This window comes from Choloepus didactylus, chromosome 5 (assembly GCF_015220235.1).
Source record: "Choloepus didactylus isolate mChoDid1 chromosome 5, mChoDid1.pri, whole genome shotgun sequence".
Lineage (NCBI taxonomy): Eukaryota > Metazoa > Chordata > Mammalia > Pilosa > Megalonychidae > Choloepus > Choloepus didactylus.
In genome coordinates this window covers 76,985,722-77,129,900 of record NC_051311.1, presented here as the reverse complement: position 1 = coordinate 77,129,900, position 144,179 = coordinate 76,985,722, and the positions used below count along the sequence as shown (strand labels likewise).

Sequence of the window (144,179 nt, the reverse complement as noted above, 5' to 3'; positions counted from 1 at the left end):
CCTTTTATTGGAGGAACATCCATAGACAATGCAAAGTTTCAAAATAGCGTGACACAAAATGTGTTTATAAATTAATAGGGATATTTGCATATTGTACATAGAAAACATTAAGAATGCTTTCATAAAATAGCATAGTCATGATGAAATATTTCGTTGCCATTTAAAAATCAACTGTTAAGAAATAATACTGTTCTGATCTGAGGAATATGGACATTTAGATGTTTCATCTGTATTTTTTTTCCTCTAAATGACAATTCTGAAAGTAAAACAAGTAATTTGTGATAATAAATATTTTTTAAGGTAACTCAGCATGTTTTTACAGCAGAATACATCCGACTGAGAGGTTTACTCATTCCAGTTACTGCCCCGTATGTAAAGCAAAGGAAGGATGGATGTACTGGAAATATTAGCTTCTCTTTCAGGTGGCAGCTTCCCACCCCACAAATTATTGGAGACAATAGAACTTTTGATGGGTCCACTTTTGCATTAGGACATTGAGAAATGAACAAAATTAAAAAGGCAATTGAAAGCTCTAACCATTTCACTTGGATACACAGTATTTCTGGGCAGGACTTTTGTGGTGTTTTCTTCTGTGGAATTTTGTGCTTACTACTGTAGAGTGCATGTGGCATAGAATACTCTGGTTTTGTCCATGTAAACATTTAAAGTATTATATTTTTATAAAAAATGTTTATTTTTAATGATACAAGCAAAGTTTTGTTAGGCCACAAAAATACTGCACTGTGAACATTTCAAAAAAGGTATTCAGATTTGGATTAACAACTGTATGATTTTAAATGGCTGTAAATAGTGATAAGGAAACATACTGATTGCCAGTACACCCCACCCTCATTACATCACCGTGACTTGAAGCCAGGGGTTAATGCAGCAAGCTAGAAAAAGGGTGTGTTACCTCTGAAACCGAAGAGTGGAGCATAACTGTTGTCCGAAGAGAATGCTTACGACTAAAAGCTCTTTGGTAATGGTGGGACCTACCAGAAGACACAAGGAATTGTGCTGCAGAGACATTTCATTTCAAATATTACCATTTCTAAGTGTAAAGAGTAATACTGATTCAGGGCATATTGTAAATTGTGAATGACCAAAAAAAAAAAAAAAATCTGCTCTGCAGAAGTAACTACCCCTACCCATGTCAAGAGAATGTATGCATCAAGGACAGCAAGGACAGAAAGAGCTTGTGGAAAGCCATCAGCAGGACTACACACCTGTATATACATGCTTGAGAAAGTTGTAATGTGAAAAACCGTGTTTGCTATTTATAAACTTGTCCTTAGGTTAATGTGTCTGGACAGATGGTGGGAATAAGTGATTCTTCTAAGAATTAAAAACTTGTCACTGCCTATACCTGCAGTTGAGCTGAATGGTACTTTGTATGTTAATAGTTGTTGTTCTGATAAATCATACAATTAAAACAAAGTGATATAACACCTTGTAAACTGAGAGTTGGTTATTGCTTGTTATGCCTGATTACCTACTCCATTTACATAATGACAGAGGAAGTCTAAAATTGATTGCAGATTGTATCGAGATAATCCATGTTTGAAAGGCTTAGTCAAGTTGATGCATGGGCAGCAATTAGAAGGACTTGGAGCCCTGACTGTCTGGAAGGCTCCTTTTCTAAGGTTGGTTTGTTCTCAGTGGCTGAATTACCTGCATTTCTCTGGCAGTTTTTCAATTGCTAGAACACCTGGCCTCTACTTGAGCATGGGGCTCTCTTCCAGCAAGGTGTGTCCTGCAAACAAAAGATATGACAATGGAGCTGCAGGCCCACAGTTGGCACAGAGATACCTAGATGGGGGTTGGAGGAAAGAGGCCTTCCATTCACACAGGATCCCACCCTTCACTCTCAGTTACCAGAAAAACTACCCTCGGGTTATCTGCAGTATATTCGTGTAATGGTTAAGAGAATTCAACGGTGTTATTTCAGCCATCTACGTATTGCGTGTCACTTTGAAGAAGTTGGAAAAGAAGGCCCAAGTTTAAACCTGTGTCTCCATAATACAGTAGGGGCTGATTATTTACAGGCAAGAGAATTCAATCCCTATACACAACAAAACTACCCTCAGCCAAGAGATGCATTTTCAAAGGAAATTCATTCAGACTCTACGCCCCTCAAAGGCAAGAGCCTGTCATCTTTAGATCCATAGTATATGGCACTTAGTAGACTCTGACGTAATTGCTAAACTGAAACAGCGTTTTCTTATCCTCAATCACTTTAAAGAACCAGGAACAGTTATTGCCTATGTGCTTCCCATAATATTTGGTGAACACTGATACGGAGAGAAGAGACCTTCCAGGGGAAAGACAGATAAAGAGATATCCCTTTGCAAAGTTTGGGTGATAGAGATTTTTCATTACTCCAGAATTTTTCATTTCACTACATGGCATTGATTATATTTTTGGTTTGCTGAGCCACACAGAAGATTCCATTCTTAAGAAAATAAAAACCTGTAAAAGTATATCAAACGTTTGAATGCTGACATCTCCCTCTAGTTAATCCACCCAATTTAATTCAGGAAACCAAATTAGTATTTTATTTAATTCAACAAATATTTATTGGGCACCTACATATGGCAGGCTCATATAAAAATGAACATTCGCTCACCCTCAAAGCAATTTAATGGAAGAGACAAAATTACACGACCTAGGAATATTAGAACTATGCATTTCTTAGATCTATAAACTGTTGAAGTTTCACAGTTTAATTTTAAAAATGCAGACTCTTTGGCAAAAAAGACCAAATCTTGATTCACCTTGGGCAAAACATTGTAACTCTTTAAACCTCAATTTTCTCATCTGCAAAATAGGTTAATCCTAATTATCTCACAAAGATGTTTGAAGTTAAAAAAAGTAGTTTGTAATGGCACCTGGCAAACCATGGTTGCTCAATAGCAATATTATTATTATCTTTAGTTTTGCACAATAAAAGCCCATATAAAGGTAGCCATGTGGTTGGCTAATAGGAAAATTAAGCCTGAAAGGGACATGATGGATTTAAATACACCACCTCATCGCCCACCTCACCCTTCCTTTATACAGTGGAAACAGAGCTGTGATGCTGCCTCATCTGGTGCACTGATAAGGCAGCCAGGGTGGGGGGTGAACGGGGGGATGAAAGAGGCTGAGTGCAGGACACCTTGGTGCTTTTTTCTTTCTCTAAACCCCCTACTATTACTCTGAATCCCTTTCCAATGACCAGTTCCCTTTCTTTTTTCAGCCTTCAGACTTAGAAGACACAACAGTGTGGACAAAAAAAATAATCCATCTAAAGTTACATGAAGGAGCAATGATTGGAGCCACAATCCTCAGTATTCATGTCTATAGATTATTACTGCACCTTTTTTGCTCAAATAAATGGAAATTATTACCCAGATTCAGCAAATCCAGACGAAATACAGTTTTACTTTAGTTATTTAGTTATTACGTGGGTGCTTGGAAGGTAAAGCTCTCACTAACATTCTAGTCCATCTGGATGACTAGACACAGTAGTAACTACACACACACACAATTCACTCTTGTGGCCTCGTAGACAATTTCAGGGGCTAGGTATGCAGACATTATGCCCAAAAGAAAGGAATACTTTTAACTTCGTAAAACGTTTTTCCGTTTCATACTTAATGTTTTTCTTCAGAACTATCTCAATTTCCTATCTATCAAAAAATTCAAAATAACTTCAGTCATAAACCAATGAAATATTTCAGTTGGTGAATTGATGGTAATAAAACAGAGACTTGCCTAAACTGTCCTTTGTTGTAAATTATACCAGAGGTCTAGATTACGTCAGCCAAAGGTATTGATCACAACCCTGAGAGGTTTATAACTACTATTGACTTACCATGTGACCCTGGTGCAGAAATCTAGGAAAATTGCAAAAGCATATCTATGGTAATGAAAAGCCCATCATTAATAGGTCTTACTATCCTGTCATCCAACCAGTGCTGTGTTGGACTCAAGGAAAATACTAAACAAATACTGGAAACAGAAGGAACTTCTGTCTTCTCCCTTTTCTTCATTGAATCCTCTTTCTGAGTTATTCTGATGAATATGTTTTCCTTTCACCAGTAAAAAGGACATTACAAAAGAAACTGATATGAGTTAATTAGCTATTAGTCCCATGTAAAATTAGCTTCCAAACTTCCCAATGGCTTCTAATCCTTTATTATATGATTTTAAAATATAAAGCTAGATCCCCATATAGACCAATTTAGAATAAGGATCAGGTGCTTTTCCTCTGGACAGATTAAACCCTACCTAGTTAAGCATTCTGAAAACCAGGGAGCATTCAAAGAGCAACTCTGAGGTGAAAATGGCAATATTTAGGTTGCATAAACAGAAATTTCCAATGTAAGCAAATGAAATTTAACATCATTTTGAAGCACTGGACCCAGATTACAATGGTAATTAATTTTGATCCTTTTCTTGGAGAAAAAAAAAAAGCCCTTTGTCTTTATGCATTCACTTTTTCACTGTCAAATGAGTACATTCTTTGTACCACATGAGTTCCAGGCTGGCAGAAACATCCACTAATCTCCAGACCTCTCAGCTGGAACGACAAAAATGCACAAAATCTAACCAGGCCAGAAGAGATCAACTTTAAAAATCTTTGGCATTCAAACATGTCATAACTGTTTTTCACTGTCTTCCTGAAACATTTGTGTTCCTCATTATGGTCTAAGGGATCTGTAATATCAGTGCTTATTTTTATTGGGCAGCCTAGAAGTTTTAAGCACCATATTTCATTTGCCTTTCATGGGTCTTCATAATTTCCTCAGTTGTTTTATGAGTTGTCTTTCTGTCTCTAATTCTGACAGTGTTGGAACATGGTGATGTACAGACTGTTCTTGGCCAGCCAAATCCCTCACCCTGCGTTTGCTACTATTGCCCGGTGACATCTGTCCTTTCCATTATAGTCAAGCTGGGGCTTTCCTTCTGCAAACTGACTGAACAACCACCATATTCATCAGTGGCAATAGTCCTTGGAAACAAGAAATGCCAAATTCAGAGCCTTTGTGAAATCGTACTTCTGAAGCAACCATGTGATCCTCAGAGAATTCAGAAGTCCCAATAAAGAAAAATTACAGAGAAACCAAAATTTCCTATTGCAATACTGTTGCAAAGTCATTTCTAATTTCTTGTTTATCTCTGATAATTAAACACAGAGATTTTAATTAGTTTTTGGTGGTGGGCAAAGGGTCTATGGAAACAGTTGGGTGAAGAAGCAGCAAATCATTATCACAGAGATAACTAAAATACACATTTCAGAAAGAAAATACCCGGCATTAAAACTACATAGCTGTTATTTTTTTCTGAAAATTAACCTGACAATGATGGTAATAATAATAATAATAATAATAATAATATAATGACCTCATCCCAGGACATGTCACGGGGAAATAATGACTGTCTGGAAGCTAAAGGGCTAAAGTAATGTTCTCAGGAATTAGTCTTGCTTAAGGAAATACTGTTAGTTTAGTAAATGAATGTTGAAAATGCCAGAAAGTAAAAAATCTGGCTGACACCATCAAACCTGGTGGATTCATAGGAATAAAAGGCTTATGTGAAAATATATCATGTGCTGCTCTTACACTTTTTTTTAATTCATTTTTGATTCAGAAAATTTATTTCCATTATAATTTTTTTTCTTTTGTGTATTTATCTACTATTTTGACTCTGAGGACATGTGTGCCAGTTTGAATGTATTATGCCCCCCCAAACGCTGTTATCTTTGATGTAATCTTGTGTGGGCAGACCTATCAGTGTTAATTAGATTGTAACTCTTTGAGTGTTTCCATGGAGATGTGCCCCACCCAACTGTGGGTGATGACTCTGATTGGATAATTCCCATGGAGGTGTTGGCCTGCCCATTCAGGGTGGGTCTGAATTAAATTACTGGGGCACTATATAAGATCAGACAGAAGGAGCAAGCTTGCAACAGCCAAGAGAGACACTTTGAAGAAAGCACAGAGCTGCAGATGAGAGACATTTTGAAGATGGCCGTTGAAAGCAGACTCCTGCTCCGGAGAAGCTAAGAGAGGACAAATACCCCATGTGCAACTAAGAGTGACATTTTTTGAGGAGCTGCAGCCTAGAGAGGAATGTCCTGGGAGAAAGCCATTTTGAAACCAGAACCCTGGAGCAGACACCAGCCACGTGCCTTCCCAGCTAACAGAGGTTTTCCGGACACCATTGGCCATCCTCCAGTGAAGGTACCCGATTGCTGATGTGTTACCTTGGACACTTTATGGCCTTAAGACTGTAACTGTGTAACCAAATAAACTCCCTTTTATAAAAGCCAATCCATCTCTGGTGTTTTGCATTCTGGCAACATCAGCAAACTAGAACAATACGTTTACTTACAGCTCATTTTATTGACAGAGAATTAACCTGTTAATAAAAATGCAACTCCCTCTAGTGCAGGCGTATTGAATTTCCTTACATTATGGCTGCCTTGAATTATTTTAAGTGCTCAGATCTGAAATAAATGTGGATCCTCCATGTGGGCTTTAGAGTATTGTCTCCAAATTCTACTTGACTTAGAAGTCATTACTCGACATCTTACTTCAGGATTATTCTAACAGCTGATTCTGCCCTCTTCATATTGCCTCTTCCTTGTAAGCTAGGAACAGCTGCCAAAATTATATATCTTATTATGTCACTTCCCTGTTCAAAAACCTATGCCCATGTCTAGATGCCCCCCTGCATCAGTTCTTTATGTTTGTTATGCTTTGTTTTGTTTTGTTTATTTTTATTATAATACATATACTTGTGGGAAATTTTTTTAAACTGGAGAGAAACTATAAAGTAGTCAGTTAATATCCTCTTACCAGCCTCCCTATCCTCCATCCTTACTCCCCAGGAGTAACCAGTGTTAACACTTTCTTATATATTCTTCCAGAAATATTCCAACCTGCAGCAGATCTAAGTAAACCAGACTCTTCAGTACATTTTTCAAAAGCCTCCATCTTATTGACCAGACTGTTACTCGGCATGACCTATGCAGTCAAGGAGATTGTATCTTTCCCTCTGTGACTTTGAACTCCCACCAAAAATATCCTCTTTGAGGAGAAGCTAAGCCTACTTACAGTTATGCCTAAGAGTCACTCCCAGCAAACCTCTTTTGTTGCTCAGATGTGGCCTCTCTCTAAGCCAACTCTGCAAATAAACATACTACCCTCCCCCTCTATGTGGGACATGACTCCCAGGAATGTAGGTTTCCCTGACAGTGTGGGAGATTACTCCCAGGAATGAGCCTGGCCCTGGCATTGTGGGATTGACAATACCTTCTTGACCAAAAGGGGGAAGAGAAATGAAACAAAGTTTCAGTGGCTAAGAGATTTCAAATAGAGTCGAAAGGTCATTCTGGAAGTTATTGTTATGTATTATATAGATATTCCTTTTTAGTTTCTAGTGTATTAGAATAGCTAGAAGGAAATACCTGAATCTGTTGAACTTAATTTGTGATGATAAGTGTATAACTATATAGCTTTTATCATGTGATTGTGAAAACCTTGTGACTGACACTCCCTTTATCCAGTGTATGGGCAGATGAGTAATAAAATAAAGACAAAAATATATATAAATAAAAGGGGGCATAAGAGGTATGGAACGTTTTGGGTGTTTTTTTTATTTTTATTTTTTTCTTTATTTTGGAGTAATGAAAATGTTCTAAAATTGATTGTGGTAATGAATGCACAACTATATGATGATACTGTGAGCCACTGACTGTATACTTTGGATGTATTAGATGGTGTTTGAATATATCGCAACAAAATTGCATATCTATCTATATATAGAGAGAGATATATGTATGTATATTTATCCCCTTTGGGATATAAACTGCAAAAAACAGGGCTAGGTCAAGCTATGTGAGCCCCCCAGCAGGCTTATAATTTGGTGTCCTTTTAAAGTGATAGTCTTTAAAGAAAGAGATTTTACTTACTTCCATTTGCCAAAGCAGAATCAATGTACTAAAAAAAAATCTATCTGCAAAATATTAGTCACTTTTTAAAATTCTTCTCTTTTGCAATTTTCTAAATTAAACTGTTTATAAGTTAAAAAGGGGTTTTAATGTAGGTAATAAACATAAGTCAACAGATCACCCATTCCTGATAAGCAGAATTCTGTGAGGCTTTATTTCAGAGCTGACTGATGACTTTTAGCTGACTGGAACTATACACATGCTTGGCAAACAAACTCAACAGAAATGGGTTGTTTACTGTAGCAAGTTACTTTACTTCACTCGAACTGTCTATTTGGCAGGAGCACACCCAACCTAATTTTGCCAGTTACATCAGGCACCACATGTGGAAATCTGAGAATTGCCTGACATCATATTACTGACTTAATCCAGTCACAAGTCAGTGCCCAGTAAACTGCCCAACAGGCCCACCCCTCACTCTCATCAGTTGTGATGGTTGATTTCATGTGTTAACTTGACTTGGTTATGGCGTCCAATTGTTTGGTCAAGCAAGCACTGGCCGGATTGTTACTGTGGAGGTATTTTGTGAATTTAAATCATTAGACAGTTGATTGCATTTATGGCTAATCACATCTACAATCAACAAACATTGCCTTCAGCAATGAGAGGAATTTCATCCAATCAATCTTAGACCTTAAAGGACAACTGATGATTTTAACCGTCAGAAAGAAGAATTTCTATCTTTACTTCAACCAACCAGCTTCTCCTGGGGAATTCAACATCACCAGCAAGATCCCAACTTGCGGCTTGCCCTACAGAGTCAGACTTGCCAATCCCCACAGTTATGTGAGCCAAATCCTATAATACAACTCTTAATATGTACATATATTAAGATATGTATATCCTGTTGGCTCTGTTTCTTGGGAGAACCCTGACTAATACAGCAGTACAGCATAGAAGATAGATGGGCATACTTTGGAATGAGACACTCTAAGTTTCGATCATTTCCACCACTTACCAGTAGCGTCATTTTGGACTGGTTGTTTAACCCACCTAAACCTCAGTTTCCGCATCTGTAAAATGGAAATACTAATAGCACCTTCCTCATAGGACTGTGCAAGAATTGGTTGAAATAATGTACACAAAGCTCTCAAAAGTGGCAGTAATTGTTTCTGGTAACCTTGATTTTTACTTTGTTTATTATTTATAACCTGCCTTGCTCAAAAAAAAAAAAAAAAGAAAGAAAGAAAAGAAAAGATTCAATGTGAAAGATTCTAGAATACAGTTACCTTAATCAGGTCCAAACTTTGGCATGGAGAAGTAAAAATCACAAAAAAATGGAGAAGTAAAAATCACAAAAACAGACACTGGTTTTCTTCCACCTTTTTAGTAGAAACAGCTTGATTGAAGGAACAGGGTCCTTGTCCAGTCTAACTTTTCCTACCTGCGTGACCTTCAGTGTCACTTAATCTTTTTCTGCTGAACTTTCCTTGTCTATAAAAAAAAAATGAAGATAATTATACCTCCAAGGGCTGGTTGTAAATATTAAATGGTATGACAAGGTAGTGTTATGATTATTGTCATCAGAATGTACATTTTACTTTAAAAGTCTCCTTAAAACTCACCTCATTCATAAAATTCTCTCTACCCAGCCCCAGCACTTGATTTGCTCCAACATAATTGCTGGAGATGTTTACACAAAACTGTACATGGAATCAAAGAACTCAGGACTGGAGAAGTTCTCGAATCTGGCCCCTGCCTCCATCCACACCAGTTCTGGGCGCACTTTGCTAGCTGACCCTTAAACAATTGCACATCCTCTTTGGAGTTCAAAGTTTGGGGGTGAAACCACTGTCCCTTCTCAAAGGTAAACACAAATGCAGATCCGAGGTGGTGTCCTGTGCTAACATGAGACATGTAGAGTTTGAATTTCATCAAGGCAGTGTTTTTCCAACATAATGAATTGCTCTTTTGTTCAATTCAGAAACTGAATTCACTTTATTTTCCAAATTCAGTGCTGCCAGATTTCCTTGATTTAATTGTATCTTTTTTGTCTGCTGACAATGGAAAGCAGAAGAAAATAGTCTTGCTAAGGAAATGAAATATTACCAAGAAAAACAGGCATTCTCATACTGTATGAGGTAGCTTTTTTTTTTCACATTCAATTTTTTATAAAATAAAAAAATAAAAAAGGTCTCTACCCTTTCAAAAAACAGTATTATTGCAGTTATTATTAGGTCATCTCTACACGGCCCAAAAGATAAGGTTGGAAAGAAATTAACTAGTTCATAAGGGTATGGGCAATGCTATTTTTAAAAGGAAATGGTTCTTCACACATAGAAAGAATAATAAATAAGAGCAAAGAAAAGTGAGATTTGAGGGAATTATTAAAATAATTCAAAGTGTATGGTTAACTAAAGCATCTGTGGAGTTCAGTTAAAAGCATTTAAAGGAAACACAAATTAACCAGATAATGACTTTAATTCTTCACTTTATTTAACTGCAATCGTCCTTGCTTTAATGCCAGAGAAGAACTCTGAGTTCTGGTTGACTGATTCGGAGGACTTGTAATAAAAGAACAAAGATTTGCAGTAAGGTAGGACCAGGTTCTTACCCCAGCTTGGCCACCTACTCACCATTTGCCTGTGAACGAATTTGATTTTTCATTTATTCAATTAAAAAATATTGTTGAGAGTCTTCTACATGACAGGCACAGTTCTAAACAAAGAAGATACAAGAGGGAATATAACAGACAAAACTGCTGCAATCGGGGGCACTTATTCTAGAGTTGGGAAAAAATAGATGAATAGATGCATAGATAAATACATAGATAATTGGATGATGGGTGGGTGGGTGGATGGATACACAAAGTATTTCAGATTATGATTAAGTGCTATGGAAATAATAGGATAATACAAAAAAAAAAGATTAAAAGGGTCATTTGGCATAGGGTGATCAGGGAAGGCCTCTCTAAGAAAGCAAAATGTGAGCTATGACCTGAAGGATGAAAATAAGCCAACAGCATGAAGAGCTGGGGTGTAACGACCCAAGCAGAGAGAACAGCAAGAGCCAAAGCTGCTTCTTGAGGCAGGAAAGGGCTTTGCCTGTTGAAAGCACAAGAAACAGTCCTGTAAGGCTGTAGTATATTCAGCCATGGGGATTTTGGGGTAAGACAAAGTTGGAGAGGTAAGCAAGAACCAGGTAGATTTCTATTCTGAGCGTAGCAGAAATTACTGAAGGGTGTTAAACAAGGGAGGACATGATTTTTTTTGTTTTGTTTTGTTTTTGTTTTTTAAGATCTGTCTGGCTGTTGAGTGCAAATAGATTGTGGCAATCCAAGAGAAGAAGCAAGGCGGCTATTAAATAACTCCTGGCGTGGGATCACAGTGGGCTTGAAATAGGAAGGAAACAGTGAAGACAGAGATAAGTGGACAGATTAAAGATGCATTTTGGAGATAAAATGGATGGTACATGCTGATGAATTAATTGAACATCATTGAGGAGGGAAAAAGATGGATCAAATATGTCTCCTCGAGTTTGGGCTTAAGCAACTGGGTAGATAGTGTTACCACTTATTCAGAGTAAAAGGTGGGAAGTCACAGGCCAAATGAAGAGCTCTACTTTGTACATGTCAAGCTTGAGGTGCTTTTTAGACAAAGAAGTGGAAATGCCAAGTAGGTATTTGAATATATAAATCGGAAGCTTATAGGAGGAGAAGCATCTAGGGATAGAAGTTAGAGACGCCAAGAACTGAACCCAGGGCTACCATGTTTAGAAGTCAGGAGGCGAGACTAAAAGTTACCTTCTCATAAAATGCAAGATTATCATCTGGAAAGATTGAATAAGATTATATGTTTTACTACTAGCCTGTTAAAGCTACTCAATAAATGTTAGTTTTCTTCCATTATTTTTAACCCTCCCCTTCTTTACCCTCTCTCATAACCCAAATATAATTAATTTCTAATAAAAAAAACTGAGTTATTGAACACCCTAAGAAATAAAAAATTAACACTTCTTTTGGGCCCCAACTGAATATAATAGGTAAGCAGAGACCATACACTAAGAAATCTTTATGTATTACAACTAGTAAACCCAGAAGGCAGGTCCTCTCTATCCAGAAGAATTTCAGTTCATTTAAGTTGTTCTAGAATTCATATCACTAAATTAACAGAAATTATATCCAAATTTGTCTTCGTTGATTTTTAAATGAAAATTTTTGCATTCTGCTTTTACCTGTTCACTTAGGACACCCTAACTCCTGCTAACACTTAGCTGACAAGCTGTTATGATTGTTGTCATACTTGCAGAAAGTCCCTGAAAAGAAGAAAGGTAAAAGGCCTGCAATTAATTTAGAGTGTATCAGGATTAAGTTCAGAAAACCGCAAAACAAGTGTGGCTTAAATGAGATAGGATTTTCTTTCTTTTACACAAAAGATGGAAGATGGACAACCCGGGGCTGTTGTGGAGGCTACAGGGAGCCATCCGGGATCCAGATCCCCACCCTTCTGCCCCACCAACCTAGCACAGGGCTTCTGTCCTCAAGGTCACCAGGTGATCCAGAGTGGCTTTCTGAGTTGCAGGAAGAAGGGAGAATGGCTGAGCCTTCCTAAAATACCTGCAAAACTCTCTCACTAATCTCTTTGGTCAGAATGTAGTCTTATAGCAAGATAGAAGAGTGACTGGGAAAAGTAATCCTTTTTCCATGGCCTCAATGTGCTCAGCTAAAACTAAGGATTCTGTTAAGGAAGAAAAGGAAAGTGGATGTTGGGATGGGCAACTGACAGACTCTTTCCCAGTGTGTATGCAAGACCAACACCCAGTGTTTCCTATGGGATAAGCCACTAAAAAAAAAAAAAAGCTCTCCCTGATAGAGGGTACCAGACTTCTTCCTGTCATCCATCCTGATCAAGTCTAATCCTATCTAATTTCAATAAATCCAACAACAGTTACAAGAGGTACTTTGTTAGGCAATGTTGAGAATTCAAAGATTTACAAATCCTCATATCTTTTATACTTTATTAGGAAAAGAAAAACAAGGATAGAAACCCTAACTGTAATGAGTTATTGTATTGGACATATGAAGTAAGAAATCTGGGAATTCAGCAGATAAAGAGATTCATTATAGTGTAAGGGGTTAAATAGGAAAATGCATCTGAGGTGAACCTAGATGAATAGGCAGATAAAGAACATTCCACATGGAGAGAATTAAACATCAGCAAAGAAATCAGGAAAGTGCAAGAAGGATTAAGGAACAAGGGAGATTAGTTTGAATATAATAACATTTGGGAAAGAAACAGTAAAGTGTCTAATGATAATGAGCCTTGGTGTATAATGTACTGTGAGCCTCCCTTGCTTGTAACATAATGATCTTTCTTACTTTCTCATGATCTGGGAAACTGGATTTGGAAATACAAGTATGGGGTGGTTAATGGGAGAATATAGTCAGGATAAAAGCGAGCGAGTCCTTTGTCCTTTTTGGCTTCCATTGGCTCAGTCTGGCCATGCCCTGGGAGCGAGCCCTTCCAGAACCCTCTGTACCCACAGATATGATGAAATACCAAAGGTGCACTGGGATGGTACCTTTCTCAGAAGAACATAGCACACAGCCTGGCACCTAGTTAGCACTGAAAAAACACTCTGGATCTTGGAAGAATCATATGGCAGTGCTGGAGCTACGGTGAATCCAAGACGGTAGAGAGGGCCCAAATCATGAAGGGACTTTAATATCACCCTAGGGTGTTAGGAAATGGGGAATGACTTTCAGAACAGAAGGACAACAAAATCAGAGCCATTATTTGGAATACTAGCTTCAACATCATTGATTGGAAAAGGAAAATGTTTAAAAGATGGATTCACGAAAGCACTTTCCGTTACATGGGGGTTAGTTGCCCAAAACAGAAACTACAGCTGGACTGAGGAGAGTGGCAATACGTCAGCAACCCGTGATCACATTGCACTGTTGCTTTATGATTAACAGCGACGGTGTTTGATGGCACAATTGTTTACAACCCTCTACTTTTCCCCCTGCCTTATCATTAGTGTTACTTTAGAATAATGAAGCCTGTTCCATCCATTAACTCCACTAACATTTGATCTCCCCATGGATCGAGGTTAAAAATTAATTACTCTTCCAACATATTGATTACATGACTATAAATATAAAAGCAGAACTACAGAGCAACTACAGGGACCCTTGGTTTAAATAGCATGTTTGCTCTTTAAAGGAGGTAATTAATGTTGAAGGATCTTGGAACTGGGGGAACGTTTTAGAAAAACAACCACAGAGCGCCATCTAGTGTTAGCAACATATTTAAATGTGACGTATCAAAAAAAGGTCTGGTTTCATACAACGCCGGCAACTTCTTCCTGTTGAAAGTAGGCACTGTCTGAATAGTAAAAAACAAAGTCTTAAACTGCCTTTATTTCTTGCCATCCGGATTCAGATTTGAATCTTAAACAAACAACATTCACTTTTGAAGAGCAGCAGGAGAAAGGCTTCATTCAGTTCAACCACTAGGTAGTGGTGAGATAACAGAATTGGAGGACATTGTTTTCTGCTTTGCATCATCCCTTGTGCAACTCCATCTTTTTAACACACTAGGGAAAGATTGACCCTAAGGTAGAGCTAACTTATAACTCTTTCTTTTTATATCTTTAACCGGGTGGTTTCAGACTATTCCACCTAATTAAAAGTGAACTCATGTATTTCATGAATTAAAGGATGGATAGCATGGAAGAGGTTAGGAACTGGTGTTAAAATCTCCGGCCGTGGAAATTCATTGTTACTGGGGTGGCTCATATATCAGAGCAGTGCCTTCTGCAGACATTAAAATTCACTTTGTTTTGTGTCCCTAATACTGCCCAGCACTTCAGAAGCACGAATCTGACATTATATTAGGCAATTCACGCTGACCTAGTAACTCAAAGCAATCATCACCGGTAACTTAAAGTGACTATACTCCAAAAGAAATAGAGTCTAAGGTCACAGTTGTAAATCTTGCCACAGGAAGGCCAAAGATTATAATCTTTATACCAAGTGCTGCAGATTCCTTTCTGCTGAGGAGAGTCATATTTCAAAGACTTTACTAATCTGAAACCTATAGGCGGTTGTGACAATAGCAGATATGGTTTAAATGGCATCAAACACACATTTTAAAGTATACAGGTACATCAGTGAAAAAAAGGCAATTACATTTATTATCTGAACCTGAGATTTTATATTTTTAGCTGCACATTATACTAAAATTCAAGTATCAATTTTTTATGAATTAAAAGGCTAATATATTTAAATCAAATCATAGCTAATTAAGGAGATGTGTGATCCTGTAATAGTGGTCCAGACAAAGAAATTTGCAAGCAGATTCTATAATAATATATTTAATAATATGTAAACAGTGGGTATAGATTCAGCTGGAGCTCTGCGCTAACGAAACCCAAGTCAGAAGTTTGATTCCTAAATGGGACAGACAGCTTCACTGTTGGGTGCCTCAAACCATCTTATCCATATGCTTCCTCAAATCAAGGAGTTTCAGGAGAGTGAATGTGTAAATTGACTGCTACTAACAGAAAAAAAAATTAATTTCTCTTATTAGATTTTTAATTGTATAAGTAACATATCCTTTCTGCATGTAAAATAATTTCAAGACGTAATTTTTAGAAACCTAGCATTTCTTGCAGAATTCTTACAATCCGTTCCAGCCTCCCCTATTCCAACAGATCTCCCATTTCCATATTTACATGCCTCTTATAATTATAGAAAGATGTACATAAATGTTGCCTTTAGTTGTTTTTTAAATGAAAATGGGATCACATTATAGACATAATCCGCAATGGGATTTTTTCACTTAGCAATATATCACAGGTCTTCCTCCACATTCTCGGTCTTTTTCAACACTACCTAATATTCTGTAGAATGGTTGTTTCAACATTTATTTAATCATTCTCTTATTCTTGAGTATTCAGTTTTTTTCCAGTTTTGTTTGTTTTTGTCTTATTTACCATTGCAAACAATGCTGCAATACATAGTTTTTACATATAATCATACAAACTGGTGTTTTATTCTTTAGGCTAGAGTCCCAAAAGTGGGACTACTAAATCAAACACAGTGTGTATTTTACTAGATATAGGCAAATTATTTTCCCCAAGCAGTGCACCTTTCCATACTCCCAACAATATTTGAGAGGGCCTATTTCTCTATTCCATACATTTTTACCAGCATGGGATACCGTTCTAGTTTGCTAATGCTGCCGGAATGCAAAACACCAGAAATGGATCGGCTTTTATAAATGGGGTTTATTTGGTTACAAAATTACAGTCTTAGGGCCATAAAGTGTCCAAGGCAAGTCATCAACAATCAGGTACCTTCACTGGAGGATGGCCAATGGTGTCCGGAAAACCTGTTAGCTGGAAAGGCACGTGGCTGGCGTCTGCTCCAGAGTTCTGGTTTCACAATGGCTTTCTCCCAGGACATTTCTCTCTAGGCTGCATTTCCTCAAAAATGTCACTCTTAGTTGCTCTTGGGGCGTTTTTCCTCTCTTACTTTCTCCGGAGCAAAAGTCTGCTTTCAACAGCCGTCTTCAAACTGTCTCTCATCCGCAGCTCCTCTTTCAGCAACCATGCGTTCTTCCAAGTGTTCCTCTTGGCTGCAGCAAGCTTGCTCCTTCTGTCTGAGTTCATATAGTGCTCCAGTAAATTAATCAAGGCCATACTGAATGGGCGGGGCCACACTTCCAAGGAAATTATCCAATGAAAGACCTTGCCCACAGTTGAGTGATCACATCTCCACAGAAACATCCAATCAAAAGTCTCCAGCCCAATCAACACCAACAGTTTCCTGCCCACACAAGACTGCACCAAAGATAATGTTGTTTTGAGGGACATAATACATCCAAACCAGCACAGATACTATCAATATTTTCAACTTTTGCCAATTTAATAAGTAGAAACTAGTTCCTCACTGTTGTTTATAATTTGCCCTTCCTTGACTAACAGTGAAGCTGACTATCACTTCACATGTTTATTAGCCATTTTCATTCTTCTTCTTTGAATTGCCTTTTCATAGCCTTTACCTATCACACCGATTCCCCAGGTTTCTCTTGCGTTGTTTTTCTTTTTCTTAGCACTTTGTAAAGCCTTCTTTGTATATTAGGGATATGAACCCTGTATCTGTATTACAAATGATGCTTCCAGTCTATCATTTGTCTTTTGACCTTATGTCTTTTGCCATAATTTTTTTAAAATTGTTATGTAGTCCGATACGTCTGCCTTTTCTGGCTTTATAGTTTTTTGTTTCCCCCATCCTAGAGGACCTTAGTGGGTCACCCTCATTCCAACATTATAAAACAACAATTTCAAATACATATGCTAATGATGGTGGGTCCTTAACTCCAGGGATCTTTAAAGTAGGGATCTCAAATAAATCCCCACAGTAGCCTGGCAGATAATGGAAAGTGAGTAAAACCCAACCATAATAAAAATAGGATATGATGGGGCTGTGATACAATGGAGAGTACATTCCCCATCTAAAGGAGGCAGGCAGTACTAAACTCCAGCCATGGTTTTCTTTTGGTAATGCAAGACCAGAGTTGCCAGATCTTCTTCTTCTTCTTTTATTTTTATTTTTCCAGAAAAAGCCAGACAACCAGACTTTTATACAAAATCTCCCAACTCTATATTTGTTAACCCATTTTGTTTAACAAATTGCTCTGGCCAGACCAGATATATAAAGCTTAGTTCCTTCATAGTACTTTCACTACGAGGGAACAAAAGGCCCCAGGATTTACTGAACACTCATTGTGTTTCAGGCACTAAAATATATATATATCTTTTAATCCTTAAAATATCTTAACAAATAAGTATTGGTATGTTCATTTTACATTTTTCATAAAACTGAAACTAAAATTCACCCGTGTTAATTAGCCAGTAACAGAGTTAAGATTTGAACCTGGTTTTTCTGGTTCCAAAGAGTAGCCCTTTCAACCTCATCATGCCACCAAAATGATCTATGATACAACTCTTATCAAATTCCAAAGTAGAAGACAAGGTTTATTTTCCCATTTTTCAGAGAGTGGAGCATAAAGATCTTAGAGGACATTTCCAGAATTGTTTGAAATATAGAACAGTTGCTGACTAGATCAGATTTACCTACTTGTGGAAGATGAAGACTGCTACTCTACCCAGTACTAACCTCAGGACAAAAATTGCCATGTGACATCTGGAAAGACTTTCCTCATATGCAGGAATACGGCAATAGCATCATTCTCACTAGTTTTGCCCCTCCTCCCTTGATTGTTTGGGCTATCTGGATAAAGTAGTAGCTGTGGCTGAAAACTCAGAACTAACTAGTGCCAAACCTATGACCTGCCCCTGGTACTAAGGCTCTGTCCTTGACTTCATGATCCTCTGGGAGAGCAATAGAAAGAAGGTGTGTGCCCAGATAAGCCCTAAAGATTGCAAACAAACAAATTAGAATGGAGTATTGATCAAAGATGCTCCTTTGAGAAAAGTATCTCAGTTCTGTCCTGAAAAACTGAAAAACCTTGGTAAAGATTAGGGTTTTGGCCAAATACAGGCATTTGAAGAAAGAGATATTTGCTCAATTGGACCTTTTGTTTAAATAAAATAGATATTAATAAGGACTGATAATATTGATCTGTTCTATCTGAGTATAGCTGGGGAAGTAATCAGAGCTATGACATCTAAGTTCCTTGGCTATAAGGACAGTGGCTTCTGTTCTTGGTATTACTCAACCAAGTTTTTATATATATATACTGTTATATATATATCTTAGAATAACACATTCTGCGCATAAATCTAAAGAGACAAGAAAAGTAATAAATAATTGATGCAGCCTCTAGTATGTTAAATATCAGAAGTTGAAAGAAAAGTCTTCTCCTTTGACCCAAAATGAGTCAGGGCATATGTCATTATAACAAAAAAGACTTAGCCACACTTGCTTAAGGTCTAAAATCCTGAAGAAAAAAATAACAATGAAAAAAAAAAAAAAAACTCTTTATGTTGATTTTATGATCTTCAGCATATTCTATGCCAAAATTAAATTCCATGCAGTGCTTACTTAAGATATAGTAACTTTAAATTCCTATCTTTGCTCTGCAATCCAGTTTTGAGTTAAGTAAAAATCTAAACAAGACATCCTTAGCCTCAAATGCTCCTGGAAAGAGGAACATAAAGAAAATTATTTCAAATTGCTCTTCTAAGTATAGAACAAAGTTGAAAGATGCAAAGACCAGTAGAGTTGGAGCCAGAACTAGATCCGAGACCTAACTGGGTCATTTATAAATAGCCAGCATTTACTGAGAACTTACTATATGCCAAACATTATGCCAAGTCTTTATATGGATTAGCAAACATAACACATTATAATAAACCGATAAGGTACATGCTATTATTACCTTATTGTTACCTTATATGTTACAAATGAGAAAACTGAGGTAAAGAGAGCTACGAAACATGCCCAAGATTGCACAGCTAGTAAAAAGTAGAAATGGGGATCAAATACAGGCAATCTTTCTCCAAGAACTAATGCTTTTAATCAATGTTCTATAAGTGGGTAACCTTGAGCCCTTTCTTTCCTACGACTCACATAACTTATCTGGCACATGAGGATAATAAAACATATTCTACCTATTTCCCTGGGTGATTTTGAGGAGTAAGTGGACTTGTTATACGTAATAGTCTCAGTAAGTTATAAATTATTACAGTCTCCAGTTTCTTCCCTTGTTTTCAGAAATGAGCAAGGGAAAATTCTGAAGTAGATGTCCCTTTTCAACAGAAATGTTTGTTCTTAGGCAAATCACCTGACATTGACCTTACAGCATTGTTATACTTTGAAACTGGCTATGATGTCCTTTTTCTTTAATTCAGTTTTATTGAGATATATTCACATACCATACAATGATCCACGGTGTACAATCAATGATTCACAGTACCGTTATATAGTTGTACATTCATCACCCCAATTTTTGAACATTTTCCTATACCAGAGAGAATAAAAATAAGAATAAAAAATAAAAGTAAAAAGAACACCTAAATAATTTCCCCATCCCACCCTATTTTTCATTTTGTTTTTATCCCCATTTTTTTAATTCATATGATGTCCTTTTTATAGAAAATATAAGTGTGCCAGGTAAAAAGCAAAGTAGACGCAAATTTGTTGGGACGTGGGCCCCACACTGGTTTCAGGCCTTACCAACTCTATGACATATTCTCTTCACTTCAGACTTCCCACCTGTAAAACTCAAATCCCCATCTCACAGGTTCCTAAGGAACATATATACATGTACTCTGTCAACAACTGAGGAATAAGCTGTTGTTTACTCACTGGTATGCCATAGAAGAGTAATGTGCAGCTAAACCAGGAAAGAGATGCCATAGGCAGGGAATCAATCCCTCTGGCCTCAAAGACTGTGGAGGGACTGATGTTACTGACCAGGGGTTTTTGTCATTTCAGGTATTTTTTTCTCAGCCACAGTTGGCTGGGGCTATTTCCTTGCCTTGGGACCCTGCCTCCCACAGGAAAATTATGTATTCATAAGTCCCTTCATTCAGATACCAGTATAATTTGTTGAGCATCTCCTGTGTGCTTCACAGTGTGTTACTTGTGTTAAACACAGGGATACATCAGTAATCAAAATAGAGTCCCTGCCCTCATGGCACTTACAGTCTAGAGGCAGAGACATGTAATAAACAAAGAATTAAACCAATGAATAATAGCTTAGGCTAAGAAGGAAATTAACTGTGATAGATGAGATGATGGAGTGGGAGAGACCCACTTTGAACAGTGGAGTTATGATGGGAGTGGTGCTACTGGAGATGGAGAAGGGTGGACAGATTTGGTTTTTATCTTTCTCTTGGGTATTGAGTTTTCAACTAATAATAGAAGTCTGACAAACTTTCAAGAATGGAAGTAAAAATAAACAAACAAAAAAATCCCTATTAGTGAAATTTCAGGAATACTATAAGTTTCAAGAAAAATATTTCTGGCCAGAAATTGAGAGGAAATTCTTAGGCCCCTGTGAATCAGGCCAATAGGGTGATTTGCTATCCGATGGGGATATGGCGTAATGGAATGAGGTAGGACTTGGACCAAGACAGATCTGGGATTGAATTCCAGTTCTGCCATTTGCTAGTTACGAGGACTTGGGAAGGTTTCATATCCTTTTGATCCTCCATTTAATTGACTCTACAATGGGAATAAAAATATCTGCCTTGAGAGTTGTGAGAATTGTAAACAATATATGCAAAAATGCCTAGAACAGGGTAGCTCAGGAAATAGCAGCAAAAACAAATGGAATTCCATCTGATGGATCATTCTCTTCATCAAACAACCATACTCTGCTATCTCCCATCTTAAAGGAAAAAAAAACAGAAATGAAGCAGCAGCTTCTTGATGCCAAACTACAGCTTCATTTCTCTTCTCCATGGCAGAGCAAAATGTCTTAAAAGATACCTCTACCTCCATGCCTTATTGTTTTTTCAATCCACTCCAATCATATTTCTCATCCCTCCATTCCACTGGATCTGCTTTTGTCAAAGTCACCAATGATGTTGAACCTATCCTCGGTTTTGCACAACTGCTCAGCAGCATTTGATTCAGTCTCTTTTTCTCCTAAATTAGCTTCCTTCTCTTGACTTTAATGACACCATAAAGTCCTGATTTTCTGTCTATGTCATAGGAAGCTCCCCTTTCAGTCTCCTTTAATGAATCTTTTTCCCCAGCATGAACTCTACATATCTCAGTACCTCAGGCTGGTCCTGGAGCTCCCACTCTTTTCTATCCTCATTCCCTCCATGGGTAATATTATCCAGTCCTATAGTTTTCAATAACAGCTATTTACTTCCAAATTTACACCTTCCCCTGAATTCCAAATTCATATATTCAACTACCTACTTGACATCTTCATGTAATAAGCAACTCAAATTTAACAGATTAAAAAATGGAACTCTTGACAACCCCATCCCCCACCTCCCCACAACTCAAGTCTTCCCCCATCTTTGTAAATGAACTTACCATCCACCCAGTGGCTCAGGACAAAATCATTGATATCTCTCTTTTTTTCATCCGCATGCATCCTCCCAAAATTCTACCCATCAGCATACACTGTTAATTATTTCTAAAATATATCCACAATTTGTTTCATCTCTGCTGCTGAACCCCAAGACCAGGCCACCATCATGTCTCAACTGGAGGACTGCCCAGCTGGTCTCCAAGCTTCATGTCCAATCCATTCTTCCACAGCAGCCAGAGTAAACTTTGGAAAACATAAATCAGATTGTTCTAGTTTGCTAATGCTGCAGAATGCAAAACACCAGAGACGGACTGGCTTTTATAAAAAGGGGGTTTGTTTGGCTACACAGTTACAGTCTTAAGGCCATAAAGTGTCCAAGGTAACACATCAGTAATCAGGTACCTTCACTGGAGGATGGCCAATGGCATCCGGAAAACCTCTGTTAGCTGGGAAGGCACGTGGCTGGCATCTGCTCCAAAGTCCTGGTTTCAAAATGGCTTTCTCTCAGGACATTCCTCTCTAGCAAGCTTGCTCCTCTTCAAAACGTCACTCACAGCTGCACTGAGTTCCTTCTCTTTGAGTCAGCTCATGTATATGGCTCCACTGATCAAGGCCCACTCTGAATGGGTGGGGCCATGCCTCCATGGGAATATCTCATCAGAGTCATCATCCACAGCTGGGTGGGGCACATTCCAAGCAAATCTAATCAGCCCCAAAACATCTGCCCCACAAGACTACATCAAAGATAATGGTGTTTGGGGGACACAATACATTCAAACTGGCACACAGATCATGTACTTTCATGCCTAAATTCTTTCAGTGGTTTCCCATTGCACTTATAATGAAAACCAAGTTATTTATCAGGGTTCATGAAGGCTTACATGATAAAGCCTCAACTTCCTGTCCAGACCATCTCATCCTCTCCCCTTGCTTGCACACTACCTTCCCACCTCCCCAGGCTCCCTTCTTTCCTCTATGCTTGTTTCCTCTTCAAGATCTTGCCCTAGCTATTCCCTCAGCCTGGAACCCTCTGCTCCAGATCTCCTCATGGCTGTTCGCTTCTCATCATTCTCACAGAAGCTCTCTGACCACCCAGTCTAATATAGCAGCCACACCCTTAGTCATTCTCTATCCCATCGTCCTGCTCTATTTTCTTTGTATCCTTTATAATTATCTGAAATTACCTTGTTTACCTATTTGCTTACTTCTGTATTATCTGTCTCCCTTTCACAAGAATGTAGGTTCCAGGAGAACAAGGACTGAGCTCACTTCTTCATCTCTATCTCCTTAGCACCTAAACCATGCCCTACCTACCATAAACATTCAAAAATATATGCCACAGGAGTGAATGAATGAACAGTAGCTGTTACTGCTTTGCCTATGTACAAAGCTGAGACACAAGGTGCTGAGGAATACCAGCCTCTACTTGGTTCACTTTTTGCTATTTGACCAGTTCCTTCTGCTTTCATAAATGCTTTAAACTCTATTTCTCTGCTCTCCACCCACAATTTAAATGTTTCCCAAGATTCAACCAGTTATTAAATTCTCTCTCTGAAACATTTATTATTTCTATCTCATCCTCTTCTCCGCATTGCTACTGCCATACATCATGCCCTCTCCATCCTTTTTACCTTATCTTCCTAGTCTCCTAATTGGTCTCCCTCCTTCTAGTCTCACCATTCATAAAATCCAATCTCAAACTTTTCTAACACACAAATTTTCAGTTAACAACTGTGCCATCTTGGATGTATTATGTCCCCCAAAACACTATGTTCTTTAATGCAATCTTGTGGGGACCGATATATTAGTGTTGATTAGGTTGGAATCTTTGGATCAGGCTGTTTCCATGGAGATGACCACCCAACTGTAGGTGATAACTCTGATTGGATGATTTCCATGGAGGTGTGGCCCTGCCCATTCAGAGTGGGTCTTGATTAGTTTACCAGAGCCCTATAAAAGCTCAGACAGAAGGAGCTCCTGCTGCAGCCAAGAGGGACATTTTAGAGATGGCCATGGAAAGCTGATGCTGACATTTTGGAGAATGCCATTTTGAAATGCAACCTGGGAACAAGCAGACACCAGCCACGTACCTTCCCAACTAACAGAGGTTTTCTGGGCACCAATGGCCTTGCTCCAGTGAAGGTACCCTATTGTTGATGCCTTACCTTGGACACTTTATGGCCTTAAGACTGTAACTTTGTAACCAAATAAACCCCCTTTATAAAAACCAACCCATTTCTGGTATTTTGCAAGATGGCAGCATTAGCAAACTGGAACAATAACCTTCAAAGTTTTCCCATTTTCTACAGACTCCTAGGCAGGATGGAAACAGTCCTCCATGACTGGGCCCCTGCCTTCTGCTCATCACAGTTCTGAGCCTCCCCTTATCCCTTTTGTATATGCTGTTCCTTCTGCTGGGAAGGCTATTCCATCAGCTGCTCCTCCTGTCTCCATGGTAACCCATTTCCTTTGACACTCAACTCAAGGATCTCCTTTTCTGTAAAATCTTCTCCAATCCACCCAATCTAAGTTGATCCTTTTCTTTTTCGTGCTGTCACTTTAATACATATTTTGTTATTTTACTTTTCAAGCTGAATCACAGTTATTTATTAGCTTGATACAATATTGTGAGTTCCTTGATGGCAGGGACTATGTTTTATCTTCACAATTCCCGCACTCTGCCTGGAATATAATAATATGTCAATTATGAACATTTCTTGATGGAGAAAAATAGAGACACTAAAAGGAAGTACATTTGGCCACTAAATAAGCAATACATTACAAATAATAAGATAAGGTGCTTCAAATCAATGAAAAAGTATCAATGAAAAATCAAAGTCATACACTATTATGCTTTAGCATTCACCAAAAGAAATTGCTGGAAGAACATAAATTATATATTACGTGAGTATATAATTTAAATTAGAGTTTAAAGATTTTGTAAGTACACAATTTTGAGGACCATGGTTACCACCTGCCTCTCCACTCCATTTGCCACTTTTAACATGGCCAGTTAACAGAATCTTTAATTTTGTATGCATCTAATAACTGCCTGGATTTAAAAACAAAGCAAACAAATCAAAAAAGTAACCAGAAGTCTGCTTATTATGAGAGCTCTTGGTTACATTGGCATCACTGAACCAAATGTATAAATTAGTTTTTTTAGTAGTCCTTAGAAATCGAGTAACTGTGCAGATGCCAAAATGAAGAGAGATGCTTGATGTTCTTTTAGTGGGGCCTGAAAATAATGTGAACACTAATAAATGCTGAGAACTGAGAAGTGCACTGTAAATACAGTATCTCTTTTTTTTTTTTAAGTATCTTTTGGCATTTAGTTCCTAAAAATATCTGAAGAACTAAAATAGGATGTACATCTGAACTGATCATAAGGCCTCTCCTGCCAAAAAACAAAAATGAAAACAAAGCTGTTTTCCCCACCTCTTAATGATTTTCCTACCACTAGAGTCAGCATATTATCCTTATAAAATCCCCGTTAAAACGCATCTAGGCAGGTTTCTCCCATTGAAAAACTTAATTCTTATTACTCCTTTGGCAGTGTTAGTTTGTTAGATTAACCCAAATTAAAAATGAGTATTTTTCACTTTAATAAGACGCAATTTTCAAAGAAAGACCAGTATTAAGAGAGAAAGGGAAGAAGAAACAGGAGGTTGGAGATAGAGGGAAGAATAAACACCGGAGGCAAATTTCAGTCTGCTTTTGACTAAGGCAATCCTTGATTTTTACATAAAAATGAGGTGACGAAAAATTGATTATGAAGAAACCAGCGTAATCACTTCTTACAGGAAAAGGAGGATACTCGTTTAGAATTAGGATTCAAACTCAGGGATGTCTAGCACTCAAGATGATTCTCAGACCCCTAAAGAAAAGCAGTCTTTGTGTTATGCTTGCCCTCTAGTGACAGAGCGAAGACTTGTGAGTTAATGACCTGCAAAAGGTTTGAAGATTAAAAGCAATATATGGGGTTCCTACCTTGAGATGGGCTTCATTTCCAGCCGAGGGCCTTGTGTGAGATCTGATTGAACAAGACTATCCTAAATGTGAATTTTTAATGAAAGTGTAAGAAAATCTAAGAACTTCTGGCAAAATGTCAGAATAAGAGGGGAAACCCTGAGATGATGCAACATTTTCCTTGTGAAAAAGCAAGAAACAAAATGAACATAGACCTTCTGCTACTTACTACACCAGAGCAGAACAGACCCCACAGCCAACAGTTTCCTGGTAAGAACAGTATGAAATCAATGGTAAATGCTACAAATTCAAAAGGGTAAATCCATTAGAATGGGTCCCTGAAGACCAATCACACAGAAGGAGAAATAAGTGAGAAGGCAGAAAGCAGGAAATGGAGAAAATAAGGCTGATCAACGAAAAGTTGTTATAGTAAATAAAGTTCTCTTCATGGGATACAAGATAGAGTCTAATATTGCTATCAGGTGCAATCATTTATTGAAACTTTCATATTATGGCACATCAAAGTTTAAAAAGTTATGATTTACTGCCTGAATAAACACACTTTAATAGTGAATTTCTACCATCAAGATATTGCAGGATTTTCCCCTTGATCGAGCTTCCAGTGGTATCCCAAAATACAGCAAGCCCTAAAATAAAATGGGCTCAAGCCCCACCACTTCCAAATGAGACCTGACTTTTGTCTTTCACTATAACCAGTGTCCACATATCTTATGGTATCTATCTAATAGTCTCCCACTTCTAGAGTACCATTTGCCTTTCATTTACACATGATGCAAATGGATAAATACATTTCATATTCTTATATATTCATGTTTCTTTTGTTCTATCTGTCCCTTACTTGTTAGTCTATCTTTAATTGTGAGCTCCCCAAAGGCAGTGACCACTTCTACATAGAATTCATAGAACTGATGAATGCTTCTCAAAGATAATGATGATGACCATCATCACCACTAATACATTTGAATGAAATAGTGATATGGCATTTTCAAGACAGGCCTAAGTAATATTTTCCTTCAGTGAAGATGTAAAAACATATTAAGTTTTTTTCTCCAAAATTTATATTGAGAACCTTGACTATGAAAAACATTAGGGAGGCTAGCAAAGAAATGCAAAGACTGGTCATTGCCCTCTTGAAGCGTGCAATCTTATTGAGGAGATTAGAATAATTCATATGAAACATTAAAAGAAAAAAGACTGTGGGTCCCAAATGTCTGATTCTTACCATCCGGTTCATAGATTTAGTCGCATCAACATTAATACCTAAATCTTGAAGACACAATCCTTTATGTGATAGACGGTAGGTATTCAAAGTGTAGCAGGAACACCAATCCAATGGACATCATGACACTAAAGTGTGAATAAGATAGAATGTCCCTATACTAATGCAGGATTTGCAGCCAAAATTTAGAATGTATTTTATGATCTTTATGTCTCTGGATCTAAAAGTTTGTCATAGAGGAAAAGAAGGGGAGAAAATTGGTAAATAGCTTTATTTGGAAAGAGCTATTGCCTTTTAACCCCAAACCAGTGAGGGGAACTTCAAAGAGACCCCTTGGCAGCTTTAAAATGTATTCCCTGTAGCTGGCAAACCCAGAGGACTGTGACCTGATAGAGGCCTGAGAAAGCTAAAGTGGACTGTGGATTGGAGTCTGACTTGACTTCCTCCAGGGATATCTGGAAGATAACGGAATGACTAAATAGCTTTATTGGAGGCAGAGTCCTGGCTTTTACAAAGTCCTACTGCAAATATTTCCACATAATCCCAAAGTCCACCAAGTATATGTTTAAACATACTTTTCATCATGGTACCCTTATTTCATGAAAAACCTTAAGAAAAAGCCCAATACATAAAGCAGAACTGTTCTGGATGAAAATAGAAGCACAAACTGGGCACTCTGCCTGCTCTGCTCCTCTCTCCCTAACTCACTCACTCCCATCACAGCCAACCCTGCCAAGAGATCCACAAACAGCTAGTGCTCAGTGGAACACAGCTTGACACTCATTGCCCCAACCTCTACCAGTTGGCTGGACCTCAGTAAGGTCCTTCAATGGTTGAGCTTACTTTATTGAACAAATGGCCTCTACCTGCCTAGTAGCAGAACCTCACCTTTTCCTATTTGGGTGTGTGTATCTCCCTGGGAATCCCCAAAGTTGGAGAGGTGGACACTTTCCTGAGACTCCCTAGTGCTTCTGCCCAGGCTTTTTGCTCAGGCTGGTCTTCCCCTCTAGTGTTTGACCCTCTCTCTGCTCCATGTTGATGCCACTCGCATAGCTGCCAGTGCTGCCAGTGCTCTGCTCAGGCCTGTGTCCACACTGCTGAGAGTACATCTAGACCAACCATCCGCCATCTACCTACAGCTTGCTCACCGTACCTCCCTACCACCTTTCCACCAGGTCATTCACGTGGTCACAACGACCTCCTTCCTCTCACCCTCCAGTGCCTCTGAAAGTGTGTGCTTTCTCCTCTGACCTGTCCATGCCTGATTCTGCATCTCTTGCAATTGGCTCTCAAACTGGGAGGAAAAAACCTTCCCTGTTTCCTAGTAAGTTCTTGTAGAGGATTTCCTACAGCAGAGTTTCCTGGACCCCTGAAGATATAATGGCTTCATATATAGCAGGCTGTTGGGATGGATGCTGGATCAGGGTGGGTTCATTGTATTTCTTCCTTCTAACTCAGACTTTGACCTAACTGTAGCCTATCACAGCAGACTTTTTACTTCCTTATAACGATTTTTATTTCAGGGGTTCCATTGTCCTCCCTTTAATCTGGCTTCCCTAAACATACCCTCCCATGAATACAACAAGCATTTCTCTATATGACTGAACTCCAAGTATGGCCAGGGACCGAGTTCTTTGCACTGACCCCCTGGGGCCCATGCAAATTAAGTGAAAGAGTTGAAAATAGGTTTAAGTGTCCCTGAACAAGTCCTTCAACATCATTATCATAATATATTTCATCATTGTTAACACTTTTTGAGGGACTTTTCTGGAACAGGCACTTTTCTATGTGCTCTATAGGTATTTTCTAGTTAATAGCCCTGTAAGATAGGTTCTTTATCATCCTAATTTAATTTGTTGATGAGGAAAACTGGTCATGCAGCTACTAAGTGATGGCACTAGGATTTCATGATGCATCTAAAGAGGCTTTACTTGATTGAGGATGGAGCATTCCAGGTGGCTAGTACCTACCTTTGCCCACGTGCAGTTGATGGTTTGGGCCCAGTTAAGATGCACTGTTACAAAGAAAAGTTATGTGTATGTGAAGGAAGGCTAAGTAGTATGGTACTGGCTATAAGCTATATGAAGTTGACAGGCTCCTGGTTAAGCAGGGAAATTGTGCTTATGCAGAAGTAAGCCGAGAGAGGAATCAAAACAAGTGATCACAAATGGCCCTCTGAAGACATACACTCCCTCCGAATGTCCAACAGACAATTTTCAGAAAATTGGCTGTTAGTGCATTGGCTATTTGGCACAGTGCTTTCTGTGACTTATCTTTCAGAAACTTGATATTTGGCAAATTGGCCAAAGGATGGGCACCTTGGTGAACTAGAACTGGGGCAGTTTGATTAGTTAGGAATTCCTGGTCAACAAAAAGTTATATGGTGAGGGAAATGAATGGAGGCCATTAATCACATGTCTGTCTGATTCAAAATAATGAGAAAAAAAAATACTGGCTTTTCACAGAAGAGAAAGAACAAATATCCCAGAAATTTATGAAAATATGCTCATCTTCCTTAGTAATTAGGGAAATGCAAATTAAAATAATAAGGTACCATTTCACACCCACCACATTGGCAAAAATCAACATTGGATCATACCAAATGTTGACAAGAATATGGAAAGTGGAACAATGGGAATTCCCATACAATCTTGGTGGGAGTGTAAATTTGTACAATCACTGGCACAGTTTGTTGGCATTTTCTAGTGTTTTAGGATGTGCAAACTCTATAACCCAAGAAATCTATTCTCCAGTTCAAGAATATTCATGGCAGTACTGTTCATAACAGCAAACAAATAGAAACAATCTGTGGATGTATTATGTCCCCCAAACTGCCATTATCTTTGATGTAATTTTTGGGGGGCAGATTTATTAGTGTTGGTTAGGTTGGAATCTTTGATTGAGTGTTTCCATGGAGATGTGACTCAATCAACTGGGCAAGACCTTTGATTGGATAATTTCCATGGAGGTGTTACCCCACCCACTCAAGGTGGATCTGAATTAAATCAGTGAAGCCATATAAAGAGTTCACAGACAGAAGGAGCTCAGAGCAGCTGTGAGTGACATTTTGGAGAGCAACTGAGAGTGACATTTTGAAGAGGAGCTGCAGCTAAGAGAGGACAAAATGCCCCAAGAGCAACAGTTTGGAAAACGCCATTTTAAAACACAACCTGGGAGAAAGGGGATGCCAGCCATGTGCCTTCCCAGCTAACAGAGGTTTTCCGATGCCAATGGCCATCCTTCAGGGAAGGTAACCTATTGATGCCTTACCTTGGACACTGTATGGCCTTAAGACTCTAACTGTATAACCAAATAAACCCGCTTTATAAAAGCCAATCCATATCTGTTATTTTGCATAATGGCAACATTAACAAACCAGAACACAATCCAAATATCTATCAACAATAGAATGGATAAATGAATATTGTTCAAAATGGAATGCTATTTCACAAAAGCAAAAAAGAGTGGGGTACTGCTATACCCATTTTAAGTTTTGGATGACTCTCAAAAACATACTGTTGAAGGAAAGGATTATGTACCAGGAGAGTATATGTGGTAAGGGGTTCCACTAATTTAAAATTCAAAAACAGAAAAAATATGTTGTTTAAGAATACATATGTGATAAAAATATAAAGGAAAACAAAACCATGGTTAACACAAAATTCTGGATAGCGTTTACCTGGGGGACGGTATGGACAGGGAAGGGGATACAATGAAGAGAGGCACACAGTTAGCTTCTGAAGTACTTGTAAAATATCCTATTTCTTAGTGACACATCCCAAAGTAATTTGGGCAAAGAATAAAAATGTATTTATAGGCCCCCCCTGAGGAGCTGGGGGAAAGTGCAGAAGTGTTGGACTTCTTTCACCAGGACTGATGCTGATGTTGTCACAAACATTAGGACCGGTGGTTTGATGTGCTGAGCCCTCTATCATGGGACTTTCCCTTATGAATCTCGTTACTGCAAAGGAGAGGCTAAACTTGTATATGATTGTGCTTAAGAGTCTCCCCTTGAGTGCCTCTTTGTTGCTCGTGTGTGGCCCTCTCTCTCTCTCTAACTAAGCCACCTCGGTGGATGAACTCGCTGCCCTCCCCACTACATGGGCCCCGACTCCCAGGGGTTCAAATCTCCCTGGCAACACAGGATACGACTCCCAGGGATGAATCTGGACCCGGCATCATGGGATTGAGAATATCTTCTTGACCAAAGAGGGGGATGGGAGAAGAAGCGAAATAAAGTTTCAGTGGCTGAGAGATTCCAAAAGGAGTCGAGAGGTCACTCTGGTGGACATTCTTATGCACTATATAGATAACACCTCTTAGGTTTTAATGTGTTGCAATGGCTAGGGGTAAATACCTGAAACTGTCAAACTCCAACCCAGTAGTCTGGACTCCTAAAGACAATTGCATAACAATGTAAATTATGGGGGGTGGCAGTGTGATTGTGAAGGCCCTGTGGATCACACTCCCTTTATCTAGTGTATGGATGGATGAGTGGGAAAAACGGGGACAAAAACTAAATGAAAGATGGGGTGGGATGAGGAGGATGATTTGGGTGTTCCTTTTTGCTTTTATTTTTTATTCTTATTCTGATTCTTTCTGATGTAAGGAAAATGTTCAAAGATAGATTGGGGTGATAAATGCATAACTATATGATGGTGCTGCGAGTAGTTGATTGTGCACCATGGATGATTGTATGGTGTGTGAATGTATTTCAATGGGACTGAATTTAATAAAAAAAAAAAAAAGAAAATGACAAAAAGCTGCTAAAAGAAATTGAATAGGTACTACAGAAATGGAAGAACATACTGTGTTCATGGATTGGGACTGAATTTAATTTAAAAAAATTAGCAATGAATATCATGAAAAACATGAGAAAATGTTATATTAAGTAAAACAGAAATATTTTTAAAAGTATATGAATGGGTATGATTATGGCTGAAATAACATATCAAGCATATAATAAAAAAAAGACAAAGTAAAATTGTTAACTGTGGGTACAGTAGACTAGCAGAGAGGTAAATGAATGACTTTGTCTTTTCTCAATATTTCAGTTTTTCTTTAGTCTTTAGTTTTATAATAAAAATGTTATAAAATTTTTAAAAAATCCTATTTCTTTAGTTTGATGAAGGGCACATGAATATTTATTATTCTTTAAAACCCATAAGTGCTTTATACACCTTTCACAAGTTGGGATCCCTGGAAAGCAGCCTCTGAGATGGAGATTATCATGTGAGTGATTTATTAGGGAATGTTCTTAGAATCAACAACTGTGGAAAGGAATTGAAGGAAGCATGTTTGAATAGGAGAAGAGGTTGATCTGTGTTGTAGTCTTGATGGAGTTTTGAAGCTAGGATGGTCCTTCAGAGTTGTTCTGATTTGGTGATGGTGGGGAGAAGGCGGATCTTTATATGCTGTATAGCAAGGAATTAGGCCTACAAAAAGAGGGTTGGCTTTTGTTCCAGCTCTGGTGGGGTAACCCCTACATCCTCGGAATTTCCTGTGATAGAAGTGTTTTTGTAATTCATGCTAAGCCTCCTAACCACATCTAATAGTGTTTGCTAAGGAGATGACTCCCGATGGGGCCAACCACACCAATAGTCTTAGAGTGGGGGGCTAACCATGCTAGAAAGACTAACCATGTGGATTAGCCATACCATACCAAACCTACCCTCAGGCATTGTGGGCATTGATTCAATCAATCATGCCAGTGGAATGAAACCCCAATTAAAAACTGGAAGCCTAAGCACAGGTAAACATCCCTAACTGGCAATATACATCCAAGTGCCAGGAAAATGACACATTCTGACTCCACACAAAGAGGACATGGAAACTTTGAATTTGATACCTTCTCAGACCTCATCTTATGCATCTCTTCTTCTTTACATTCTTTTCATTATAATAAAACTAATTGTAAGTATAGCACTTTACTGAGTTCTGTGAGTCATTCTAGCAAATTATCAAACCCAAGAGGGTGGTGGGGACCCCCAAATTTGTAACCACTTGGTTAGAAGTGCAGGTGGCCCAGGACCCCCCACACTTGTGACACTTTCTGAAGTGAGAGTAGACCTGTGGAAGATTGCTCTTAACCTGTAACTGTGACATAACTCCAGGTAGTTAGAATCAGAATTGTATTTTAGTTCGTGATGGGAATTATTGCAAACCTCCACATAAACTAGCTGTACTGGTTTGGAGCTGTTATGTACCCCCAGAAAAGGTATTCATTCATGGGGGTGCAGACCTATTGTGGGTGGGACCTTCTGATTAGGTTGATTGTATTGAGGTATGACCCAAACCATTCAATGTGGGTCTTAATCCTTTATTGGAGTCCTTCATGGGAGGATAAAAGGCAGAGACATTTGGAGAGAGCTTAGAAAGAGAAACACCCCAGAGATGCTATGAGAGAACACGCAGACACTCGGAGAGAAAGCCTCTGGAATCAGAAGCTGAGAGCAATGAAACCTAGGAGCAAAGGATGAGCAGACGTTGGCCATGTGCCTTGCTATCTGACAGAGGAACCCTGGATTCCAGCAACCTTTTTTCAGAGAAGATATCCTCTTTTTGATGCCTTAATTTGGGTATTTTCATGGCCTTCAAATGATAACTTGTAGCTTATTAAATCCACATTGTTAAAAGCCAATCCATTTCTGGTATGTTGCATTTCAGCAGCTTTAGCAAACCAAAACACCAGTCATTGGATGCAGGCCACCCTGGACAGGGACCTGGCCTTGGGCAAAGCAATTCTCTCCAGCTGAGACAATCCACACAGGAGGCTGACAACTGAGGGCTTTTTGCTGGCTGTGCTACCAGTAGCTGGTCATAAATCCTTCATTCCTGAAGGAGATCCAGGCAGCACATCACAGTGTTTACCACAACTCTGTTTTACATATGGTATTTTTCATACAAAAAAAATTTTAGTATGAAATGATGGGAAGATTAAGCTGTAAAAGGGAATTGTTTAGGAATGCTACAGAATCTCAGACAAGACAGGACAAAGTCAGGAACATGACTTGGTGGAATGTCGATGAGGAAGAAAACTGAAAACGGGTTTCCAGCCAAGGGAGGTGAAACCAGTGAATCAGACCATCATGATTAACAGACATAGTAGAGTCAGTTTCATGGAGTGAGTTAGACAACTGCCATGAAATTAATGTTGCGATATGGGCTTCTGCTTTGTCTTCACCAATTGTAAGGTGTGCATTTGAGTTTGGGGACTTCTGCCCTCAGCCTTGAGAGATTTTTGTTCCTTTGATTATATAATGGAAGGGGGTCTACTTGGTTGCTGGAAGATCCCTTGAGAATTCTAGTCTTGCTATATGCTCAAAATATAGTAGGAGTTCCCTTTGTCTTTTCTCCTGCTGCCAATCATATTATAATATATGCAACTATTTAATTCTTCACTATGGACCAGACACTATTCTAAGTGTTTTACATATATTAGCTCATTCACTCTTCATACAGCTAAATGAGGTAGATAATTTAATTGTTTCCAATTTATGGATTTAAAAAAAACTAAGCAAGATGGCGGACTGGTGAGCTGTATGTTTTAGTTACTCCTCCAGGAAAGTAGGTAGAAAGCCAGGAACTGCATGGACTGGACACCACAGAGCAATCTGACTTTGGGCATACTTCATACAACACTCATGAAAATGTGGAACTGCTGAGATCAGCGAAATCTGTAAGTTTTTGTGGCCAGGGGACCCACGCCCCTCCCTGCCAGGCTCAGTCCCGTGGGAGGATTGGCTGTCAGTTCCGGGAAGGAGAAGGGAGAACTGCAGTGGCAGCCCTTATCGGAAACTCACTCTACTGATCCAAACTCCAACCATAGATAGACTGAGACCAGACACCAGAGAATCTGAGAGCAGCCAGCCCAGCAGAGGGGAGACAGGCATACAAAAAAAACAACACAAAAAACTCCAAAATAAAAGCGGAGGATTTTTGGAGTTCTGGTGAACATAGAAAGGGGAAGGCCCGAGCTCAGGCCCTGAGGCGCATATGCAAATCCCAAAGAAAAGCTGATCTCTCTGCCCTGTGGACCTTTCCTTAATGGCCCTGGTTGCTTTGTCTCTTTGCATTTCAATAACCCATTAGATCTCTGAGGAGGGCCCTTTATTTTCTTTTTTTTAATCCTTTTTTCTTTTTCTAAAACAATTACTCTAAGAAGCCCAATACAGAAAGCTTCAAAGACTTGCAATTTGGGCAGGTCAAGTCAAGAGCAGAACTAAGAGAGCTCTGAGACAAAAGGCAATAATCCAGTGGCTGAGAAAATTCACTAAACACCACAACTTCCCAAGAAAAGGGGGGTGTCTGCTCACAGCCATCATCCTGGTGGACAGGAAACACTCCTGCCCATCACCAGCCCAATAGCCCAGAGCTGCCCCAGACAACCCAGTGTGACAGAAGTGCTTCAAATAACAGGCACACACCACAAAACTGGGCGTGGACATTAGCCTTCCCTGCAACCTCAGCTGATTGTCCCAGAGTTGGGAAGGTGGAGCAGTGTGAATTTACAAAGCCCCATTCAGCCATCATTTCAGCAGACTGGGAGCCTCCATACACAGCCCAGCAGCCCAGAACTGCCCTGGGGGGACGGCACTCACCTGTGACATAGCACAGTCATCCCTCAACAGAGGACCCGGGGTGCACAGCCTGGAAGAGGGGCCCACTTGCAAGTCTCAGGAGCCATACACCAATACCAAGGACTTGTGGGTCAGTGGCAGAGACAAACTGTGGCAGGACTGAACTGAAGGATTAGACTATTGCAGCAGCTTTAAAACTCTAGGATCACGAGGAAGATTTGATTGTTAGGGCCACCCCCCCTCCCTGACTGCCCAGAAACACGCCCCATATACAGGGCAGGCAACACCAACTACACACGCAAGCTTGGTACACCAATTGGACCCCACAAGACTCACTCCCCCCACTCACCAAAAAGGCTAAGCAGGGGAGAACTGGCTTGTGGAGAACAGGTGGCTCGTGGATGCCACCTGCTGGTTAGTTAGAGAAAGTGTACTCCACGAAGCTGTAGATCTGATAAATTACAGATAAGGACTTCAATTGGTCTACAAATCCTAAAAGAACCCTATCAAGTTAAGCAAATGCCACGAGGCCAAAAACAACAGAAAATTATAAAGCATATGAAAAAACCAGACGATATGGATAACCCAAGCCCAAGCACCCAAATCAAAAGATCAGAAGAGACACAGCACCTAGAGCAGCTACTCAAAGAACTAAAGATGAACAATGAGACCATAGTACGGGATACAAAGGAAATCAAGAAGACCCTAGAAGAGCATAAAGAAGACATTGCAAGACTAAATAAAAAAATGGATGATCTTATGGAAATTAAAGAAACTGCTGACCAAATTAAAAAGATTCTGGACACTCATAGTACAAGACTAGAGGAAGTTGAACAATGAATCAGTGACCTGGAAGATGACAGAATGGAAAATGAAAGCATAAAAGAAAGAATGGGGAAAAATATTGAAAAAATCGAAATGGACCTCAGGGATATGATAGATAATATGAAACGTCTGAATATAAGACTCATTGGTGCCCCAGAAGGGGAAGAAAAGGGTAAAGGGCTAGGAAGAGTATTCAAAGAAATTGTTGGGGAAAACTTCCCAAATCTTCTAAACAACATAAATACACAAATCATAAATGCTCAGCGAACTCCAAATAGAATAAATCCAAATAAACCCACTCCGAGACATATACTGATCACACTGTCAAACACAGAAGAGAAGGAGCAAGTTCTGAAAGCAGCAAGAGAAAAGCAATTCACCACATACAAAGGAAACAGCATAAAACTAAGTAGTGACTACTCAGCAGCCACCATGGAGGCGAGAAGGCAGTGGCACGATATATTTAAAATTCTGAGTGAGAAAAATTTCCAACCAAGAATACTTTATCCAGCAAAGCTCTCCTTCAAATTTGAGGGAGAGCTTAAATTTTTCACAGACAAACAAATGCTGAGAGAATTTGCTAACAAGAGACCTGCCCTACTGGAGATACTAAAGGGAGCCCTACAGACAGAGAAACAAAGAAAGGGCAGAGAGACTTGGAGAAAGGTTCAGTACTAAAGAGATTCGGTATGGGTACAATAAAGGATATTAATAGACAGAGGGGGAAAATATGACAAACACAAACCAAAGGATAAGATGGCTGATTCAAGAAATGCCTTCACGGTTATAACGTTGAATGCAAATGGATTAAAATCCCCAATTAAAAGATATAGATTCATAGAATGGATCAAAAAAAGGAACCATCAATATGTTGCATACAAGAGACTCATCTTAGACACAGGGACACAAAGAAACTGAAAGTGAAAGGATGGAAAAAAATATTTCATGCAAGCTACAGCCAAAAGAAAGCAGGTGTAGCAATATTAATCTCAGGTAAAATAGACTTCAAATGCACGGATGTTTTGAGAGACAAAGAAGGCCACTACATACTAATAAAAGGGGCAATTCAACAAGAAGAAATAACAATCGTAAATGTCTATGCACCCAATCAAGGTGCCACAAAATACATGAGAGAAACACTGGCAAAACTAAAGGAAGCAATTGATGTTTCCACAATAATTGTGGGAGACTTCAACACATCACTCTCTCCTATAGATAGATCAACCAGACAGAAGACCAATAAGGAAATTGAAAACCTAAACAATCTGATAAATGAATTAGATTTAACAGACATATACAGGACATTACATCCCAAATCACCAGGATACACATACTTTTCTAGTGCTCATGGAACTTTCTCTAGAATAGATCATATGCTGGGACATAAAACAAGCCTCAATAAATTTAAAAAGATTGAAATTATTCAAAGCACATTCTCTGACCACAATGGAATACAATTAGAAGTCAATAACCATCAGAGACTTAGAAAATTCACAAATACCTGGAGGTTAAACAACACACTCCTAAACAATCAGTGGGTTAACGAAGAAATAGCAAGAGAAATTGCTAAATATATAGACACGAATGAAAATGAGAACACAACATACCAAAACCTATGGGATGCAGCAAAAGCAGTGCTGAGGGGGAAATTTATAGCACTAAACGCATATATTAAAAAGGAAGAAAGAGCCAAAATCAAAGAACTAATGGATCAACTGAAGAAGCTAGAAAATGAACAGCAAACCAATCCTAAACCAAGTAGAAGAAAAGAAATAACAAGGATTAAAGCAGAAATAAATGACATAGAGAACAAAAAAACAATAGAGAGGATAAATATCACCAAAAGTTGGTTCTTTGAGAAGATCAACAAGATTGATAAGCCCCTAGCTAGAATGACAAAATCAAAAAGAGAGAAGACCCATATAAACAAAATAATGAGTGAAAAAGGTGACATAACTGCAGATCCTGAAGAAATTAAAAAAATTATAAGAGGATATTATGAACAACTGTATGGCAACAAACTGGATAATGTAGAAGAAATGGACAATTTCCTGGAAACATATGAACAACCTAGACTGACCAGAGAAGAAATAGAAGACCACAACCAACCCATCACAAGCAAAGAGATCCAATCAGTCATCAAAAATCTTCCCACAAATAAATGCCCAGGGCCAGATGGCTTCACAGGGGAATTCTACCAAACTTTCCAGAAAGAACTGACACCAATCTTACTCAAACTCTTTCAAAACATTGAAGAAAATGGAACACTACCTAACTCATTTTATGAAGCTAACATCAATCTAATACCAAAACCAGGCAAAGATGCTACAAAAAAGGAAAACTACCGGCCAATCTCCCTAATGAATATAGATGCAAAAATCCTCAACAAAATACTTGCAAATCGAATCCAAAGACACATTAAAAAAATCATACACCATGACCAAGTGGGGTTCATTCCAGGCATGCAAGGATGGTTCAACATAAGAAAATCAATCAATGTATTACAACACATTAACAAGTCAAAAGGGAAAAATCAATTGATCATCTCAATAGATGCTGAAAAAGCATTTGACAAAATCCAACATCCCTTTTTGATAAAAACACTTCAAAAGGTAGGAATTGAAGGAAACTTCCTCAATATGATAAAGAGCATATATGAAAAACCCACAGCCAGCATAGTACTCAATGGTGAGAGACTGAAAGCCTTCCCTCTAAGATCAGGAACAAGACAAGGATACCCGCTGTCGCCACTGTTATTCAACATTGTGCTGGAAGTGCTAGCCAGGGCAATCCGGCAAGACAAAGAAATAAAAGGCATCCAAATTGGAAAAGAAGAAGTAAAACTGTCATTGTTTGCAGATGATATGATCTTATATCTAGAAAACCCTGAGAAATCGACGATACAGCTACTAGAGCTAATAAACAAATTTAGCAAAGTAGCGGGATACAAGATTAATGCACATGTCAGTAATGTTTCTATATGCTAGAAATGAACAAACTGAAGAGACACTCAAGAAAAAGATACCATTTTCAATAGCAACTAAAAAAATCAAGTACCTAGGAATAAACTTAACCAAAGATGTAAAAGACCTATACAAAGAAAACTACATAACTCTACTAAAAGAAATAGAAGGGGACCTTAAAAGATGGAAAAATATTCCATGTTCATGGATAGGAAGGCTAAATGTCATTAAGATGTCAATTCTACCCAAACTCATCTACAGATTCAATGCAATCCCAATCAAAATTCCAACAACCTACTTTGCAGACTTGGAAAAGCTAGTTATCAAATTTATTTGGAAAGGGAAGATGCCTCAGATTGCTAAAGACACTCTAAAAAAGAAAAACGAAGTGGGAGGACTTACACTCCCTGACTTTGAAGCTTATTATAAAGCCACAGTTGCCAAAACAGCATGGTACTGGCACAAAGATAGACATATAGATCAATGGAATCGAATTGAGAATTCAGAGATAGACCCTCAGATCTATGGCCAACTGATCTTTGATAAGGCCCCCAAAGTCACTGAACTGAGTCATAACGGTCTTTTCAACAAATGGGGCTGGGAGAGTTGGATATCCATATCCAAAAGAATGAAAGAGGACCCCTACCTCACCCCCTACACAAAAATTAACTCAAAATGGACCAAAGATCTCAATATAAAAGAAAGTACCATAAAACTCCTAGAAGATAATGTAGGAAAACATCTTCAAGACCTTGTATTAGGCGGCCACTTCCTAGACTTTACACCCAAAGCACAAGCAACAAAAGAGAAAATAGATAAATGGGAACTCCTCAAGCTTAGAAGTTTCTGCACCTCAAAGGAATTTCTCAAAAAGGTAAAGAGGCAGCCAACTCAATGGGAAAAATTTTTGGAAACCATGTATCTGACAAAAGACTGATATCTTGCATATATAAAGAAATCCTACAACTCAATGACAATAGTACAGACAGCCCAATTATAAAATGGGCAAAAGATATGAAAAGACAGTTCTCTGAAGAGGAAATACAAATGGCCAAGAAACACATGAAAAAATGTTCAGCTTCACTAGCTATTAGAGAGATGCAAATTAAGACCACAATGAGATACCATCTAACACCGGTTAGAATGGCTGCCATTAAACAAACAGGAAACTACAAATGCTGGAGGGGATGTGGAGAAATTGGAACTCTTATTCATTGTTGGTGGGACTGTATAATGGTTCAGCCACTCTGGAAGTCAGTCTGGCAGTTCCTTAGAAAACTAGATATAGAGTTACCATTCGATCCAGCAATTGCACTTCTCGGTATATACCCGGAAGGTCGGAAAGCAGTGACACGAACAGATATCTGCACGCCAATGTTCATAGCAGCATTATTCACAATTGCCAAGAGATGGAAACAACCCAAATGTCCTTCAACAGATGAGTGGATAAATAAAATGTGGTATATACGCACGATGGAATACTACGCGGCAGTAAGAAGGAACGATCTCGTGAAACATATGACAACATGGATGAACCTTGAAGACATAATGCTGAGCGAAATAAGCCAGGCACAAAAAGAGAAATATTATATGCTACAACTAATGTGAACTTTGAAAAATGTAAAACAAATGGTTTATAATGTAGAATGTAGGGGAACTAGCAGTAGAGAGCAATTAAGGAAGGGGGAACAATAATCCAAGAAGAACAGATAAGCTATTTAACGTTCTGGGGATGCCCAGGAATGACTATGGTCTGTTAATTTCTGATGGATATAGTAGGAACAAGTTCACAGAAATGTTGCTATATTAGGTAACTTTCTTGGGGTAAAGTAGGAACATGTTGGAAGTTAAGCAGTTATCTTAGGTTAGTTGTCTTTTTCTTACTCCCTTGTTATGGTCTCTTTGAAATGTTCTTTTATTGTATGTTTGTTTTCTTTTTAACTTTTTTTTCATACAGTTGATTTAAAAAAGAAGGGAAAGTTAAAAAAAAAAAAAAAGAAAAACAAGGAAAAAAAAAAAAAAGATGTAGTGCCCCCTTGAGGAGCCTGTGGAGAATGCAGGGGTATTCGCCTACCCCACCTCCATGGTTGCTAACATGACCACAGACATAGGGGACTGGTGGTTTGATGGGTTGAGCCCTCTACCATAAGTTTTACCCTTTGGAAGACGGTTGCTGCAAAGGAGAGGCTAGGCCTCCCTACGGTTGTGCCTAAGAGTCTCCTCCCGAATGCCTCTTTGTTGCTCAGATGTGGCCCTCTCTCTCTGGCTAAGCCAACTTGAAAGGTGAAATCACTGCCCTCCCCCCTACTTGGGATCAGACACCCAGGGGAGTGAATCTCCCTGGCAACGTGGAATATGACTCCCGGGGAGGAATGTAGACCTGGCATCGTGGGACGGAGAACATCTTCGTGACCAAAAGGGGGATGTGAAAGGAAATGAAATAAGCTTCAGTGGCAGAGAGATTCCAAAAGGAGCCGAGAGGTCACTCTGGTGGGCACTCTTACGCACACTTTAGACAACCCTTTTTAGGTTCCAAAGAATTGGGGTAGCTGGTGGTGGATACCTGAAACTATCAAACTACAACCCAGAACCCATGAATCTCGAAGACAGTTGTATATAAATGTAGCTTATGAGGGGTGACAATGGGATTGGGAAAGCCATAAGGACCACACTCCACTTTGTCTAGTTTATGGATGGATGAGTAGAAAAATAGGGGAAGGAAACAAACAGACAAAGGTACCCAGTGTTCTTTTTTACTTCAATTGCTCTTTTTCACTCTAATTATTATTCTTGTTATTTTTGTGTGTGTGCTAATGAAGGTGTCAGGGATTGATTTAGGTGATGAATGTACAACTACGTAATGGTACTGTAAACAATCGAAAGTACGATTTGTTTTGTATGACTGCGTGGTATGTGAATATATCTCAATAAAATGAAGATTAAAAAAAAAAAATAATAAGGAAGAAGTGAATTAAAGAGTTTATTCAAAGTCTCCAAGCTAGTAAGTAACAGGGTCAGCACTCTATCTAAGCAGCTTGGCCCCAGAGATATTTTCTGTCCAAACACTCAACTGCCTATCTTAGATGAGGAAGGCATTAACCTTGCAGGTGGCAGGAGCTTTGACTCCACAGCTGCCCCCAGGAGCTCCCCTCTGAGCTCCCTGGACAGTTCAACATCACAGTTCTCTCCCCATGAGCACAAAAATGGAGAGCAATTAGGGCCACAACCTGAGGCTCTTTTCTGAAGATGGATTTTGAGAGAGTAAGATAAATAGGATCATCAGACAAGGGAAGGAAAGATGATGGAAATGTCTCAATTCCTTGCAGAGGCAACAGAAGCTAAGTGAAAGAGCAAGAAAAAAATTTGCTCTCTGAAGGAGAAAATGTCAAAACTGTGACGGAAACTTTTAGGGTTATCCCTATAAAACACACGTAAAGACCTAGGCCCTGGAAACAGACTGCCTGGGTCCATGACCTGGCTCCAAAAGCAGGTAACTGGTGACCCTGGGCAAGTTACTGAAACTCTTTGTGCCTTGAACATGGATAAGACGGCATTCCTCTCGTAGCAGGCTTGAAGCTACAGAGTTAGCACACGTCAAGGTTTTACAACAGGGCCTGACCCATGTTCTAAGTACATGTGTTCTTTTACCTTGACGTTTTTGGCCTTGACAGTTCCATTCCGGCCTTTCTTCTTATACCAGGAAATCAGGGCATGGTTCTGGGGTCAAAAACATTCATAGTAACAAAGTGAGTCACCCTTTTTTCTGGAAAGAAGGCAAGTATCTCAACAAATATACCTGGAAACATCAAACTTTATGATTTATAAAACAGACAACATACGCACACTCTCTGGCCCTCTGATTCCTTATCTGTAAAGTATGGTGGGGGTTGTTGGATTTGATCTGTGGTTTCCAAATTGAGTTCCTCAGGACCCTGGTATTGCTGAGAGGTGTTTTAGGCCTCCCAACAGGTAGTGAGGGCAGAACCCCAGCCCCTACTTGAACCACAGCAGCCCCCCTTGCACCTGTTTTACATATTATTGTAACAGTAAGAATAAAATACCTGTAGATGGAAACTGAGCAGAACTACAGGCCATTGACTAAAAACGTAATCAAGTTCTTCTTGCAGTCCAAGTCTCAAAGCTGCTCTTTTTGTAATTAAGGGCACAGCCATTAAAATACTATACCCTTTTCTTTTATTCATGACAAATCCAAATGAGCACAATTTGGAAAGCAGCAGGGAGGGGATGAACAAATTGAATTAATTCCTTTGCTGAATATTAATGTAGTGGCTCAGAAAGGAATGTGCTTTGCAAATTTAAGGCAGTTAGGAAAATATTTTCATCCTTCTTAGGAATTCAGCACCATTTCTGAGAAGTACTTTTCTCATGGCAGATGTGTGTTTTTGGTCCAGCAGGCAGGCCTCCCAGGGTTAACTTATCCATTAGGCACGGCAGGCACAGTGCCTAGGGCCCGTGATCCTTTTAGGGGCCCACAGAAACATTTTAATTTTAATTTCTTTCAAATCAGAAGAAAAAAATGAATCCAGTCTGGATTGTATTCATCTTTGTGCCAACACAGTCATAAAATGCAATGTTAATAATTTTTATGGATGAAGGAACCCACACAGGCAAATGTGCCCACAGACCCCAGTGTCGTAATGCAGCCGCCAATTCACAGTTGTGAAAGGTCACAAAGCGCGCTTGATATGCAGAGCTCAAGCCCAGCCTAGACCCCACTGGAGTGCCAAATCTCACAAGGGTTGTGGGACTTAATTATGTCAGCAGCCTTCACTGTTTGTCCTGATAAATCCCTTGCCTGGGGTGTTATGAGAACCACTGCTATTCAAACTGTGGTAGCAGATCAAGAAGATGGGTATCACCTGGGAATTTGTTAGAAATGCAAAAAGCAAGTCCACCCAAGGTCTACAGAATCCAAATCTGCATTTTAATGAGAACTCCAAGTGATTTATGAGCACATTAAAATCTGTGAAGCACAGGGCTAGACCAACCAAATGATCATCCCTTACGCAACAGGGGTCTAGGGAGAGAAAGGCTGACCCTGGAGCAAGATCAATGCCTCAGAGTAACTGGGGATTTCCTTCAAAGGCGGGTGAAGGGTTGCGTGGATGGGGGGTGGGGGGTAGAATGCAAGGGAACCTCTCACCTAGGTTTTGCCTTTTATGATGCTTTTCCCACTGGAGTTGAGTAAATGTTCTTTAAGTTTTCCTCCCTGTGTTCTAAATCCAAACACCTGTTCACCTACCATGATGGTGCTCAGGAGGCTGAAGGACAGCAGGGTATAAGCGAGCAGTGACCAACACCATATCCTCCCTGAAACCTGGGCCCTGGGTGGGGAAACCACATGCCCCTAGGGTCTGTGCATAAGGCTTCCCAGAGGTGACCAGCTGTAAAGTGAGCCATGGTACACAGAATCAATGCAGAAGAGCAGCAGATACCAGAGAGCTGCTCCCAAGTAACCTTCTTAGTAGGACGTAAGGCTGAAACATCTGTTTTCTCACTATTGCTAGATAAAGGGAGGTAGACACTAACTGTTACATTATATCAAAGTTTCACCTAAGTTTTCTTCTTGAAGGGGTGGTTGCATTGTTTTAAAGTATTTGAAAAACCACTAAACTAAATGAATTCTCAAGTTCCTTCCTGCTCAAACTCAGCCTGATTCACTCCCTGTCTGAAAAGGTTTGGGGCCACTAATTATAGTCTTCCTCTCACAAGGATCTAACCAGTTGGAGAAATGTACATGAGGAGCTAGAAGATGATGAAAGTATATGTCAGCTTTATTACTGGTGAGGCTAAATGGGAAAACAAAAGCAAATTTCTACACTCCTAGGAAAAGCATGATTGTCCTATAGCCATGGCAATAAGTAACACTTAGAACTGGTTTGAAATCTGCTAAAGAGATCAACAACTCACCTCAGTTAAACATGCTTTTGCAAGTTGTATTAGTCAGGGTTCTCCAAGAAACAGAACAAACAGGAGGTATGTGTGAATATGTGATTTTATAAAAGTGTCTCATGCTACAGTGGGGATATGAGTCCAAATTCTGTAGGGCAGGCTGGAAGCTGGCAACTCCAATGAAGGTTTTCAGTGAACTCCCCAGGAGAGGCTGACTGGCTGAAATAGACAAGGAAATTATCTCCTCTGATTGCTGAATTCATCACCTCTCTCTTTTAAAGACTTAGACTGATTGGGTTAAATGTCTCTTATTATAGAAGTCACTACCCTTAGTTGATTCGACATGTAATTAACCTTAGATGTAATCAACTTATTAATGATTTAAGTCCATGAAACATCCTTACAGTAAGTTAGGCCAGTGCTTGCTTGACCAGACAACTGGACACAATCACCTGACTAAGTTGACACATAAACCCAACCATCACGGTCCACTCCTTGTCAACTTGGCAGCTACACACATCACTTTAAACCACAGTTAATCTCTAAATTAAAAAACAGATATATTTTTTGCCTAACAATACTCAACTCTCCTGCAAACAACCAGAAACGCACCAAATCTCTCCAGAATAGGGTGCAAGTCCTTGGTTAATGTTCAATCTGTATAACTTAAATACTATGACATGAAAAATACATCTTATGTCATATGATAAGGGGTAGGACAGAGAAGAAAACAAAGATATTTGCTTTATGTACAAATATAAACATACTTATAACAAAACAAGGAAGAAGTGTTCATACCATTACAGTCGTTGGTTCTGTAACTGGTCACGTGGCCATAGTTCATATTTATCACTATCCTCTTCCACTACCCAGTCCATGTTCCCTTTACCTTCAGCAAGCTGGCTGTAGTTCTTTGCCTGGTGGGGTGACCCAAACCTTCATTCCTGAAGTTTCTGGGTCATTGGTAGTCCTGCCTAGATTGGGTTGTTGCAGTTTTCCATTGACTTTAATCACAGGGCATGGTAATACTAAGAGATGCCCCAGGGGATCTCCTGTATTCCAGAAAAACTCTTCTTTACCTCCATTGTGTAGCTGCAGTCCTATTTCCCCTTGATAGTCAGGACTAATCGCCCCAGCCAGTCTAGCAATCCCCTTCTTTGCCTGTTGATTCAGAGATATGAGAAGCTCAAAGTAACCAAGTGGCAGTCTTAACTTCCAGTTCAATGGAATTGTTGTGTTTCTTGGTGGAAGCACTCCTCCTTTTGGAGCTAAGACTTGTAGACTAAGGTTGCAGGGACAGAAGGCAAAAAATTTTTTTAGTGGATCACTAGGGATAATAATGAGTGGTGCCCCTCCCATTTCCACATCTTGATTCCTGGACCCATGTACCCTGGCTACTGGAGAAAAAGCACCATAGAGTAGATGCTGATTCAGAGCATACACAGCCTCCTGGAGAACCTTCCAACCCTGAAAGGTATTGCCACCTAGTGGCCCTGTAATTGAATCTTCAAAAGTCCATTCCACAATGTGATTGGGAAAGCCATATGGCCCACACTCCCCTTTGTCCAGTGTATGGATGAATGAGTAGAAAAATGGGGGCCAAAAAAAAAAAAAAAAAAAAAAAAAAAAACACCTAGTGCTCTTTTTTACTTTAATTGTTCTTTTTCACTGTAATTTTTATTCTTATTATTTTTGTGTGTGTGGTAATGAAAACATCTAAAAAAAAAAAAAAAGTCCATTCTACCATTATCCCACAGCCTTAATATCAATTTCCACACATATTCTCCTGATTTATGGCTATATAAATTGGAAAATTCATGTAGTTCTTTTGGAGTATAGCATACCTCCTCAGGTTCACACTTTATACCTCACTTTTGGGGGCTTGTCGTGACCTTAGTCTAGTTATAGCCCTGGAAAAAAAGAGGGGTAATGGAGTTGGTCATGAAAAGTATTAGAAGTGTCTTTCAAGCCAATTACCTCAGGGTATTCCCTTGTAGTTTCATCTGGTTAAACGGGATTAATTTCTCCAGTCAGAGGAGTGAGGGCTATTTCCTCGGGGGAGGTGGTTACAGGTTTAGCAGGTGCTGAAGTGTTGATCTCTTCAGGGCAGACTGGAGGTCTGGAAGCTGTTTCCTCAAGGCAGGCTGGAGGTCAGGTAGCAGTCTCCTTGGGGCAGACCACTACAGGTTTATCTAGTAAAGACTCAGCAGAATCTGGGGTTTCAATACCCCCTCTGCCAACATTATCAACCCATATGTCCCCATCCTACTTTTCAGAATCCCATTCCTTTCCAATCAGTGCCCTCACTTTAACAGCAGACACCCTGCAAGGTTGAGAATTTAGCTTATGTTGTAAATCTGCTACTTGCACAATGAGACTCTGAGTCTGGTTTTCAGAGATCTCAAGTCTGTGGCCACAGGAAATAAGATTTTCTTTCAGGACACACATAGAAACTTTTACATCTTTCATACAGTGATTAAGTTGCAAATTTGAAGCCTTCAGCTCATCCCTTTCCTTTACAATTGTATCCAGCATTTCTAGGAACAACCAGCCAACATCATTATACCTTTTAACTCCACAAAATTCTGTTAACATGTCAAAAACACTGTCACCCAGATTCTCAGAAGTGAGGAGTTGATGCTTATGCATCATATAAGCATATGAGAAGCAGTATCCAATGGTGATATTTTGCATATCTCTATTGCCAACTCATGAAATGGACTCTCAATGCCATCTTGATTATCTGAAATAGAGTCATCAGTGCCTTTGAATCTAATCAGAGTAGAAAACCAATTGCAAAAACCCATTTTTAAGATTCTGTTTCTCAAAAACCACTCAGTATCTATGTGACACCTGAGACTCAGAGCCAGAGTTCAGTCGCTATGAATGTCAGCATTACCCCATACAGCAAATGTTAAAGAAGCTGAAAAACAGTTCAGTCTTCAGTTAGAGATATGAATGAAACAGACTTGATTAGAACTAAGGGCAAGCCAGACTAACGGGGAAAGGATGATACTATGTTTTAAAACCTCAGCTTTTGTGTGAGACCAAAAGAAGAGATGTTTACTTGGTGCAAAATCTATATTTTCTGTAGCACACTATATAAGTTAACTTGAATTGTCAGTTTATTCAAACACCATAATTACATGGAAGCTTGAATAGGGGGTGAGATCTGGTTGGTTTGTATAGGTTAGAATGAAACCCGGAAACATTTCAGAGTAATTTGTGCAGAGAATAAAAAGTATTTGCAAAGCCCCCTTGAGAGCCTGGGGGAAAATGTGGAAACATTAAACTTCCCCACCTGGGGAATTCCTAATATTCTCACAAGCATTGGGGACAACCATTGTAGAGTAGACCAAATCCTCAATCTTGGAGCTTGCCCTTATGAAGCTTGTTACTACAAAGGAGAGGCTAAGCCTACCTATAATTGTGCCTAAGAGTCACCCCCAGAGAACCTCTTTTGTTGCTCAGATGTGGCCTCTCTCTCTCTTTAAGCCCACTCAGCAGGTAAACTCACTGCCCTACCACCTATGTGGGACATGACTCCCAGGGGTATAAATCTCCCTGGCAATGTGGGACATGACTCCTGGGAATGAGCCTGGACCTGGCATCATGAGATTGAGAAAGTTGACCAAAAAGAGGAAGAAGAATGAAATAAAATAAAGTTTCAGTGGCTAAGAGATTTCAAATAGAGTGAAGAGGTTTATGGAGGTTATTCTTATGCATTATATAGCTATCCCATTTTAGTTTTTAGTCTATTAGAATAGTTAGAAGGAAACACCTGAAACAGTTGAATTGCAATCCAGTATCCTGGATTAAATTTTCTTTTCCACTCATTACCACCTGTTCTGGTTTGCTAAGCCTGCTGTTATGCAAAATACCCTTTTATAAAGGGAATTTATTAGGTTATAAATTTACAGTTCTAAGGCAATAAAAGTGTCCAAAATAAAAGCATCAGCAAGAAGATTCCTTCACTGAAGAAAGACCAATGACATTCAGAACACCTCCATGAGCTGCGAAGGCACATGGCCCTTTGCGCTAAGTTCCGGTTTCAAAATGGCTTTCTCCAAAATGTTTCTGGGCTTCTGTCTTAGTTTGTTTCTTTCAGTTCCTATGCATCCTTGCTTGTTCTCCCAGGGCATTTCTCTCTAAGAACCTGAGGGTCCTCTCTTAGCTTCTCTGGAGTAAACTCTGGGCTTCACCTTTTAGCTTAGCATCTCCAAACATCTTTCTGTCTGCATCTCCAAGTATCAGGGTCTGTGTTGGCTCCTGAGCTCTTTAAAGGACTGCAGTAAATTAATTAAGACTCACCTTGAATGGACATGGTCACACCTCCATGGAAATAGTCTAATCAAAAGGTCTCACCCTCAATTGGGTGGGTCACATCTCCATGGAAACAACCTAATCAAAAGATCCCACCCACAATAGATCTGCCCCCTTAAGATTGCATTAAAGAACATAGTCTTTCTTGGGGTACACAACAGTTTCAAAACAGCACACAACCTCTACTAGAGAAGTGAAAGTGAAACTCAAGAGTTGAGTTTAACTCTAGAAAAAGGAATGCCTATTGGAAAGAAAATATTAAACTTGATTAAATGTGCCTTGCAATTTCTTACATTTCTTGGGGCTATTCTTGTCTCTCATGAGTACTGGATTTAATCAAAAGGTTAATCATCCTATGAGTTACTTTAACAGAATTGTACCAGGAAACAAATGAATTAATAGGACTTAAATTCTGAAATGTAGGACTCTTCTATGTTACAAAAAAAAAAAGCATCGCATAAATTGATCATTAGCAAAATGAAAATCATGATTATTTATCAATGAAAGAAAAACATAATATATTATCAATATATTATAGGAACTATAGAAATATATATATATAATTTGATGTAATTTTTATAATGGCATAAAGTGATTCTAATAAGAATAAAGTTTATACAAAGAAACAGAAAAATTCACCTCCATATATGAATTCAGAATCCAAATCATCAAAGATATTTTAAGGATTACCAACAATGACACAATAATCTTCAAAACCTTTTAAAGTATGAAAAGTATGAAGACATTTATGAAGTTTTTATCATTTTATTAAATATGAAGTTATATTGTGTTTCATTTAATCACTTTATCATGAGGAAAGTATTTGTAATATTTTACTTATAATTATTTTGTATTAGAGAATCTCTGGTTTTACAAAACAATCATGCATAAAATAGAGGATTCCCATATATTACCCCACCCCAACATCTCACATTGGTGTGGAACATTTGTTATAATTGATGATAGCATTTGTCTTATAATTGTACTGTTTTTTGACAGTACTAACCTTTGTTACAATTGATGAAATATGATGAAAGATTATTAAAATACTATTATCTACCTTCCATAATTTACATTAGGTATATTTTTTCCATATACTATTATTATATAAATCCCTATTATTAAAACCTTGTATTAGTATCATACATGTGTTATAAATCATGAAAGAACATTCTTATACTTGTACTATACCCTATAGTCCATTGTCACAATAGGGTTTACTGTGTTGTACAGTCCTATGATCTATCTTTTCATTTTTTATTCTAGTAATATGTACATCCTAAAGTTTCCCCTTTTTAACCACATTCACCTCTATAGTTCAGGGATGTTGATTATGCTCACAATACTGTGCGTCCATCACCACCATCCATTTCCACAACCTAAATAGAAATTCAGTTCAGGTTAAGCATCAACTCCCCATTCTCTAACCCCAATCTATCTCCTGGTAACCTATATTCTAGATTCTAACTCTCTGAGTTTTTTTATTATAATTAGTTCATAACAGTGAGATCATACAATATTTGTCCTTTCATGTCTGGCTTATTTCCTGCAACATAACGTCCTCAAGGTTTATTCATGTTGTTGCATGCATCAGGACTTCATTCCTTTTTATGGCTAAATAATATTTCATTGTATGTATATACCACATTCTGTTTATGCATTCATCCATTGATGGACACTTGGATTGCTTCCATCTTTTGAAAATTATGAATAATGCCACTATGAACATCAGAGTGCAAATATCAATTCGAGTCCCTACTTTCAATTCTTCTGGTATACACCTAGTAATGGGATTGCTGGATCATATGGTAATTCTATACTTAGCTTCTTGAGGAATTGCCAAACTGTCTTCCATAGCATCTTTTCATGTGATTTTTAGCCATTTGCATTTCCTCTGTGGAGAAATGTCTATTCAAGTCTTTTGCCGATTTTTTAATTAGTTTGTTTGTCTTTTTATTGTTGAGTTGTAGGATTTCTTTATATATTCTAAATATCAAATCTTTATGGGATATGTGGTTTCCAAATATTTTCTCCCATTGAGTAATTGTCTTTTCACTTTCTTGACAAAATCTTTTGATGTACAAAAGTTTTTAATTTTGATGAGGTCCCATTTACCTATTTTTTCTCTCATTGCTTGTGCTTTGGGTGTAAACTCTAAGAAACCATTACCTACCAGAAGATCTTGAACATGCTTTCCTACATTTTCTTCTAGGTTGATAGTCCTGCTTCTGATATTTAGGTCTTTGATCCACTTTGAGTTAATTTTTGTGTATGGTGTGAGATATGGGTCCTCTTTCATTCCTTTGCGTACGCATATCTAGTTCTTCCAACACTATTTGTTGAAGAGACTATTCTCACCCAGTTGAGTGGATTTGGCAGCTTTGTCAAACATCGATTGGCCATAGATGTGAGGGTATATTTCTGAACTCCCAACTCAATTCCTTTAGTCAATATACCTATCCTTATCCCAGTACCGTGCTGTTTTGACCACTGTAGCTTTATAACATGCTTTCAAGTCAGGAAGTCTGAGTCCTCCAATTTTGTTCTTTTGCAAGATATTTTTGGCTGTCTGGGGTCTCTGACCCTTCCAAATAAATCTGATTATTGGCTTTTCCATTTTGCAAAGTAGGCTGTTGGAATTTTCATTGGGATTGTGTGAATCTGTAAATCAATTTGGGTAGAATTGATATCTTATTGATATCTTTCTTCCTATCTATGAACACTGAGTGTCCTTCCATTTATTTAGGTCATCTTTGATATCCGTTAGCAATTTGTAGTTTTCATTGTGCAAGAACTTTACATCCCTGTTTAAATTTTTTCCTAAGTACTTGATTATTTTAGTTGCCAATGTGAATGGAAGTTTTTTCTTGATTTGCTCCTCAGATTGTTCATTACTAATGTATAGAAACATTACTGATTTTTACATGTTGATCATGTACCCCACTACTTTGTTGAACTCATTTATTAGTTCGGGTAACTTTGTTGTAGTTTTGTTTTTTTTTTTAATTATTTTATGTATATAGGATCATGTCATCTGCAAAAAGTGAAAGTTTTACTTCTTCCTTTCCTATTTGGATGCCTTTTATATCTTTTTCTTGCCTAACTGCTCTGGCCAGAGCTTGCAGTACAATGTTGAAAGACTAGTGGGCATCCTTGTCTTGTTTCAGATCTTAGAGGGAAAGCGTTCAGTCTTTCACCGTTGAGTGAATGTTAGCTATAGGTTTTTCATATATGCCCTTCATCATGTTGAGGAAGTTTCCTTCTATTCCTATTTTTGAAGTGTTTCTGTCAAGAAATTATGCTACATTTTGTGAAATGCCTTCTTTGTGTCAATTGAGATAATTTCCTCCTTCATTTTGTTAATGTGTGTATTACATTAATGGATTTCATATGTTGAACCACCCTTGCACACCTGGGATAAAACCCACTTGATCATGGTGTATAATTCTTTTAATGTGCTATTGGATTCAGTTTGCAAGTGTTTTCTTGAGAATTTTTGCAATTTTAAAATTTTTGCTATTTTGCAAATTTTATAATTTTCTCTTCTTTTGGTATTTTTATCTGGTTCTGGTATTAGGGTGATGTTGGCCTCATGTAATGACTTAGGTAGTGTTCCTTCCTCTTCAACTTTTTTGGAGGAGTTTGAGCAGGACTGATATTAATTCTTGGAATGATTGGTAGAATTCCCCTGTAAGCCATCTGGTCCTGTGCTTTTCTTTCTTAGGAGGTTTTTGATGACTCAGTTAATTTTTTTTTTATTTTGAAATAAATTCAAAGTTATAGGAACAGTTGCAAAAACAATACTAAACCCATACACAGAATTCCATCATACCTTGACCCACCTCCCCCAATAGCCCAATCCACCAACTTTAACATGCTGTCACATCGCCACTTCTTTCCCTCCCTCCCTCCCTATCTATCATCCATCATCTATTGCTCTGTCTTCTGAACATATGAGAGCTAGCTGCACACACCCTTGAACAAACACTATAATTCACATATACACTTCCCATGAATAAGAACATTCTTTTATGCAATCCCATTAAGTGCAGCTAAGAAGTACAAGAGATTCAACAATGATACAAAGCTTACATTCTATATTTCCTTTTCCTTATGTCTCAACTGTGTCCCTTTGAGCCTCCTATCCTCCATCCTCCAATCCCATCCAGGTTCATCCTTGGCATTCAACTGTCATCTATTTAGACTTTCTTTTTTTTTTCAATTGTGGAAACATATATACAGCCTGAATCTTCCCATTCCACCCCCTCCCTAGCCTTCCATTAGTGGGATTAATCACATTTAGAATGTTGCAATACTCTTTCCCACCATCCATTACTAGAAATTTCCCTTCATCTCAAACAGCAACCCTACACTAATTGCTTAACTCCCCATTGCCCCTTCCCCCATTTCTCTTAACCCATACTCTACTTTTCATCTCTATGGTTATATTCTCTGATAATTTCTTTGTGTTTACTGTGGGGCTTAAAATTATCCTCTTAAATCCATAACAATCTTGTTTTTCTTTGATACCACCTTCACTTCAATAGCACACATAAACTATGTTCCTATACTCCTCCATTCCCCCACCTTTATATAGTTGTCTAAAATTACATATTTTACATTGAGTTCAAAACCACTGATTTGTCATTAGAGTTTGTGCATTTTATATCATGTAGGAAGTAAATAGGGGAGTTACAGTTCAAAAATTATTGACTTCTATTTGTATTCCATTGTGGTTGGAGAATGTGCTTTGAGTATATTCAATTTTTTTTTTTATTTTACTGAGGCTTGTTTTATGTCCCAGCTTATGATCCCTTCTGGAGAAAGATCCGTGATCACTAGAGAAAAATGAGTGTCCTGGTGATTTGGGATGTAAGGTACTATATATGTCTGTTAAAATTCTCTGTATCTCTTTCTCCTTTCTTTGTTTCTCTATTGGCGGGGCTCCCTTTAGTATGTGAAGTAAGGCAGGTCTTTTATTGGCAAACTCTCTCAGCATTTGTTTGTCTGTGAAAAATTTAAGCTCTCCCTCAAATTTGAAGGAGAGTTTTGCAGGATAAAGTATTCTTGGTTGGAAATTTTTCTCTCTCAGAATTTTAAATATGTCATGCCACTGCCTTCTTGCCTCCATGGTGGCCACTGAGTAGTCACAACTTAGTCTTATGTTGTTTCCTTTGTATGTGGTGAATTGCTTTTCTCTTGCTGCTTTCAGAATTTGCTCCTTCTCTTCAGTATTTGAGAGTCTGATCAGAATATGCCTCGGAGTGGGTTTATTTGGATTTATTCTATTTGGAGTTTGCTGGGCATTTATGCTTTGTGTGTTTATATTGTGTAGAAGGTTGGGGAACTTTTCCCCAACAATTTCTTTGAATACTCTTTCTAGACCTTTACCCTTCTCTTCCCCTTCTGGGACACCAATGAGTCTTAAGTTTGGACGTTTTATTTTATCCATCGTATCCCTGAGATCCATTTCGATTTTTTCGATTTTTTTCTCCATTCTTTCTTTTGTTCTTTCATTTTCTGCTCTGTGATCCTCTAGGACACTGAGACATTGTTCAACTTCCTCTAATCTTGTATTGTGAATATCCAGAGTCTTTTTAATTTGGCCAACAGTTTCTTTTATTTCCATAAGGTCTTCTATTTTTTTATTTACTCTTGCAATGTCTTTTTTATGCTCTTCTAGGGTCTTATTTATGTCACTTATATCCTGGGCCATGGTCTTCTTGATGTCCTTTAAGTCCTTTGCCATGTTTTCATTCCTCAATTGTAGTTCTTTGATTAATTGTGCCAAGTACTGAGTCTCTTCTGATATCTTGATTTGTGTGTTTGGAGTTGGATTCTCCATATCATCTGGTTTTATCATATGCATTAAGATATTCTGTTGTTTTTGGCCTCTTGGCATTTGCGTTGCTTGATAGGGTTCTTTCAAGTTGTAAAAAAAAGATACCAATCTAATTTTTCAGAAACACAGTTTGGTGGCATACACTTTCTCTAACTAACCAGCAGATGGCATATGTGAGTCACCTATACCCCTCAAGTCAGTTCTCCACCTTGTCTCCATGGTGTGTGGGGAAATGATTCTTGTGGGGTTCATTTGGAGAACTCAGTTTGGGTGTGTTGCTGGAGCAATCTGCCCTGAATGTGGGGCATGTGTACGGGTGGCCAGGGAGGAAAGGCAGCTTTAATATTCAAATCCCCCAGGTTCCCGGAGATTCAAGACTGCTGCAAGGGTCTAAGCCTTCATTTCATTTCAGCCCCAGACCTTCTCTCTTGCTGTTCCACAAACCACTGGACTTGGCGTAGCATCCTGGGGTTCTCCGAGCAGGTCCCTCCACCCAGCCACTATCCTCCAGGAGCTCTGCAGAGGGAATGCTGTGCTACGTCACCAATGTGCGCCATCCCTCAAGGGAAGCCCCATGCCTCCAGGCTGAGCAGCGGCGCTCTCAGCCTGATGCAAAGATGGCTGAATGGGGTTTCTCAACCCCCACCTCCTTGCACGGTTCCTCTTTCCCAGGTCCAGGACAATTGGCGGGGCTCTGGGCTGTGGGCATGGCCCCGGGCAGGAGATTATCCAGCCCTCTGGGGAGCCAGCTGCTAGCCGTGGGGTTTCTTTCTGCTTCCGGCTCTCCCCTCCATTCCGCCGGCCCTGAGGGTATCTGCACCGGGCTATCTTCCAGGCCAGACACCGAGAGTCTGGACCAGCCCCCTTTTGCTGTGTTTTACTGCGTGGTTCCCACTCCCGAAACTGCAGCCGCTCCTGGGTTTTTCCCTTTTTTTTTTTTTAAAAGAACCAGTCGGTCTCCAAATGCCAAGCCCTGGCTTCCCCACAACGCCACATGGCTGTGGGTCTTCCAGCCAGCTTACTCACTCATTTCAGAATGCAGACCCCCGGCTTCACCAAGTATACAGCCCCTGTGACACTAGCATACCTCGTGCAGCTGGTGCATCGCTGTAACCGGTATTCTGGGTCACTTTCTGGTTTTTATCTAGTGTTTTTCACAGAGGTATTTTTTTGCCCTGTCTCACCTAGCCACCATCTTAGTTTCTCTCAGTTAATTTTTATTTACAAAATACTTGTATTTGTTCTGTTGAGGTCTCCATTTCTTCTCAATTCAGTGTGGGTTGTTCATGTGTTGCTAGCAATTTGTCCACTTCAACTAGGTTGTCTAATTTGTTGGCATACATGTATTCATAGTATCCTCTTATGATCCTTTTTAGTTCTGTGCAGTCAGTAGTAATGTCCCCCCTCTCATTTCTGATTTTAAATTTGCATAGTCTCTCTTTTTCTTTGTCAGTCTTGCTAAGGGTTTGCCAATTTTATTGATCTTCTCAGAGAACAAACATTTGATCTTGTAAATTCTCTCAATTGTTTTTTTATTCTCAGTTTCATTTATTTCTGCTCTACTCTTTCTTCTTTCCTTCCTTCTGTTCACTTTGGGTTTAGTTTGCTCTTCTTCTAGCTCTTCCAGTTTTGAGGTTAGACCTCTGATTTGAAATCTTTCTCTTTTTTTAATGGAAGCATTTAGAGCCCTAAAATTCCCTTTCAGCATTGCCTTTGCTGCATCCCATAAGTTTTTGTATGTTTTATTTTCATTTTCTTTAACCTCAAGATGCATCCTAATTTTGCTTCTGATTTCCTCTTTAACCCACTGGTTGTTTCAGAGTATGCTGTTTAATTGCTACATATTTGTTAATTTTCCATCTCTCCCGCTGTTATTGATTTCTAGCTTCATTCTGTGTGGCATTAGACTATACATTACATGATTTCAATATTTTCAAATTTATTAAAACTTGTTTTGTGACCCAACCTATGATCTATCCTAGAAAATGATCCATATGTGCTCAAGAAGAATGTATATCCAGTTTTCATTGGGCTCAGTGCTGTATATATGTTGGTTAGGTCTAGTTGGTTCAGTTTATCATTCAAGTCCTGTACTTCCTTACTGATCTTCTCTGTAGATGTTCTATCCATTATTGGGAGTGGTATATTAAAGTCTCCTACTATTACTGTAGAATTGTCAATTTCTCCCTTCAAATCTGCCAGTATTAGCTTCATATATTTTGGGGCTCTGCTGTTAGGTGGTTATATAATTGTTACACCTTTCTGTTGAGTTGTCCCCTTTATCAGCATGTAATGAGCATCTTTGTCCCTCATACCTGTTTTTTATTTAAAGTCCATTTTATCCAATATTAGTATAGCCACCCCAGCTCTCTTTTGGATACTTGCATGGTATATTCTTTTCATTCCTGTCATCCTCAACCTACTTGTATCTTCAACTTTAAGGTAAGTCTCTTACAGACAGCATGTAGTTGAATAATTCTTTTTTTATCCATTCTATCTCTACCTTTTGACTGGAGAATTTAATTCATTTACATTTAAAGTCACTATTGATAATACAGGGCATTGTTCTGTCGTTTTGCTCTTTAGCCTTTCTAAGCCTTATACCTTTTTGGTCCCTCACTTTCATTAAAGCTACTTTTGTATTTATTTGCTCTTTTGTGTTGTACCATACTGAGTGCCTTCTCATTTCTATCTGGATTCATTTTCCATCTATTTTCCTTGTGTTTACCATGAGGCTAAAATTAAACACCTAAATATATAACGATCATATTTGGTTTGATGCCAACTTAACTTCAAAGCATATACATATTCTTTTCCTATACCCTTCTGTCCCCCCACCATTTGGGGGGGAGTAATTGTTACCACATATCTTTGTACACAGTATGTCCAAAATCCTAGATTTATCATTACTTTTTATGCATTTGCATTTTAGCACCCGTAGGAAATAACAAGTGGAGTTACATACCAAACAATACAATACAATAATACTAGTATCTATGATTACCCAAATGGTTGCCTTTACCACAGTTCTTTATTTCTTTATGCTGCTTTGAACCACTGTCTACTGTATTTTCCTTTTAGTCTGAAGAATTCCCTTTAGCATTGTGCAGGGAGCCGTCTAGTGGTGAAGAACTCTCTCACCTTTAGTTTTTCTGAGAATGTCTTAATCTCTCCCTCATTTTTGAAAGACAGTCTCACCAAATATAAAATTATTGGCTGGCAGTTGTTTTCCTTCAACACTTTAAGTATTTCAACCCACTGCCTTCTTGACTCCATGGTTTCTGATGAGAAATTGGCACTCAATCTAATTGGGACTCCCTTACACGTAACATGTTGCTTCTCTCTTCCAGCTCTCAGAACTCTCTCCTTTTCCTTTGCATTTGATAAAGTGTAATCAAGATATAATGGAGTGGAGACGGGGAAGATGGCGGCATAGAGAGGAGTGGAAGCTAAGTAGTCCCCCTGGAACAACTACAAAAAACCAGAAACAACTAGTAAATAATCCAGAATAACTGCGGAGGGACAAACGAGACCATCCACTCATCATACACCAACCTGAATTGGGAGGAATGCCCAAGAACACAGCATAAAATCTGTAAGTAAAACCTGCGGATCCAAGTTGTGAGGTCCCCCCCCCTCCATAGCCTGAGCTGCAAGGCCTCGTGGTGCCAGAGAGAAGCTCTCTCCCAGCAAGCAAATACAGCTCAGCTGAGCTCCAACTGGGGTTTTAAGTAGTGAGCGTGAACTGCTCACTACAGGTACGAATCCCCCCAAAACAGACGGAGGCTCTGGGTGATGACTGACCTTGGAGAGCCAGAGGGTCGCCTTGGACTAGGTCTGAAGGGGACTATCTGTTTCTTTTTCGGCTCAGTGGAGAAAGCCCCAGCCATTACAGTTCCCAGTGCTGTGACTCAAAGAAGGGTGGAGATAGCACAGGCAGAGAGAGAGACCATTGAAATGCTAATGACCTCCCCCTAGGGGGTCTATCTTCTCTAAGAGGAAAGGGGTGGGGCCCTTTCCATTCAGAACCAGACCCCAGAGCCTGGGGAACACTGCCATACCTCCTCACACCAGTCAAGAATTATAGGCTAACAGGCACCACCTGCTGGGCAGAAAAGCACAGTGACCCAAGGCATCAAAGGGTGGAGCAATTTTCTAAGACACACTCTCAGGGAAACCAGATACTGAATATTTCTTCCCTCTGGGACCTGAGCCTGTTCTGGTCTGGGAAAACCTGATTGGGGTAACCAAGGAAACCATGCCTAGACAACAGAAAATTACAACCTACACTAAGAAAAACAAAGTTATGGCCCAGTCAAAGGAACAAATGTACACTTCAACTGAGATACAGGAATTTAAACAACAAATGCTAAATCAATTCAAAAAGTTTAGAGAAGATATCGCAAAAGAGATAGAGGCTGTAAAGAAAACACTGGGCATACATAAGGCAGAAATCAAAAGTTCAAAAAAACAACTAGTAGAATCTATGAAATGAAAAGCACAACACAAGAGATGAAAGACACAATGGAAACATAGAACAGCAGATCTCAAGAGGCAGAAGAAAACACTCAGGAACTGGAGAACAAAACACCTGAACGCCTGCACGCAAAGGAGCAGATGGAGAAAAGAATGAAGAAATATAAGCAACGTCTCCGGGAACTTAAAGATGAAACAAAGTACAAGAATGTATGTATCATTGGTGTCCCAGAAGGAGAAGAGAAAGGAAAAGGGGCAGAAGCAATAATAGAGGAAATAATTAATGAAAATTTCCTGTCTCTTATGAAAGACATAAAATTACAGATCCACGAAGCGCAGCATACTCCAAACAGAATAGATCTGAATAGGCCTATGCCAAGACACTTAATAATCAGATTATCAAATGTCAAAGACAAAGAGAGAATCCTGAAAGCAGCAAGAGAAAAGCAATACATCACATATAAAGGGAGCTTAATAAGACTATGTGCTGATCTCTCAGCAGAAATCATGGAGGCAAGAAGGAAGTGGTGTGATATATTTAAGATACTGAAAGAGGAAAACCACCAACCAAAAATCCTATATCCAACAAAGCTGCCCTTCAAATATGAGGGAGAGCTCAAAATATTTTCTGACAAACAGGCAATGAGAGACTTTGTGAACAAGACACCTGCCCTACAGGAAATACTAAAGGAAGCACTACAGAGTGATAGGAGAAGACAGGAGTATGTGGTTTAGAACTCAATTTTGGGAAACAGTAACATAGCAATGTAAGTACACTGAACAAAGATAACAATGAATACGGTTGAGAGAGGAAGGTTGGGAGCATGTGAGACACCAGAAGAAAGGAGGAAATATAAAGACTGGGACTGTGTAACTTGGTGAAATCTAGAGTGTTCAACAATTGTGATAAAATGTACAAATACGTTCTTTTATGAGGGAGAACAAGCAAATGTCAACTTTGCAAGGTGTTAGAAATGGGGAGGCATTGGGGGAGGGATGCAATCAACGTAAACTAGAGACTGTAACTAACAGAATCATTGCATTATGCTTCCTTTAAGGTAACAAAGGCAATATACCAAGGGAAATGCAGATAAGACGGGGGGATAGGGGAGGCATGTTAGACAATTGACATTGGTGGTGTTGTCTGACTCTTTACTCTGATTTGATTTAAGGTTATTTTTCCTTTTGCTGCTTCCTAGCTGTCATTTTTATTCCTCTTTCTTTTGCCTCTCTACCTTCTTTGATGCTCCCTCCTGCCATGTGGAAGAAATGTAGATGCCGTTATATAGATAGTGGTGAAGGTGGTGAGCACATAAATATATGACCATACAGAGAACCATTGATTATTTACTTAGAATGGAATGTATGGTGTGTGAACAAAACCATATTTAAAAAAAAATGAGTTGATGACAAAACCTCGAGACCAATATACTGAGTGAAATAAGCCAGACACATAAGGACAAATATTGCAGGGTCTCACTGACAGGAACTAATTATAATATGTAAACTCATAGACATGAAATATAAGGTATCAAGATATAGGATGAAGATGTGAGAATAACTAACAGTGCCGAATGGTGTGTGAATGAGGTGGAAAGGGGAAGCTCAGAGTCATATATGTCACCAGAAGGAAAGTTGGAGATCAAAAGATGGGAATGTATAAAACTGAATCCTATGGTGGGCAATGTCCATGATTAACTGTGCAAATATTAGAAATCTCTTCCATGAACCAAAACAAATGTATGACAATACAATTAGAAGTTAATAATAGGGGAGCATATAGGGAAGAAATAAATACCTATTGCAAACTATATATTACAGTTAGTAGTATTTCAACATTTTTTCATAAACAGTAACAAATGTACTATACCAACACTACGAGTCAACAATTGAGGGGGGTTGGTTAGGGATAGGGGAGGATTCGAGTTTCCTTTTCTTTTTTTCTTTTTTCATCTTTTACTTTATTTCTTGTCTGGAATAATGAAAAGCTTCTAAAAATTGAACAAAAATTAAGTGTGGCTATGTATGCACTGCTGTATGAGGGTACCAGGGGCAAATGATTGTACACTTTGGATCTTTGGATAATTGTATGGTATCTGAACAATCCCAATAAAAATTAAAAAAAAAAAGATATAATGGAGTATGTTTTTCTTCATGTTTATCTCGTTTGGTGTTCTCTGAGCTTCTTGGATGTGCATATTAACATCTTTTGCTAGTTTGGGAAGTTCCCTGTCATTATTTCTTTGGCTATTCCTTCTGCCCCTTCTTTCTTTCTTCTTCTTCTGGGACTCCCATAGTACATATATTGGTGCACTTGATGGTGTCCCAAAGTTATCTTAGGCTATTTTCACTTTTAATATTTCTTTTTTCTTTCTGCTGCTCAGCCTGACTCATTTCAAGTGTCTTGTCTTCAAGCTCACTGATTCTTTCTTGTGCTAACTCCAATGTCCTCTTGAAACTCTCCTCAGTATTTTTCCTTTCAGTTATTGTAGTCTTCAACTCTAGTGGTTCTGTTTGGTTCCTTTTGAAAATTTCAGTCTCTTTACTTAGACTCTCATATTGTTCATTCATTGTTTTCCTGATATCCTTTAGCTCTTTCTCTGTACTTTCCTTCATCGCCAAGAGCACTTCTAAGACAATTTTTTTAAAGCCTTTATTTGGTATGTCCACATTCTTGTCTCCTTCATTGGTGTATTCTGTATTTTTATCCTCTTTCTTTGGAAGGGCCATTTCTTGTTTCTTTGTTTGCCTTATACTCTTTTATTGCACACTGTACATTTTAATATTTTAAAGTGTTAAATCTACAATTTACTCCCTGGGATGCCTGTTTCTTAGTTTTCTAACCAGCTGATGATAGGACAGAGATTTTCTTGAACTTCAGCCCTCCTATCAGGAAGGTCTGCCCAAGGCAAATGCAATGTCCAGGATTTTCCCTGTCTTCCTGGGCCTTGTCTTGCCTGGGTTTTTGCCTGTTAGTTGTTTTTGAGTTTCCCTGTTCACAGGAGTTTGGTTGACCTCTCTATTTCCCAGGAGACAAACCTCCCTTTCTCAGGTATTTGAGGCTGGCAGGCCTTTCCAGACTGTCCACCTCTATAGTTTTTTATACTCCTTTCATTGTCTCACTCTGCTTTTGCCTGGAGAGAAAAGTCTGAGAGGAGGGCCACCTCAGAAAGGACTTTCCCAAGTCAGTCTTTCCCAGTCAGAACAGGGCCAGGAACTCACAGAGAGGGTACAGACTGGCTACAAAGTGTCCTGGGGAAGGGATCAGGAAGGGAGTCAAAAGTTTCTCCAATGGCTCTTCAAAACTTAGCTTTCCTGGCCTGCCCAGAAAATGCAGCCCTTCAGCTAATTGTCCCCTGCGGCCCTGAGGAAGCACTGCATCTTTAAATCTCCACCATCTCCTCCCCTGACTGGGGTGGGTTGAAACAATAGCTCCCTCAGAGCCAGGGACCTGGATATCTGAATTTGCTAAACAAAAACCGTGATCAGCAACTAGCCATGTATACCCTTGTTCTTGGGAAAAAGGACTTTTATGTTTCTTTCTGTCCCCAGCAGCTAGTCAGAACCCCAAGACACCTGCTGCGGGGGTGGAAGATGGACACTGGTAGCCACTGCACAGAGAGAGCAATTTATAGCTCTTTACCATAATTTATCTGCCTCTCCCTCCCATTTTTCTCTGGATGCTGTATAGTGTTCTGGCCTCTAACATTTCAAAAAAGTTGTTTCAGACAGTTCATGCCTGTTTAATAGTTGTTTTGGTGGGAGGATTGATGGGAGGACAGATGGGAAGATTGCCATCTTCCCCAGAAGTTGAAAAATGTTTTTATAATGCTTAATGTAAATAAAAACAAATATTTTTGGAAATATTTTATTTATTCATTACTGTTATTACAGTGAAGATGAATGAATAAGATTCAATTTCCATAGGATGGAATTCAGTACAGCAATGCATTATTTATTTATAAAGTATAGAATATTTACACATCATTTTTTCCTAAAAAAAACACAATGTGGTATAGCTGTTGTTTCCTTTTCAACAGGTGATAAAATTGAGGCCCAAAATGATTTAACTAATTGACAGAAGTCACACAGCTAATTCTCCCTTGAGCCAAAATACAGAAGTGTTATACTGGAAATATGACACCTTCTCATAAAGGGAAATTATTCTCCCAAGATGCAGACATTTCTTTCTTCAATACCATGCAAGACACTCTAATTTGTTCTGTTTTACATCAATCTCTTACTTTGTCTTACAATGTCAAATATTGTGAAATTAGAAAACTGTTTCCTAAAATAAGCCTCTCTTCTAAGATGTGGTTGGCATATAAGCTCATGGAAGCAAGCACATGTTCACTCATCTTTAGAATCTAGAGTTTCTCTAGAAGCATTAAGAATTAGAGTAATATTAATAGTTTAATATTGTAATATGCCTCAAAAATTCATACTTCAGTCATAAGATTAGCAGTGTTGCACATGATTATGAAATATATGACAAGTGGAATTTAAGTCTATCTATAGACCTCCACAAATTTCCTCATTTCTTCTAAAACATTTCCTTCTTTCCCTATATTGTTTCAATATATTACATTTAATCTCATATATATTAAGAAAACATTTCTCATTCATGATATTAATATTGTATTTATGTATTTGTCTTGTGGGATCATCTTTTTGTATCTTGAATTCTAGCTTTCCCAACTGGAATGTAAGTTACATTAGGGCATGGGAAATCTCCTGGAATTTAAAAGTCTTTATCCTCCAACTTCCTGCTTTGCACTGTGTCAAACCCTATTCAGGTGAGCTCCTGGTTTTGCTCTCTCTTTCTCTCTACAGTTAAAGTCACCTGCAGAATCAGCCCTACTCTATTTCCAGACTAATCTTAATGAGGCAAGAGGAGACTTAAGACATTCCAAATCAGTATTTGAGACTTATCCTCAAATCCTGCTTCCAGTCCAACTTGATATGGGGCTCCATGCTTGATAACTGGCCTCCTACCTCCAATCAAGAGCACCAAAGTATCTCATGGGTATAACCTTCCTTCAGTTCTATTGCTGTTTCCATGTTCCTGATCTGATAACTTCTTTCATGATATCTCAGTCACTCCCAGAAATGGAGCATACCTTACCAGTAAACTGGCCCATCCTGCCCTAAACCTCAGCCCTAAGGGCTGTCTTCCTCTGCCTCAATTTCTGAGGATTGTAACAAACTAGGGGTTAGTTCCTAATTTGGCAGTCAGGGAAAAGGAAGAAAAGGTATGAGCCCGCCGGTAATTATCCTGCTCATTCCTGCCCCACTGCTTTCACTCATCCTGCTATCTCCTACATTTCTCTTTTCTACCAATCCACAAACACTGAGTTCTAAGCGAATTTAGCACAACTCCTACCCCGAAAGCTGTTCTAGCCACAGTCCACTGCCCTCTGATCCCTCAGTAACTTCAAATGCCTCTGTCTTACCATCCTGGAGGTTCTCTACTTACAGAAAAGTTTTTGAAACTACACCTGTTAGCATTTTTAGGACACAGTCTATTTTCAGTACTCTTATGTTTCCTAAATTTGCTTGTACACTACTGGCAACTTGCTCAGTTAATTTCTTATTGAATGAGAATGATAGCCTGTGTATATATGTAAGATGTCATTATGCATGAGCTCAGGCAGCCCAGTGGGTCTTATTTCAGCCTGTCATTCCTCCAAAAATTTGAAGTGGTAAAATATTTTTGTGGCAACCCAGAGGTCGGCACCCATCCCTCCCCTCAGGGAAAAGGGTGGAGCCTTGAGCACACAGTGCCCATTACCGGAGCACAGACATTGAAGGCCAGTGAGCCTAATCACTGTTGGTAATCAACTCAGCTGAGGCCCCTTTGTCACCAAATCTAGTGAGGCACTGCTGAGCTTTATAACGCCCTCCTCTTCCTCTAGTTTGCATGGATCATTAATACACTGTACAGGCCTACATTTGTGTCTCCTATTGTATTTCTGTAGGATAGCACTGGCTTAGAACCTTCTTTAGGGACCTCTGCTGCATTATAACTTGGAAGTACTGTTCCAACCCAGCTCTTGGAGTGTTTGGGTCAGCACAGCCCTAAGACCAAAGAGCATGCGGGGCAAAGAGTGAGACATGGGTTTATTAGGACTTAAAAACAGGAGAGGTTCCCCAGTGGCGGCCTTCTGAGGAAAATTGAATTCAGCACTTCACAAGGGTAGGAAGTGCAAACGGCAGCTTATGAGGGTTTAGGCAAATGCATTTCATAGGGTACGAGAACAGAGTTTTAGCAGGGTCTAGTGACACAGGGGTCTGGAGATTCGTTATCAACAGTGATCAGGGGAGGGGAGTTTCAATGCTTTGTTTACAATACCATCTGTACATACTTTCTTCCCTGAGGAGGTCTGATGACCTTCAACTTCTGTCCCTGCCTCACAGGCTGCTACCTGCTGTGGGGATTCATTCCCCATTAGGGAGGGAGAGCCCTGGGTTCCAACAAGTACTTAGTTAAAGCACCCAAAGAAGTTACATTAGTGGGTCTCAACCCTGAGGCACATTAAAATCACCTGAGAAGCTTCATAAAAAATGATGTTGCTAAGGCCCCACCTCCAGAGATTTTAATGCTATAACATTAGTTTAATGACTGGAAATGAAGAATACATTTTGACACATCATTTGAAACTCAAAGGAATTAGAAAAAAGGAACAAACAGAATGAGCCCAGCCTCACACATAACATGTGTGCACACTCACACAAATATTTTGTTGTTAATGGATCAATCATCCTTGATATACCCACCATTCCTCAGGTCTGATAATTCGCTAGAGCAATTCACAGAATTTGCTGAAAGCCCTATATTTACAATTATAGTTGTTATAGTAAAAGGATACAAATAAAAAGAAGCCAAAAGAAGAGATGTATAGGTCAAGTTTTGAGAGGTTCTCAAACACAAGCTTCTGTGTCCTCTCCCGTGAAGTCAAAATACATCACCCTTCTGTATCAGAGATGTATTTTCTCAATCACGGATCTCTTCAGATCTCTGAGTACCCCGAATTACTGTGGAATCTCATTATGTAGGCAAGATTGATACAATCAGTGTCCATGTGGGTGAAAAAATCTCCAGTCTCCTTCCCTTCCCAGAGGTTGGGGAGGGGCTGATAAAAAATCCTCAACCCCCTAATCATACTATTGGTCTTTCTGGTGGGACCAACACCATACTAAGACTACAGGTGTGTCTGGCCCCTCCCTGTCATTTTGTAAGCATATGAACTATCAGGTGTGGTCATGGGCCCAACAAGAAGAAAAAAAGACACACCTATCATAGGAAATTCCAAAGATTCAGAGGTTGCTTCCCCAGGCACTGAGGACAAAGAACAGCCAAGTTTTTCATTATACTGCAAAGCCACATATGTAATTATAAATTTTCTAATAGTCACATTAAAAAAGTAAAAAAGTAAAAAGAGGTGAAAATAATTTTAATATATTATAATTAAGTTTAATAATTATAATATATTGAATCGATATTCCAAATATCATTTCAACATATAATCAATACAAAATTAATGATATATTTTAAATTCTTTTTTTGATAGTAAGTCCTCAAAATACAGTGTGTATTTTACACTTAAGCACATCTCAATTTGAACTAACCACATTACCAGTGCTCAATTTCTAGTCTTACTATATCAAACAACATAGCTGTAAGCTAGGTACTTACAATGTCCTTTTGTAACCCTAAATTTGACACCTAATTCTATCATTTCTAGTCATATCTGAAAGGCTGGTAGTACAGGTTTCAGGAATCTCTGTTCTTGAGGAAACAATTCTATATAATTTCAACTCAGCAAATGTTATCAACATACTATGTGGTTGTCCTTATTCTTAGTGACAAAATATAAAATGAATGTGGTACAGTCTCTAACCCAAAGATTGTATAAGTAAATACAGTTATGATAGTGTTCATGGGAAGACTCACATATCAAGAGAAGAAAGAATCGATGTACATAAACTTTTTATGAGAACAGTGGTTAATCATTGTATTAGTTTCCTGTTCCTGCTGTAATAAATGGTCACAAATTTAGTGGATTTAAATGACGCAAATTTATTTTATAGTTCTGGAGTTCAGATGTCCAAAATGGGTCTCACTGAGCTAAAATCAAAGTGTCAGCAAGGCTATGTTCCTTCCGTTTTCTTGCCTTCTCTAGCTTCTGGAGGCTGCCCTCATTCCTTGTCCATTTTTAAAGCCAACAATGGCCAGTTGACTCTTTCTCACATCACTTTACTCTGACAATGACTCTTCTGCCTTCCTTTTCCACATTTAAGGATCTTGTTATCGCACTGGTTCTCCTAGCTAATTTAAAATACTATCCCTAGTTTAAGGTCAATTGTTCAGCAACTTTAATTCTGTTACCTTAATTCCCCTTTGCCATGAACCTAATATATTCACAGGTTCCAGGAATTAGGACATGGACATCTTTGAGAACCTAATATATTCACAGGTTCCAGGAATTAGGACATGGACATCTTTGAGAGGCCATTATTCTGTTTACCACGGTCATGAAAGGAAAGGAGCTATTTTGACTCCAGTATAACACTCATTACACTTGGCCTCCATCCCCACATTTAGGGTGAGAAGCTTATGGTCAAGATCAAGTTTCTATAAGAAAATGAGATTATAAGGTTTGAAAGGATGTTTGAAAAACATCCTTTTTGTCCCCCTGCCACTCAGTTTCCATTTCTCCTTCTTTTAGCCATGCACCCCAACTGCCCTTCCAAAAAGAGCTGCAACAGAGGCATAAGAGAGTGCCATGCATAAGTAAGTAGCTATGTGTGTTCCACTGACGTGCATTTGGGACAGTGACCAAGGTTGGCAGGAACCAAATTATAAAGGAAGCATATTCAGATGGGGGAGAAGTTTCTTCAATAATTACTTGGTAGCTCTAGAATAATCCATGTCAAGCTTCTCCAGGGGTGTCACTTCACAGGGACCTTTTCAAAACTAACTGAGGAAATGGACCAGAGGTAAGACACACTTACTCAAATATAAGTAATTGAAGTTTAAGGCCATTATTTGATTTAGAAATTATTTGATTTAGAAAGACAATTATTTTTAAAACATGCATGATTTTTCACACCTTTCCACTGCCATAAAAGACATTATTTGAGATCAGTTACATTATTGAAATCAGTGTATGTTGATTTGACCATACGCACAATCAACCATGTATCAGTTGTCCAACAGCAATAATTTTTTTCAGAAGTCAAACTTTTAAACTTTAGGTATTAGTTTTCCAGTGCAGATATTACACTTCTTACAGAAGCCTATATCTGGTGCAACCATTTAGTGGTCAGTCAATATTACTTATTGAATATCTATCATCTTATTATACATTATATTATTATTTATATTATATGTTTTCATTATATCACATGATAAAAAAAAAAACTTGAGTCTTAACTATCAGGACACTAGGGTCTAAAATAATACCAGCTAGATGTGCAATTTTTGTTAAGTCATTAAATTTATCTAAGGCTTAACTTGCTCACCTAAAAATGAGAGGCTGGTACTAGACGAGCCTAAAGAATGTGATTCTAAGAAATTAGGTAACCTCTGACCATGTAGAGCTTAAAATCTAGCTGAGGACATAGAGCACATCCATAGGAAAACAGATTTAGAAGGTTACAAGTAACTTAAAAATAAACACTGCCAAAGAAAGAACTTAAAAAAAAAAAAAGAACAGATTCTGGTGCTGTTAATTGAGCAGGCTAAGATCACTCAGTTAATAAATAAAAGAAAGGTGAATATAGAAATTAAATAAGAAAAAGGTAGATAATGCTAACTTAGTAGGTAGAATTGTGTGGGGGAGGAATATTTGTTTCTTTTTTCTTCATTATTAAGTGGCTGATTTCCAAAAATGCCAGTACATTTCTCTTTGCAATCATATAATGGTCATTCCATATTATATTTAAATCTTACAGGACCCCTGGGTTACTTAAATTCTATAATTCCTTTTAAACTCTACCAAGAGGGTGGCATTGGGAAGTTACTGAAAAGACTATAGACACCATACATAATTACCAGTTGTGTTACCATGGGGAACCACGTGTCAAGTATCATCGAGGTTACCGTTATAAATATACTCCGATTCAAGTTATTGCAAAACATTATCAGATTTGGGTGAGGTTTCTAGAGGAAGAGAGCAGCCAACTAATCAAGGAACAACATTTACTGAGTATGCATTTGTATAGATTATTGATAAGGTGTTGCTAAGTAAACAGAAAAAAATGAAATTAAAAAAAAACAACAGAAGCACTGTTGAAGTGGCAGGTGGCAGGTGAATAGAACTGATGGGATGAGAAAGTAATCACTTTTATTAAATTTTGTTTGGGGGAGAGTGCCCAGACTTTAAAGAAGGAGAAAGAAAATTCTTGCAGTGGAAATAAAATGAAAGATAGAATAAGATGCCTGGATTCTGTCCCACTTCTGTCACTTGGGAGCTATGCAACCTTGGACAAATAATTTAGTCTCAGTTTTCTCTTCTGTAAAATGGGTATAATAATACTGATAAACACCTTACTTCACGTTGCAGCAAGAAATCAATGAAACAATGCCTTGAAACTGTAAAACAAATCACACGGTTTGGTTTACGCTCTTTCATGTTTTCTCCGTAACTTCTAGCCTCAACTGGATACGTGCTTTTTCCTGCAAGTGTCAGCATTCTTTCCTTTCCTGTTTTCTCCCCAGCTGTAAGCCTCTGGATATCATGGCTTCTGTTTGCTCTGCATCTACAAGTAATTTTCATGCTATGAACACCCAGTAAATTACTTAGTGATACTGTCTTGCATCTGTATAGTTGCATCTGTATAGTTACTTGAACTCTGTAATGAAGTCTCATATATGTTATTTACACGCAGCTGCCAGATTCATCTTGCTAGACACATTTCTGATCAAGCCATACCAGTTTTCAAAAGTTATCAACAGCTTCTCATTTTCTACTCAATAAAATCTTAACTTCTATCTAAATTCTAAGGCCTTGCTACCCAAGGTGTGGTCCATGGAACAGCAACACTGACATCACCTAGGAGCTTGTTAGAAATGCAAAATCTCCAGTTCCATCAGACCTACTGAATCAGCAACTGCATTTCAACATTCCCTGTTGATTTACAGATACAGTGTGAGAGGCAGTGCTGATAGACAAACAAGACCCTCAACCCTTTAGCAATAGCCTCCTTTCCTGCTTTATTTGTTCCAACTTTCTTTAAGTATACTGAACTTCCTGTTACCCAGAGCTATGTACTAATTACCCAACACACTTGGGATTCCCCTATTTATATCTTCGCTTATTCTGTCTCTTCTATTTTGAATCCTTCTTCCTTACACCTCATCTTAATTTTCTTCAGCCTTTAAGGTATAACTTCTAGCAAAATTACCATCTCCATGACACAGTCCCTAATCTTGCTTGCCCTCTACCAGAAATGATTTACTCTGAATCCTCCACAGAATTTTATTTGTAGCTCTTATTTTATACCTGGTATTATTTGAGTCCATCTTCATTCTCCTGGTAAACATGAAGCTTCAGGAATAAAAGTTGCCAGATTCAGCAAATAAAATTAAGGATGCCCAGTAAAAACTGAATTTCAGAAAAACAATGAATAACTGTTTAGGGTGTCTCAAATGCTTCATGGGATATACTTATACTTTACAAATGTTCATTGTTTATCTGAAATCCAAATTTACTGGGTGTTCTGTATTTAACCTGGCAACGCTATTCTGAAGTGTAGAGCCCACGTCTAACATAACTTTGTATTCCTATGCAAGAGTACCGTGCCTTCCCAGATACTCAAAATATGTTTGTTTAATACATAGAGACAATGAGATTCTTGAGAATAGGGCTCTGTTTTTGCTCAACATTTTATGTAACTAGAAAAGTAACACAGTGCCTGGTACACAACAAAGGACCAGTAAATATTTGTTGAATGAATGAATAAATAAAGATATCAGGAGCAACCTTCCAATCACGGACCAGGGTGTGCGTGTATGTCTTAATTAAAGCTGAGTAATAATTTTTTTCAAAAAAGAATTCTTAAAAGGCTTTCTTTGGTACGCGTTTTCACATTTTGGCTGGCAGAGTTCAGCACTTCATGGGAACATAATCAAGGACTCATAATGTACTCGTTACAGGATGGGCCATATGGCCACTAGTGGGAAAGAAGCTTGTATTCATGATGCTCACAAGCCTGCAGCAGGCGGCGGTAGGCGACTCTTTCCCCCTCCCTGTCCTCCGAGGCGCCCGCGCATGCGCGCGGCTGAGCTCCATCTCCGCGGGCCGGGTTGAGGGAGGCGGGGTCCCCAGGGCGCGTGCGCGGCGGCCTAGGCGCTGGGCCCCTCCCTTGGCGGGGGCGCGCGGCGCGGAGGACTGCACGAAAAGGGGGAAGTCAGGTGGCCGCTGCCGCCGCTGCCGCGGTTTGTCGCCAGAAGGAAGATGGCGGATCTAGAAGAGCAGTTGTCTGATGAGGAGAAGGTAAGAGCTGCGGGGGCGAAAGAACCCATCCGTCCGGGAAGTAGCAGAGGCCCGGTGTGTCAGTCTGAAGTCTGGCGGCTGGGGAAGGGCATTGGCCATCGGTCTGTGCCCTCCGTGCCCTTCTTCTCCTCTTTCCTCCCTGCGCGCAAGTGCCTGCCCCTGTCAGTCACTGAAGGCCCCGCGCGGGAGGCAGGTCTTTGCCCGGCCTGCTCGTTCCGCTCCATGTAGGGTGTGAGCTATGAAAATAGGAAGCGGGATCCGGGAGGCGGCGGCGGCGCCTGGAGATGCGCGCGGGCGGAGGGCGGCGCCGCGGGGGCTGCAGGCAGAGGTGGGAGTCGCGGGGACCTGCCCGGGTCTGGGGTCTGCAGAGGGGTTTGTGTCCAGGCCTGGGAGCGGCCCAAGGGCAGTGCCCAGCCCTACGGCCTGACCTGAGAAAGTAGTGGGGGAGGGGGGTGGTGGAGTGTGAGGGGTAAAGGGAAAAAAAAATCGCTTAGGAAGCAAACCTCCTTTCTCCCAGCTCCCGAAAGCAAATGCTTCTTTTCTTGGTCTTCTGCTTTTTTTCCTTTCCCCTTGGAGGTTTATTGTTGGTGTTTTGTTTTGTTGTTGTTGTTTCCTTTCCTTTCTTTTCTTTTTTGGCTTTAGCTCTAGGCTTTGCAGCTCCGTGTTCCCTGGGAGGCAGCGGAGTTGCTCCCATAAAGATTTCGACAGCCCTCCCGCCGGCACCCCCCCCCACACACACAGTTTCATGGTCAGGTTGGCAACAGTCCTCCCGAGGGCTAATCTGGTGGCACCCCATCTTCCTGCTATTACTTCTTCCGAAGGGAGAGATTCTGCAGCTCCTACTGTATCTTAAATGTATGGCAGAAATGGAACCAGATGAGCGGCTAAGTTCTCAGTCAGACATTTAAAATAAGAAATCTGATCATTGAACTAGTTCTGTCATTTGCTCTTTGCTTTGGCTACTGTGAGGTCCCATTCCCCAAAGGGGGGGGGGTCTACAAATTTTGAGTATTAAGAGGATCTTGACGTTTCTCAAACCCAAAAGTAACTGACAACATATGAATAAGGTAGTTATAATTTTAGAAATGTCCACTTTTAACATGCTTCATTTTTAAGTTTCAAGGCAGTACAGACATGTAGAAAACATGGACAGTTACATTATGGTGTTTAAGAAATCCCAACTAAGGCTAAGGTTATTTTCTTCTGGAATTCTGCTGTGTTTTTACATCTTGTGTTCTTGCACTGAAATGTGATGTTCTGTGTCTCTGCTGGATGGGAAGTCTGCCTCATCTTCATTTTTGGAAATATTTTTTTCTCTGTGCTGTGTGGTGGAAGCAATGATCAAACCCAATGAAATGGAGAGAGCAACAAGGTTCTCCGTAATCCTCCATCGCCATAGGCAGATCTCTGTATCCAGAAAAGTTGCTGTGCAGGATTCACATGTGTTTTGGTAAATAATCATAAGTCAGTAACTGCAAATGCGCACACATGCATATATATTTAAAATTAAGTAGTGCTGAAAAGCTTTTTTTAAGAGATTGTCATGTTTTTATTCTGTTTTTAAGTGGTGATTAGTAGCTCAAGTGGCTAGAAATCTAGCTGAGGAGAGGGTACTTAGTGTAGGAGTTAATACAGACCTGCCGTGTGTTGTAAAGACCTAAAATACCATAGTTTTTTCAAAATGAGATGACAAGATTCTTATTATCTGACACTCGGCACCAAGCTCTGTAAAGAGTGGGGTCTTACTCTCTAATCTTACCTAGCACAATGTGTTATGAGTAGATGAGTGAAAATTCTAATCCGAAGGAATTCATTGATTTTGTTTTGTTTTTAAGTTTTGTAAGAATATTCTGTTGGTATTTCACATATAACTTTATTGTTATATTTACTAATTTGGGAAAAACACTGGCCAAATTTTGGGGCTAAATTTAAATAACTGGTTGAATGAAAATTTTAACATTCTTGTTACTTTAGTTAAACGTTCTTTTTATCTTTTGGGAGGAGGTTGTTGGGTCAGAAATGGACAGGATTTAAAAGTGGTATTTTTGAACTAACATTTAAATCATGTTACTTTCTGCAATCTTGCTGTAATTTTTTCATAAATAAGATTTTAATACTTTCAAGCTTTTGGAATTCCCATTATTAGTTGCATGTCTAAGGAAGAGAAGCTAACAGTTATGTAGTATTGTACAATATGCCTGGCTCAGTTAGACAATGCCTACATACTTAATTTGTTTTAATTTTGAGGTAAGTAGTTTTATTATAACTGTTCCATAGTTAAATAAAGTGAGATTTCAAAAGCTTTAACTCACCCAAAGATACCTAGTTAGGAACTGGCAGAATTACTATTTAAACCCAAGTTTATCTGAGTCTCAAGTTTGTTGGAGTTCCTAGTTTGAGTTTGTCTTAAGTACTCTCCTCTTAAATGACATTATGCTGCCTCAAACAATTGATCATAGAACCTTCTTTTGTCTCTTCTTGTTTTTAATTTGTTGGCAGTTTATTTCAAGAAGGGAAAAACACTTGTTCTTTTTTGGTTTGATAAATATTTTAAATACCAAACATTAAATAGTGCTAGGTTCTAAACTTAATTTCTGTTATGATCACTGTAGAACAAAGTTTATTATTAAGACATTTAAAAGTTTTATGCTACTGGTATAGTTTCATATGTGCCTTATGGGAGGAAGCATTTTAGAAATTAATCTAGAATAGTATCTTTGCTTTTTTTCAGTCATGCATGTTTGATTTCAAGTATACCACTACGAAATGCAATCTAATCTTTTCATTTTTGATGACTGGATTAATAGGAAATAAGTCTGAGCTGAAGAAGCACAGTGAAGTTCTTTAAAATTATTCATTTGCGGTAGTATGTCCCACAGACTGTTCTACATAGTTATAGAAACTCTAGGCCAAAAACAGTTCAAGTTTTCCATTCCTGTTCTAGCTGTATTGTATAGTAAAGCATTTTAGTGGATGTGAAATTTATGAAATAAGAACTGTTACCAGACCTCTCTCTAAATGAGAAAATCCAGGAAGTCACTACAAGCTCTAAAAGAAAAGACATTCATTGGTTGGAAAGGATCTTTCTTTTTTTTTTCCTAGAGCACCTCCCATCTTCCCCCAGTGATCTGAGTGATTCACTCATACCCTTAACTTCAAATCTTTGTAGAAGTGTCTTGGGTCCATGACTTGAGCTATAACTTCTCTCCTGAGCACTGGTCACAGAAGGCTGTTAATGAGATATGTTCAAGTAGAACCTGCCTAAAAGTAAATTCATAAACTCCCCCACCTTCCCCATGTACAAAAGGGGATAGAAATCTATCTCCTTCTGCTCATTTTTCTTGTTAATTTCTGTTTTCCCATTAGCACAGTTGCACAGGTTTTTAACTTCGGCTTTACTTTAATGCTTTCTTCCCCTTGTGCCTGTATCTTACAATCAGTTACTAAATCTTGTCACATCTGCCATCAAAATATCTCTTAGACAAATAGTTTATTTCTTGCATGAAAAGTGAATTCATTTGTATTAATATGTGGTTTATTACCTCTAAGTTGACCAAATTATTAAATTATTATTTGGTATTCAGTATTTTACTATACAGATGGCATGCAAATTGATTGTACATATTCCGGGACAACACAGATAAATAAAGTCAAGGGAAGAAAAAGTTTAAAAAAATGAAGTTTCTAGACTAAATCTTCCAATTTCCTTATCCAAGCCATGCTTTCATTAACTGTTTCTCTGCTCTCAAAACTTTTAGTGGCTGAATCATCTATTGCCTTTACAGGGAAGCCGAATTCTTGAATGTGGTTTTCGTGCCTTTGTATTCCATTCTAATCTATGTAGGTTTGACATTTCAGATACATACTGTTACATGATCATGCTGTGAATTCAAATAGACCTGCATTCTAGTCCATTTCTAGCACTTGGGGCAAGTTAATCTCAGCCTCAGTTTCCTCTGAAGTATGGGAATATAACAGTAAGTACCTTTTTCACTAAGTTGCTGTGACCATAAATGGCAGTTATTTTTCTCTGCTCATGACTTTTCATCCACTTTGAGTATTGATACTGCTACCTAGTCTGTCCCCTGCTTTTTTAAATTCAGTTTTATTGAGATATATTCACAAACCATACAGTCATCCACAGTGTACAATCAGTTGTTCACAGTTGCATTATATAGTTGTTCATTCATCACCACAATCAATTATTAAACATTTTCATTACCACACAAAAAAAGAATAAGAATCAAAATTAAAGTAAAAAAGAACACCCAAAACCTCCCATACCCCTATCCCTCCCTATTATTCATTTACTTTTTGCCCTCATTTTTCTCCTTATCTATCCATACACTGGATAAAGGAGTATGAGCACAAGGTTTTCAGAATTACATGGTCACACAGTGTAAGCTATATGGATATACAATCGTCTTCCAGAATCACAGCTACTGGGTTGTAGTTCAGCAGTTTCAGGTATTTCCATCTAGCTATTCCAATACACTAAAAACTGCAAAAGGATATTTATGTACCGCATAAGAATAACCTCTAGAATGACCTTTGGACTCTTATTTGAAATCTCTTAGCCACTGAAACTTTATTTTGTTTCATTTCTCTTCCCCCTTTTGATCAAGAAGGCTTTCTCAGTCCCATGATGCCACAGCCAAGTTCATCTCCACAAGTCATGTCCCACTTTGCCAGGGAGATTTACATCCCTGGGAGTCATGTCCCACATAAAGGGCTGGGCAGTGAGTTTACCTGCAGAGTTGACTTAGAGAGAGAGGCCACATCTGAGCAACAAAAGAGGTTCTCTGGGGGTGACTCTTAGGCACAGTTTTAAGTAGGCATAGCCTCTCCTTTGTAGTAACAAACTTCATAAGGACAAGTCCCAAGATCGAGGACTTGGCCTACTGCAATGGTATTCCCCAATGCTGTCGCTGCCCTTTATCCATCCCATGTGTACACTAAGGCTAAAGTAGGCCCCCTGTGATCGCTGACCTCACCAGAGCACGCCGGGCCCAAGTGTCACAGTATCGATTGATGCAGTGGCATTGTGCTTTCCTGGGCTGGGCCTAAGCTGTGCCAGATGGGGGTACAGGCATTCATGGCGAATGGGACCGGCTCTCCTCGCTCTGCCTGTGGGCTCCTCACGTCTTAGTTCCTAATGTTTGTGAGAATATCAGTAATTCCCCAGGTGGGGTAGTTTAATATTTCCATATTTTCCTCCAGTCCCCCAAGGGAGCTTTGCAAATATATTTTTATTCTCTGCCCAAGTTACTCTGGAATGTATCAGGGCTCCACACTAAGCTGTACAAACCAACCATATTTCACTCCCTGTTCAAACCTCCATGTAATTATGGTGTTTGAATAAACTGACCATATACATTAAATTATATATATATAATTTATATATTTATATAAATATATAAAATCTATCTATATATGGATTTTGCACCTAATAAACATCTCTTCCTTTGATCTCACACGGAAGTTGAAGTTTTAAAACACCATCAATATTGTCCTTTACCCTTTAGTCTGATTTACCTTAGTCCTAACCAAGTCCATTTTGTTCATATCTCTAATTGAAGTCTGATCTCTTTTTCAGACTCTTTTTTTTGCTTTATGGGGTAGTGCTAACATTCATAGCTGCCAGGCTCTGGCTCTGAGTCTCAGGTGTCACATAGATACCCAAAGTTCCAGGGACCAACGAGGTTATACACAAAGAGCTCAGCATCTCAGAATTCAGAAATAGCCATTACAACTCAGGAATAGATGTGACTGCTGTAAGAGCTTACAATTTAGGAACCTTTACAGTGAGCCTTTTCCTGATAACCCATGCTCTCAGATTCAGTTCTCAGAGTTTGCACATTGTCGTTAGTCTGTGTTAGTGAGACATTATGTTTGTCTTTTCATTTCTGGTTTATTTCACTCAACATACTGTCCTCAATGTCCATTCAGCTAGTTGCATACCTTCATTCCTTCTTGTAGCAGCTGAATATTCCATTCTGTGTATACACTACAGTTCATCATTCGGTTCATCAATTGATGTACCCTTTACTGCCACCATAAACTCCATTGTGCAAATGTCCATTTGTGTCCACCTTTTTAGTTCTTCCAGTTCTGTACCCAGTATCAGAGTTGCAGGACCATATGGCACCCCCATGCTTAGCTTCCTGTGGAACTACCAGTGTCCTCCAGCTGGGCTGCACCATTTTACTTTCCCACCAAAGGTGATTAGGTACATCCTTCTCTCCACATTTTCTCCAGCACTTGTATCCCTCTGTTTGTTTTTTAGACAGTTTTTTTCATGTACCATACATTCCCTCCTAAGTGAACAATCAGTGGTTCCCTGTATAATCACATAGCTATGCATTTACCACTACTGTCTCTATGAGGACATTTCCATTTCTTCCACAAAGAAAAAGGAAGAGGCAAAAAAAAAAAAGACATCTAAAAAGCAGCAAAAGGAAAAATAAAATTAAAATAAAATACAATAAAAAGGTCAGATAACAACACCAATGCCAAGAATTCCATCTCCCTCCCTTATAGCCCCCTCTTTGAGGCATTTAGCTTTGGTGTAATGCCTTTGTTACAATTACTGGAAGCATATTACAATGTTACTGATAACTGTAGACTCTAGTTTGCATTGATTGTATTTTTTTTCCAATACCATCCCATTTTCAGCACCTTGCAAAGCTGACATTCATTTGTTCTCCCTCATGTAAAAACATTCTTATATTTGTACATTTAATCACAATCATTGACCACTTTAGTTTTCACTAAGTTATGCCATCCCAGTCTTTATCTTCTATCTTTCCTTCTGGTGTCCTGCATGCCCCTAACCTTCCTCTTTCAACCATACTCAGTCATCTTTGTTCAGTGTACTTGCAGTGTTGTGCTACCATCCCTCAGTATTGTGCTATCCATTTCTGAATCTGTGCAGTCAATCCTGTTGAACATTCTGCTCTCCTTCAGCATCAAATGCTTGATCTTTACCTTCTTTTATCTATCTCCTGGCATCTCCATTTCTGTACGCTTCTCCAAACCTCTCTTTCTTGTCTCTTCCTATCTGTCTTTGTAGCACTCCCTTTGGTATTTCTTGTAGAGGAGGTCTCCTGTTCATGAGCTTTCTGTGTCTATCTGTCTGTAAATATTTTAAACTCACCCTCATTTTTGATGGACAGCTTTGCCAGATATAGGATTCTTGGTTAGCAGTTTTTCTCTTTCATGATCTTGAATATATCATACCCTTGCCTTCTTGCCTCCTTGGTTTCTACTGAGAAATCCACACTTAGTCTTATTGAGCTTCCCTTGTATGTGATGGATTGCTTTTCTCTTGCTGCTTTCAGAATTCTCTGTCTTTGACATTTGACAATCTGATTAGTAAGTATTTTGGAGTAGGTCTATTTGGATCATTTCTGTTTGGGGTATGCTGCACTTCTTGGATCTGTAATTTTATGTCTTTCATAAGAGTTGGGAAATTTTCAGTGATTTAATCCATTATTCTTTCTGCCCCTTTTCCTTCTCCTTCGGGGACACCTGTAACATGTATATTCATATGCTTCATGTTGTCATTCAGTTCCCTGAGCCCCTACTCACATTTTTCCATTCTTTTCCCTATCTGTTATTTTGTGTATAGGATGTCAGATGTTCTGTCCTCTACTGCAGTAGTCCTTTCTTCTGCCTCTCTAGTCTGCTGTTGTATGTCTCCATTGTGTTTTTCATCTTTTCTATTGTGCCTTTCATTCCTATAAGTTCTGCCATTTGTTTTTTCAAGCTTATGAATTCTTCCTATGGTTACCCAATGTCTTCTTTATATCCTTCATCTCTTTTTTCTTATTTCCTTTCAACTCATTGATTTGATTTAGAAGATTTGTTTGAATGTCTTTAATTAGTTGTTTCAGCTCTTCAATCTCAGTTGAGGTGTTAGTTTGTTCCTTTGACTGGGCCGATATCTTCCTGTTTCCTGGTGTGGCTCATGATTTTTTGCTCTCTAGGCATCTGATTTTCTTGATTGGTTTATTCTGGAGGTTGTTTTCTCTCTTTTGCCTTGGGTCTTCTTGTTGGTTTTCTTTGAACTTTATTTCTTTGTTTCTCTCACTGGCCAGTTGTCAGATTGGCTCTGCACCCTAGTCTTCCCCCAAAATCAGGCACCCACTGTGGCCTGCCACAGGGATGGGAGGTAGACACCAGGCAACCCAGCAAGTTCACTGTGTGTGGTAATAAAGATCTGCTGGCTTCCAGTGGTGCTCTGTTTTCTGCTGGTCAACATGACCTAGGTTTGTTTTAGAGCACTGCTTTGACAGGTTGTCGTCTATATTTCCCAGCCAAAACCAGGCTGGGTTTCTGTGCCAGGTATGTAGACCAGACTTATGGTGTCTTGATCACTCATTTGGTAGACACAATGCAAAGCTATAAATACAAAGATGAATTGGATGTATATGATGTACATACTATACAGGATCAAAAAGTAATAAGGTCATGGAAATTAGGAAAAAAAGTTGCTTCTGCCTAGGGGTATGGTATTCATTATTAGGGATCCAATCTCATGCCAGGGAACACAACATAGGATTTAAAAACAGGCAAGTAGGATCAACCAGGGAGTTTAAGTTTCATGTAAAATAAATTCGTTTAAATACTTGAGTATAAATTATATCTCAGGTACTTTGCAAGTAAGAAATGGAAAGATGGATTGTGCTGTTAAGCAGCTCACTGTCTAGACCAGGATTTTTCGGTCTCAGCACTCTTGAGATTTTGAGCTGGAGAATTATTTTTGTGGAGGACTGTCCCTGTGCGATGTAGGTTGTTTAGCAACATCCTTGGCCCACTAGATGCCATTAGCAACCCCACCCCCTCATGACAGTGATCTCCTTGGGGACAAAATCGCCCCTGCTTCAGACCTTGGATCTAAACTGATTAAAGCTGGGGAGAATAGTTGGGAACCCAGGTTAAGAGTTAAGACATGAATTAAAGTAGTTTCTCAAGAAATGGAGAAAAAAGGTTGCTGACCGATTTCAGAGTTGGAATCAACAGACTGCTGAGTGGATGTAGGGAAGGAAAAAGGGAAGAATCAGAGATAACTGTGAATTTTTAAATCCAGATTGCTAGAAAGAGGTACTACCACTAACAGACCTAGAGAACACAGGTAAGAGGATACGCAGCTAGGAGGAATAAAGGGGAATTTTGGGTTTTTTGTTGTTGCTTGTTTACAAAAAAATCATGCATAAAATAACAGTTCCCATATTTTTTTTAAATGAAAAAAGAGCATTTTTGTAATTGTATTATTAACTGTAGTCCATTGTTTACTACAGGTTTCACCAATTGTGTTGTACAGCCCTATGGGATTTTAGTTTAGTTTTTGTTTTGTTTTGTTTTAGAGAAGTTGTAGATCTACAGAAGAATCATGCAAAAAGTACAGTGTCTCCATATATCACCCTTCACTCACACACACAGTTTCCCCCTTTTTTTTTTATTTTTTAACATTTTCCATTAGTGAGATTCTTTTGTTACAATTGAAGAAACATTATTATAACAATTATGCTTTTAACTTGATCCCACTGTTTACAATAGATTTGCTCTTTGTATTGTACAGTTCTATGAGGGGTGTGTGTGTGTGTATCATGTACAACCTGAAGTTTCCCATTTTATCCCTTTTCAAATATATAATTCAGTGGTGTTAACTACATTCAAAGTTGTACTTCTCTCACCATCATCCACTGCCAAAAGTTTTCTATCACCCCAAACAGAAACTCTGTACCAATTAAACATTAACGTCCTACTCTCCAGCCCCTAATAACCTGTATTCTTGTTCTGACTTTATGAATTTCAATATTCTGCATATTTCATATAAATGAGATCATACTGTATTTGTCCTTTTGTGTCTGGCTTATTTCACTCAATATGATATCGTCAAGGTTCTTTCATGTTGTATGGCATGCATTAGAATTTCATTCCTTTTTATGGCCAAATAATAACTCCATTGTATATATATATCTCATTTTGTATATCCATTCACCTGTTGAGGGACACAGGTTGCTTCTGGCAATTGTGAATAATGCTGCTATCAACATAAGTGTGCAAATATATGTTGAAGTTTCTGCTTTCATTTCTTTTGGGTGTATACCTAAGAGTGGGACACCCAGGTCATGTGGTAATTCTATACTTAACTTTCTGAGGAACTTCCAAACTGTCTTCCACAGCAGCTGCACTATTTCACATCCTACCAACAATGTATGAGTATTCCTGTTTCTCTACATTCTCTCCAACACTTGTTATTTTCAGTTTTTTAAATAATAGCCATTCTGGTGGGGATGAGATAGGGTACCTTGGGTTTTAATTTGCATTTCTCTGATGACAGATTACGTTGGTCATTTTTCATGCATTTATTAACCATTTGTATAACTTCTTTGGAAAAATGTCTATTCAAGTCTTTTACCCATTTTTTAATTGGGTGGTTTGTCTCTTTGTTGATTTCTAGGAGTTCTTTATATATTCTGAACATTAAACCCTTATCAGATATATGGTTTCCAAATATTTTCTCCTATTATGTATGTTGTCTTTTTTACTTTCTTGTTAAGGTCCATTGATGCATGAAAGTTTTTAGTTTAGATTATGTCCCATTTATCTATTTTTTCTTTTGATACTTGTGCTTTTGGTGTGAAGTCCAAGAAACCACTGCCTAACGTAAGGTCCTGAAGATGTTTCCCTATGTTTTCTTGTAGGAATTTTATAGTTTTGGTTCTTATATTTATGTCTTTGATCCATTTTGAGTTAATTTTAAAATACTGTGTGAGATAGGGATCCACCTTCATGTTTTTGCATATGGCTATCCATTTCTCCCAGCACCATTTGTTGAAGAGACTATTCTTTCCCTATTGCATGGACTTGACACCTTTGGAACAGTTTTATTAGGGTTGATGTTAATTCTTTGAAAATTTGGTAGAATTCACCGGTCCTGAGCTTTTCTTTGTTGAGAGATTTTTGATTACTGAGTCAATTTATTTATTTGTCATTGTTCTGCTTAGATCTTGCATTTCTTCTTGAGTCAGTATAGATAATTTGTGTGTTTCTAGGAATTTGTCCATTTCCTCTAGATTATCTAGTTTGCTGATATACGTTTGTTCTTCCTACCCTCTTACAATCCGTTTTATTTCTGTGGGGTCAGTAGTAATCCCCCATTGCACTCCTGATTTTGTTATTTTCATCTTCCCTCTTGTTTTTTTTTCTCAGTCTAACTAAAGGTTTGTCTATATTGATCTCTTCAAAGAAACAACTTTTGATATTGTTGATTTTCTCCAATGTTTTTAATTTGTCTGTTTCATTTACCTCTGCTCCGGTCTTTGTTATAGTTCCTTCCTTTTGCTCTCTTTGGGTTTAGTTTGCTCTTCTCTTTTTAGTTCCTCCAGCTGTGAGTTTCAGGCTTTGATTTGCACACTTCTTTTTTTTTTATTGTTCACATGCGATACAACTATCCAAAAATCCAAAGTGTACAATCAGTTGCCTATGGTACTCTCATACAGCTGTGCATCCATCACCACAATTAATTTTTTTTTTCAATTTTTAGGACATTTTCATTACTCCAGAAAAGAAATTAAAGACCAAAAAAAGGAAACTCAAATCCTCTCATACCCCTAACCAACCCCCCTCCATTATTGATACATAGTTTTGGTTTAGTACATTTGTTACTATTGATGAAAGAATGTTAAAATACTACTCACTGTAGTGTATAGCTCGCACTAGTTATATATTTTTTTCTATATCCTCCCCTATTATTAATTTCTAGTTAATAGTGTCATACATTTGTTCTAGTTCATGAGAGAGATTTCTAATATTTGTGCATTTAATCATGAACATTGTCCACCACAAGATTCACTGTTTTATACATTCCCATCTTTTAACCTCCAACTTTCCTTCTGGTGACATACATAACTCTGATCTTACCCTTTCCACCACCTTCACACACCATTCAGCACTGTTAGTTATTCTCACAACATGCTACCATCACCTCTGTCCATTTCCAAACATTTAAGTTCACCCTAGTTGAACATTCTGCTCATAATAAGCAACCGCTCCCCATTCTTTAGCCTTGTTCTATATCCTGGTAACTTCTATTTCATGTCTATGAATTTACATATGATAATTAGTTCATATCAGTGAGACCCTGCAATATTTGTCCTTGTGTGTCTTACTTATTTCACTCAATATAGTGCCCTCAAGGTTTCTTCGTCAACCCATTTTTTTTTAAGATGGTGTTGTTCACACACCATACATTCCATCGTAAGTAAACAATTGTTGGTTCCCTGTGTATTCATGTAGTTATGTATACAGCACCATCGCCACTGTCTATATAAGGACATCTCCATTTCTTCCACAAAGCAGGAGGAAGAGTCAAAGAAGGTAGAGAGTCAAAAGAAAAAAGAAAGAGAGAGGGGAAAAAAAAATAAAACATGACACCTAGAAAGCAACAAAAAGGAAAGACAGCATTAAACTAAAGTAGAGTAGAATAGAGTCAGACAACATCCCCAATGTCAGGAATCTCATACCCTTCCCCTTCCACCTCCCCTGTATGCATTTAGCTTTGTTATATTGCCTTTGTTATATTAAAGGAAGCGTAATACAATGTTTCTGTTAATTATAGTCTCTTGTTTGTGTTGATTGTATCCCCCCCCACCCTATTTTTAACACCTTGCAATGTTGGCATTCATTTGTTCTACCTCATGTAAAAACATATTTGTACCTTTTATTACAATTGTTGAGCTCCCTAGGTTTCACTGAGTTATACAGTCCCAGTCTTTATCATTCCTCTTTCCTTCTGGTGTCTCACATGCTCCTAACCTTCCTCTTTCAACCATGCTCACAGTCATCTTTGTTCAATGTACTTATATTGCTGTGCTATCTCCCAAAATTGTTCTCCAAACCTCTCACTCCTGTCTTTTCTGTCTGCAGTGCTTCCTTTAGTGTTTCCTGTAGAGCAGGAATCTTGTTCACAAATTCTGTTGTTGTCGTTTGTCAGAGAATATTTTAAGCTCTCCCTCATATTTGAAGGACAGTTTTGCCGGATATAGGATTCTTGGTTGGTGGTTTTTCTCTTTCAGTACCTTAAATACATCACCCCACTTCCTTCTTGCCTCCATGGTTTCTGTTGAGAAATCCACACATAATCTTATCAAGCTTCCTTTGTATGTGATGGATCATTTTTCTCTTGCTGCTTTGAGGATTCTCTCTTTATCTTTGACATTTGATAATCTGATTATTAAGTATCGTGGCGTAGGCCTACTCAGATCTTTTCTGTATGGGGTATGCTGTGCTTCTTGGATCTGTAATTTTATGTCTTTCATAAGAGATGGGAGATTTTCAGTGATTATTTCCTCTATTATTGTTTCTTCCCCTTTATCCTTCTCTTCTCCTTCTGGAACACCCATGACACATACATTCCTGCATTTTGTTTTGTCCTTAAGTTCCTGGAGACATTGCTCATATTTTTCCATTCTTTTCTGTATCTCTTCTTTTGTGTGTAGACTTACAGGTGTCTTGTTCTCCAGTTCCTGAGTGTTTTCCTCTGCCTCTTGAGATCTGCTGTTGTATGTCTCCATTGTGTCCTTTACGTCATGTGTTGTGCCTTTCATTTCCATAGACTGTCAGTTGTGTTTTTGAATTTTCGATTTCTACCTTATGTACGCCCAGTATTTTCATTATACGCTTCATTTCTTTTACCGTGTCTTCCCCAAACTTTCTGAATTGATCAAGCACTAGTTGTTTAAATTCCTGTATCTCAGTTGAAGTGAAAGTTTGTTCCTTTGGGCCATAACTTTGCACCTCCTAGTATAGGTTGTAATTTTCAGTTTTCTAGGCATCTGGCCTCCTTGGTTACCCCAATCAGGTTTTCCTAGAACAGAACGGGCTCAGGTCTTGGAAGGAGGCAATAGTTTCAGGTCTCCCTGTGGGTGTGTCTTAGAAGATTGGTACACCCTCTGAGGCCTCAAGTCACTGTGCTTTTCCGCCCAGCAGGTGGCACCTGTTGGCCTGTAGCTCTAGACTGGTGTAAGGAGGTGTGGCCTGTGGCTATTTTCCCCCAGGCTCTGGGGTCTGATTCTGAATGGAAGGCAGGTAGTAGAGCTTGGCCCCACCTCTTGCCTCTTAGGAAAGATACCTCCCTAGAAGAGGTCATCAGCATTTGAATGGTCTCTGCCTGTGCTGTCTCCACCCTTGTCTGGGTCAGAGCTCTGGGAACTGAAAATGGCTGAGGCTTTCTCCACTGAGCCAAAAAAGGGACAGAAAGCCCCCTTCAGGGCCAGTCCACGGCCACCCTCTGGCTTTCCAATGTCAATTGTCACCCAAACCCTCTGTCTGCTTGTTGGGGAGTCAAGGCTTGTATCAAGCAGTCCACGTTTGTAAATTAAAACTCCAGTTGGAGCTCAACTGAGCTATATTCACTTGCTCAGAGAGTGCTGCTCTCTACCACAGCGAGGCTTTGCAGTTTGGGCCGTGGCGGGGAGGAGGCTCCTGGCTTGGATCCACAGTTTTTACTTAAAGATTTTATGCTGCGATCTCAGGCATTCCTCCCAATTCAGACTGGTGTATGATGAGTGAACAGTCACGTTTGTCCCGCCACAGTTATTCCAGTTTATTTGCTAGTTGTTCCTGGTTGTTAGTTGTTCCAGGGGGACCAAAATAGCTTCCACTCCTCTCCATGCTTCCATCTTCTTCCATCTCCTCCTGCATGCTTCTTTTTTAATGTAAACATTTAGAGCTGGAAATTTCCTTCTGAGCACTGCCTTTGCTGCATCTCATAAGTTTTGATTTGTAGTGTTTTTGTTTTCATCCATCTCAAGATATTTCCTGAATTTCCTTGTGATTTCTTTTTGACCCATTGATTGTTTGATTGTGTTGTTTAACCTCCATATATTTGTGGATTTTTCAGTTCTTCTCTTATTGATTTCTAACTTCATGTCATTATGGTCAGAGAAGATGCTTTGTATAATTTCAATTTTTTTTAAATGTATTGAGACTATTTTCTAACCTAACATGTTGTGTATTCTAGAGAATGATCCATGTGCCCTTGAGAAGAATGGGTATTCTGCTTATTTGGGGTTCAGTGTTCTGTTTATGTCTGTTTGGTCCAGTTCATTTATAGTATTGGTCAAGCCTTATATTTCCATATTGATTTTCTGTTTAGATATTTTATCCATTGATGAAAATGGTATATTGAAGTTTCCAACTTTAATTACAGTCATGTCTATTTCTCCCTTTAGTTTTGCCGGTGCTTGCACCATGTAGTCAAGTGCATAAGTGTTTATGATTGCTGTTTCTTCTTGGTGGATTGACCCTTTTATTTACATATACTATCCTTTGTCTTTTGTATCAGTTTTTGGCTTACGGTCTTTTTTGTCCAATATAAATATATCTACACCAGCTCTCTTTTGGTTACTATTTGCATGGAATATTTTTTTCCCATCCTTTCACTTTCAACCTGTTTATAACTTTGACTGTGAGGCTAATCTCTTGTAAACAACTATAGTTAGATAATGCTTTTTTTCAGTCCATTCTGCTGATCTTTATATTGATTGGGGAGTTTAGCCATTTATATTCATTGTAATTACTGATAAGGCAGAACTTAACTTGGGCCATTTTGTCCTTTGTTTCTTATACATATTTTTTTTGTCTCTCGTTTCCTTGATTCCAGCCTTCTTTTGTGATGTAACTCTTTTCTGTGACTATATATATTTTAAATTCTTTCTTTGTGGTTACCCTGGGGTTTGTATTAAACAACCTTAGTCTATAATGTACAGTTTGAGAAGCTGCCATCTTAACTTCATTAGCATACTTTGTCTTTGCTCCTATACCTATCTGTTTGTCACACATTGCCTCTTTTTTTAATGCAATTTTATTGAGATATAGTCACATAACATACAGTCCCTCAAAGTGTACAATCAGTTGTTCATAGTATCATCATATAATTCTGCATTCATCACCACAATCAATCTTTGAACATTTTCATTACTCCAAAAAATAAAATTAAAATTAAAAAGAATATCCAAAACATTCCATTTCCCTCCTCCCCCCGTTATTCATCTTTTTAAAACACTAATTCGTTGTTTTTTTAACTTTATCAAATAATTAAAAAACAAACAATAAACAAAATTTCAAAGAAAACCAAAACAAAGGAATAAGAAAAAACAAATAACCTAAAGTAACTGCATTGCTTCCAACATGTTCCTACCCTACCCCAAGAAAATAAGCTATAACCCAACAAAGGAGTAAGAAAAACAAATAACCTAAAATAACTACATTTCTGTGAACATGTTCCTACCATACCCCCCAGAAATTAACAGACCGTAGTTGTTCCTGAGCATTCCCATAACATTAAGTTTACCCTTCGTAACTTATCTGTTCTTATTAGATTGTCATTCCCGCTTCACTATTTGCTGTCTGTTGCTAGGTCCCCTACATTCTACAACATAAACCATTTATTTTATTTTTCAGAGTTCACATCAGTGGTAACATACAATATCTCTCTTTTTATGCCTGGCTTATTTCTCTCAGCATTATGTCTTCAAGTTTCATCCATGTTGTCATATGTTTCACGACCTCGTTCCTTCTTACTGCCATGTAGTATTCCATCGTGTGTATGTTCCACGTTTTGTTTATCCACTCATTTGTTGAAGGATATTTGGATTGTTTCCATCTCTTGGCAATTGTGAATAATGCCGCTATGAACATTGGTGTGCAGATATTTGTTCATGTCACTGCTTTCAGATCTTCCAGATAAATACTGGGAATTAAAATTGCTGGATCGAAGGGTAGCTCTTTATCTAGTTTTCTAAGGAACCACCAGACTGTCTTCCAGAGTGGTTGTACCATTATACAGTCTCACCAGCAATGAATGAGTTCCAATTTCTCCACATCCTCTCCAGCATTTGTAATTTCCTATTTGTTTAATGGCAGCCAATCTAATTGGTGTGAGATGCTATCTCATTGTGATCTTAATTTGCATCTCCCTAATAGCTAATGAAGATGAACATTTTTCGTGTGGTTTTTTTGTTTGTTTGTTTGTTTGTTTGTTTTTGGCCATTTGTATTTCCTCTTCAGAGAAATGTCTTTTCATGTCTTTTGCCCATTTTATAATTGGGCTGTCTGAACTGCTGTTGTTGAGTACACATTACCTCTTTATATTTTGTGCCTCCATAACATGGAAATATGATTTTTTCTTATAGGAAATAAAGATAATCTCTTATAGGAATTAGAGAGTAGAGTTACATCCTGAGGATACCATACTATTGGCTTTTGCATAAACCCATGTAATTACCTTTACTGGAAATCTACACTTCATGCTGCTCCAAACTACTCTCCTGTCCTTTTCTTACAACCTGAAGAATGCAGGTTGGGCAGGTCTTTTGAACTCTGTTTTTGTTTGTTCATGTATGTCTTAAACATCCTCATTTTTTAGAACATTTTACCAGATAACGAAATTGGGGCTGGCAATTTTCTCTTTCAGTATCTTAAATACGTCATACCACTGCCTTCTTGCCTCTGTGGTTTCCACTGAGAAATTGGCACATAGTCCTATTGACAATCCCTTGCATGTGACAAATCTCTTTCCTCTTTCTCCTTTTGGATTCTATCTTTATCTTTGGTGTTCAGTCTTTTGATTAGTACAAATGTGTCTTAGAGTAGGTCAGTTAGGGTTTATCCTACTTGAAGTTCGTTGCATTTCTTGCACATGTGTATTTATATCTTTCATAAGAGTTGGGGAAATTTTTGGCCATAATTTCTTGATATTCTTTCTGCCCCTTGTTCTTTCGTCTCTTCTTCCGGGATTCCCATAATGCATATGTTTGAATGCTTCATGTTGTCCCACAGGCCCCTTAGGCTCTGTTCACATTTTTTCATTTCTTTTATCTGCTCTTCCAACTGTATGATTTTGATTGTCGTCTCTTCTAGTTTGTTAATTCTTTCTTCTGCCTGTTCAGATCTGCTGTTGAATTCCTCTAGTATATTTTTAGTCACCTTTATCGTGTTTTTCATCCCCATAAGTTCTGTAATGTTCCTTTTTAAACTTTATAATCTGTTTGTTGGCACATTGTCTTCTTTATATCCTCTAATTCTATATCTATTTCTAATTTATTTCTATCCATATTTTCCTTTAGCTTCTTAAATTGATGTAAGAGATTTGACTGATGTCTATGATTAGTTGTTCCACTATCTGTATTTCTTTGAAGTTTTAATTTGTTCCCTTGAGTAAGCCATCTCTTCCTATTTCTATGTAAGATTGTGATCTTTTTTTGATGTCTGTGTGTTGACTGTTTTGATGTGCTAACTCTGGAGGTAAGTTTCTTCACTTGCCTGGGGTTTTAATGTAGATTGGCTATTTGTAATGTTTGGTCCAGTATATACTGAACCTTTACAGCAGCCCTTGTTTTATAGTTTGGATCTTTTCAGATCTTTCTATACCTCCCTCTTTCCCTGGTCATGCACAGTAACTTGTTTTGTTTGGTTTGGTTTTTAGGTTTTTTTAATTAGAGAAGTTGTATGTTTACAAAAAAATCATGCACAAAATACAGAGTCCCCATATACTACTCTATTATTAACATCTTGCATTAGTAAGGTTCATTTGTTGCAGTTCATGAAAGAACATTTTTTTTTCATTGTGCTGTTATCTTTAGTCTTTGGTTTATTTTAGGGTTCACTGTGTTGTACAGTCCTATGGTTTTTTTTTTTCACAGTAATTTTTAAGATTACCCTATTTTGTGCAATTGTTTCTCCTTGAGAGGATTTCCTTTTCTCTGTTCCTCCCCCAGGAGTCCTGGGCTGATTCTCTTTTTTTATATACAAATTTTACTCCCCAGTGGCTTTGATTTGCTCAACTCTCTTCCCATGCTGTGGGCTGCCTTTTCACTCCAGTTTTCAGCCCTGGGTCCATCTTTTTTTTTTTTTTTTTTTTCATTTTTATTGAGATTGTTCAGATACCATACAATTATCCAAAGATCCAAAGTGTACAATCACTTGCCCCTGGGTACCCTCATACAGCTGTGCATCCATCACACTTAATTTTTGTTCAATTTTTAGAAACTTTTCATTACTCCAGACAAGAAATAAAGTGAAAGATGAAAAAAGAAAAAAAGGAAACTCTAAACCTCCCCTATCCCTAACCAAACCCCCTCAATTGTTGACTCCTAGTATTGATATAGTACATTTGTTACTGTTTATGAAAAAATGTTGAAATACTACTAACTGTAGTATATAGTTTGTAATAGGTATATAGTTCTTCCCTATATGCCCCTCTATTATTAACTTCTAATTGTATTGTCATACATTTGTTCTGGTTCATGAAGTGATTTCTAGTATTTGTACAGTTGATCATGGACATTGCCCACCATAGGATTCAGTTTTATACATTTCCATCTTTTGACCTCCAACTCTCCTTCTGGTGACATATATGACTCTGAGCTTCCCCTTTCCACCTCATTCACACACCATTCGGCGCTGTTAGTTATTCTCACATCTTGCTACCAACACCCCTGTTCATTTCCAAACATTTAAGTTCATCCTAATTGAACATTCTGCTCATACTAAGCAAGAGCATCTACATTTCTTCCACAAGGCAGGAGGGAGAGTCAAAGACGGTAGAGAGGCAAAAGAAATAGGAAACAAAAAAATGACAGCTAGGAAGCAGCAAAAGGAAAAATAACCTTAAATCAAAGTAGAATAAAGAATCAGACACCACCACCAATGTCAAGTGTCTAACATGCCTCCCCTATCCCCCCCTCTTATCTGCATTCACCTTGGTATATCACCTTTGTTACATTAAAGGAAGCATAATACAATGATTCTATTAGTTACAGTCTCTAGTTTATGCTGATTGGATCCCTCCCCCAATGCCTCCCCATTTTTAACACCTTGCAAGGTTGGCATTTGCTTGTTCTCCCTCGTAAAAGAACATATTTGTACATTTTATCACAATTGTTTAATACTCTAGATTTCACCAAGTTACACAGTCCCAGTTGTTATCTTTCCTCCTTTCTTGTGGTGTCTCACATGCTCCCCATCTTCCTCTCTCAACCGTATTCATAGTTACCTTTGTTCAGTGTACTTACATTGTTGTGCTACCATCTCCCAAAATTGTGTTCCAAACCACACACTCCTGTCTTCTATCACCCTGTAGTGCTCCCTTTAGTATTTCCTGTAGGGCAGGTGTCTTGTTCACAAAGTCTCTCATTGTCTGTTTGTCAGAAAATATTTTGAGCTCTCCCTCATATTTGAAGGACAGCTTTGCTGGATACAGGATTCTTGGTTGGTGGTTTTTCTCTTTCAGTATCTTAAATATATCACACCACTTCCTTCTTGCCTCCATGGTTTCTGCTGAGAGATCCGCACAAAGTCTTATTAAGCTTCCTTTGTATGTAATGGATCGCTTTTCTCTTGCTGCTTTCAGGATTCTCTCTTTGTCTTTGACATTTGATAATCTGATTATTAAGTGTCTTGGCGTAGGCCTCTTCATATCTCTTCTGTTTGGAGTACTCTGCGCTTCTTGGATCTGTAATTTTATGTCTTTCATAAGAGATGGGAAATTTTCATTAATTATTTCCTCTATTATTGCTTCTGCCCCCTTTCTCTTCTCTTCTCCTTCTGGGACACCAATGATACGTGCATTATTGTACTTTGTTTCATCCTTGATTTCCCGGAGACGTTGCTCATATTTTTTCATTCTTTTCTCCATCTGCTCCTTTGTGTGCAGGCTTTCAGGTATTTTGTTCTCCAGTTCCTGAGTGTTTTCTTCTGCCTCTTGAGATCTGTTGTATGTTTCCATTGTGTCTTTCATCTCTTGTGTTGTGCCTTTCATTTCCATAGATTCTACTAGTAGGTTTTTTGAACTTTTGATTTCTGCCATATACATGTCCAGTGCTTCCTTTACAGCCTCTATCTCTTTTGCAATATCTTCTCTAAACTTTTTGAATTGATTTAGCATTAGTTGTTTAAATTCCTGTATCTCTGTTGAAGTGTACGTTTGTTCCTTTGACTGGGCCATAACTTTGTTTTTCTTAGTGTAGGTTGTAATTTTCTGTTGTCTAGGCATGGTTTCCTTGGTTATCCAAGTCAGGTTTTCCCAGACCAGAACAGGCTCAGGTCCCAGAGGGAAGAAATATTCAGTAACTGGTTTCCCTGTGGGTGTGTCTTAGAAAATTGCTCCACCCTTTGATGCCTCGGGTCACTGTGCTTTTCTGCCCAGCAGGTGGCGCCTGTTAGCCTATAATTCTTGACTGGTGTGAGGAGGTGTGGCCGTGTTCCCCCAGGCTCTGGGGTCTGGTTCTGAATGGAAAGGGCCCCACCCCTTTCCTCCTAGAGAAGACAGACCCCTCAGGTGGAAGTCATTAGCATTTCAGTGGTCTTGCTCTCTGCTTGTGGTGTCTCCACCCTTCCCAGAGTCACAGCCCTGGAAACTGAAAATGGCTGGGGCTTTCTCCACTGAGCCAAAAAAGAAACAGATAGTCCCCTTCAGACCCAGTCCAAGGCAACCCTCCGGCTCTCCCAGGTCAGTCGTCACCCAAAGCCTGTCTGTTTTTTGGGGCTGCATACCTGTAGTGAGCAGTTCACACTCGCTACTTAAAACCCCAGTTGGAGCTCAGCTGAGCTATATTCGCTTGCTGGGAGAGAGCTTCTCTGTGGCACCACGCGGCTCTGCAGCTCGGGCTATGGGGGAGGGGGTCTCCCGACCTGGTTCCGCAGGTTTTACTTACAGATTTTATGCTGTGTTCTCGGGCATTCCTCCCAATTCAGGTTGGTGTATGATGAATGGATGGTCTCATTTGTCCCCCCCGCAGTTATTCTGGATTATTTACTAGTTGTTTCTGGTTTTTTGTAGTTGTTCCAGGGGGACTACTTAGCTTCCACTCCTCTCTATGCCGCCATCTTGCCCGAGTCCTCCCCATCTTTCTTTACATTGGTTCAGTTTCCCCCTTATTTGCGGCTTTTCACTTTAGAGGATCCCAGCCCATGGAGCCATTTGAGGTCAGTGTTCAGAAACAACCAAGTTTTTTGTTTGAGGGCACCAACATTTAGGGACTAGTATGGGGGTATGCAGAGCTTCCCAATAGTTCTGCCACAGGTCACTCTAGTTTTGGGAGGACTACTTTGTATGTACATGCATGCTGACTACTAGGGCCCCACCTTAGGTCTGTGTGAATTTCTGTGGGACTCTTAAGTCTTTGTTGCAGTGGCTCTGTGGTTAGCAGTCACAGCAAGAGGTGCCCAGGCACAAGCACTGCCACTGTGTCTCTTAAACCATACAGGACCAAGTGTTATGGGAGGGGTCCAGGCTAGCAAGTCCATGCTGTTCTCCTACCTCTTTTTTTTTTTCCCCCTTTGATTTATCATTTGTGGAGTCTTTCCCCAGATTCATCCTTCAGAGTTCCAAACGAGTTGAATCTGCCTTTTTACTTAGCTGTCTCTAAGGAGAAACTTTCCTGGGAATGTCTTATGCACCATCTTAATGACATTACCATTAATTTATTTTTTATTATTCTGGGTTTGAGATTCTAGCAGGATTTTATGTGAAAATGCCTAGCAAATATGGGGATGTAGAAGTGGAGCCTGGAAAAGAGGTGTGGCCCAGAGATGATATATAGATTTGGAAATTCTCTCAATGGGTAATAGTTAATGCTATGAGATGGGATAAGCCCTTTCAGAGAAAAAGATTTAGACATATACAGCAAAGAGGAGAAGGTGGAGAGTAAGACCTTTGGAAATACTTTAATTTAATGAAAAAGAGGAGAAAGAGAAACAAAAAGGCAAAGAATGAGACCCTTGAAGTAGAAGTTTTATATACCTAGCACAGTGTAGGTGCTCATGCTAAGGAAGTTGAAGAGAATTTCAAGTAGGAGATGTGCCTGGTGCTGCAGAGATTAAGGATTATAAGATTGAGAAAAGCAGTTGGATTTAAGAAAAAGAGTTGAGAAACAAATTATATCTTCTGTATGCCAGGCATTTTAACATATGTTCTCTCAGTCATCAGGATAACCATATTATTATCCCGATTTTTACATATGGGAAAACTTTGGAGAAGATGAGGAAGCAAGGACTACAAGGAAAAAAAAAATACATGTGGAGCCAGTGCTCCACAGGATTCAGCCACAATTAGTTTTCTTTCTGGGTTTTGTGATTAATATGTTCCCAACACTGGTAAAGTTTGGCTTCTACACTTGTTTGTCTAACATGATGTGCAGTGCCACACAACCCAGCATAGAAAGCTGATACTGTATTGGTAGATGGCTATGTAAAAAGTCCTGGACTTCATCAGAAATCTTCATTTAAATCACAATTCTCAATCTCCATGTTCTCTTTCATAAAATAAAGATAATTGTAGCTAACTATTATCTACCAATAATTGTAGAGGATATTTTATTTTATCAAACAGGCAAGGGTTTTAAAAGATTGAGAAATGATACATTTCATCTCTTAGTTTACCTATAAAAAATTGAAGTTTATAGAAGTTAAAAAATTAAAACTTGGCTACAGATCATTTTAAGAGCTTAGACAAAAACCCAGATCTTCTAACTACAAGTTCATACCATGCAATTTGGAATTGAGCTTTTTCTCCTATGCTGTTATCACTGGTGTTCAAAGTGAGCAGGGTCAAGCAGAAGAGGAAGGGGTGATTTCCACGTGAAGAAGAAAGATATCATTGTATGAGTAGTAAATGCACTGAAAGCAAGACAGAAATGCATGGGCATATGCCACCCTTATATCACTGTGGAGCACAAAGAAACTGACATGCTACATGCATCTGTCTGTGTTACAGAGCTATTTTTAAGAATGCAGGGACTGTGCTAATGCAAATATACTTCTTATCTACTATTGCTAATAGTATCTAATATTATCATTTGTTTGCCCAGGGTCACACAGCTAATGAGTAGTAGAGGTAAAAATCTAATCCAGTTCAGTCTGGTTCCAGAAACCATATTCCAAACCTCTTTATATTGGGCTAAGTTTTTGTGGTTTTGTTTGTTTGTTTGTTTTTTAATGTAGGATATTTGAAAATTAACAGTCTACATAAAGAATTGCTGTAGTGATAATTCTTACAAAGGTTCATTTCATTGAAAATACTTTATTCCCTAATCATACAAGGGAGTTTATTATTCTTGCATATTCTTGCATATAGATTTATTCTTGCATATTCTTGCATATAGATTTATTCAACACATAATCAATAACCATTCATTAAGTGCACAGTAAGGGGCAGGGGCAATAATTATCCTGCCTTGAAGGGAGATAAAATCTTCATTTATTCAACAAATATCTGAGAGCCTGCTTTGTACCAGGCACCATTCTAGGCACTCCTGTAGCAGGATATAGGCAAAAGTCTCTTCCCTAATGGAGCTTGTGTTATAGTAGGAAGAAAAAGTAAATAAGAAAAATATGTAGAATGTTATATAATAATGAATGTCATAGAGGAAAAGGAAGCAGAGAAGAGGAATTGTTTGGGGAAAAGGAAAGGAGATCAGTGTGGTCACAGTGTTAAATAGGGCAGTTAGGCCTCATAGTGAAGGTGAAGTGAGGGAGTGAGCCATTCTCATATCTGGAGGAAATATTCCTGGCAGAATGAACAGCAAGAACACAAAGACACTGAGGAAAAAGTTTATCTGTTGTATCCAAGAAAGAACAACTGGCCTTATGTAGCTGGAGTGGAGTGAGTAAGGGAAAAGGCCAAATTTTGTAGGGCCTTGTAGCCATTGCAGTGATTTTGTTCTTAAGTATCTGTGATAAAGCCACACAAAAAAGTGCTGTGTCAGTTCAGAAGAGAATAATACCTTCTTTAAATAAAACAAGGTGATAGAGCAATTAGAGACTATATCATTGAGCTGAACCTGGAAGGATTCATGCTTGAGTTGGAGAAAGGACATTCTGATGACAACAGCAGAATTAAGGAATGGAAATGGGGTATGCTTGCTTTGCCTAGCTCATCTTCTGTTCAAGCCCATAGGTTAAAGGGAGATTGTGGCAGGCTTCTTCGTGGTATAGGTTTGAAACAATGCAGTTTTTTTGTTTTTTTACTACACAGTTTTTAATGGAGCATAATTAATGGTGTGGTTTTTTTTTTTTTTTTTTTTTTACAAAGAGTGGAATATAGTCATAGTAATACTTCCAGGAAGATTAATCTGACGATGACTAACATTGAATAGAAAAGAGGAAATGGAGGTAGGAAGGTAGCAGGGTGAGCAGAAAAAAAGGTGTGCATGTTAGGGAAGTCACATTGGGAATGATCAGTAGGAGATTATTGCCAGAGAGGTCACTCAAGAGGTTTCAAGAATGGATGGTTAGGAGAATGGTATCATCTTTATTAGAGAAGGAGCGCAGGATGGAAAAAAGCTGGTTTAGGAAAGATATTTAGTCCACTTTTGAGCATCATTATATTGAGATGCTAGTCAATATTTGTCAAAATGGGACATGTGCTCAAAAGAGTGATCAGGAGTCAGGGTAGAAAAATAGAACTTTGTTGCGTAGAGACAGCAATTGAAGCCAAGAGATTGCCCAGTCAATCCAAAACAGAATATAGAAAAGAGGGAGAAGAATGCTTATATTTCAAGTGTGGAGAAAGAATAGGGACCCCAGAATTACTTAGGTTATCTAAGTGGATAAACTTAGTCATTAGAATCACCTGGGGAGCTTTAAAAAAAATCAAATACTCAGATTCTATCCCAGAGCAATTAAAACAGAATCTTTGGAATCTTATTAAAATCTTGCTAGATGGTTGTAGTATGTAACCAGGGTAAGAATTGCTGACCTAGAGAATTACTGTTTAAACGAGGGTAAGAATTACTTACCTAGAGAATACTGTTTGAAGGAGTCCAGGCATAGAAAAGAATTGAAAGATGATGGCGATGGTAAATGGCACTGTATAGATTTTTTAATTTAGGGACTGTTCTAGTTTGCTAATGCTGCCAGAATGCAAAACACCAGAAATGGATTGGCTTTTATAAAAGGGGGTTTATTTGGTTACACAGTTACAGTCTTAAGGCCATAAAGTGTCCAAGGTAACACATCAACAGTCGGGTACCTTCACTGGAAGATGGCCAATGGTGTCTGGAAAACCTCTGTTAGCTGGGAGGCATGTGGCTGGCATCTGCTCCAAAGTTCTGGGTTCAAAATGGCTTTCTCCTAGGATGTTCCTCTCTAGGCTGCGGTTCCTCAAAAATGTCACTCTCAGTTGCTCTTGTGGCATTTGTCCTCTCTTAGCTTCTTTGGAGCAAAAGTCTGCTTTCAACAGCTGTCTTCAAACTGTCTCTCATCTGCAGCTACTCTCTCAGCTTCTGTGCATTCTTCAACGTGTCCCTCCTGGCTGTAGCAAGCTTGCTCCTTTTGTCTGAGCTTATATAGTGCTCCAGTAATTTAATTCAGACCCACCCTCAATGGGTGGGCCAACACCTCCATGGAAATTATCCAATCAAAGTCATCACCCACAGTTGGGTGGGGCATATCTCCATGGAAACACTCAGAGAATTACAATCTAATTAACACTGATAAGTCTGCCCACACAAGATTTCATCAAAGATAATGGTGTTTGGGGGGACATAATATATTCAGACTGGCACAGGGACTAAGCAGTCATCTTTGAGAAACAGTTTAGTAGATGGCACACACTAGATCATAAAAAATTAAAGATATGTGGTAAGGAAGTAGGGACAGTAAATGTGGACTGGTCTTTCAAACTTGATTGACATGTTTTAGTGTTCCCTAGTTTATATATTAAGATATTAGATAAAAGTGAGAAAATTCCATGATAACCGAAAATTTGTATATTCTACTTTGAAATATCATTTCAGAGAAACTCTGAAATCACACAGACTTTAGTTAACATTTTAAAATTATTTACCAAATAACATTAGGATTAAATGGTTATACATAATGACTGTTAAAATGGGATAATATAGAAGGATTAATGAATAACTTTTGCTAGATATTGGTATATCTGGTTATCCACTGACAGAATTTAGCACATGAGATTTAAATTCATTATCCACAGACATTTCTTCACAAAATTGCTGTCCAGATTGGTGTCAGTATTGTCTTAGCCTTTAATATTTTCTTATCATTCTCATGTTTGTACTCTTTACCTTTAAGAAATTTGTATTCTTCATTTAGGTTATTCTTTAGCATGTACTTTCTCTCTTGTTAGTTCACTTTATTTTCTAATAATCATTGTTAAAAAGTCAGTTTTTACCTTAGTTGCTTTTTTGCCTAATTGTTAACAATCAATTTTAACTTTTTAAAATAGTTCTGGTAGTTATTATGTTGCCATAGAAGTTTAGCTTTCTTTGTCTTACTGTCCTCCTTTGCTGCTTTTTTTATCCCGTTTGTCTCCTGTGTCAATTGGTAGATACCTGTGTGACTTTCAGTAATCAGAAATAGTTTAGCCATGTGAATTACTTATCTCCCTTGCATCTTGGGTCTGTGTATTAGTTACGGTTTTCTAGGGAAACAGAACCAACAGGAATTATCTGTAAATATGAGATTTTATAAAAGAGTCTCACGCAACTGTAGGGATGCACGAGTCCATATTCTGTAGGGCATGCAGCAAGCTGGCAACTCCAATGGAGGTCTTTGATGAGCTCCCCAGGAGAGGCTGGTTGGCTGAAGAAGAAATGAAAGTTCTCTCTCTTCTCCCTTAAAAGTCTTCAACTGATTGGATTCAATGCACCTGATTGAATTCTCTCATTGTGGAAGCCACACCCTTCATTGATATAGAACTAGAACAAATATACATCTCTTTTACAAGGAGTTAGTAACAGAGGAGTAATTGGGAAAAAAATTGCACCTATTGCAAACTATGGACTGTAGTTAACAGTAATATTTTAATATTCTTTCATCAACAGTAACAAATGTACCACACCAATGCTAGGGGTCAGTAATAGAGGGGAATAAGGGGTATGGGATGTGTTGGAGGTTTTTTTCCTTTTTTTTTTTTCTGGAGTAATAAAAATGTTTTAAAATTAATTCTGGTGATGAATGCACAGCTAGGTGATGATATTATGAACCACTGATTGTACATTTTGAATGGATTGTATGATTATGTGAATATATATCTCAATAAAACTGCTTAAAATTTTTTAAAAAGACGCTGAAATTTTATCCTCAGAGACTTAAATATACAATGTGTCTTTGTGTCATTCCCCTAACATACATTTATCACCACCATCATGCTACTGCATACTGATAGGTGTGGCTACAGATAGCTATTGATACTGTTATTTCTGATACTATTAAAATTAAAAACACCTCTCTACCTTCACAATTTTATATGCATGCTCTTTCATACAAATAAATATGTTTTTATTTCTTATACTGATGGAAGTTATATTGTTTAATGGATAAATAGGGAAGAAGCTCTTTAAAACTGAGTGTAAAACAAGAATCAAAAAAAGATTACTAAAAGGACAAAGATTTTTTCAAAAAAGACCACAAAATGTTACAAAAAGGCATTATAGACATGAGTACATAAATATGTAAAAGGTCATCAGGGGACAAGACTTCTGGAATGGGTGAGGAGCTAGGCAAATTCTCTTCCCATAAAAACAACAATAAAACTGGACAGAGTTGTCAGAAAACAATTATTTAAAGGCTCTGAAAATTGACCAAAGGCAATTAACAAATTGAAAGGCTTTTTTTTTTTCTTAACCAAGAAAATCTACTGACTCTTGGTAAGAGCAGTGGGAATCTGATGTTTTTGCCTTGGCCTGCTCCCATCATCACCACCACCACCACTACCACCACCACCACCACCCCAGCAACATCTTTATGTTATGAAGTTCTAGGGAGGCACCTAAGCTGCCCTGCCCTGAAGAGGCTGTCGTTTTTGGAAAAAGAGTAGAAAATTCCACGCCCAGGGGCTTTGTCAAAAACTGTATCAATCTCAGTGGCAACAGTCAGGGAAGGCCAGGTTGCCGTTAACCTGTTTGGGACAAGCGACACTTTCACAATACCATTTGGGGCAAGCAACAAAATAATAAACAAACCTGAAATCTGACTAGGAGACCTGGGAAACACGGCAGCCAGCCAAGAGATCCTTGCCTAAGATCCCACTTACCCCTCATGTTCTGGAAGGCTGTGCATATGCCCTGTGCAACCCTGGCTGAACTTCAGAATTTGCAAACACAGAAAGTAAAAGCTCAGACTGACTTGTAATATGCCTGAACTGTAAAGATTGCATTCCCTGAGCCACACACAAACCCATAGACAAAGGGTATGAGCCTTATTGACTCAAGGTGTTTAAGCACCGCCTTTCACTAATTATTGGCTAATCTTTAAGCTATGCGACCCAAGGGAGAATCCTAGGAAGCCAGGTTTAAATACAAAAGCAAGAATTTTAAAAGCAAAAAACTAAGCAGAGACATCAGAGAACACACACTGTAGGGGAAACAGACTTCATAGAGTTAGTCCAAGCAAGTTACTGTACAAGTAAACAGAAAGGAACAACCATCACCCCACACTGGGAGAGGATCATAAACCATTGTTTCTAAAATATATTAACTAAAATGTCCAGTTTCTAACAAGGAATGTAAAGGGACGGGAAAATGTGACCCATACACGGGAAAAAGCAGTCAGTAGAAACTGTCTTTGAGGGACCCAAATGGTAGACTTAGCAGACATAATTCAAAACAGCTATCAAATATATGTTCAAAGGACTAAAGGAAGCCATATTTAAGGAACTAAAAAGTAAAATATGGTGACAGTGTGTCATCAAATAACGAATATCAAGAAAGAGAGAAAAATTATTGAAAAAAATGGAAATTCTGTGATTGAAAATTACAATAATTGAAATGAGAATTCACCAGAGGGACTCCACAGATTTGATCTGGAAGTAAAAAATAAAAGAAGAGTGGGTAAAATGGTAGCTAGATCAGAGATTATCCACTCTAAAGAACACAAAGAAAAGAATAAAAATGAACGCTGCTTGAGAGATCTGTGGCATTATATATACCAACACACACTTAGTGGATATCCCAGAATGAGAGGAGAGAAAGAAAGTGGCAGAGAAAGCTGTTCTAGTTTGCTAATGCTGCCTGAATGCAAAACACCAGAAATGGATTGGCTTTTATAAAAGGGGGTTATTTGGTTACACAGTTACAGTCTTAAGGCCATAAAGTGTCCAAGGGAAACACATCAGCAATCGGGTACCTTCACTGGAGGATGGCCAGTGGTGTTCGGAAAACCTCTGTTAGCTGGGAAGGCACGTGGCTGGCATCTCCTCTCAAGTTCTGGTTTCAAAATGGCTTTCTCCTGGGACGTTCCTCTCTAGGCTGCAGTTCCTCAAAAATGTCACTCTTAGTTGCATTTGGGATATCTGTCCTCTCTCAGCGTTCCTCTCTTGGCTTCTCTGGAGCAAGAGTCTGCTTTCAAAGGCCGTCTTCAAACTGTCTCTCATCTGTAGCTGCTGTGTTTTCTTCAAAGGGTCTCTCTTGGTTGTAGCTCAGCTTCAAAACGTCACTCACAGCTGCACTGAGTTCCCCCTGTCCGTCAGCTCATTTATATGGCTCCAGGACTTAACTTAGACCCACCCCAAATGGACAGAGCAACATCTCCATGGAAATTATCCAATCGGAGTCATCACCCACAGCTGGGTGGGGCTCATCTCCATAGAAACACTCAAAGAATTACAGTCTAATCAACACTGATAACATCTGCCAACATAAGATTACATCAACGATAATGGCGTTTGGGGGACACAATATATTCAAACTGGCACATTCCACCCCCTGGACCCCAAAATGACATTACCTTTCCGTATACAAAATGCGTTCATCCCACACAAACATTTAAAGAAATATTGGCCAAAAACTTTCCAAATTTGGGGAAAAGGGTTTACACATCCAAGATGCTCAGCAGACTCCAAGAAGGATAAACACAAAGGTTCTCACACCTACATATATCATGGTCGACTGTTGAAAGTTGAAGAGCAGTTCTTGAAAGCAGCAAAAGAAAAGCAATTCATTACTTACAAGATAACCACAATAAAACTGGCATTTGATATATCATCAAAAACAGTGGAGGCCAGAAAACAGAATGATGATGTATTCAAGATGCTGAGAGAAAAAAGTCAACCAAGAATTATATATCCATGAAAACTATTCTTCAAAAAATAAAGGTGAATAAAGACATTCCCAGATAAAAAAGAATGCGAGTCCATTTCTGGCAAACCTACCTTACAAAAAACACTAAAGAAGATTTTGAGGTTGAAAGGAGATGACTCAAACCCATACCAGGAAACAAAGAACACCAGTAAAGTAACTTCATAGGTAATTATACTGTCTTTTATAAGACAGTGTTAATATATTTTTTCTTTTGTAAATTGATTAAAAAGTCAATTATGTAAAATAGTAATTATGAAATCATATTGTTGGGCACAGAAATTGAATTTTAACCTTATTTTAGTTTCTTTGGCTGCTGAAAGCAAATACCATGAAATATTTCAGCTTAGACAATGGGAATTTATTCATTCAGGGTTAGAGTCTGGTAAATGTCCAAAGCATTATCAAGGCAATGCTTTCTTCCCCAAGACCAGCTTCCAGTGATCCTTGGCTCCTCTGCCACATGGCAAGTCACGTGGTGTCTGCTGGTTTCTCCCTTTTTTTCCAGATTTCAGTGCTTTCTTTTTTTTTTCTCTCTCTCTATTCATTCTATTTGTAAAGGACTCCAGTAATAGGATTAAGACCCATCCTGAATGATCATGAGTCACGCTTTAACTGAAGTATCCTCAGTGAATTGTCCTACTTACAATGGGTTTACACCCACAGGAGTGGATTAACTTTAAGAACATATTTTTCTGGGGTACATACAGTCCAAACCACCACATGCATACTGACAATGACCACATAGAAACTGAAATTTGAAATAGTACCATTTATAGTCACTCCAAAGAGAATGAAACAAGATCTGAAAGCTGAAAACTACAAAATTCTGGTCATAATATCAAAAATCAAAGAAGACTTAAATAAATGGAGATACATACCTTGTTCATAGATTGGAAGGCGATAGTAAAGATGTCAGTTCTTCCCAAATTGGTTTATGGGTTTAATAGAATTTCTGTTAACATCCAGCAAAGTTTGTTTTTTTGGTTTGTTTTGTTCTGTTTTTTTTTAAGGCATAGACAAGCTTATTCTAAAATTTATGGAAAGATACAGGCTCTAGAGTAGCTATAATAAAGATGTAAAAGAATAAAGTGGGAGTTACCACTCTACCCAAAATGAGGCCTACTGTATAACTACAGTAATCAGGAAATTGTGGTATTGGCAGAAAAATAGATAACACAGATCAGTGGAACAGATGGAGAACACAGAAATAGATCACACAGCTGGATCCGGATGACCAACTGATTGTTGAAAAAGGTGCGAAAGCAATTTAACAGAAGGATTGTCAACAAATGGTGCTGTGGTGCTGAGCAGTTAGACAGCCATAAGCCGAAAGAAAAAAAAAAAAGAGCCTCACCCCCTCACACCTTACATAGAAATTAACTCATAACTAATAAAAGCAGAAATAAATGCAAGAAAAACTTTTTTAAAAAAGAGGTGATCACAAAAGTTAATGTCATAAGAAGTCATCAGCAAAGAGAAGGTTAATCTTGAATAATTACTATAGATTTTTTCAAATTGAAGATAGATTTAGTGATTTTGTTCATACTTTTTAAATGTAAACCAAATTTTGTGATACCCACCCCCCATTAATTATCTTGGATCACATTACTTGCTCTTTAGGTTATTTTAAATTACTGATAAGATACAGAGTATATACTACAGTTTCCTGTTTTGTTTGATTTTGTTTTTACTCCACAGTTCTTGATGATAGTGGGTGTTAAAATACATCTTTTATTAAAGTGGCAGTTTGACAGTGGGCTAGAGTATCAATTTTCTTATTTCTAAAGATATGCTTTAATTTCTTACTCACTGAATAATAAGTGTCTTTTATTCTAAAAAATTATGGTAGCATGATATAATCACATCTATGTGAGAAATTTCTACTTCTTCCGAAAAGAAAGAAAAGGAAAAAAAATCCCATCCCCCTCCCTTTTATCCCCCTCTTATTGACATTTAGCTTTGGTATATTGCCTTTGTTACACTTAATAAAAGGATATTATAATGTCACTGGTAACTAGAGACCCTAGTTTGCATTAATTGTACTTTTTCCATATACCATCCCTTGTGATAATGACATACACTTATTCTCGTTCATGTAAAAACTTTCTTATATTTGTACAGTTAACCACCATCATTGTCCACTTTGGTTTCACTAAGTTATGCAATCCCAGTTTTTATCCTCTGTCTTTCCTTCTGGTGCCATACATGCCCCTAGCTTTCCTCTTCCAACCGTGTTCACATTCGGCTTTGTTCATTAGACTTATCATGTTGTGCTACCACCACACAATATCATGCTATCCATTTCTGAACTTTTACAATCAATCTTGTTAAACATTCTGTACTCCTTAAGCATCAAATACCCAATCTCGATCCTCTTTCTATATCCTGATACCTGTGTTCTCAGATTTTACTCTCAGAGTTTGCTCATTATAGGTAGTTCATATTAGTGAGACCATGCAGTATTTATCCTTTTGTTTCTAGCTTATTTCACTCAACATAATGTCCTCAAGTTTCATCTGTGTTGTTACTTGCATCATGACTTTTTTCTGTCTTACAGCTGCATAATATTCCATCGTAATTATATACCACAGTTTGTTTATCCACTCCTCAGTTGATGGACATTTGGGCTGTTTCCATCTGTTGGCAATTGTGAATAATACCACTATAAACATGAGTGTGAAAATGAATGTTTGTGTCCCTGCTTTCAGTTCCTCCTAGTGTATACTTAGTAATGGGATTGCTGGATCATATGGCAATTTCGTACTTAGCTTTCTGAAGAACCGCCAGTCTGCCTTCCAGAGCAGCTGCACCATTACATTCCCACCAACAATGAATAAGTGTAACTTTTTCTCCACATCCTCTCCAGCACTTGCAGTAAGCTGCCTTCTACACCCAAATCAGATTTTGGGACAGTGAGTTCCTCAGGCTACCACCAGACAAATTGGGCCACACATGCATGGTCATAGTATGTGCCTGATTGTTACTCCGCTTTCTCTAGACTGGGACCAGGGATCTGCACTGGGAGCACAGGCCAGCTTTTTGCCAAGCTGGTGAGGAATGGGGTAGGGGCCTACCAGGGGGCTATGAGATCCTACAGCTTTTACATGACTCTTTCATGGATTCAGTGCTTGCCTTGTTACTGTACACTTTGAGGAACTTCAAGAAAGTTATTTCTACCAGTTCTTTTGGGTTGTTTAAAGCTTCTGTGGGTGATAGACACCTGAAGCATCTCAGTCCACCATCTTGAAAGGGTTAGGGGCTACTGTTGAACTTTGGGAGTACTTTATATATTCAGGATACAAGTCCTTTGTTGATTGTATATATTCTGGATACAAGTCCTGTGCTGATTTACTCATATTTTCTCCCAGTTTGTAGCTTGTCTTTTCATTTTCTTAACAGTGTCTTCCACAGAGCAAACGTTTTTAATTTTGATGAAGTCCAGTTTATCAAGCTGTTTAAATGGATCAGGATTTTGGTATCATGTTGAAGAATTTTTTGCCTAACCCCAGGTCATAATGATTTTTTTTTTCTGTTTCCTTTATTTTTATTTATTTATTTATTTTTGCTTCTACATTTTACATTTAGTGCTCCTATCCATTTTTAGTTAATCTTGTTTAAGGTGTTAGGTTTATGTTGAGGTTCATTATGTTATTTTGTTTTTTGCTCATTGATATCTTAATTGTTCCAGTATCCTTTGTTGAAAGATGTTTTTTCTCCATTGACTTGCCTTTGCAACTTTGTCAAAAATCAATAGCTGGGAATGTGGTGATGATAGCACAATATTGTAAAAGTAATTAATGCCACTGAGTTGTGCACTTACAAATAGTTAAAATGACAACTTTTATGTTACGTGTATGTTACCGCAATAAAAAAAAAGTCATTAGGTCAAATATATGTAGGTCTGTTTTTGAACTCTCTGTTCTGTTCCATTGATTGTTCTCAACAATAATTAAGTCTTGATGACTATAGCTTTACAAGTCTTGAAATCAGGTTGCATGGGTCCTCCAGCCTCCTCTTTCACAATTGTTTGGCTATCCTAGTTCTTTGCTTCCTGTGGAAATTTTTTTAAAATTTCCCAGTTTTTATCCTGTGTTTTTCCTTCTGGTGCCAGATATGCTAAAGCTGACATTATGCAAAATACCAGAAATGGATTTGCTTTTATAAAGGAGATTTATTAGGATACAGATTTACAGTTCTAAGACCATAAAAATGTCCAAATTAAGGCATCAACAAGAGGATTCCTTCACTGAAGAAAGGCCGATTGATGACTTCAGGAACACCTATCAGCTGGGAAGGCACGTGGCTGGTGTTTGCTGATCTTTGCTCCCGGGTTCTGGTTTCAAAATGGCTTTCTCCATAATGTCTCTGGGCTTCTGTCTTTCTTAGCTTTTCTCTCTCAGTTCCTGTGCATCTTTGTTTTCCCAGGGCATTTCTCCCTAAGCATCTGGGATTTCTTCTCTTAGCTTCTCCAGGGCAAACTCTAGGCTTCATCTCTTAGCTTAGCATCTCCGGATGTCTTTCTGTCTGCATCTCCAAGCATCTGGAATCTGTATCAGTCCCTGAGCTCTCTTAAGGACTCCAGTAAACTAATCAAGACCCACCTTGAATAGGCAGGGTCACACCTTCATGGAAATAATCTCATCAAAAGTCTCATCCATGGTTCGGTGGATCATACCTCTATGGAAACAACCTAATCAGAAGATCCCACCCATAATAAGTCTGCCCTCACAAGATTGCATTAAATAATGTAGTCTTTCCTGGGGTATATAACAGTTTCAAACCAGCACATTCAGCTTATTTTGACATATACGAAAAAAAAAAAATCCTGCTTGGATTTTCATTGCTATTGCATTGAATCTGTAGAACACTTTGGGGAAACTTGACACCTTCACAATATTGAGTCTTCCAATTCATGTACATAGCATCCCCTTCCATTTATTTAGCTCTCATTTCTTTTATCAGTATTTTATAGTTTTCAGCATTTTAGTCCTGTACATATTTTGTTAGGTTTATACCTACATGTTTTGTTTTTCTGAATGTATGCTATTGGAAATGATAGTTGTTTTAACTTGTTTCTAGTTATTCATTGCTAATATATAGAACTGAAGTTTTTTTTTTAATATTGACCTTGTATCCTGCAATCTTGTTGAACTCCTTTACTATTTCTGTTAGCTTTTTTAAAGATTTCTTGAGATTTTCATTGTAGGCAGTCATGTTTTCTGCGAATAGAAAGTTTTGTCTTTAACTTTACATTATGTCTGCCTTTCATTTCTTTTCTCGCATTATTACACTTGCTAAGACCTCTGGTACAGTGTTGAATAGGAGTTGCAGAAACTAACATCGGCTTTCTCCTGATTTTTTCACTTTTTTCATCATTAAAGATACTGTTAGTTGTTGGCTCTTTGTAGATGCTTTTTATCAGCTTAAGGTCTTTCCCTTTTCTTAGTTTGCTGGGAGTTTTCATCATGATTGAATGTTGAATTTTGTTGAAGAAGTTTTCTGCATCTTTTGAGATGATAATATAGTTTTTCTTTAGTTGCTTTCATTGATTTTCAGATATTAAAACAGCCATGTGTTTCTAGGATAAACCTCACTTAGTCATAATGTATTATTCTTTGATGTATTGTTGGGTTCAATTTGCTAATATTTCATTGAGCATTTTTATATCTATGCTTATGAGAGATTTGGGTCTGTGAGACGTGTTCCTTGTTTTTTGGCTGGTTTGATTAATATATAATCCAGATAATATTATCCTCTTAAAATGAATTGGAAGGAGTTTTCTCAATTCTGTTATTGAATAAATTATGTAGAATTGCTGTTATTTCTTCCTTATATGTTTTGTTGAAGCAAACCTGGAGTTTTCTTTGTTGAAAGCCTTTTAACTATAAATTCAATTTCTTTAATTGACTATTCAGGTTATCTTTTTCTTCAGAAGTTCTCCAATGATCTTCGGTTTTGTGTCTTTCAGGGAATTTGTCCATTTCACCCAAGTTGTTACTATTGACATATGATATGTATATTGAGGCAGTTGTGTGGTAGTTACACTATCACATTCTGCCATGTTCATCTTTAGGTTTGAGTACTTTACATGTTCTATCAAAACTATTTTAAGTCTGAGAAGCAGCATAATGTAGTGATCAAAAGTATAGGTTCAACAGACATAGGGGACTGGTGGTGTGATGGGTTGAGCCCTCTACCATAGGTTTTACCCTTGGGAAGACGGTTGCTGCAAAGGAGAGGCTAGGCCTCCCTATAATTGTGCCTAAGAGCCTCCTCCCGAATGCCTCTCTGTTGCTCAGATGTGGCCCTCTCTCTCTAGCTAAGCCAACTTGAAAGGTGAAATCACTGCCCTCCCGCCTACGTGGGATCAGACACCCAGGGGAGTGAATCTCCCTGGCAACGTGGAATATGACTCCCGGGGAGGAATGTAGACCTGGCATCGTGGGATGGAGAACATCTTCTTGACCAAAAGGGGGATGTGAAAGGAAATGAAATAAGCTTCAATGGCAGAGAGATTCCAAAAGGAGCCGAGAGGTCACTCTGGTGGGCACTCTTACGCACACTTTAGACAACCCTTTTTAGGTTCTAAAGAATTGGGGTAGCTGGTGGTGGATACCTGAAACTATCAAACTACAACCCAGAACCCATGAATCTCGAAGACAATTGTATAAAAATGTAGCTTATGAGGGGTGACAATGGGATTGGGAAAGCCATAAGGACCACACTCCACTTTGTCTAGTTTATGGATGGATGAGTAGAAAAATAGGGGAAGGAAGGAAACAGACAAAGGTACCCAGTGTACTTTTTTACTTCAATTGCTCTTTTTCACTCTAATTATTATTCTTGTTATTTTTGTGTGTGTGCTAATGAAGGTGTCAGGGATTGATTTAGGTGATGAATGTACAACTATGTAATGGTACTGTAAACAATCGAAAGTACGATTTGTTTTGTATGACTGCGTGGTATGTGAATATATCTCAATAAAATGAAGATTAAAAAAAAAAGTATAGGTTCAGGAATCAGACTGGGTTTCTTAACCTCCTCTGCTTCAGTTACCTCATCTATAAAATATGAAAATATAACAGTAACTATCTTATAGGGTTGTAAAGAGTCTATGACATAATCCATATAAAGTACTTGGTAAGCACTAATTTAAATAACAGTATTTTTGTTACTATCATTATCATTATTGTATGTATCATTGGTGTCCAACAACAATCGTAGATTTTGCTTCAGAATTTTAGTGTTCCAGGCTACAAAAACTTCATTTTGTTTTGTTTGTCTGTTTGTAAATAGACTTTTTTTAGAACAGTTTTAACATTTTACGGAAAAATTTCACAGAATGTAGAGTGCTCGCATTTACTCTCTCTTCCATGCCTCCACCCCCCAGTTTCCTCTATTATTAACATCTTGCATTAGTATGGTACATTTGTTATAATTGATGAGCCAGTATTGATTGATACATTATGATTCAAGTCCACAGTATGCAATAGGGCTCACTCTCTGTGTTGTACAGTTCTATGGGTTTTGACAAATGCTTAATATCAGATAGCTACCATTATAGTATCATACAGAATAGTTTCACTGCCGTAAAAATATTCTGTGGTCCACCTGTTTATCCCTACCCTCTACCACTGAACCTGTGGCAATAACTGGTCTTTTTACTGTCTCTAGTTTTGCCTTCTCAGGAATGTCATATGGTTGGAATTGTATAGTAGGTAGCTTTTTCATGCTGGCTTCTTTCACTTAGTTTGGTAGCTCATTTATCGATGAATAGTATTCTGCCATATGAATCTACCCATTTGTTTATGCATTCACCTATTGAATCTTGGTTGCTTCTGATTTTGGTAATGATGAATAAGGCTGCTGTAAACATTCATGTGCAGGTTTTTGTATGGGCATCAGTTTTCACCTTATTTGGGAAAATGCCTAGGAGTGTGATTGCTAGATAGATCATATGGTAAAACTATGTTTCACTTTGTAAGAAGTTGTTAAACTGTCTTCCAAAAAGTGGCTGTACCATTTTGCATCCCCACCAGCAGTGAATGAGAGTTCCTGTTGAACCACATCCTCTCCAGCATTTGTTGTTGTCAGTATTTGGGGTTTTAGCCATTATGATAGGTATGTAATGTCCTTTTTTAAAAATCATTTTCTAGCGTTTTTCAGGCCTTGTCACACATGTGCCTCTTAACTAGGAAATCTTCACCTAGCCATATATACTGTACTAATCTTTTTTATCTGTCTCTGTGCTCTGAAAACCTTATGTGTATTTAAATGTATGCACTTAATGAATACAATATAAACCTAAACATAACATAGATAACATTTCCTTTTCTTTCCATTAAATTTTAGTTTCCATATCAAAGCAGTGATAACTCAAGTAAAGTAACAAATATGAAAATGAATGAAAGTTTTTGTTTATGACAAGGATGGTCCGTTAATTCATGGTATACTTGGATGAGCATAAAAATCATATGGAAAGCTTGACTAGTATGTTCTGGGCTCTGTTTGCATTTTTAACAAGATCACTCATGCTGCTGATGTTGTTTGACCAAGTAGCACAGTTTCAGAAAAACTGCTTCAACTTATAGAAGATCCCATCAGATCTCACGTTAAGTCTTTTGAACTCAGACCTTTCTTCCCCTCTTCCTTTATGTTTTTCACTAATTTGTAATTTTATGAATATACATATATCTGTTTTCTTCATTGTACCTAAACAAAACTTACTTCTTTACACATGTGAATTTTCTTGGTTGATAATTTTTTCTAAAAGAAGAAATTTGCTTCTAAGAAAATGTTTTACCTTTAGGCAGCTTTGAATCCTCAAATGTTCTAAATTTTTTATTTTATTCTAAATTTAGCCAACTTATTGTGATTATTTTGTGATTAAAATAGTAAACTTAAGTGACAAGAGAAGCAATGTCACTATCTTAAAAATCTTAAACCATTTTCAGTAAGGCTTAGAAATTATAATTTTGCATATTTTCTGGTTATTTTAGCATAGGCTTCTGCTATGGAACATTTATATCTTCATTTCTATTTTAGGTGCGTATAGCAGCAAAATTCATCATTCATGCCCCTCCTGGAGAATTTAATGAGGTGTTTAATGGTGAGTGTTAAATTATAATGCTAAGACTTAATATATCAAGCACTCATTTTTTAAAGAAATAAATTACATAACCAAAATAACTGAGCTGAGAGAAGTAAGCAGAAAACTGTATTTTCTGAAGTACAATGATAATTTTTGACAATCTGAATTTTGTAACGACTAAATAAAATGTATTTATGATCTAGGTATGATAATTATGTTTGAGTAAATTAACCTTTTTAAAATAATAAAGCAAATTTCATTCTACACTGAATACAGTATATTTTCATTCCTGAAAAGTAGTGTCTTCTTGGTTAATTATTTTATTGAAATTAAACTATTAGCAAACATAGATCAAGATAATGGCGTTAGATGCCTCAGTAATCCAGCTCCCTACAGAAGCTTTGAACAACTAGAAAGAACTGGGAGAAACATCTTTCTCAAAGCTCCAGAAAACAATGAAAGGACTGCATTTACAGGACAAGAACCAAACCAAACAAAAGGCTGCTAAAAGCTATAGGATGTGATGGTGTCCTGTCTGGCTCCTTGCCCACCCCTCACTGACTGACCCAACAGCTGACCCATGCCTCCAGTGCAGATCCTTGGTCGCAGTTCCAGAGGAAGAATAACCCTTATGCACTTACTGGTAGCTTGAATGTCTGGCCCAGTCTATCTGGTGGTGACCTAAAGGTCTCTCCATCCAGGAATTTGCCCTACATGTAGAAGGCATCTCACCAAGCTCTCCTACAGAACACTGTGGGAGAGCAGTCAAGTAGTGCTTTTGGGGGCAAGGGATTGTTGGCTATAGGACATACAGTATGGTCCGGGACTATGAGAAAGTTTTTTCCTAGGGAGCACAGGACCTTAGTATCTGTGTAAAAGGAGAATTTGAGGGCCACACAAGCAAGCTCAATACAAGACTCATGGCAGAAAGGATCAGGGAGGTCCCTACACTTTGACTTGCAGCTATTCTCTAAACTCATTGTATAGATAAGCCCTGAAACAGTAGTTGCACAGGTCTATCTGCAACAACTGGGAAAGCTTAGTTTCGTTTTTTCCTTCCTTTTTTTTTTTTAAGTTAGCTCCTGGCATTCAAGAAAATCTCTGCTATACCAGTAGTTTATGGAACAGACACCTCAGAGTCTAAATTCCAGTGATCATCCTTCAAAATATCAAAATGTCCAGTTTTTAGCAGAAGGTTGCAAAACATTTTAAAAAAAGTCAGAGGAGATTAAAGCATTAGAAACCATCAGTAAGGAGACCAGACCTAGGGAATAGCAAACAAAGACTAAATAAGTTGTCCTAAGTATTCTCAAAGAGCTAAAGGAAATCAGAAAAACAGTAGATGAACACAAAGAGAGTATCAGTAGAGAGAACGAAATTATGAAAGGGAACCAAACAGAGCTGAAGTTCACAGTAACAAAAATTAAAAATTCCCTAAGGGGGGTTGACAGCAGATTGGAGCTGTCAAATGAATGACAAATCAGAGAACTTGCAGATAAGACAATTGAAATCATCCAGTCTGAGGAGCCAAAAAGAAGGAAGAATGAAGAAAAGTGAACAAAACCTGAGGAACTTGTGGGATACCATCAAGTGTACCAATATGAGTAGACTCATACCGTGGCATATTATAATCCAAATCTGGAAAGCCAAAGATGAAGAGAGAATTCTGAAGGTCTAACAAGAGAAGCAGCACATCATATAACAAGGGAACCTCGATAAGGTTAAGTGCTGATTTCTCATCAGAAACTATGGAGCTAAGAAGGCAGTGGGATGACATTTAAAGTGCTAAGAACAAAAAGTTTGCCAACCAAGAATTCTGTATCCTGTAAAACCATCTAAAAAATGTGGGAGATTAAGATATTCCCAGATAAACAAAAACTGAGAGCATTTGACACCACTATTCTGGCCCTACACAAGATGATGAAGAGGGTTCTCCAGTTAAAGGAAAGGGTACTAGACAATTGACTGAAGATACATGAAGGAATAAAGTTCTCCAGTGAGGGTAGCAACATGGGTAAATCAATACAGCCCAAAGGAAAACATTGTTTCACTGTGCTTAGATGTCAGCATGTGTAAAATAAAATAAAATAAAAAAGTTATTTAAATTATATCTAGTAAAGTAGTTCACAGTATGCCTTCCTTTAAATCTCTTTGGCAAACATTTTTATTAGTCACCTGTAGACCAGAAATTTAAATTATATACAGTCTCACAGTTGCCGTAAAGACTAACAATTCCACCTCTTCGGTAGTGTGAATGACGTTGAACAATTGCCAGGAAAATGTTATGTCTTTAAAAAACTTTTGTTAAACAATTTTGAGGCTGTTGCCACATGTATTTTAAATGTGTTATTTACATGTGTTATTATTTCAATTTCATATGTATGTGACACCAACCATGTCTTAAACTAAAACTAATTTTACGCGGGGCTCTTTTTTTAAAACATTTTATTCCAGGGTGAACAATTTAAATATATTTTTAAAGGAACTTAATCATTTATTTACATTTATATTGTAAGATTTAATGGAATCTCATCTCAGAAAAGATGACGTTAGAAAGCCAAGAAAATGAGATGAAATTTGTATCAAGTTAAAATTATCCTTGAAATTCCCACCTATCATTCACAAACTATTAATATATGATTTAGAGCACACAATTACATCTGGTCATTTTTATGTATTCTTTTTTACTTGTTAGAGGATTTAAATTTTTAGAAAAATAATGCATATAATACAAGTTCCCCTGTATACCACCCTGTTATTAACATGTTGCATTAATGTGGTACATGTCCTACAATTAATGAAAGCACGTTTTTATCATTGTACTATTAGCAGTTGCCCATGGTTTATCTTCAGGTTCACTGTTTGGATTGTACCATCCCATGATTGTTTGTTTTTTAAATTTAACATATATACAACCTAAAATTTCCCCTTTTAACCACAAATATATAATTTAGTGCTGTTAATTATATTCACAATATTGTGCCACTACCATCCATTACCAAAACTTTTCCTTCATTCCAACTAGAAACTCTACAATTTAAGCATTAACTTCCTGTTCCCTGCCCCCACCCCATCCCCTGCTAACCTATATTCTAGATTCTGACTCTATGAGTTTCCTTATTTTAATTATTTCGTGTCAGTGAGATTGTACAATATTTGTCCTTTTATGTCTGGCTTATTTCGCTCAACATGCTATCTTCAGGTATACATTAGTGTTGCACATATCAGAACTTCATTCCTTTTTATGGCTGAATAATATTCCATTGTGTGTCTGTACCACATTTTGTTTACCCATTCATTAGTTGATGGACACTGGGGTTGCTTCCATCTTTTGGCAGTTGTGAATAATGATGCTATGAACATCGGCCTGCAAATACATGTTTGAGTCTTGGCTTTCGATTCTTTTGAGTATTTACCTAGAAGTGGGATTTCTGGGTCATAAGGTAATTCTATATTTAACTTAATGAGGAATTGCCAAAATGTCTTCCACAGTGGCTGCACCATTTTACATTCCCCGCAACAATGAATGACTGTTCTCATTTCTCCATATCCTCTGCAACATTTGTAATTTTTTTTTAATAGTAACTATTCTGGTGGGTGTGAAGTAGAATTGCATTGTGGTTTTGATTTCCATTTTCCTAATAGCTAATGGTGTTGAGCATGTTTTCATGTGTTTTTTCTAGAGAAATGTCTATTCAAGTCTTTTGCCCATTTTTTAATTGGGTTGTCTTTTTGTTGTAGGGTTTTTTGTTTGTTTGTTTGTTGCAATTTTGTTGAGATATATTCACACACTATACAAACCATCCAAAGTATACAGTCAGTGCTTCACATTATCACATAGTTGTACATACATTCCCGTGATCAATTTTAGAACATTTTCATTACTCCAGAAAAGAAACAAAAATTAAAAAATAAATCCCCAATCCTCCCGTATCTCTTATCTCCCCTTTTGTTGACCCCTAGAGTTGGTGTGGTAAATACGTTACTGTTGATGAAAGAATATTAAGATATTACTGTTAACTCTAGTCTATAGTTTGCAATAGATACATTTTCCCCCATATACCTCTCTATTATTAACTCCTTGTAATAGTGTCATACATTTGTTCTAGTTCATGAAAAAACATTTTTGTATTGTTTTATATTTCTACATTTAATTCCAGTCATAGTCCACCACAAGATTCACTGTGTTATACATTCCCATTTTTAACTTCCACCTTTCCTTCTGGTGACATACATGGCGCTAAATTTCCCCTTTCTACCACAGTCACACCACCATTCAGTACTATTAATTATTCTCACAATAACATGCTGCCGTCATTTCTATCCATTTCCAAACAATTTAGTTCAACCTAGTTAAACATTCTGTACATATTAAGCAACTACTCCCCATTCTCTAGCCTCATTCTATAGCCTGGTAACTTCTGTTCTGTATTTTGTGTCTATGAGTTTACATATTATAATTAGTTCATATCAGTGAGATCATGCAATATTTGTCCTTTTTTGTCTGACTTCTTCCACTTAACTTTATGTCCTCAGTGTTCATCCATGTTGTCACATGCTTCAGTACTTCATTCCTTCTTACTGCTTAATAATATCCTGTCATGTATATATATAACACATTTTATTTATCCATTCATCTGTATATGGACACGAGTTGTTCCCATCTTTTGGCAGTTGTGAATAATGCCGCCATAAACATCAGTGTGCAAATGTCTGTCTGTGTCCCTGCTTTCAGATCTTCTGGGTATATTCCATGTAGTGGAATTGCTGGGTCATAATGCATCTCTATACCTAGCTTCCTGAAGAACCACCAGGCTGTCTTCCACAGCATCTGTACCATTTTACATTCCCACCAGCAGTGAATAGAGTTCCTATTTCACCACATCCTCTCCAACACTTGTGGTTTCCTGTTTGTCTAATAGTGGCCATCCTGGTAGGTTGTGGTTTTGATTTGTATTTCCTTAATAGCTAGTGCGGCTGAGCATCTTTTCATGTGCTTTTTAGCCATCTGTATTTCCTCTTTGAAGAAATGTCTGTTCACATCTTTGGCCCATTTTTTAATTGTTTTGTTTGTCTTTTTGTTGTTGAGTTGTAGGATTTTTTAATATATTCTGGATATTAAACCTTATTGGCTATTTGGTTCCAAATATTTTCTCCCATTGTGTAGGTTTTCATTTTAGTTTCATGATAGAGTCCTGTAATATGAAAAAGTTTATAATTTTGGTGAGATCACATTTTTCCGTTTTCCTTTTGTTGTTCGTTTGTTGGTTATAAAGTCTGAGAAACCATTGCCTAACATAAGGTCCTGAAGCTTCTTCCCTCCATTTTCTTCTCAGAGATTTATAGTTCTGGCTGTCATATTTAGGTCTGATCCATTTTGAGTTGATTTTTGTATATCATGTAAGGTAGAGCATCCTTTTTTTTTTTTTTTTTTTTTTTTTTTCCATAGAACTTCCAGTACAATGTTGAATACCGATTGTTCCAGATCTTAGAGGGAAAGCTTTTAGACTCACCATTGAGTATGATACTAACTATGGGGTTTTCATTTATGCCTTTTATCATGTTGGGGAGTTTCCTTCTATTCCTAGTGCTCTAAGTGTTTTTATCAAGAAGGGGTGCTGGATTTTGTCAGATGTCTTTTTTTTGCATCAGATGTGGGTTTTCTTCTTTCATTCTGTTAATGTAACGCATTACATTAATTGATTTTCTTATGAAAGGTTTTTGATGACTGATTCAATCTCTTTACTGGTTAGTGGTTTGTTGAGATCTATTTCTTCTTGAGCCAGTGTAGGTAGTTTATGTGTTTTTAGGAATTTTTCTCTGTCATGTAAGTAATTTAATTTGTTGGCATGTAGTTCATAGTATCTTCTTATAGTGCTTTTTATTTCTGTGGGGTCAGTAGTAATGTCCCCTTTCATTTCAGATTTTAGTTATTTTTTGTGTCCTCTTTTTTTCTTCATCAGTGTGACAAATTTTGTTGATACTTATTAATCGTTTCAAAGAACCAACTTTTGGTTTTGTTGATTTTTCTCTTTTTTTTTTATTCTCTGTTTTCATTTATCTCCTCTCTAATCATTGTTATTTCCTTCCTTCTGCTCACTCTGGGTTTAGTTTGCTGTCTTTCTCTAGTTCCTCCAGTTTTAAGGTTAGGTCTCTGGTTTACTTCCTTTTTTTTTTTTTTTTTTTAATGTAAGAATTTGAAGCTATAAATTTCCCTCTTAGCACTACCTTTGCTACATCCCATATGTTTTTGTATGTTGTATATTCATTTTCATTAACTTCAAGATATTTTCTAATTTTCCCTTGTGTTTTCCACTTTAACTCATTCGTGTTGGTTGTTTATGAGTACATTGTTTACTTTTCATATATTTGTGAGTTTTCCATTTCCCCCTCTGTTCTTGATTTCTAGCATTATTACATTGTGCCTAGAGAGTATACATTGTATGACTTCAGTATTTTTTAATTTATTGAGACTTGTTTGTGACCCAGCATATGGTCTGTCCTGGTGAATGAGCCCTTTGCACTGGAGAAGAAAGTGCATTTTGTTTGCTGTTAGGTGTTGTGTTCTATTTATTTCTGAGATGTCTAAGGTCTAATTGGCTTATGATATCGTTCAAGTCTTCTATTACCTTATGATCATCTCTCTAGATGTTCCATCCATTATTGAAAGTGGTGTATTCAAGTCTCCTACTATTAATGTAGAGCCATCTTAATTTTCCCTTCAAATCTGTTAATATTTGCTTCACATGCTTTTGGGTTCTGCTGTTAGGTGCATATACCTATATATTTTTAATTGTTATATCATTTTTTTAATTGACCTCTTTAACAGTATTCGACTGTCTTTGTCCCTCATAACAGTTTTGTTTTTTTTTTTTACTTAGAGTTTATTTTATCTGTTATAACTATCCCAGCCCTCTTTTGGTTACTGCTTGCATGCTATATTTTTTCCCATCATTTCACTTTCAATCTGCTTATGTCTTAAGGTATAATTTAAAGTGAGTGTCTAGTAAACAGCATATATTTGGGTCATGCTTTTGTATCCATTCTACCAATCTCTGCCTTTTGACTGGAGAGTTTAAGCCATTTACATTAAAGTAACTACTGATAAAGGAGGACTTGCTTCTGCCATTGCTATTTGGTCTTTGTGTATCTTACACCATTTTTGTCCCACAGTTTTTTTTATTAATGCCTACTTTCATATTTATTAATGCATACTTTCATATTTATTTGATTTTTTTATATTGTGCCCTATTGAGTCTGTTCACATTTCTTTCTGGATGTTTTTTCATATATATTCCTTGCGGTTACCATGGGTTAAAATTTAACATGCTAATTATTTGATTTGATACCAGCTTGACTTCAATAACATGCACATACACAGTTCCTATTTTCTCCATCCCCCCACCTTTTTTTGCACTTGTTGCAAATGATATCTTTGTACATCATATGTCCAGAACCATTGATTTATCATTACTTTTTATGTATTTGCATTTTAGCACCTGTAAGAAGTAAGGGGTAGAATAACATACCAAAAAATACAATGCAATATTACTGGCATTTATAATTACCCATATGGTTACCTGTATCAGAGATCTTTATTTCTTTATGCTATTGTGACCCACTGTCTAGTATCCTTTCCTAGAATTCCTAGAATTCCCTTTAGCATGCCTTGTGGGGCAGGTCTAGTGGTAATGAACTCTTAGCTTTTATTTATCTGGGAATGTCTTAATTTCTCTCTCTTTTTTTAAAGAAAGTCTCAGTGGATATGTAATTATTGGTTTATCAGTTGTTTTCTCTCTGCGCTTTCTAAAATTTAACCACCAAGCTATCCTTAAAAGAACCATCAAAATTCTACATTGTAAAATATCTGGAAATTAAAATAATTCTTCCTTTTTAGATAGCTATAGAATCTTAAGTAATGAAATGTGGAATTGGGAAGAATTCAAAACTGTTTTTGCTCTCTGTAGGACTGACTGCTGTTTTTAATATTCAGCTACTATAACCTAAATATACATTAATACATTGATGGTTTGGGGCATCAAAGAAGATAATCTCTTCTCCTTAGGTCAAAAGTTGGCATGTGAGTTAAATTGTGAAAGGTGTGGCTTCAATAAAGTCAGTAACCCCAAAACTCCTGTACTGTTTGTAAAGCCAAGAATAAGATCTAATATAAAGAAAAGTTTTAGAGTTACATAATGTTCTTATGCTGAATTAAAGCCCTACATATTTTTTAAACCAGGAAGGTCTAGAAAGAATGTGAGTCCTGGAAAGTGCTCTTTAAGTCTTGTTTAAAATTGACATTGAATGTATGTGTTCTGCATTGAGGTATATATAGTAAATTTAGGCAGTTAGCATGAGCCATTAAATAGGCCTGAAGTGGGGAGCAGGTTGTGGAATAGAAGTGGGATATAGGACGTTATTTATAAAATTAATACATTTTAACTCAGGGCTCTTTTATTTTTACATTTTAAAAATAATTAAATATTTGAGAGGGAAATCTTATATGAATTTGACTGTTTTCATTGCTATTTCTATTGATAACCTTGGTGTCAGAATGATTTCAAGAAGAGCCACAAATTTTCAGAATTGGGAAGTCATGAAATCTTATAAGTTTAGTGATTCACAAATGCTGTTTCCTGGACTGGCTAGATTAGAACCATTGAAGCAAGGATTTCTGGTCTTCACTTTTAGAGACTGATTTGGTAGGTCTGGGGCTGGGACTCTGAAATCTGTCTCTTATCTATTGTATCTACCTGTAATTTCTTTTAACCTTCCACCTACCACCTTGTGATTCTGGTGTGTTCCCTGGCTTGGAACCACAGCCTAATACCCTCTTGAAGAGTAGTATTTTATTTTATTCAAATTCTCCTCTTTCTGTTTCTCCTTCTGATAAAAGCATGGACTATTTTCCCAGAGTAGTTAACTGAATCACATATTACTAGACTTTAAATTCTTTTCTCGTCTGTAACTAGAAAAGATACACCAGCATACAATACCAGTTATTTATTATATTTTAAATGTTGAAGATAAATGAATCATTTATCAAATACGACCTCTCGTGCTTTGTGGGATAGGAATACCTATAATTTGTAAATGTCCATTTTTTTTATATAGCATTTAGGCAAATGCTTCCATTGTTTAAAATCAGCTAATTTAGAAAGTCAATTAGTGCCATTTTAGTGGTTAGCAAAAGAGATTGTTAAATTGGCGCTTCTACTGAAAAGAGATATTTTAATAAGCAATATTTTTCTTTTGAAATAGCTTAATTATTTTTATAAAAATGGTTCATGGTCAATATTAAAGTTTACTACAGGCCAAAAAGAATCTAACCTAAAAACCACCCAAATTTCTACCATCCAGTTCTCCACTGTTTGGATGAAATACTTCCAACATCTCTCAAATCAGACACATACATATATAGCATTACATATGTATGATGATACTACACATGCTGAATTATCCCCTTCCTGTTTGTTATATTATGGATGTATTTCCATATTGATAAATATATATCTACATTATTTTTAATGGCTGCCCATTTGACACTGTACATAAGAATTATAATCTATGTTATGTTTTACCAGTTTCTTAATGGGCGATATTTAGGTTATTGTAAGATTATACATAATTTTGTGCATAGGATTTTTTTTTTTTTTTTTTGTATTTCAGCATTTATCTCAGGGGATAAAGGAATTGACATTGCCTGGTAAAAAGCTCTGCATATTTAAAATTTTTAAGCAGTATTGCTAACTTGCCTTCCAGAAAGGTGTTCTAAGCTTGAAAAATCTAATAAAGGAAAACAGTTGTTTTTATGGCATTTTTGTTTTTTTAATTTATTAGGTTTGAGTTTTCTTCATATGTTTTCTGGATGCTTGGTTAATTCTATAAAAGATATATTTACATATTTTGCTTGTATTTCTATTAGTGTGTTCTTTATTGTCTTCTGCATTATAAGAAGAGCTCTTTGTATATTAACTATATTAACTATTGTCATATTGCATTTTTTTAAGCTTTCTTTATAGAACTTTGGAGGTAGGCAAGAATTTTAATTAAAATGACAACAGTTTTATCACTCCATAATTTGTATGAGTGATAAAATGAATGATAATATTGGTGGATTAATACAGCTCTCATAAATCACATCTTTGAATAAAAAGCATTATGAAACTTACAAGCAGAATTAAGAAACTGTATACAAAGTTAATTATATGTAGTCAATGTGGATTCCAGAGAAGGACAAAAGACATGGCTCAACAACATACTGAAGGGAAAATGTACTTAGAAAATTTGTTTTTCTTTAAGAAGAAAACTTCCCCATTAATGAAAGAAATGTACATTTTAAAAGTTTATTTTATTAACTTATTTTATTAGTGGTATAACTAAAATGTAGAATATTAGCCAGCATTTATATTAAAGGCTAAAGAATTTTTTTTCTTATACATGTTTATAAGAGTGGAATTGTTAAGTAAATTTTTTTAACATTGGATGGATTACTATGATGGCATATTCATGAAATCATGAATATAAAGACAGTAAAAATTTCAGAAAGTATTTAATGAAAAAATTAGGTTACATTTATTTTATGTATTCTGTGATAGCAGTTATGTAAAATAACCGAATGCTTAGGAAAAATGATCACAGAAAATACACCAAGACTAGAAGGTAATTATCTTTGTTTGGTTTTTGGTGAAATTATGATAATTTTTTCTTTTAAGTTTTACAAAGTGCTTGGGTTTTCCAATAAATTCGTCTATAAAAGTCATGTTTTAATGATTAATTAGCTAAATGTCTGCAAATAATTAAGGCTAAAAAATTAGGAAAGAAGAATCAACATCCAAAGTGAAGTCACCAAATCAAGTAAAACAGTTATCCATAACCGAACTAAATATATTTATCTATTGAACCTGAGCGCCAAAGGACAGAAATGCTTCCAGCTGGAGTCTGTTCACAGCTGTTTCTTGTTTATCACTTTTTGTATAGAGCAGATTCATTTTAAACTGATGATAGTAATGCCAAACTAAGAGGCATAGTGCTAAGTCTTTTCTGCAGATCTTACTCCACCATGTTTCTGATGTAGCTTGTCTCTACTTTAGTTCTGTGGAGATGAGTTACAGTCTGCCTGTATTTACTATTAAGGATATAAAATAACATGTATTTCATTCTTTCTTCCATTTCCTAATCAAAATCTCTGTTTAAATATTGTGTGTATTCATTCGTGTTTGTGGTTATTTTGGGTATCAGAGTGATATTTTGCGCTTGCTTGTATTAAGTGGGGAGATAGGGTTAATAATATATGACCAAAATAATCTACATTCCTTACATTCTTCAAACATAGAAAATTAATATAAGGCATAATTTTTTTAATTTTTATTTTGCAGATGTTCGGTTACTGCTTAACAATGATAATCTTCTCAGGGAAGGAGCAGCCCAGTAAGTATCATGTATTACATTATCATAACTAAAGTTACATGGTCAAAGAAAATATGTTTTAAAAGTGGTTTATGAGCACTAATCCCTGAAGTAGATATTGCATGTCAGTTTGAAATACATAAAATTGTGTAGGCTAGAAGAGCCTAGTATAATATTTTTGGTCATAGAAGAACATAGAGATACAATTATAACATGAGATTTTCTATACATTTTGTGTGGGCTTTGCAATGGCTTATATATTCAGTTAATACTACTTTTTTTATATTTACAAAGTTGGATAAAAGTATTGTAGAAACTGATTTTTGGAATTGTCATTGCCATTGCTTTAACTCTTATATGAAGTTACTGTTTGTTATATGTAACTTTAATAGGTTCTGAGATCTTTGAGGGTTGGAAATCTGTTTTATTCATCAAGTGACTAATGTATTATTTAACAAATGTCTACTGAATTTGTGAGTGATTCAAAATCACTAGGCAATTCAAAATCCTAATACATTGTCTTTTGACCAATGGCCACAGCCCTGACTTCCATAGCTGTCTTAGGATTTCACTCCCATCTCCCAGAATAAGATTTAGGGACCCATATTTTAGGCTAAACAACTCCATTACTCATTTGAAAATGGTGAAATTGAACAGTGCTTTACAAAGAGTGTTAAGTATCTGTCCAGCAAGCTATTTTTGCCTACCCAATATGTGAAATCTTGACTAATGGCATTTTCTCTAATTCTGTTTTTCAGCATTCTAACATTGAAGGCTTTATCAAATAAATCTGGCTATATACAGATTATATATTATATAAGATTATAAGATTACAATATTATGTTAAAGTGCTTTGTAAGAGTCAGTTTACTTTACCCCTATTGACTGTGGTTAACTTCTGAGTGAATAGCCACTAAATTCTAATTCTTTAAGCCTTGTTGAGATTATTTGTGCATTCAAGTAAGAGTAATTTTCTTTATAATAGTATATAGCATATTGACAGCAATCTTATCTTTTGGAAGCTAAGAAAAGGTACTTTGTCAACTTTTAACAACAGTACTTTCAGAATAAAACTTCACTCTGAGGACTTTTTGGTAAATGAATAGATGTATGGGTTGTTCCATATAGGTGCAAAAATTAGTGGATTTTTATAAATTAAGAGAATAAGAAACTAGACATATTGAGAGACAAGAGTTTTCTCCAACAGAATAAAAATGTAATGATCAGAGAAATAGTTATACATTTGACTCAAGATATGTGAAAGTATTGCACACTTTACGTGTCCAAAGAAGTACTTATCTGATGACAGTTACATTGAATTTAAGTAAATTGAACTTACTCTAGAAGAAATTTTAATTTAATCTGCATTTCTCTCGTATTATAAACCAAAGTTTTTGGACAGTTGTAGTCAGTGTTTTGAAAGATACATACATTGAAATAGGAAATGCATTATATTATTATCTTTTTTAAACTTGAGTCTTTGAGGAAATCAATGATTGATAAAACAAGATGCTTTCTAGTATGACCCCTGAGGAAAAAAACGTGAAAAACTTCACTTGAGAAACTTCAAATTTTCTTGCATGTGGTTATACTATCAGTAAATGTGAACTGGATGAACAAGGAGAGAACCTGTTCATTATTTTTGTTAACTTCAGTACTATTCTTCATACAAAATTTCTCAAAATTAAGTATTCAAAAATATTCAGTCAAGTTTGTTTTGTAGACATCTGAGAGGTCTTTGAAGTACAAAAATAGAATTTTTCTCAGTGGTTGACTTTTACTTAAAGTCTGTTTTGTCCAATATTATTATAGCTCTTTTTGGTTCCTATTTGTATGGAATATCTTTTTCCATTCTTTCACTTTCAACTTATTTGTGCCTTGGGTCTAAGGTGAGTCTCTTGTAAACAACATATAGTTGGATCATGCTTTTTTTATCCCTTCTGTCAGTCTTTGTCTTTTCATTGGGGAGTTTAATCCATTAACATTCAGTGTGTTTACTGTAAAGACAGCACTTACTTAAGCCATTTTGTCCTTTGGTTTTCAGTCATATCTTTTTTTTGTCTCTCTCTTCCTTTATTGCAGTCTCCTTTTCCATGTAGTTGTTCTTTTGTCATGTATCTGATTGATCCCTTTCTCATTTCTGTTTCGATATATATTTTTAAATATTTTCTTTGTGGTTACCCTGGGGTTTATATTATACAACCTATGTCTGTAATGTACTAATTTGAAAAGATACCAGCTTAGCTTCAATGGCATACATGTTCTTTGCTCCTATATCCTTCTGTTTCCCCTCTTTATGGTGTTTTTATCCCACTTTACCTCTTTATATTCCATGTCCATTATCAGGAAATATGCCTTTTTCTTGTTCAACTGTATTCTGACTTTTATAGGAATTAAAAACTAGAGTTGTATATTGCGGATACAGTATTACTGGATTCTGCATTTACCCTTTTGGTTACCCTTACTGAAGATCTTCATTTCTTCAGACTACTCCAAACCACTCTCACCTGTCTTTTTCTTTCAACCTGCAGAACTCCTTTATTATAAATTCTTGTAGGGCAGGTCTCTTGTTGATTAACTCCCTAAGTATTTGTTTATCTGTGAATATTTTAAACTCTTCGTCAGTTTTGAAGGATAGCCAGATGAAGAATTTGGGGCTGGCAGTTTTTCTTTTTCAGTAGTTAATATATATCATACCACTGTCTTCTCTCCTCCATGATTTCTAATGAGAAATCAGCACTGAGTCTTATCGAAGATACCTTGTATGTGATAAATCACTTTTCTCTTGCTGCTTTTAGAATTCTCTCTTTAACCTTTAGCATTTGACATTCTGGTTAGTACGTGTCTTGGAGTAGGTCTATTAGGATTTATTCTGTTTGAAGTATGTTGTGCTTTTTGAACATGTATATTTATGTCTTTCGTAAGAGTTGGGAAGTTTTGGGTCATTATTTCCTCCAAATAGTCCTTTTCTGTCCCTTTTCCTTCTCTTCTTCTTCTGGGACACCCGTAACACATATGTTTGTGTGCTTCATGGTGTCACTCAAATCCCTGCGACACTGCTCAATTTTTTCTTGTCTTTTCTCTTATGACTGTATGATTTTGATTGTCCTGTCTTCTAGTTTGCTGATTCTTCTGCCTGTTCAAGTCTGCTGCTATAATCCTCTAAGTTTATTTTTAATCTCCATTATATGTCTTTCATTCCCATAATTTCTGTTATGTTTCTTTTTATACTTTCTTATGCTCACACATTGTCTTCTTACTATCCTTTAGCTATATATCCATATTTTCCTTCATCTCCCTGAATTAAGGAGATTTGTTTGAACGTCTTTGAGTAGTTGCTCCAAATTCTGAGTCTCCTCTGAAGTTTTGGTTTGTTCCCTTGACTGAGCCATATCTCCCTGTTTCTTAGTCTGGTTTATAATTTTTTACTGATATCTGGGCATCTTATTATCTTGATAAATTAACTCTGAAGGTCAGTCTCTCTCTTTTCTAGGGTTTTATTGTTGGCTGGCTTTGTGTTAAAGCTTTTCTTTGATATTTGGTCCATCTTATTCTGTACCTTTAGAGGATCCCATGTTTAACTGTTCAGATTTTCTCAGCTCTTCTTGATTCTTGCCTTAGATATGTGGTACAACTTTTAAGATTGCATTTTCTGTGCAATTGTTTCACTTTGAGAAGAAAGCTTCCTTTCTTCTGTTCCTTCTCCAGGAATCTTGATCTGTTCTGTTTGGTTTTCTGCAGAATTTTCTCCCCAGCTCCTATGATTTATTTAAATTCCCTCCCTCCCTCAATGTCCCTCTTTCCTTAAACTTTTTGTTCTGGGACCCATCCTGTCTTATAGCAGTTCAGTCCACCACCACCCCTATTTTTTCTATGAGGCTTTTCTGCCTCCAGTTTCTTCCCTGTTAGGGTATCCCACCCCAGGGAGCCAGGTGGGGTCAATCCAGAAAGATAGGTCAATCCAGAAAAGTCCATTTTGTGTTTAGGTGGTCCAGCCAACAGCAACTGCATTGAGTGTGTGCCCCTATTACCAACAGTTCTGCCTCGGACTCTCTCTTTTATTTTTCATCTTGGGGGCCATTTTGTGGTTCTAATGAGACATCTTTAATGGGCAGAAACTTAGTATTTTTTAGAGTAAAATTATACATACTGAAGTGTTGGTGCTGTCAACTCTAGAACACCTTGGAATATTCAGGACAGTTGAATGCCTGCTTTACTGTGATGATGAGATAAACAAACCTCTTAGAGATTTTTTTTCCTATGTATTACAATAGAGATATGTCAGAGACCTTGGAACCCAAAGGAAGAAATATTGAATTTCTGTTTAGAGGTAGTTTTTGAGTTGAGTGTTAAATGATGAACAAAATTTTAATAGTGAGTAAAGGAAATGACATGGCTAAAACATGATGGAAAATATTAAATATTAAATATAGCTTAGTGAATAATAGCAAAGGTTGTAGAAATCTAAAAACAGGAGCAGGGGACTTGGAAATGGAAGCTTGAGCCACAGAACTCCACAAGGACAGGGAAATCGTAGTTTTCCCTGTGTCTTGTTGAGTGCTTAATGCATAGTAATAAGAGCCCAGTAAATATTTGTATGGATGAAGGGGTTGGTGAGTGGATGATGAGTGGGTAGGTAGAGTAAGTTTTCTGAAATGAATGGAACATTGGAAGTCGTCTAGTCCAAACCCCTCTTTTTATAGATGCAGTAAGTGGGGCCCATTCTAGCTAATGACAGGGTTGGAACCAAACCCAGGTATTCTGATTCCTAGATTAGTAAGTACCTTTTCCACTTTACTGTATAGTTGTCACCTGTTTAACTTGTTTTAAGCATTTAGGGTAAAATTTTACCTACTTCATGTTCAAGTTTCCTATTCTTCCCCAACCCCACAAGTTATGGGTGAATGGGGTTTAAATGACATTCTGGGCAATAAAAGGGTTTGGGTCTACCCTGGGACCAAATTACTATTTAAATTTTCATTTAAATATGGCTTTTACAGGGAAATGAATCTTAATTTGTAAGTAATTTAGTTTACAGACATAGTTTTGAGATAAAGCTCTTCTGAAAGTTAATAACTGCCTTGTTGTATTGAGGCTATTCCTAGGAAAAGGAGCATTTTAATGAATTAAGAAAATCAAGAGTAACTACTTCTTTCCATCTCCATGTACTTCTATATTACCCTTATCTTTTTTGAGCATGCAGTGTCATGAATTTGACAGCTAGCAATTTAATCCTTTTTTTTAATTCATTTTATTGAGATATATTCACATACCATGCAGTCATACAAAACAAAGCTTACATTCGATTGTTCACAGTACCATTACATAGTTGTGCGTTCTTCACCAAAATCGATCCCTGACACCTTCATCACCACACACAGAAAAATAACAAGAGTAATAATTAAAGTGAAAAAGAGCAATTGAAGTAAAAAAGAACACTGGGTACCTTTGTCTGTTTGTTTGTTTGTTTCCTTCCCCCATTTTTCTACTCATCCATCCATAAACTAGACAGAGGGGAGTGTGGTCCTTATGGCTTTCCCAATCACATTGTCATCCCTCATAAGCTACATTTTTATACAGTCGTCTTCAAGTTTCATGGGTTCTGGGTTATAGTTTGATAGTTTCAGGTATCCACCACCAGCTACCCCAATTCATTAGAACATAAAAATGGTTGTGTATATTGTGCGTAAGAGTGCCCGCCAGAGTGACCTCTCAGCTCCTTTTGGAATCTCTGCCACTGAAGCTTATTTCATTTCCTTTCACTTCCCTCTTTTGGTCAAGAAGATGTTCTCCATCCCACGATGCCGGGTCTACGTTCCTTCCCAGGAGTCACATTCCACGTTGCCAGGGAGATTCAGTCCCCTGGGCGTCTGATCCCACGTAGGGGGGAGGGCAGTGTTAATCCTTGTTTTATTTTTACAGTTACTAGTCTCCTAGTGGCTCTGCTTTGCTTCCTAAATAAAATAATTATTTCATCATTTGGGGCCTTTCAGTTGAATTCAGTAAACATAACCAAATACCTGCTACATGCCAGGCATTGAGCTTGGTGCTTTCTGTGATGTTGGACCTATCTTACCTTTCCATCTTAATTTCTCAAAATTCTCTTTCTCTACAAAAACTCTATTCCAGCTAATTACAATGTTTGTCAATATTTTTCTGTATTCTCATACTGGTTCCACTCATTCAAATACATTTTTCTTTGCATGCCTCCTGTTTCTTCAAGACTAGAGCCTACCCAGTTTTTCAAGGCCATTTTTCAGTTATCACTCCCATATAAAATTACCCCAGTTCTCTTCTCTTTTTACGCTTGCCTCAATAAAACGCAGTTTTTCTTTTTTAATATTCTGCATGGTACTTAATTGGTAGTTCTTTTGTGGTACTTTCTGTTTTGTGTTATGGTTACATGTATCTATTATTTTTCCTATTCAACCATAAGCCTTTGCTCCAAAGAAATAACTGATTATTTTTGCCGCTCTCATAGCACCTGGTCTGTTTCCTGGAATGTTGTATAGAATATATATAGTCACATGAATGGTTATATATGTTATAGGTACCTAACCTTTACTTTCAGGGTCTTGAATGAAAAGGCCAATTATATTTACTAATTTACTTTTACTTTGCTATGCATTGAAAGCTGTATACCATTAATCAGTCTTAAAGCTAGTCATATCTGTATAATATTTATAACTAATATAAGGTCAATAATGGAGAATTATAATTTTATTTATCTTGCTGTGTGCAATACAGGAAATTTTTTTTTGACAGGAGAAGCAACAATTTAAAATTTTGACAGGTTAAATGTTATTCTGAAAAAGCATTAAATGTATAATTTGAAGTAATTGACTTTTTTTTCTTTAGTGCATTTGCACAGTATAACTTGGACCAGTTTACTCCAGTAAAAATTGAGGGTTATGAAGATCAGGTATGTTTCATGTTAATATAAGATCCAAATATTCTTTGTTTCATTTATAATGGTTTATGTATCTTGCAAGAATTGTGAAGTGGTATGTTTAAAGATAAAAAAAATTGTTGTTTAAATCATAGCTACTTTTGAGCAAAGTAATTAAAAATTTAAATTTTTTTGAGCTCAGTAGTGATATTAGCTAGTAGAAGTTCCTTTTAGAAATAGTCAGATGTAATTCATTTTAGATTTTAGAAAATAATTGCTTTAAATCACTTTCTTGTTTTTCATAGGGAAAAAAACTAATCCTTTATTAATCCAAAATCTAGAGTATATATTAGTAAAATTTACATCATAATTTGTTTGCTCTCTGGAATTCCACAGTTCTTCATGTAAGTAACTTAGCATTTAGCAATTATTAAATCTTTGCTTTCCAAAATGCAAGTTAGAATTGCTAAGCTAAGAAAAGCCATGAAAGATCATTAGCATTGTTTTTTTTTTTTTTGGTTTAGAGTTGTTAATAATTGAATGGTGATTTTATGAATTTATATTATGCTTGCATGAAGCACAATTTATATAAAACAATTTGAGGAAGAAACTGATTGGTAGAACATAAGAGAAAGTTCTTGGTGGCTAATTTTGAGTTTGGCATATATTCATATATTCATTATGTAATAAACGTAATATAATATGTAATATGTGTGCAATATATGTAATATATAGTCTTGTAGTTAAAGGGGATACAGTGAGAGTAGATAGAAGATGACTTGTAATTGAAAGGGAAACACAGGCTTATATATTTTATATATAACTGTGTAATGTTCCATTTTATTAATTTCCTAAATTTATTTTATTTCTTTTTTTCATAAGTTTTGGCTTATTGCTTTTTTTTTTTTTTTTTTTTTTTTAAACTATTTTAAACAATGCTGTACTGAACATTTGTGAATTTGGGGGACATTGACAGCTATTCTCTTAGGATAAATCCCTGAAAGATTTGCTTGCTCAAAGGAATGAATTTTTTTTAAATTTTGGGTAGCTCCCGAAGTCATTTTATGAACTTAGAATAATTTTATTAGTAAAACCTAATAAAGACATAAAACAGATTGTAGCCTAATCTCACAAATGACTAGATTTTTAAACTAAATAAGATACTGTTCGGTTTGCTCATGCTGCCGGGATGCAAAATACCAGAAGTGGATTGACTTTTATAAAGGGGGTTTATTTGGTTACACAGTTACAGCCTTAAGGCCACAAAGTGTCCCAGGTACCTCACTGGAGGATGGCCAATGGTGTCCAGAAAACCTCTGTTAGCTGGGAAGGCACGTGACTGGCGTCTGCTCCAAAGTTCTGGTTTCAAGATGGCTTTCTCCCAGGATGTTCCTCTCTAGGCTGCAGTTCCTCAAAAATGTCACTCTTAGTTGCACCTGGGAATTTGTCCTCTCTTAGCTTCTCTGGAGCAAAAGTCTGCTTTCAATGGCCATCTCTCATCTGCAGCTCCTGTGCAACAGGTTTCCATACAAAGAAAGTTAAGTTGGGCCTCTGTCTCAGACAATATACAGAAATAAATTTCAAATGGATTAAAAAATTATAAGATGATTAAAATTTTAGGAGAAAATCTAAGCATCTACATGTATAATATAGGGGCAGGGAAGACTATCTTAAACAAGACCGGAAACCCAGTCACTATAAATAAAAAAGATGGACATTTTTTACTACAGAACTTTTTTAAGCTGTAGATGGAGAAGATACCTTAAACAAAGAACTTATAAATTGAAAAAGAAAAAAACAATCTAGATGAAAAATATAAAGAAATAATAACTAATGCAGAAGAGCAAATCACCAACAAACATGAAAACAGGTTTAAATCTTATCAGTAATTAAGGAAATGTAATTAATAAAGTAATGTAAACATTTTATACTGATCACATTTTAAAAGTTCTGTAATGCCTATTGATGGTGGTGATGTGGAGGAAAGCATACTCATATATTGTTCATAGAAATGTGTATTGTCAAAGCTACTTTTGTGGAAAGCAATCTAATTATATATTAAAATTTTCAAATACATAAACCCTTTACCTGCTGTCTCTACCTCCACCGCTGGGAATTTATTCAAAAGAAATAAAAACATCATGGTGTTAAATTGTAAGTACAAAAATACTTATTTCAGCATTTTTAATGTACCTACCCCACACACACACCTCCAAAAAAAAACCTGGAAATAAAGGGAAGGCCCATCAGTAGGGGAATGGCTGAATAAATTATGATATATCCACACATCAGGGAATATTGTGCAACCATTAGAAAGAATGGTGGGGAAAAAAAAAAGAAAGAATGATGAGAGTTATACCAGTTGACTTTGAGTGATTTCCATAATGTTTTTATGGTTAAAAAAAAAAAGCAAGATTCAGAAAAATGTGTGAGAGTATATGTCTGTATGTACATTTTCATTCCATTTTTCTAAAATAATGACCAAAAATATCCTGTTTGTGTGTGTATATGTAGACATGTGTATGTTTACCTATGAAGAATTATATGAGTATAAAAAAGTTAGAAGGATACATAACTATGTTGTAGCTTGATTTACATCAGGGAAATAGAGAAGTCCTTACTAAAATAGAGTTGAAGGGAAAAAAGGGGGGAAATTAAAAAAAAAATAAAAATGTATAGGATCAAATTTATGTGGTTTAAATTATGCATGTACATAAATGAATAAATTAGGTTTAAAATATTTAGAAGTCTATTAAAAACAACTGCCCAATCAGTTTATTAAAAAACTGCTGTTTTATTGTTTTTCAAAACTCATTCTGTCATTGAAGGTATTGATAACAGAGCATGGCGACTTGGGAAATGGAAAGTTTTTGGATCCCAAAAACAGAATTTGTTTCAAATTTGATCACTTAAGAAAGGAAGCAACTGATCCAAGATCCTATGAAGCAGAAAATGCAATTGAATCATGGAGAACTTCCGTAGAAACTGCTCTGAGAGCTTATGTAAAAGAACATTACCCAAATGGAGTCTGTACTGTAAGTCATCAATGTGTAGCTTTTTTTCTGTTTTATATAAATGAAACAATGCTTTTATGAAATGAAATTTACAGTAACTTATAGAACTAACATTTTACAATTTGTTACTTTTTCCCCTTGAAGTAAATATTTCTAAGAATGTTAATTTTTTTCAAGAAATTCTAAGTAAATAAATATAGTAGTCCAAAATGGAAAAGTGGGTGTACCTTAAGTTAAATCCATGTAAGAATTCTAATACATTGATTATAAGAACGTGATATGAGATTCTTTAATTTCATGTTCATGACTCATCTCAGTAAGTTTAGATCAAATTTATTTTTATTTAGTTACAGGAATCATAAAATTATTTGGAAGTAGAATCATGTGCACTTGTGTTTTGTAGTCAAATTTCTTGTCTTTTAAATGTGGTTCTTTAATTGGTTTAAATTATTTTTTGTATTTTCGATGAATGAAATACATAAGAGTGCTTTTTTTCCCTTTATTTTCAATAAGACTGTACCTAGGCAGACCTTTAGTCCCCTGTTTATTTGTGTTTCCATGGTCATCTTCTCCATAGCCAGCGTGATCTTTTGAAATGCAAATCAGATCATGAAAATCCCCTACTTGAAACCCTCCAGAGATTTTTCATTGCACTTTAGCTAGAGTCCAGGCTTCTGAACATGGTTTTAGAAGACCCTATGGACCTGGCTTCTTACCTCTCCAACCTAAGGTCACCATGTATCTTGGTTTATATCTGATGTCCCCCATTTCATTCTCAGAAGTTTACTGGGTTAGGACAAAAATTCATATGTTCCCCCTTAAGTATCTAGCTCTCAGTAATTAGTTGAGAAATATAGCAACATAACCTTAAATATCTTAGGAGTTATTTGAATTAAAACCTTGTTGGATGGGGTTATTTTGGAAGAGCAGTGAAAATAAGGTGGTTAGGTAGAGTTACAGAGACCTTGTTCTTAGAGGGTTTGAAAGAAGTAAATTATTCACTACTTTTAAAGCAGTAGGCAGGAAGTGAAATAACATTATTATACATCATAGGCATCCTCTTAAAGACATTTCGTAGTTATAAGTAGATTGTTTCTTATCTCTCATCCCATGCCAGCACTTTTTAAAATGTAAATTTTGGATACATTTTTAAATGACTAGAGAAATGGGAACCCCTAAGATTGTGAAGTGAACAAAAAGAATAATCACAATCCAGGCTCAGTTTTTATTTGTTGAAACAGCAACATTGATAACTACATGTTTGAGATAAATTCTCTACGTTTCTTATGTGTTTGGGAATGAAAAGCATGGTGTACCTGGTATGCTTATGAATATTTTAAAGTACAATTAGTTTTACTCAATAAATTATACTTTATTAATTGAGAGCTCTGCTCCGGTCCACTATTAAAAATCCAAGATGAAGTATACATATTTGAATCCCCCCCCCCTTTTTTAGCTTCTATATTGGAATGATGACTACTTTGTGTTCTTTTTGTAGTCCTGCCAAAGTGCTATACAATTTTCAGTATTTCAGATGTTTAAAGTTTAAAGTTGGACAATCTGTGGTCCAAAATTCACTCTTATACCTCTTTTCTTTGCTAATAAGGTATATGGGAAAAAAATAGATGGACAGCAAACTATTATTGCATGCATAGAAAGCCATCAGTTCCAAGCAAAAAACTTCTGGTAAGTTCTAATAGTTTGTACTGGGGAAATTTGACTTTGTTTTATATTAATTGTAGTTCATGTTTTCTTGATTATGGGTATGCCTTGTTTCTGTGTGAGTGACTAAATAAGAGCAGTCTAAACACAATATACAACTTTAGCCTTTTGATGTAAGAAAGATATTTGCTCCATAATCAGCCTAATCATTTAAGATTGCCTTGAATCCATTGACATCCAATGAAAAGAGTATTGGGAGAGCAGCATCCTAAGGGAACATGTCTGTCTGGGAGCAGTCTGGCAGGCCCATGTGTTCACTCTGAGAAAGATTGTTCCAGAATGAAACCTACATGGTGAGGGGAACAGAGGTGATAACAAGTGAACTATGATTCTTTTGTGAACTTTGGAAAGTCCATTCCATTTGTAAACATACACTTGAACAATAAGCTGCAGTTTCCTAAAACTGGTATCCGAATTACATTTATGGATATAATATAAGTATAGTTTATATTTATAAATATATATCAAATATATTTATATTTATATATTAAAATATATCTAATATGTTTATATTTATATACTAAAAATAAATATATTTTAGGCCTGGAACTTATAGCATTAATCTTCCAGAATCTTAAAGCAATTAACCTTCACAAAATTATTAATTTATGCTTTTTGTGCCAGAGATCTGTGGTAAAATCAGTCTTGTTGAGATTGAACTACTTGTATTTAAGGAAAACTATTGTTCTCAGTTTTACTTTGAAATATATTGGAGATGCTTTAATGAATATACTAATTAATTTTCAAAAATATAATTCCTTTGAGCTTTAACATGTGAAATGTATGTCCTTGAGTTTTCTGTTTTCACTATTTACTTTATACATCTGAATAAATACTTTTAAATCGCTACAATAAATATTGTATTAAAGTTAAAAAAAAATAAAAATGATTTCTGTTTTCTGAAAAATGTAAATTTTATATAATTTTCCAAAGGGCTGAATGTCATGTGTCATAATGATTATTTTGACGCAAAAAATTATATATCAGTTTGCCTAAAGGATAGGTAGAAAAAATTACAAGACTCTGGTCTTGGATGTTTCTTAGATTTCACTAGAGACCTTGTCTTCTTGGTCTTTACTGTTTCCCCAGTATCTAGCAGCATCAGGGACTTAATAAATGTTTGTTGAATGAGTACGTATTTGTAATTACAGGTTTAATAAAAGAGAGGCGTAACGTAGTTTTCTTTTTTAAAAGACTAGAAGATGCTGTCTGTTTACTCCATTGATGAAAAATTTCATCTACTGAATGTCATTTACTGTTCCTATAGTAAAGCCTTTGGAAAGATCTTTTAAATAGTCCTCAAATTGGTACCATTACTTAGTTTGGAATGCCTTTTTTGTTCTTTTTTTATAATCAGTGGTAAAATATGCATATTGTCACAATAAATCAGTAACGTATATGCTTAGAACTCACTAGTTGCTTGCTACTAATACCAAAATAAAAATTGTAATTTCTTTTGGAATCATGAAACAAAATAAATAGAATTAGATTCTTTTTCCATCCTCACTTCTTTGGATAATCTTGAATGAGTCATTGAAAATCAAGGAATGTTATAAAATTTTCTTTTACTCTGTAAAACATATACATTGTTCTAATAATAGTTATCAAATGTTAGATGTTAACTTTAGGTATGAGAATACTACTATTCTACAGACGTTTATGATGGGTAGACTGTAAGAATATTGAAGGGAATCTAGAAATTATTTTATAGCAAAAACCAGTATAATTGGTGCTGTGACTATTTTATTAGAAAATGTATTTTAAAAAGCTATCAGGTATTAATTTGTGTATCAGACTATGTCTTTAGCATGCAGAGCCAAAAAGAGAGTTGCTAAAGAAAGACTGTAAGAAAAATATATTAAAATTTGCTGTCTCAAAGACAAAAATGAATAATATACTTGTAGGTTGTTTATAATTTCTGTTTCCTACCATGAATATGTACTAATTTGTATACCAAAAATAATTTGGGCTTGGAGGAGGATTGCCTTTTATGTGGAAACTGTCAACCCAGAATTGGAAAAGAGAAAATAGTCTGACATTTATAGCTCTTCTTTCCCGGATATTAAAACTTCCTAAAGATTGTTGTATAACATTTACAAGCCATTCTTTTAAAATTATTTGGTGCTTTGTATCACTCAGTATAAGTTAAACTGCATTGCCTGTGTTTGTGAAACCCTCTGATAATCTGAACATTAATACATTTTATTCTTAACTAAATAATAAGTGATCCAATTAACAAAGCTTAAACTTTTCCTCCAAGAATTAGCTATGTGGTTTAGTCTTGAACTGTATTTTAAGCCTTAGCTTTAAATTCTGAAGTTGCTTCCATTATTTCAATAGGGTAAAAATTAAATTAAATTAAATGTAACTCAACTGAACTTAATCTTTTAATTCTTTTGAATATTTCAGTGATTAAAAATTGAAAGTCCAACATTCTACTGTAGTATTAAATTTAAATCTGAAACTTAAAGTGTATTCAAATTATTTTCCTTGCCTTATTTACAGCTGCTGTTTTTATTTTTAAGGAATGGTCGCTGGAGGTCAGAGTGGAAGTTTACAATCACTCCTTCAACCACTCAAGTGGTTGGCATCTTGAAAATTCAGGTATGAAATAAAAAGTCTTTGTTTACTGATCTTTTGATGACTCCAGAGAAGCAACTAATTCATAAGTTTACATTTTCATAGTACTGCTTAACTATTTTGTTTCCAGATCTTTATTTTGGGGTAATGAGAAAAACAACTAGTGCTGATTTCATCTTTTAACCTTGCAGTTGATTCTGTAGTCATCAAAAATCTGCAAGGATAGCTGACAGATTGCAAAAACACAGCTAAAATTAGATGCTACCATTTGGTCTGCTTTTCATACAATTTGTTCATCCAAGCATCTTGTGAATTTGAATTGTGCTCTCTGTCTTCTGAGTTAGGTGAAGTATTAATATTTGTGTTTAAATATATAGATATATTAAATATTTTATATATGTATGTTTTTTAAGTATCTTCTATACTCATATTTGGCTTCTTACTTAAACCCCTTAGAATTGAAATCTCTGACCTTTAATGTATATTCAGATGTTATGTGGAAGAACATCTGATAGCTAAGACCAAGTATTTGAATATGTGTTTCTAAATAAGATAAAGGGAAGTACTAATTTTTTTGTCTTAGTTCGCTTATTTATTAAATAATTTGCTGATAAACTGTCATGAAAAGTACTGTGCTGAGAACTGTAAAAGGATAAAGATGAATTAGACACTTTTGCTCTATAATGTGACTCCAGTATACATTTCCTGCCTTATAACCCATTACTTTATGTCTTGGTGACTCTCTCTTAGGGACTAGAGAATAGAGGTTAAGAGCATTGATTTTGAAGTCATCAAGGAAATCACTTAAGCTCTTTTGTTTATTTCCTCATCAATTAAAAAGAAAGAAAACAACAAGAATTTAAAAGCTTATATGAATATTTGAAAATGAGTAAAATGGTTAGAACAGATTCAGACACAGAATACTCGATGAATCATAGCCATTATTCATCACATTATTCCTTCCTTCAGTATGGCCTCAACACCTGTCACCTGGATAGTTAAAATATTTTCTAAAACAGTGGCCCTGTTGGACCAAAGCTTGCTGAGAGCAGGGATTATCTAGTTTTTTGTATCTCCAGCACTTGATATGTTGCCTGGCATATAATTGTTATTTGTTTTGTTGAATTGCCAGACCTTTTCCCATCCCTTAATCCATTTTTCACATTGCCATCAGAAAGATAATTTTTTTTTTTAATTTAAATCTGCATGTGTTATTTGCCTACTTCAGATCATTTAATGGTACAAGTCTCTTTTTTTAACCCTTAGAGAGAGTCTGGAATATTGAATGCTTTCCATGTTGTATTGAAATTATGAGGTCAGGAACTATGTCTTTTTAAAAGCCATGTATCCCCAAGAACCTTCTGTAGTAGGCATTTTTAACATTCACTCAAATTAATGATTTGTTGATTAAATTCATCATTTGGAAGATTAAATGGTTAATGGAAATACACAGAAAGAGGAGCAGTGTTTGGGAGGGAGTATCATGAGTCTAATTTTGGACATCTTAAATTTAGTTACCAGCAGAATGTCTGTAAGGTAGAAATGTGTCCAGCAGTCAAGTCAACAGAAGGCTTGCCTGGATGATAATTGCAGGAGCTCCTACATATTACCCTTTGGCCTTGAGGGCAGGAGGAGTCTTGTTGAAGTGTGAAAGGTCTAGAGCTCAGCAGAGAAAGTCTGGGCTAGAGCTGAAATTGGCAGTCATCTGCATGGATGTGATTGTTGAAGCCATGAGAATCCTAATGAGTCCTATAATGTGGTTTCTATAATTTCTTTTTCTAATAGGTTCATTATTATGAAGATGGTAATGTTCAGCTAGTGAGTCATAAAGATATACAAGATTCCTTAACAGTGTCTGTAAGTAGTTAATTCCAAAATAAAATTTAAACATTAACTCAGTACTTCTGTAAAACCAGAACAGTTTTGGAATTAACATTTTAAGTAATATTTCTCCTTCAGATTAAAATATTTTTAGGCAGGTTAAAGATATTAATTAATTTGAAATCTGTACCTAACTTGTAGTAGCTTTATCGTGCTTCATTCCCTTTCGTTGCCAAATAATATTCCATTGTATGGATATACCACATTTTATTTATTCATTTAACAATTGGTAGATATTTGGGCTGTTTCTATATTATAGCTATTAGTAATAGTGCTGCTATGAGCATTCATGTACTACTTTTGCATAGAACATATTTTAATTTCTTTTGAGTATATATGTAGAAATGAGTTGCTGAGTTATATGATAATTCTATGTTTAACCATTTTCTAATCTCATCAGCAGTGTATGAGGGTTCCACTTTTTCCACAGTCTCCACATCCTCACCAAAACTTGCCTCTGTTTTTAATAATAGCCATCCAAGCAGGTGTGAAGTAGTATCTCATTGTGGTATTTATTTACCTTTCCCGTGGCTACTGATATTGAGCTTCTTTTCTTGTGCTTATTGGCATTTATGTACCTTCTTTGGAAACATGTCTATTCAGATCCTTTGCCCATTTCTTAATTGGGTTACTTCTGATTTTATTGATGAGTTTTAATTGTTTTTTATATATTCTGGATACAAGTTCCTCATCTGATATATGGATTGCAAATATTTTCTCCTGTCCTGTGTATTGTCTTTCTACTTTCTTGTTGGTATTGTTTACAACACAAAAGATTTTAGCTTTGATGTAGTCCAGTTTATTTATTTTTCTTGTTGCTTATGCTTTTTGGTGTATTAGTATAAACCATTGCCTAACTCAAAGTCACAAAGATTTACTTCAGTGTTTTCTTCTAAGAGTTTGATAATTTTAGCTCTAACATGTATTTTGATGATCCTGTGACTAACTTTTAAACCATATTGTATGCTTTCTTTTATCTAGCTATTTGGATTATTACTTAATGAAGTTTCTTCTTAAGTTCAGCTTTCAAATTCAAGAAATTTTGAACTTGGTTTTATTTCCCCCCTTAGTTCTTTGTACAGTCTTTCCATTGCATATGTAACTATTTTCCTTGTGGAATTTTTTGCCCCAAGGGCATTAAAGGATTTTATAACCTTAACAGTGACATTTTCCCATAAATATTTGTGTTATGTATCTAAAAATATCAGTGTACATCAGCATAACCTGCTAAAATACAAAATTAACTATACATATTAAATAAAAAGTATTTTTAATTCAAGAAAGCATTTGATTTCATTTAAGAAACATGTAGGGATATGTTAGGTCAGATGCTACCTAAGAGGGGAAATTGTTTGTTTTGTTTTGTTTCTTTAAATTTTTCATTGGCAGTTAGATGAACTCTGCTTTTCTGATAAGCAGTATTCTCCTTGCCAGAAAAATTTGCCAGTAAAAGAAACTTACTAATGTCTGGTTTTCCGTGATACATTATATTTGACATAGTTATGGGTATCATGTTGATACATGTAATATTATTTGCATAACATGGGTACTTGGTACTATATTTTGGGGGGAGTTTGCCATTGAGCAAACATTCTTTCTGAGAGAGATTTGTCCATAAAATTATGGACTATGGAGTTGTGAGAGAGAGTCATAGTAATTAAACTTAACTAATATGCTAGTTTGTGCTGAGCTTTTTAGGAATACATTTTCTACTATATCTTACAGGGTTTTCATTCTTTTCAGAGAGAGAAAAGAAAAACTCACCCTCATTATATATAAAGTAAAATATTAGGGAGTTTTACATTAACACTGTTTTATTTTTAAAATAGTCTAGATTTCCCTCAACTTTACTATTAGGAAAAAAGGGGAAAAATCCATATGTTGGAATGTTAAAAAAATTTTTTCAGAAAATAAACACAGGTAAAAATTCTTCTTAAACAATATTTTTTAATGTATTACTTCTGTGGCAAATAATGTTCAGTAAATATTTAACAGTATTTAGAGAGTCATTAATTAGAAATCTATGCCTATTTCTTGCCTAAAAAGGTTGTCTTTTGGAATGCATGTTAAATGTTATAATTGAATTTCTCATTGAGTATTATTAAGAAGTAACTTTCCTTAACTAGTTAAATACTGATGCCAGGCTCATTCTGTGAAATTTTGAAAATTTTTGCCTAGTTTTTAAGTAACTATTTTATTTCCTTTTGGGTTTTTTTTGTTTGTTTGTTATTGTTATTCATTCAGAATGAGGTACAAACAGCAAAAGAATTTATAAAGATCGTAGAAGCTGCAGAAAATGAATACCAGGTATGATTTTCCAAAGTATTATGTAATCTATATTCACTTATGAATCATGACACCGAAATTTTATTTTCAGTCATAAGTCTTATTTTTTTTATTTTTTTCACTATAATAAGTAATCTTTTTTGGTTATTTTTTCAGTCCAAGGGCAGACGTGTGAACGTTTAGCCAAAAAAAGTGACAACTGAATTAAATTTAGTAAGGTTTTATATTTTAGAAATACTAAGACTCAGTTTTAACCAACTTCAATTTCTGAACGTTGGTTAAAATATGTCAAAGTTATAAGTGGCTCTTCTATTCTGATTGGACATTTTTATTTAGGAGGCATTTCCTAACCATTTGAATATGTTTAATCTGCTAAGATAACATTTTGTGCTCTACTTTTGTATTTGTTTATCAATTTCTCAATTATTTGAAATTAAACAATTAGTTTGTGACTTGGACAAGTTTCCACCCCTTGCCAAACCAGAAATTTTGAGTGAGATAGTAAATAGTTCGAAAATGAGGACATGCAAATATTAATCTAATTTACAATTTCATTGCAGTAGTTTAACTACTGAAAATAATTATAAGCTTTTTCTGTTAACTGCTTTTTGACAGCTTTTAAAAACCATTTTGGAATTTTTTTAACTGTTTAAAAGCAGTGGAATAGGCTACTAAAGATTTTCTTGAAGAACATCTATGTGGTTCTGAATTGTTCTGTTCTTTTTATTTGCCTTAAATAATCTAATTACTGTTTTTATAGACTGCCATCAGTGAGAATTATCAAACAATGTCGGACACTACTTTCAAAGCCTTACGTCGACAGTTGCCAGTTACACGCACCAAGATTGATTGGAACAAGATCCTTAGCTACAAGATTGGCAAAGAGATGCAGAATGCATAAGATGAACATTGCATGACTGGATCATTTTAGTGTCTTTGCGTTAAAATTATTGCAGAAGTATTCAGAACTGTCAAGCTGCTCAGTCAGATGGACTGTTGCCGTTTAAAATCACTGTAATTAATTAGTTTGGTTAGAGCACAAGGCTTAGCTAATCAACCATTATTTTTCATTTCTTTTGTTCAAAAAATATTGAAAGTCAGTTTAGTTTTAAATCTCTTACTTTCTGTTAAACCTTTCTTACAGTGAAGAGATAGACGATTCCTCTAGCTTATGGTTAAAAGTTTTTGATGTGTTTCAAAATTATTTTACTTACTGTAACCCTAAAATTGCTGTCTTTTGGTTTATGAAGTGGGTAACTTTTGATATTTGCCCAACTCTTTTTAATGGGGTCAATAAAGGACTTTCTAGGTTTAAGGTGGTTGACTGGATTTAGCCATATATGCTGCTAAAGAAATTGTCTACCTTTTCCCCCTCACCTCTTTCATGTATGTAAGATTGAGATTAGAGAGAAAGCATTTCTATATCATGTTTAAAACCTTTCAAGGAGGTTATTTAGCTAGCTTAGTTGTTTAACTAAACTTTTTTTAAACAAGGCCAAGTCTAATGCTGTTTTGAGATTCTGAAATTAAATGAAGATACTTATTTCAGAAATGCATTTAATGCTTTTTTTCTTGTGAGTTATGCAAATTAGCTTGAAT

At 37.1% G+C, this 144,179-nt stretch overlaps 2 protein-coding genes across 2 annotated transcripts in view; both read left to right on the top strand.

Moving 5' to 3' along the window:
* Positions 1-1,174, top strand: part of MET (MET proto-oncogene, receptor tyrosine kinase) — a 106,367-nt gene extending 105,193 nt beyond the window's left edge. The window contains exon 21 of the mRNA XM_037836324.1: positions 1-1,174. This exon is cut by the window's left edge and continues 801 nt beyond it. The gene's annotated coding sequence lies outside the window, so the exon portion shown is untranslated.
* A 71,289-nt stretch (positions 1,175-72,463) lies between these two features.
* Positions 72,464-143,915, top strand: CAPZA2 (capping actin protein of muscle Z-line subunit alpha 2). The gene is made up of 10 exons (XM_037836323.1): positions 72,464-72,596; positions 112,754-112,817; positions 124,178-124,229; positions 131,067-131,130; positions 133,926-134,132; positions 135,718-135,797; positions 138,359-138,437; positions 140,199-140,270; positions 142,539-142,601; positions 143,341-143,915. The coding sequence occupies exons 1-10, from the start codon at positions 72,558-72,560 to the stop codon at positions 143,479-143,481; spliced, it is 861 nt and encodes a 286-aa protein (XP_037692251.1). The 5' UTR covers positions 72,464-72,557; the 3' UTR covers positions 143,482-143,915.
* The last annotated feature ends 264 nt before the right edge of the window (positions 143,916-144,179 follow it).

Coding starts and splice junctions, on each gene's coding strand:
- CAPZA2 (XM_037836323.1), top strand. CDS start 72,558: ATGGCGGATCTAGAAGAGCAGTTGTCTGATGAGGAGAAG. Junction 131,131..133,925: donor TTGAGGGTTATGAAGATCAG/GTATGTTTCATG, acceptor CTGTCATTGAAG/GTATTGATAACAGAGCATGG. Junction 135,798..138,358: donor TTCCAAGCAAAAAACTTCTG/GTAAGTTCTAAT, acceptor TTTATTTTTAAG/GAATGGTCGCTGGAGGTCAG.